This window comes from Lonchura striata, chromosome 2 (assembly GCF_046129695.1).
Source record: "Lonchura striata isolate bLonStr1 chromosome 2, bLonStr1.mat, whole genome shotgun sequence".
Taxonomy (NCBI): Eukaryota; Metazoa; Chordata; class Aves; order Passeriformes; family Estrildidae; genus Lonchura; species Lonchura striata.
In genome coordinates this window covers 102,269,709-102,413,887 of record NC_134604.1, presented here as the reverse complement: position 1 = coordinate 102,413,887, position 144,179 = coordinate 102,269,709, and the positions used below count along the sequence as shown (strand labels likewise).

The following is a 144,179-nucleotide window of genomic DNA, read 5'->3' as shown; positions in this document are numbered from 1 at the left end:
AATCAAAAACTTTCTGTTGATATCACAGGCCCTCCCCACCTGAATTAGCAATAATGGAAAAGCTTATTGACAACACCAAAAGAAACCCCATGGATCACATTGAAAGAACCCTCTGTCTGATCTTATAACAGCTCTTTGGAGTAATTTATGGAAGGTGAGAATAGTAGTGTGTGGACAAATCTGAAAACCCTCCAGTCAAGACAAAGCAGTTTCAGACTGGGAATCCTTCTGTGCTCTGTACCACAGGAAATCCAGCAGCCACTGCAAGCCAGGAGTCTGGCAGAGGTCTGCTGCACAAGGGGTTTGGGTCTGGCTGCTCTGCACTGCTCAGTGTGTCCTGATCCTCACAGTAATCAGTCTCAGCTGGCTCCTGGTAGAAGCTCTGCAACAGCTCCTCAGTCAAAAACAACAATAATCAAAACATATTAACATTTTTAAAATGCCAGCCCATTCTACAGTTTATGGTGTTTGCCATAGCATATGAAGCTCCATATGTTGTTTTTTGTACTGTCAACTTTGAATTTGTCACTTCTTCATGCACTAAGACTCTTTTCTTCTGTGTTTGGATTTTGTAGTATCAACCACATCTGAGATTTTCTCTGTCTGCTGCCCCACTTATGAACAGTGCTGTGCAACATGAACCTTTGCCCAACACAGTCCAGGGCTTGTACCCATCTTCTCTGAGATCCTTGGAGAGGTACAATGACTATCACCAGTAATCTAATTCTGAGCCAGGTACATTTTTTGTAATGGTAATTTATAACATTTATACACCAAAACCACCAGTACAACCTGTCATCAGAAACAATGCTACTGAGACCCCTTTTGAACCATTTTTCCATTCAGATTGCTTTTTTTTTTTCTGTTTTCTGATTCTGGGTATTCTGTAGAGAGTCTAAGTATCAAGTGTTTTACTTCATCCATTTGTTTTTCTTTTTCTCATAGCACAGCTGCCTGTGGTATGAGAATTCAGCTAACAACATATGACTTTTCTGAGAGCATCTTCAAGAAAATTCATCCAAAAAGTTACTTTAAAAATGATGCCTTCAGCCTTGTCATAAGTTTGGGGGGTTTCTTCCTCTCTTGGTCTTACAAAATCTAGTAATGAAATTGTATTTTCAGACTTACATGAGTTTTTGTCATATTCTAAAATCCAAGAGAGAAGAAACCATTAAACAGGAAATTAAGCTTTTCTTTGTCATCAAAAAGGAAAAAATCTGAGTATCTTTTGTGTATTATTGTCAAGAAAAATGCAAAGTCTAAAATGAAATTGAACTAAATATCCTTGCAAAATTATTTAGAAGTGGGATGTTCCTTTGTCATCATCACCCCTAGAGTCTTTGTGAGACTATCAGCTAATTCTGCATATGGTATGTTGTAAATAAAGTATCACACAACTGCTCTTCTTCCTGTAGCAGAAGCAAGTGATTAATGCCACTCTGCTGTGTTCTTCACCCTTCACTTCAATGAATCATGCAGTCTGGATAATGGTGGACCTGCATCCTTTTTAGTTAGGGTTATTTGAATACTTGTTAATTTTTCTGGGCTACAATCAGGATGTTATATGTTAAAGGAGGAGTGCAAGATTACAGCTTTTGACACTCTCCCACCTTAAAAATAAATTCAGCAATTATGATAAGATGAAATCATCTCCTGTTTTTCTGAGAAACTGGATAAAACTGTTGGGTTTTTTGCGGGGTAGGGGAAGGGTTGTGGTTTTTTTTGGGGGGGGTCGGGGTTTGTGGTTTTGGTTTTGGTTGGTTGGTTGATTTTTTTAAAAAATAACTAACTGGTCTCAAGATTACTCCATTAGGAATTTTGGGACAGAGTAACCAACAGAAGAATTCTACACACTCCTTCTCAGCCCAGGAGCCAAATGCCCTGGATTTGGGACAAGAAGGAGCATGCACTGGCAAGCAGACAACCATTACTGAGCCCTGAGTGCCAAAGCAGCTCCCCCAGTCTTTCCCCACCCGATGGAAGCTTTTACAGATGAATCTCCCTTTCCCTGCATCTGCCTTAGCCGTGCATTTGCAAGGGCAGCCTCGGCTGGGACTTGACTCACACAGGTACTTGACTGCACTCAGGAGTAAGGGTGAGAGGACTGATAAAAAACATTTGGCATTTCCCAGTTTGAGCATATAAAAGAGCCAGAGCACTTTTGTCCTGTGCTTTATCTGGCTAATCAGCCACACTGGACCTTTTGCACTTCTGCAAATCCCATCAACTGCTAAACTGAGGTGGTAACCGTGGGGCAAAGCAGGAAGCATCTGCAGCCTCATCCCAAACCCTCACTGAAATTCAGAGCCTGGATGCATAACCATCATGCATTGTTTTCTTTTGTAATCTGTGTATTTAATTAATATCTGACACCTTCCAAGCCCACACTCTTCAAATACAGATCAAACCACTACCAACAAACAGAATATACCTTTTCCTGTATAAACCCTCCTTCTGCTTCATGTCAGCAGTGAAAATGGGACCAAACAAAGTCTTACCGTGACTTTGCTTGCCATGATTGCCAAGGCTGGTACTTATCAAATGCAGATGTCTCTATCTACACAACCTGAAGTGTTTCTAGACCACAATCTCATTTACTCTGATTAATGTGAATCACACAGAGTATCCACTGCTTCTCAGGGGTCTTCATAAGATGCACGTGTCTGAAACGCAGATATCTAATCTTGGAATCTCACTCAAACTGTCTTCTCCCTACCTGTGTTTCCCACATCTCCCTGTCCAAAAATGAGGCTGCTTAGCCAGATCAGTGACAGTCAGTCATAGCACAGCCATCAACACGCAAACTTAACAAGTTATCCAAATAAACTCCAAGCAGAGCTCTGGTAGAAATTTGACAAATATTTGAGAGGATCAAATATAAGAGGTCTTACTTGCAAGGAACTTTTTATAGAGTGAAACTCTATGTTATTTCTTACAGAGCTTTTCCATTGAGAAAGAGACAAGTTTTCTTTGTCATGTCTACTGAAATGTAGTTTATACCACTGTAGAATATGTTTCTGAAACTCACTGCTATTAATTGTTCACTGAGAGAAATATAGAACTATTGTTTGTAAAGATACTGCACTGATTTGTAAAATTACCATTCTCTTGTTTTCTGTTTCATATTCCAATTTAGAAAGAGTACTGGACCATGGACTGACCATGTGTTTTGAACAATTCTCAGAAGAGGCATTTTCCAGCACAGAGATAAAGAGGTTTTAGCAAACATTCAATCTAGCTGCAAAGCTGGTCAGCACAGATACACACATAACAAATGAAACATCAGCCAGATGCTTCAATTTAGTACATGGATTTTGAGAGCCAAGCTATCAAAAGTCTGAAAATATGCCTAGAAAAACTTAAAAGAGTCCACAGCAGTCCACAGACTGCATGGACTCCTTATTAGAAAGTCCCTACCCTGGCTTCCTTTCATCCTGAATTCTGATTTTCATCTAAAATGTGAAACTGCTCAATTTGAGCAGGAGACAGACATGGGTGGTTTTAATGAATGCTATCATATATATACATTAAAAATGAAAGGATATGTCTACATGATGTAATAAGGCATAAGAGATAGATTTAGGTCAAATTAACATAAACAGAGATATCTCTGGTGGTGTAGATTGTCCCTGTGTTGTGCTTGAGCTAATCAACCTTGTGGAGAGTAGATGTCTTTTCATATGGAGAGAGTAGATGTCTTTTCTCATGGAGACTATGTTTTGACACGAGCCAACAGGATCTCTGTGTAATACTGTGCTGCATGATTTGGATGTAGCTGTTCACTTCAGTGTGATCCAGGTTTCTCAGCCTGACCCTCAACCATGCAGTGAGGACAAGTCATGACCCACCTACTCCTCCCTTTCCAGAAGCAGAGACATGCACTGAGCAGACACCGTTCAAACCACCATGGTGTCACTAGGATCCAGGTCCTCTGGCATGGTTTTGCTTTAAATCTTGCTCCTGTTACCAGGAATTTTCAGGTTATTAAGTAACATGCTGGATCTGGGCCCAGAACCTGCAGACAGAACTGTCCCATCATAAAAATACAGATTGCAAGGATAAGGCACCTCACCTTTTGCCATAGACACACATAAATTAGCTACAGTGCCTCTGAAGCTGATGTACACAGCTTTGCATTTTCTAATAACTTCTTATGGTTTTTATAATTGAAAACAGAAATCCCAATTATTAAAATAATTCTCTAGCAAAACACATTCTGAAGAAATGCTTCATAATCCCAAATTATGAAGCAAAATTCCCCTTCTTTGCTTTTGGATCAAGATTCTGCCTTCCTGTCCAAGCGTAGCCATTTCTTCCTCCTGGAAATGGTGGACAAGTGGCTACATCTGACAAACTTAGAACAAACTCAACGTTACAATTTACTGTCTTCAGAATTACGGGAAAAGCAATGATACAAATTTTAACAGATTACATTCAGCAATAACTCCTGTCTACTAGCATTTCAGAGGAGTGTTTCTTGGGTCTTCCACTTCTCTAATTCTTAAGATTTACCTTCATGGGGAGAGGGGACCAGATAAAGCACAGGACATATATTTCTTTCCTCTAGTCTGCACAGAAGTCTGCAGGAGGGTCATGAAGATGATCTGTGGGCTGGAGCACCTCTCCCATGAGGACAGGCTGGGAGAGCTGGGGCTGTTCAGCTGGAGAAGGGAAGACTCCAGGCCGACCTCAGTGTGGCCTTTCAATATATAAAAGTGGACTTACAAGAGAGCTGGAAATGGACATTTTACCAAGGCCTGTAGTGATAGGAGAAGGGGTAATGGTTTTAAACTCAAAGAGGGCAGACATTAGAAAAAGATTCTTTCCTGTGAGGGTGGTGAGACACTGGCACAGGTTGCCCAGAGAAATGTGGATGTCCCATTGCTGGAAGTGTTCAAGGTCAGGGTGAATGGGGCTCAGAGCAATCTAGCCCAGGGGCAGACAAGGAGCTGGATTAGTTCATCTGTCAACTCATTTCCAACCCAAATGAGTTAGATGACCCAAATGTGATGTTATGACTATGATTTCACAAGTGACATCACAGTCTCCTAAAATGTGTTTTTCACTTTAACATATGAATAAATAAAAAGTAAACAAACAAATAAATTATTCTTTTGCCATCTTCCATGATAGAAATTACAATCTTGAGCTGATAAAAAGGAAATTTCTGTCTTGGAAGAGATTATCTTTTTTCTTTTAAACTCAATTCAGCTATAAAGCCAGCAGTTACCATACATGCTTCCCACTTTCAAAAAATTACTTTGTGTAACTCCAAATTTTCTGCTCAGTAAATATAATTTTTAACCTCTTTTTTTTGTAGAAAAAAAGGTGTATTTAGAAGTGAACATTTTTTCACTCTGAAATCTTCTTTTAAGAAGAACTCCAAACAGCAATCCACCAAAATCTGTATCCATTTAAGAAATACATTTCACTAGTGCACTCTTCCTTCTAAAGACAGCTGCTCAACAAATGTTTTTTAACACTTTACATGAGATCTAGATGGGGAGTTATGAGGAAATAAGTATTGTCTTTACAATCAGGATAGTTTAAACATTAGAATGCTTTAGATATAACATGTATGTCCTCTCCATCAAGAGACAGATATTGAGGTATCCTACCCTCCCTCTTTTATATGTTCTCTAAAACAACACAAAAGAGGCAAAATTTTATTTATTCGTGGTAGCAGATCTTGTGCAATATGAAAAGCCTTATGCAGAGCTCTTTCTTTCTCTCTTTCTTTCTTTCTTTCTTTCTTTCTTTCTTTCTTTCTTTCTTTCTTTCTTTCTTTCTCTCTTTCTTTCTTTCTTTCTTTCCCAAATATACTCAGAAACCATACCCTAATCCTTAAAAATACATAAATATATAGCTATTAAATACAGTAGTAGACACTAGCAGAGTAAATCTGCTTCTTCAGCACTCATCTTCCCCTTTTGTGTTAAATGGAAGATAAAGAGTAAATTTCAAGTAAAGTTCACTGAGATGTTACAGGGCTAAATATTAAAAGATATTTTGCAATAAAATTTATTTTGCAACTTCTGTTCCTGATCTCTTAGTCCTGTACTGCACTCTAAGATCAAAATGCAACATAAGTAGTAGGATTTGTCACAGTTCTTTCCACCTAAACAAAAGATGTCTTTCTCTCTCTTTTACTTCCCAGCCATTACCATTTCAGCAGAATGCCTTCAGGAGGTAATCAAAAGAAAACATCCCGGAAATTTCTGACATAACTTCACTTTTTTTTTCCGCCCATCTCAAACAAGGGCCAGATGCACACTCTGAGATTGAGTCATAGTGAGGGCTTTTTGGTTATTTAATTGCAGTTTTTAATTAATGTGAGAAAGCTTAACTGATCCTAAGTGGTGGTAGCAGTTGACAAATTACAAGAGCACTCCATGCCCACAGAAGAGCTCGTGCTGCAAGGAAAGCACCAGGAATCAACACTGGTTTGTAATCAGTTACATTTCAAAGAAATAGTTCTTCCAAATGCCTTTGTGCATGTGGGTTTACTATCATCTTTGAAGTTTGAATCATTTTAAGATCTGGCTAGGGGCAAATTAGATAAGAAGGTGGCTGTGCAATTAAATTAATATTTTGGAAAGCTCATACAGTTACAAGATCCAAGTACTTATCCTGATAAAATGCTGACAACACTTTAAAGAGATATACTGACTTATTTTTTAACTATAAATTTTTTTGCTGACAGATTTGGTGGGTGCATGATTCAGCATTTAGCAGTGGTAACATGATTGTGGTAACATACAGGTTTCTGAGCAGCTGTCCCAGATGAAGGCTGCAGCAAAGGTTCAGTTTTGTGAATCCACTTCCACAGCACCTGGCCACACTCAAGCACAGCTCGGAGAGACTTGCTGGGCCGAAAATTGGTGCTGTGTCCCAGCTCAGCCTACTGGAGCAGTGGCCAAAACATCTGCTTGAGGTGGTGCCAGACCCAGGGATGCTGACAGGATCCGTCCCTGTGCTCCCCATCCCGGCCACCCGCAGGGCTCCAGTGGCCGTGCCCGGTGTCCCTGGTGCCTCTGAATCTCCTTTTACACTGTGTGGGTTTTGGCTGTCAATCACTCTCACTGACAAAGAAATCAAATCTCTCCACAGAGCCAAGTGGTTTTGCAAAATATGCTCTGAATCATATCAACCAGATGCCTTTATAAAGCTGCATTTGTGACCAAGACTTGACAAAAGAAAGGGAGTTGCAAATTAATGTATATTTTAATCTTTAAACCCCTTGAAAAGTCAGCTAGCTCTACGGAGCAACAGTGGGCAGGTGGAAAAAAAGGGTGTTATTTGAGCTTGTGCATGTAAATATTAATTTCAGTGAAAAACTTGAACAAAAGTAGTCTCATTTTTTAAGAAAAACAAAACAAAAAAAGTCATATTCATGTTTGCAAGAAGAGTCAAAGCTTTGTGCAAATTCCTTTTTTGGGAGCCGAGCCCCATATAAGCAGCGTTTGAGGTGATTCACTGTGATTCACTCCAGGAGAAATGAGATACCTGTGGTATTTTGAAAACTTTACTGCATGATAGTTTGCATCTTCAGATGCTGGAATATTTTTATATGTCTACCCTGACTTACCTGTCATATGCACAGAGTTAAGGTGAGGCATTATCCCATTTTCTGTATCTGGAAGTGACGGTGCACAGAAGTTGAATCATTGACCTAAGGAATCACACAGGAACAGTCCCACTGGTTAGAGCAGAGAACCACTTACTCCAGGAGGCTGTGCTGGAGGGTGTCAGCAATGGAGGCTCAGGACAGTGATGCCTTGAGCTGTGTTTCCCTACTTTTCCTTCGTAGTTACTGACCATTAGTGTAGGAACTTTTGAGACAGAGTTGCCTCCAGCAGACTAACGCCCATCAACATTGAGCTACTGGCCAACAGTGTATCAAATCCAAATTTAGCCTCCTGCCTCATTGGTTGTATCCTTGTAAATGTTGTCTGAAGCCTGCAATCAAGTTCACTTTAGGACAAGCATAAAACAACTGTCCCCTGAGAATCTGGACACACAGCTCAGCCTGACTTTGGGCACACAAGGTTTTCATGTGGGCTGTCTCACAGAATTTAAATTTTCCATCTGGAACCTGGCTCCACCACAGTGAAGAGAAGTGTTACAGAACCCCAAAAAGCCAGCTGTGCATTTCAGTTTGGCATCTGTGAGGCTGATCAAGGTGAGTCACTTATCGCAGTCGTTACATTCCACACGTCCCACAGGAGGAACCGCTGAGAGCTTTCAAGAGCACTTCAAGGTTTGCTTTGCTGCAGTGCCTGTTGCAAAGGACTGCATTTTCCATTGTAATGTACTGCTTTAGAATGAATCCCAACAAGCAAAAAATATCTCACGCTATTGCGGTATTATAATTTTAATAAATATTTCCCTTGTTTCCCACTACTCCAGGGAAGCAAAGCAAGGAAGGAGTTGCTGCAAGCAACACTAGCTAACAACAGCAACTGAGAGATTCAACAGATTTACCTGCCAGGCACCACTCACTCATCAGCTTGGCTTTCATTTACCTTAAACACCCACTAATGATTAGCAGCATGCCCACTAAAAAGAAAAAGCACACTTCTGAGAAATTACCTGTATTGCATCTTATAAGAGATTTGTGGCAGAGGGAGGGGTAGGTTTTGCAACTCTTTCCAAGAAAACCAATGCCTTCACTTAAAGAAATGAGTCAGAAAAGCACAGGGTGAGAAACCAAGGACAAGTGGGAATGAGACTGCAGCAGCACAGATCCTTGGAACCTGGATAAGGTGGCAAGTCCATCCTGCCAAGAGCTAAGAGTCTCCATTCTTGCTGGAGTTAATGGACACCCAAATTCCTGGTGGAGAAGAAATATTTCTAAACTAAAAGCTCTTTTACTCAGCTATTCTTTCTGCTGAAGTAAAAAAATCACTGAGTTCAAAATCAGTCAAAAGCTGATCCAATAGCTTATGCAAGTGAGTTTCTTGCCAAAGGAGGGAGTGCTGGAACACATTAATAACTTAAAGAAAAATGGGGATACTGTGGTAACACATAAAATAGTTAAATGGTGTGTTTGAGCCCATTAAAAATAATGCATTTCTTATTAGAGTATGGAATTGAAACAAATATTTCTATTTCAAAACAAAAAGCAAATGCTAAATGTCATTCTGGCAATTATTAAGCAGTTAAATTTATTTTTAAAATGACATTAAATGTAAAGGTTATATTTGTGTAGCACAATGCAGTATCGTGTAGAAATGCCCTTACACTGAATGATGGAGAAGGGTATTGCCACAGGGGCAAAGAGACATTTAATGTAAATAAAACCTGCTGCTGCTTATGAAGGATAGTGAACCCAGACAGAGTCATGCTGTGAGGGCCAGGTCCCTTCTAGAATCAGAATTAGCTTGCAGACAAGCGGTGCCAAAATTTCTGGATGTCAATGCCCTTTGCAATTCTGAAGGAGGCTACATTCACTTAGACACTTCACTTCAACTTCATTCTGGTTTGCAGAGGCTTTCAAGCAGTCTTTCCAGGTACTGTGCTTCATTGCCCTCTGTCATTATATTCCCCTGTGTTCAAGATCCAGCACTGAAGGAGAACACGTTCATAAAATCAAACTGGTGTTTGCTTAAGCTAAAAAATTTGAGGTACTTCAAAAATAAGCAAATAGTAAACAAACCATATTTAGGGCTCTTGTGACAATCTGTACTGCTCAAAAAATCCATGTCTGCAGTCCCTATGGTAGTATTGGCCAGTAAACTCCATTTAAAGCCAAAACTCTGTTTTGTCTGTGCAGACCTTCACCTTGATAGATGTCCTTTCACCTCCATCTTCAATGTTAATTCTTAGGGACTGCTACACAAACCTGAAAATATGGACTAAGGGAACTGGCTTTTCCATAAAATCATGAACATCTCAGGCAACACAGGAGGGGAGGAGGGGATTGATTTGAGTGATAACTTTGCAGCCTTCCTTGGTAGCAAAGCAACCTGGCCAGGGTCTCCATCCCTTGGCAGGGCTGAGCAGGATGTCACATCTGAGTCACACTGTGCTGAGTTCTGCTGGAAATGCTTGGGAGGTAAAGAGCTTCACAGAGAAGACTTTTTAAATTAAGATTATTTATACAAGGGAAAATACAAGAGGTGGGAACATGTGGATGAGCTCAGGGAGAAAAATGAAAATGTAAAATTGATATGCTTGTGCATACTTTTTAATACAATTTTTATCATATTTCTGTGAAAGCCATCATTTTTCAATGTACTCCATAGACTGTCCTTGCAAAGAGATTTGCCCTTTCTGGCTCTTTCTCCAGTTAGGTGTTGCCTCAGTTATCTTTCTCCTGAGAGCCTGATTTGAGCTAACAAGCAAAAATACTGTTTTCTATAATCTCAGCTGTCTGTATTATGCCTCCACTTGCCTCAGCCCCACAAAGTGAAGTCCCAACATACCCTGGCTAGAGGCTGGAGAAGAAGCAAAGACCATAGTCCAGCTCAGGACTGATTCTCCCAATGAGACCAATGTATTTCCCCACCTTCTGTCCCTAAGGTCTTCTGAAATTTACCATGCAAATACAGAAAACTTCACCAACATCCTCCCTCTGCAATACCTCCTTGTCCCAGGCATAACCACAGGCAAATAGCTAACATCTACCCACAAAGTTTTACTAGCCTCCAACTTCAAGATATTTGGAAAACAGAGAAAAGGAACTGAGAAATTTTTGTTTGTTTATTTATTTCCTGCAATGAATAAAAAAATAATTTTACTAGAAGTACAGTACTTACCTTCTTTACTCTGACTGAAGCCATTGTTCACTGTCTCCAAAGCATTAGCTTATATGACCTTTTGGAAGTGATGTAGTAATACTGCTCAGGCACATCTTCAGCATCTTCCTTTTCTTATTTTCACAGTTAAAAAATCTCCTCTTTGGAGATAGCAGCTAATGTAATTGTGGCAAAATATAAAAACAACACTGGAAAGAATGGAGCTAAGTTCCAACAACACTAAGTCACAGACATAACAAAAAGAAAGGCAGGTTATGTTTTAGAAGTAGAGTTAAAAAAAAAAAAAAAAAAGTGGGTTTTCATTAATTGTGGAAAACAGATACATACATACCACATGAGGACAGCATATGATACGGATCAGTCACTATCCTCCAACTCTTACTTTTCTTCGGTTTATAGCAGTTTATAGCATTACAATCTACGTGAACATTTTCTTCTTGCATCTTCCTATTTCCAAGAGATTATTTCAGCAGAGGCATTTCCACTCTTAGCAAAAGCAGACTGTTCCTGTTTGTATCAGGCAAAGCAGATGGATAAAACAAATCATTAATTTATGACTTAGAAGATACATTTGTATGACAGGACTTTGTAACACCCTACGCTTCTTTTTTAATTTTTCATGACATTTATGAAGAGATAGGAAAATAAAATTAGAAACAGGAGATTCCTCACAGAGGCAGTATTCTGTCCTCAACCCTCATGTTGCAATTACAGATCCTCTTCTGATGGGAGCAGTTCCAGGTAAGGTTGTTCCTGCTTCCTGCTATTCCCAGCACCCCAGCATTGGTGTGTAAGGAATCTGGTGGGGAAGGGGGGATAGAGATGGGATTTTGGGGGCAACACCACCTTTACTCAGCTAAGCAGTAGCAGCAGAGCCACATGTCCACCACAGCCCTGGCCAGTGGGAATCATCTAGTCCAGAGATGCTGAGTCTTCTTTGGTTCAGGATGGTGCCCAAGAGCACCTGCCATGTCCTCTGCATGTAAGTGTTTCCCTCTCTTGCTGGCAGAGGCCTGGGAATGAGCATTTGGAGTGAGTGCCAAGTTCCCTGGGCTATTGAAGAGATCCAGTTGCCTGGGACAGCTCCACAAGAGTAGGGCTGCTCTCTTGCAAACAGCCTGGGATCTCCCTGTCTTACACTTGTAAGGTTTCCCAGTGGGCAAGGGAGGAGAGGAGTGGTCAGAAATATTGCTCATCATACTTAAACAAGAGACTCTGCTCTCCATGCCCACAGCTGAATTATTCCCAGAGCAAAAGAAAGCGTGTGCTTTCTCCCTGCTCCCTTAACTCCTCTAATAGTTTCACAAAGCAAATGATCTCTGTGCCTCTGGATGCTGTGGATAGCCCTCTGAGCTTTTTGATGGACCTCTGTGCATCACAGCTATCAGTCAATGCTGACAGAGAGACAAGGTTATGAAAGTGTGTATTCTTTGGAAGCTGGATCTGATTATTGGTTTTTGGAGCAAAACTGCTCCAATTGTGTAAACTGTGATAGGCTGTAAGAGGAAAATTTAATTTTTTTAAGTTGGATGAAGCAATTGCTGGTTTTAGTTAATTGTCAGCTCTCTTTTTCAGTACCAAGCAGAAAACAAATTCTATTCTATTTCTCATAATAAGCCAATTCAAATTAGGGTTATTACCAGAGGATAATTGTAGACTACCTATGGTTAATTAGGTCACTGTGTGTTTACAACACTCCAGAAGCATAAATATTTAATGATAACCACAGCTTCATAGATTGTTACCGCTTAATTTAATATATTACATCATTATTATTGGGAGGGTTGGAGAGAAAAGAGTCAAAACCTTGAAACATGATCAGAAAAGCTGTAATGGACTCTTTCCCCAGTAGTAAATCACCTTGCCTGATAATGTCATTATGCTGAAAGATTTCCCTTTTTTAGACCATCTTGTGTTCACTCAGCAAGAGAAATAAGTGCACCATCACCAGCTCTTGAACTCTGAGCTTAATGGCAAGCAGAAAAGCAAAGTGAGATGACAGATGGTGGTGGGCTCTGTCCCCCTCATACAGCCCTGTCCCTCTGGGGCACCATGCTGGTGGGACATGGGCACTCACTCTGCATTTTCACCCTGCTGAAAACCACTTCATGAAGCACAAGTATTCTTAAGAGAATTAGAAAGAGAAACAAATATATGCAAATTTTACTTAGTGTGAAATGCTGTCTGGTCTTCATGGAAATGTGAGTGTCCTTCATTTAGTCATTATTTCATAAAAATGTGACATCATGAGCAATATAAGAAAGTGAAAGCAAACCTTTGACTTTAGGACATGGAGAAATGCACAGGAAATTCCATCTGCAATTAGAACTAGGATCAGGAATATAAAAGTCACAGAAACCCCTCAGTTTGCTCACTGGCCCCTTAAATTTGTCATACATGCAGAAATTATCATTTAATAGAGCAAAGGAAATTCCCCAAAGCATGTCCACATGTGGGGTGTGACCAAGTGCAGTGTGCCAGTTATGTAGAATAACTCTTAATCTGTTAAAGCCTTTCTTTAAACATACAGAAGTTCAAAATCCCCATCCCAGACAACAGGGAAAAAATTTTAAAATCAGTTTCTTCCTCTTCCTTATAGAAGAAAATACTGATGTCTAATATGGTTTTGGTGTAAGCATCCATCGTAGTTTCCAGCCTTATCAGCACTTCATTAAAAGATAGTCTCATTCATGTGTAAAGGAAAAGTTTAGTCAAATTTTTAGTTTATAACCTTTCTCAAAAAGCAGTCCGAAGAGAGAAGCTGAGTTAATAACTCGTGTTGCCAGTCTCCTTTGGGAAAACCTCCCATTCAAGTGGCAAATATGATAACTGGTGATTCTTTTTCTCCCTTTGAATTATATTTTCTGAATAATACTACAGCTGATGCAGAAGCATCTTTCTCAAACACCTTTCTTTCTTCAAAATGGCAAACTAGGTTTGAAGCACAAGAAGGTTCCTTGTTTGAATGCCATGCCAATACTAATGGACATTTCTGCTGCTGATCATCTTCCATTGATTTCCAGCCAGGACAACAAATCAGATGTATTTTTATCTAATCCCTGAGTATAACTCAGCAGTTATATGAAACTACAGAAGTTAGAGACATCCATTGGAATGATACTGTTTTATTCACATTCTGCATCTAACCACTGGGCTGTACAAACTGTGATTCATCTGCCCCATTTTCTGTGGAAGCAGGAAAAGGGTGGGAGTGCTGCTAGCAATTTGTATCTCCTCTGGAGTTGGCTGCAGTACTTTGTTGATCCACAAGTATGTCAGTGGTTCCAGGTCTTTGGTTTAGACATAGCCTCTGGGTCTATCCCAGACATGAATCACTGTTGGTGAAAAAAGTCCATTTGCATTCCCTGGTTTGTTACCACCCTCTTATCCCTCATAAAGAATTATTTCACATTTATTTCACAATCCCTAAATATAGTATAATCATGTTTACAGTTTTGGTGGTTATCAAAAAATCTTCAAACCCACAGAATATTTTACAGTCATACTGCAAAAAGCATGAAGCAGCCTTTTTGTCACCTTTGTAGTGCCCAACTCATCTTTGAAATACCAAATTATGACAATTCATATGCAAACTTTTTGTTATATTCTGGTTACTGATACTAATGAAGTTGCAAGTGATTTGGGGTTTTGGTCATTTTCAAAAACCCTCCCATATAAAATATTTTAGATGCTCTCTAGCCAGCTGCCAAAAACTATTATCCACCTTTAGCACTTTTATCAACTGAGTTAGGACTGTCTTTGAGGGAATTTAAGAGACACTAAAGATTCAAATTGTGGGGCAGCATTAAAAACCCTTATATTATAGACTGCACTGTATTTTTTTAACTACCACATGTATTCAGTATTCACAGAATCCCAGAGTCCCAGAACATGCTGAGTTAGAAGTGCCCCACAAGGATCATCAACTCCAGCACTTAGCCCTGCACAGGACCATTCCCAAGAGTCACACCATGTTCCTGGGAGCACCCTCCAAATACTTTTTGAACTCTTCAACATGACAGAATTATTCACCACCATAGAGTATTTACTGAGCAAGTAGCAGTATTCTTCTGCTTTGAGTTTAAGAAAAAAAAAATGCAGTTAATATTGCCAGATTTATGTAGTTCTTGCTCCACAGATCATGCAGGTAATTACAATCTCATTTGCTTCCAGGACCTGACAGAAGTCCAGCTGAGACACTGGCATTCTTGGGTACTTGGAAAGAAGCAAGGGCAAAGAAATATCAGTCATTTAAGAAGCTTTGCAAAGGTGGGCAGAAGAGGAGTTTAACAGCATCTAAAGGTCTGTCCTTTATGGAAAAAACACACTGGAGAAAAAGTGTGTGCAGGAAGGCAGAGGTTGGGCAGAGGGGAGCATGGCTGAGGAACCTCACAGACTGGCAAGGGAGACAGAGCCCTGGAGAGCAGAACCCTGCAATGCCTCCTCCCCTCAACATCACCAAAGCCTGATGCATTACCAGGAATGTGCTGGTCTTCAGTGAAGTCCAGCAGCTCAGGAAGAGCTCTGTTCACTTCATTTTGTTTCTTTATGGGTTCATGCCATGAACAAAATATGGAACTAAACTGCACATTCTAAAGGCATTTTATTAGGCCATGCAGACTGAGTAAACTCTGTTTTATTTTCAGTGCCAAATACAATGAACAATTAAACATTAAAAATTAAGCATTAAACACAGCTCCATCTTGAATAAAATTCAGCAGTTACCTGAAAATCATGTTTTTCATTCCCACTCCTCCACATTAAAACTTTAGCATTAACTGTTTGCCAAAAGTAAAGTCTTACTTAAGTATGCAAAATGACAAGTGATTCATTTCAAAGCTAAAACTAACAATTCTTAGAAGAAAGCCGGAAGCTGATAAAGGTATAATGCACCTGGTCTAATCACATTTCCCTTTATTGAACTCATCCTACATTTTAATAGCTTAAATCACCTCTAAAGGAGAAAAATAATCAATCCATACATATGTCTGGAGCAGAGTAGAATTATTTTTAGATTGCACTTTGTGGCTAAATCTATAATGTATTGTTCTGCTCCAAGAAAGCACTCCGTTAATGTGGCACCACACAGGTCTGCTTCAGCAAATTTAGCAGCTGTTCATTTCTGAAAGAGCTGGCATAATCAGAAGGAATTAAATTCTTGAAGAGTATATTTCCTTTAAAAATTGTGTCTATATCAAAGGTAAAGGTCAGTAGGCAACTGAGAAGTTAGTTGAAATCTCAGGAGGATAACTATTGTACACAGCCAGTCCTCTTAAAAAATCGGGAGGAGGCAGATAACTGCCTTATGGATACACTTTTAAAGGACTTTAAAGAATACAGGAAAATAACTTCATTAAGGGAATTCTTATACATAGTAAATAAATACTACATAAGAGGTTTGTCAGCTGACTAAGAAGTTGGTTTGTAAGCCTTGGGAAATTACTCTGTAAAAGGGGTTCACAGGTGAACACTTATTTGGGAAATTTAAAAAGCAAGGGAGATAAGATAAAAAATATGAGCCTGGTCCTGTTTTATTTCATCTCTATGCTCAGAGCAGTACTAGAATATAAATGCAGGGGGCAATATGGCTTTAAGATAGGTTCTACTTCTATTTAAATTTGACTTTGAAAAGAACAGAAAATTACATATCCTGAGAAAATAAAAACGCAGCAAAATGCTAGCCCCATAATCTGTGTTCTCCTGGCCCAGGAAAGCCAAGCAGGCAGTTGTACCAACCATCACCACTCCCCACCACACACCAATGATTCACTCATTCCCAAAAACCAATCTGCTCAGCCTGCAGTTCCTTTGGATGTGTCCAGGAGCAGCTGGTTCTTCACGAGGTGTTTCCGTTTCTTATCTGTCTCTCTTTAGCACTGTTTTCAGCTGCCCTGAGAGCCATTAAACCTCTTCCAATCTTTTTCTTAAGGGAAGCCAAGTCTATAAAAAACACAGTGAGAGCACAGTACTGAGCATAGCAGGGCAAGGCAATTACAGATAAATTGAAACTATGACCTGTAGTAGACTCTATGTAAAAGCAGTGATGACCTATTTTAATAAAAATGGAAGATAGTTGAAGAATTACATAATCTCTGTACCTCCTACTGCCTACATGGCTTAACTTGCCAAGCACTTGTAGCTGTTGAGCTATTGTTTGCAGAAGAAAGGGTGTGGGTGAGTTTTATATTCCTTCATGCCCAGTGAAACATTCTCTTTACTCTCCCCTTCAAGTCATAATTCACTTTGCTTAAATCATCAGATGGATTTAATAATTTTTGTCTTTCAAGGCTCCTCCTATATCTATGTCTTTCTAAGCTTTGCAAATGCTCTATTGCTCTTCAGAGCAGATGCCAACATGGACCTCCACAAGCATCACTTCATTATTTCTCAATTACACAAACCATACTTCTGAAATGGCTTGGTTAGCTTTATTATACCCATGAATTTTTTAGAGGGTTTTTAATTACATCCCCTGCTGTCTTAAGCACCCAGCCTTTGAACAGGAAACAAATTTCTAGAATTAATTTCACAACAGGCTACAGCAGCAGTTGTATTTCTCAAAAGCCCAAGAACAATGGGATGTTTTTGGATATACAGTAGGAGAGCTTCAAAAGAGAATTGCTAGACATCAACATTTTAAACTGTGACCATGCTAGGCATTGCAATCATTCTTTTATTTTAAGAGGATAAACACTTAAAATAGCTTTTTTTAAAAAAAAAATCAGTTTAGTTTCTTGGTATTTTGATGACTGTTCTAGAGAGTCCAAATACAGAAGAAAAATCCAGCATGTGAACACTACTGTAACTCAAATCAAGACATATACTCATGGTCTGAGGAGTTAGTGGAGAAAAAAGGGGTTTTCTAAGCTAAAGACTCAGAAGATGCCATTTTCAGGAAAAGTGATCACAGTAACAAGCTGCAGCAGAGCCACAGTAAACTTTAAAATTAACAATCTCACTTAGACCTTATAAAAAGAGAAAACAATATCTATTAAATACCTCTTCTATTATCAAGATAATTGTTGATGCAGCAGTAAAAAATACACCTTAAAAGTAGAGGTGAAATTATTTCAAACCTATTTTGCATATATGAGGTTTTTAATTATTTGCCACTGATGTTCTTTTCTTGGGCAAAAGATCCCCTTTTGCTAATCATGGTAGAACTGGTAACTAAAACTGCAGAGAAAAGACCTGAATAACCACAAGCCAGGTAACAGAGGGTGCATAATCCATTTGCACAGAGGAGAGTAGTCAGAGGAATGGCCTGTACCATGCTGAAGACACATGCTATGGAAAAGAATTGCATTAGTTTACTACAACTATAGATCATATGGATTTGTTTATGAAGCCACTAAACTCTAAGTACAAAAGTGGGGAATGTTGGGCAGCTACAAATGCTGAACTGCATCATGACAAATATGTGAACTATTTTCACCCAATTATGCAGCATGACGCACTCAAGAACCAAAGCATCACACCCTGAGCTCTGCTCCAAGATGATGGAGTCATGCAAACTCATCTGAAAAAAATATGGCACTTGGCAACAAGCTGGAAAAATTGCACTTTCAGAGGAGAATCCTCCGAGAATCTTTTAAGAATCATGAGCCTAGAATATGAGAATTCAATCTTTATTTAAGAGATTTTGTCCTGATGTTCCTTTCATACATCATCACAATCAGCTATACCTATACCTCAAATATTTTCATTGCTTGCTATGAGTAATGCATACATGCAGAGTGATTCAGGAAATCCACTTCTGTCCAGGTGAAATTATATTATTGTTAACTTTAAAACTGAAGTATCATGGAAAATTGCTGAATGAATATATTTTTGTGGTCTGTAAGTGGTAGTGCTTTCTTTTAGGAGGGGAAATATCCAATGACAAGGGTTTAAGTGAAGTCAGCAAGACGAATTTTCTTCTTCCAGAAAAAAAGAGAATGTATTCTAGAGCACAGGAATTAAATCAGTACCCAAAGAAAAACGCCAAGCATTGAATAGGGAGGTCTGCAAAGCTGCACTAAAATCCTGTACACTTCATTTGTATGTATTCTACAGCATTGAGGACTGTCTATTCTAAAGAATTTATTTGTGTATTGAGAACCCTCTCATTGAATTCTTAGCTTCTAATGTAATACAACAATATTTTCTTTGTGACAGTGATTACTTTTACTCTATGTGCACACGTATGTATCTGTCTATTTTTATAGACCATTCAGTAGTATATATGACTAACTCAATTCATATAAATTCAATAGTTTGTCCATAAAAAACACAAAACCAAATAAAAAATGTAAGAGAGAAATCCTGTTTCCATTAAAGTTAATGAATACTTTCCTATTGTTTCCAGCTTGGGTGAGCTTTCCCCATAAAAGAGAACACTTACATAAACTCAGCTTGATTACTTTGCAGGGTCACACATTAGGATCAGCATAGCTTTAAGGAGAAGAGAAATCTTGCAGTTATTTTTAAATTTGAACTATATGTGATGCTATTAAGAAAGTTTTATGTACTTTCCTAACAGCTGGGATATTTTGAAAATAAATCATGAAGAAGCCAACTAAGATGTATTAGACACTCTTGTTCTATTGCATTTCATTTTCGATAATCCAGTGATGAATAGAGCTATATAGATACAGATGAAATCATAAAAATATTTCCATTTGCTACAAATCCCCTGTTGGGGTGTTTCTATTGCCAATACACCCAGGTGATTGATCAGCTGACAGCTAACAGCTGACAAATTTGGGTTTCATCCAATGGGGGCATAGAAGGCAAATAATAGGATTAGATTTAAACTGTTTTTCTGGTGTTTCTGTCTATGTCAGGTGTATATTTGTGCTGCTGAGGACAGTGACTTTAATTTGTCTTCCACAGGTTTTTTTCTGTATTCCTGCAATGACGACTGCAGCCCTCTGCTCTGACATGAGATATGCCAGTGTCAGTAGTGGGGACCTGGCAGGAAGCAGCCAGCTCAGCCCCCTGAGCCAGGGGTAGTGGGCAGAATGTGTGTCAGCAATGAGCTGGGCAAGCTAGCTGGAGAGAACCAGATGTGGACTTCAATTATGCTGCTTCACCTTTTCTGTAGCTCCTAACTCCATGTCTGCAAAGCAGCAAGCTAAACTGGAAGGCACAACTAAATTAGATGGATCTTAATCCTATCTATAGCTGTACAGAGAAATCGCTGTAGCAACTGTGCAGCTTAGAGTGTCCCACTGAGCACTGCCCTCAAAACCCAAAGTAACACCTGAAACTAAATCCCAACACCAAAATGCAATTGTAATAGAAGTGTCTGGTGTGTGTTAGCAGAAGGGATAAAATGTCTGAGAGTGCAAAACCAGAAAGTAGTAAAACAGACAAATATTCTCTGCATGTTGCTCTCCAGGTTGGCAATAGAAACTCTACAGGTCTCATCAAGTTGTTGTAAAAAATGGCATTAAATTTGAGGTACCTTGTTGCTCAGGTTAACACTACTAACTAATATGATGAAAAACAGACACATAGACAGGCTGGCAATCAAACAGATGAAAAATAAGCACCAAAAATAAACTTGTGGAGATCATGGAGAGGAATGCTCCAGACAGAGAAAACAAATATGCTAAATGTACATAGAAATATGCTTAACATGCTAATATGACATGGAAAATAATGTTTAGATTTAATGTAAGTCTAGTTTCTAACAGTCAATTCTGTTATTCTTATAAATCATTGTCCAAAAAGCAAACTAAATATTTTTTTAAAAGCTTCTTTCATCAGTTATCTTTTGGTAATTCTGAAAAAAAGGCTTGGATCAGAGTTTCATTAACATGCAGGTAAAAGTGATGACCCCATAGGATCAGTAATTTCTAATTCATCCAGCTGAACTGTATCTCACATTTTCTGGAAGTCTGACATCATATGATAAATACTACTGGGGGAAAAAAATGTTAGATCAATTAGCCATCCATAGCTCCTTTCTATCTGTGTGCTTTTTCAGCTTTTTATAACATGAAAGCCATAAAAATGACAAGAGCCATTTCACAGATATTTATGGGTAGATGGTCCCACAAGGGAAGAAAGTATTCCCTGCCATTGGGATAATATGTTCTCCATTTAGCAAAATCTACAGCTTACACTTTAAATATTCATACAAACACTATGCACACAGATTGCATCATTAATAGTACGGGGTTTTTTTTATAACTGTAATAAAGAACGTGAATATATTTATATATCTTATATACAAAAGAATGTGATTGTATAATGTGGACACCTGTACATATTTCATTTAATTTCTTCCAAAGAAAGGGACCATTTACAGTGTCTGAGACAGAATTCATCTGTCAGACTATTTCTGTGCTTTCTGTAAAATTTATTCCTCAATGGTTATATAAATAAAGTATTCTGTAAACTGGCTGAGTCAGTATTTAAACAATACTTCACTATGGCCAGTTGATTTGTCCTCTTTGCTCTTGTGAATTTGATTTATTAGGCATTCGTGGGCAGGGGAAGAGTTAGGGAGTAGTAACCATGTGTTTATCCCAATCAAGATTCACTAATTTTGGATTCCTCATTCACACTAAGTTGCTGATGCAAACAAAATGTAAATTTTTTCATGTGTATTCTGCAATTTGGGTGAATTTCATAAAAATTAATAGAAGATGCAACCAAAGAAAAATAGCTGTTAAAATACAGAGGGAAAGAGGCTGAGTAGACAAGTCTCCTCCTGAAGATCTCAGTGCAATCCTCAGTGGTTACTGACTCAATGTACAGCAAGAAAAGTAGGTTTTGGACAGGAAGAACAGTCCTGAAAGATTGAAAAGTCCTGAAAGAACAGAAATTTTTCTGCATTACAGAATAAAAAAAACACAACCCAAGCATTCAGCCAAGCAGCTTTTGTTTGGTCCACTGTGTCTCCCAATTCAATCAAGAATCTATTTATTATTAGTGTAACTTTTCAATTAGACTCTCCTGTATATATTCTTACTGTACACAAGGCACTGGGGAAAACAGCTGAAGAGCCAAAAGAAACACCGACTGAATAAATATCCAAATTAATATTAAAAAAATGTAAAACTACAGCAATATCTACCTTCTTGAACTGTCTCTCATTTTCTGTTGGAGGTGTACCTGAGCAGTCCCAAGGGTTTAAACAGGTGGAATTGACTCCTCTGCCTTCCCTGACAGCTGATTAATTTGCAGTCATTGCAACCATTCATGTTTTTTCAAACTGACAAGTTATGTTAAAAAAACAGATGGGTATTTTATGCATTCAGTTTTGCTTTCACTACAGTGCAATTCACCATATTACTTTCCAGAATGGAAATTATAATTGATTGTGTCCAGGGAAAATGAGGAACTGGGAGGAAAGACAACTGAGAGGGGACTTCATCAAGGTCTGTAAGTATCTGAAGGGGAGGTGTCAAGAGGATGGATCCAGATTCTTCTTGATGGTGATGAGCAATAGGACAAGAGGCAGAAAGTGATGCACAGGAAGTTCCACCTGACCATGGGGAAGAACTTTCCTGTGCAGTGACCAAGCACTGGGACAGAATGCCCAGAGAGACTCCTAGAGATATTCCAGAACTGTCTGGACACAAACCTGTGCCATGTGCTCTGAGATGACCCTGTTTGAGCAGGGAGGTTGGACCAGATGATCCCAGTGTGGTCCCTTCCAACCTGATCCATTTCGGGGTTCAGCAAGAGGGTTTCAAAATTCTGAGGGTTTCATGTTTCTGTGGGTTCAGCAACAAAAAGCAACAAGTAGTTTAAAAAGATAATAGACAGAAATGGCCATGAAATATAAGTTGCATGTTTGTCATTTCTCAGAGGAACCCTGATAAGGAAAATTGCTTAGGAAGCACTTTGAAACCCTCCAGTGGCAACACAAACTGTTATTACTATTATGATTCCCTTCCCTCCTGCAGGTTGGATGGGTTAGTCACTGGAGGTTAAAATGACTCATCAATGCACTTGTGCCTGACTGCAGGCATGAAAAAACCTCCTCTGAAGAGCCCTGAAGATCCCTGGCTTTAGCAAGGAAACTGAGGAAGAAACTGGTGTGCTAGTGGCTGCTGTGCCTGCAGCAGGTACCACAGAGCCCTAGAGAAAAGCACAGAGGTTCAAAAACTGCTTTGCCAAAGTTCCATGTCTTTGTTTCTACAATTGCATGCCCCATGAGTTGAACCAAAGCACCCAGAGAAGAGGAAACCCAGAGAAGGATCTCTCCAACAACAGGTCCTCAGGCACTTAGGCTGATCTCAGCCACTCAGATACAGTCTCATTTTGGGTGCAGCCATTGGACTCAGCCTAGAGGACCCTCAAAGGATGGCTCAGCCAGCCAGTGACAAATGAGCATTAGAAATAGGCTCAAATAACCCTTCCTGTGGTTCTCCCAACCCTCACATTGTATTTTTTGCTGTTTACAGGCACCCTGCACTTGTGTGCATACACTGCCTTCTCACTGCCAGCTTGAACACAGACCTTGTTTCCCACTGGGAAAAGCAGGTTGGGATGTTCTAGCTAAAGGTCAGGTACAGTGACCTGAGGGAATTAAATGACTCGGAGATATTTTGGGAGACAATGAGGGACTTCATGTTGAGAGGTAATTCAGGTCCAACATCTGTACCCAGGCAGGCAAATAAAATAAACTTTCTTTGGCATTCACAAGTGCAACCCTAGGCAGCTGTTAGAGCTGGCCAATGCCCTGTGTGGATGTACTAATGAAATATGCCCTGTAATTGCTAGAAACCCTGTCAGCAAGTGATTGTTCCTCAACATAACATTAATGCGTGAGGAGCACAATGCTGAGTGGAGGTTTCACTCCTGGCCAAATTTATCCTTGCTCCATCTTCCCTGATAAAAGAGGAGAGAGAGCAGGCATTAATTATGCCTGGTATGTCCAAGTGCTTTGGACATTAATGCAATTGCTGTCTTTGGCAGAAGGAGGAATGTGACTTATGTAAGAACAAGAGAATATATACCCTCTTGCAAATGAATAAGAACATTTTGTCCCAAGACAAAGGCTACAGGAAGCAGAGGTGGCAGCTATAGCTGGGATCTTCAGTGTCCCTGCCATGCTTCTAACATGTCATTGACCACTTTCTTACGTGCCTGTGTAAGTTAAACACATCCCAAGAAGTCTGTAGTTGTGAGGATGAGTGGAACACAGCATCTCCAGAGGAGCAGAGCACAGCCCTGACAGTCCTGTGGGCAGCTGCAGGAGCAGCCTGGGCTGAGTCCTGGCTCACTTTCTGCACCGTTCGGGTGTGTGGACCACTCAGGAGATTGAACTCACCTTTGGCAGAGCACGGGGTGCACCACAGGCAAGTTCTTCTTCCAGACCAGTAAACAGAGAGAGACTGGGAGGGAAAGGAAACATTGAAACTCCCATGCAGGGTAGGAAGGGAGGCTGCTAGCTTCATGAGTGCAAGTGGGCTTTTCTGCAGGATTCCCATATTTTCTGGTAAACTCATAAAAGTGACCACCTTCAGCACTTCCTTCACATGGAGAGCATTAATCCCAACAATGGGATAAGCAGAGTACACCTTACTTTGCATTTTCCAAAGAGTGACATGCCAGGAATATCCTCATGAATAATTATTCAAGAAAAATCCAGGAAGCTTTGCCAAATGCTACACATCAGGAAGTACTTTAATTCACATGACCATAAAACCTTGCATTCATCTCTGCTTTCCTGATAACAGGCTTTCCTATGCTTTAACAGCGAAAATACATTGTTACATCTACAAAAGGACTGGTGACAGTTGTTTTGCATGCATTTCCTACACTTTGTCTCACAGATCATTTCTCAAAAAAGTTCCTTGATCCAGGCATTTACACAGATATGAGATAATAGTAATTCAATATTGCAATGTGAAAATTGCTCCCCATGATTACCTCTATCATCTCAAAACTAAATGGGTTTAAGGATGAGGATTGTAACTTCTACTGTGTTATGGTTCCTCAAACAAAAAACTGATGTAAATCTTCATCTGCTTTCCTTTTAGCAACAAAAGAACATAAAACTGCCACCCAGAAGCACTGTTCTTTTCCTCTGTTGAATGGAATTTGCCATCTACTTTACTTCTGGGTCACATTTGTACCAACCAAAAGGGTCCATATGCCACAGTGGGGACCCCATTACTTTAGAGTATATTTCTGGCAAATGCCATCACCACCATTGCCAACAGGATGACACCTGCAGAAGAGGCCTGTGTGACCTTCCCTAGTGAAAGGGAGCATTGAAAGAGACCTGAGAGCAGCAGCTGTCCCATTGTAACTCTTGAAATTTCCTTGCCTGGGAATTAAGGTAAAACAGCTTTGAAATTTCCACCCCAGGACATCAGAAGGTTGCACAGGTAGACATACAATGTTACTTGGAAGTAATAATGGAAGCAATATATATATATATATGTATGTATATATATAAAAGCAACAGTGATTTTGTTCCTTTTTCAGCCTTTATCATTATAATGAAATCACAAAAAAATACCTATCCTATTTAACAGCTTCTTAAGGTGATTTAGTGCCATTGCATAAGACACTGGAGAAGTAATTAGAGCCCAAATGGTGATATACAACTTATATGCCCTCTTCAAGGCCATAATTTACCAAATTAAGAAAATCCTGATATGGGGGGAGGCTTTCCATGACACTGCTCTGACATTGCAGTGAGTGTGATGGTCCCTAGCTGCAATTTATTGACTTCACTGTAGGACGTGATGGGGACAATGAAGGACTGCCAGCAGTGAATGATGGGAAACTCTATTCCTGTCACTTGCCAATTTTTCCAAGTCTGAATGCAGGCCAGCCCACAAAGAGCACTGTAACTTGGCTAGCAAGAGAAGAGGGAGCACAGGAGGGCAGCAGGAATTAGTACAATAAGAAGTGAAGTGCCCTGTCCCCTCAGGGTGCAGGCAGGGAGGCAGGTCTGCTGCGGGCATGGAGCTGGGGTGCATTTTACCCCCACTCAGGGAGGAGGTCGCACCAGCCCTGGGCTGGCAGCTCCATGGGCTGCCCCTGCTCTCCCTGCACCTGGGAGGCTTCACTGGGCATGAGCAAAAAGGGCACTTTTCTGCTGGTTTCATTCTGCTGAGCAGGAAAAGTGTGTGTGTGTGTGGTCTCCTGGCTTATGAAACGCTTGGCATTTTATTGCTCCTCAGCTTCAGTGTAACTGAATTGCAGCAGCTTTTCTGCCGTCCGGGCCAAGCGTGTCTCAACTTGCATAAAAGGAAATTAACACTGAGGTTTTGAGCTAAAACCATTTCTATACTAAGGCAGCACTAAAGCACTTTGATACATTTGGCTAATCTGTGCTGTAATCTCAACAGTGGGAAAAAAACTCCCTCATGTTAACTCATGAGCAGCCAATATTCACTACAGCTCCAATTCCTTCCTCCATATTGGGACTGAGTCCTCTCATTAAAATTTTGCCACTGGCACCAAGATGGGAGGAATCCCTGAGGAGTTCAGCACACATTCATTCATACTTATGAAATGCCTGTGAAGCATTTCACAGCTCGGCTAGGCTGAAACATTCATGTACAGAGAGTCTGGAGGGAACAGGAAGAGCTTCACTTTCTTAAACCACTGCAGCTGGACTGCCTGAGCTGTGCTGAGCATTAATCAGCTTTATTTAATTTACTTCTTTATTTTAGGGTGGGCTAGTGAATCTCACCTATGGTAAGAACTATAGCAGTGAGCTATCTCCACTAAGCATATTTACCAAGAATTCAGAGGGGTTTAAAGGTATGAAACTGTAACATCACAGACAGAACATAACTCAAAGGGCAGGCCACATTTTCATCTTTTAAGGTATTGATTGTGGCTGTTACCATTCTTAGAAAAGCAGTGAGATGCCAGTAACAAGCCAGACCGTGTTACAGTTTTGCTACTAAATTATCAACATAATTCTAAAAAAAATTAATTATTTACAAATAAACCACTGAAAGTTAAAAAGCAATGAGCTATTTATTTTGCAACACCACCACATACAAATTTACATCTACCCATTTCTGGGAATCACATTTGTACAGCAAGGGAAAGATCATGCAATTATACATACACAATCTGTTCCTGTGGAAATTTATACTAGAAGTTGCAATCATACCTCACTATGTGGGTTGGGGAAAGACTCTCTCTTCAGCTGCCCCACAAGGAGAATAAGCCTGAGCTTTCTCTAATCCTTCAAGTTTCATCTTAGGTCCAGTACTAGCAGGAGTGTAAGTTTTCTGCAAAGCATGTCTGCATCTTGTCTTGTGGCTTCTGAGGGTTTCAGCTGCAAGCCAAAAGCTCACATTGCCATTGCTCTTCTAGGAAAGGAAATGTTTAAACTGCAGAGAATAAGTCAAGAGTTAGAGTCCAGATCCTGTAGCCAGCCTCTTGAGACAATGAGCTCCTGTACACAGAGGAGCCTGCCTCTACTACAGCTACAGAGCTGGAGTTTCCTGAGGGATCCAGCAGCTTCATCCAGCGATTATAATCCACTAACAGATCAGTGAGGTCTTTCAGTTAGGCAAGTATCACATAAACTGTTAGCAGTGGAGTTTGTGGAAGACCCCCACAGCATTCAGGCTATGATTGAAAACCAGAAATATTGAATACTTAGAGAAAAGTAATTATTCCTCCTATCCAATAGAGGTGTTATGGTGGTGAGTTAGGGCCTGCCTGAAGCTGAAAAGTGTCTTTCAAATACCCACTCTTCACTGCATTGAAATTCCTTCCCAGCCCAGACCAGTGCTACTGTTTTGACAAATCTCCACAAAACACATCTCGGGGTGGAAGTGCATGCTGGCTAATTTGGCTTTACTGCCTCCAGGAAAAGAGGATGAATTATGAACCAAACCCACTGGTTTTACTCTGGACTTGCCTCTTTCCAAGTGATAATAGAAGGGGCTATACTAGAAGAGCCAAAGGTTGATGTCTTTGTTGCAAAACTGGAGATGAAGTTCCTGGAGGCAGAGCAGAGCAATTAACCAGGTTCTAGCCTGGCTTAGGCTGCTCACCAACCATTTTCGTGTCCTTCAACTATGATTCCTAAGTCAGGACTCAGTAAGTCAAGGTACAACATTCAACTACTCCAGCAGCACCCCAAGAGCTATATGCCAACCTCTCCTACATGCTTTCAAAACTCCTTCCTCAGTACAAATGAAGTACTCAGGCTTTACCTGGAAATTGTTGCTTTTGATTGCTGCTTCAAGGTTGCTTTTGATGTTGATCTTTGAGTTACTGGTTCCTTCTACCAGTTCCCTAACTGAGGTGGCAAATTACTTGTGTGTATCGTGATCAGCTCCTAGAGACCTGTTCATGTACAGGTGAAGAATTCATGGCTTATCTTCAGTTGAGAGTTATCTCAATTGTTCAAAGCACTTCCCTGTTATTATTACATTCCTAAGTCTGATCCTGTGCACTACTAATTATATTTTAGTTATACATACTCTTACTATGTGTCACCAAACAATCTTTACCATTAATTTGGCTTTTCATAGAGATTGCACATGACACACAAGAATTCTGTCACAGACTTTGTTAGAAGGCTTTTAGTCTAAGTAACTTCCACTCCACCCCACCAAGGCACAGAATACTACGGTGCTGAATGCTTCAGACAGGAGGAGATGGTAGCCATGAAAGCCACAAGTCTGACATCTGATGACACTGATCTTCTGTTTTGATAACTGGTCTGCACTTGCTGAGACTCGTGCTGCCTGGATGAATTAAAACCAGAAAGTAATTACTCCTTCTCCCAGTTTTAAAAGTTAGAAGAAAACTCAGTCATAACAGATTTTCAGCAGAATCTAATGCTAGTCATACATAGAGACCTGAGTACATGAGCCTAATTACTGTGCAGGGCTGTTTCTCTAAGATTATCAAGTGCAAAAAGAAGTCATGCTGCTTGACACTGATTCTAAGCTAAACAAAACTTGCAAATACTGCTTCATGATCCTGAATCTGCTGACATATTTATATTATTTGCTGTGTGATTTTTCTGTGAAATTTTTAAGCAAATTGAGAAAAGCAGCACACACACACGGACCTAGAACTAAAAAGACTTTTAAATTCTACATTTAAAATATGAGGATACCCAGAGAAAAAGAAAAGTTTAAGTCTGCAAGATATTTTGTTGTTGGGTTACTTTCAAAAGTTGATCTGCGCAACCTCGGCTTCCTGAAGTGAAACTCTTTGGGGCTACTGGAACAGCACAAGGGGAAGATGTCCTGGAGTCAGAGCCACAAAGAGGGCTGTGCTGCTTGACTGTGCCAGTGCATCCCAAGAGCAGCAAACACTCTGCACTCCATATAAACCCCAACTCCCTTTGGTTACGCTTGACCTAAAGGCATAGCTTGTGTCAGGTCACTTCCTTTGGCATTTTAGGCCATCTCTGTGATGGCTGGAGTCCAAGACTGGCTTCAAGGCAGGTACAACCAGCTGTACATACCAGGGCACAAAACCACCAGCAGCCAACTGCTGGCTCTGTTGCAGGCTCTGCCCCTCACCAGACCATGGGTACAACTTATGCTGAGCTATAACCATTATGCCTTTAACATTAACAGCAATGGCAATATGAGTTATCTTTGGGGTGCAACAGGTGCAAGGAGCGTCAGTCTTGGTAGACCATAAGTTATTGCTTAAGATGCTATTTTTTCACTGTCTTTCACATCTCCAGCTGTGTATGGGTGGCTCTTAAATTCTACTAGTGACCATATATTTTGTTAACTTAATCTGAAACGGAACTCTTGCTTTCCTTGGCATTTATTTTTATAATTCTCATTTCCTTTTTCTGGGTATGTGACTATAGCACATCCCTGGGTGCTAAAACTTTCCAAAAGCTGTGGTAGATTCCTCAGGAACTCTGGCAAGGGGAGCTGCACATATTTGGTGTATATTCAAGAGGTGAACACAGAAGATGTATTTGACTCCTGAAGATCCCAGCTTTTAGGCACTGCAAGATGTGGTTTTCTCACCCACCAAGCTGGCTGGCAGACAGAGTGGTCAGGGCACTTGCAGGACAGAAGCCAGAGCTGTTAGAAAGAACTTCAGTATTTTAAGCAGTATATGCACAAAAAATGAGAATTTCCCCAAGAAAAAGGGAAAAACCCCCACAGGGTTGAGGATTTATTGTCAGCAACCTCATCTACTAGTAAATCTGCAGTGCTATCACAAATTTGTTTTCCGTTTTAAAACTTATTAAATAACTTTCACAGTCTGCAAAATTTCCAGACCTTGGGTTGTGTCATCCTCATTTTAAACATCTTAAGATGCTTGCTGAGTCATTGAGATGGCAATCTGAAGGGAAGCCATCATTTCTCTGAGCCAGTGCGTCCAATATGAGTGTGTGAATGTGACTCTGAGGATTCTCAGAATGAAAAAGAACAAGGATAATGTTCCAGATATCAAAAAAAAAAAAAAATCAGGGAACCTCTCTAAGGAACTTCAAGTACATGCTAAGTAGAAATGGACTGTTGAAACATGGATCAAGAATATCATGGCATTATGATACAAAAGCAAAATAAACAGAAATAAAATCCAAAAGCAAGAACAAGGCAGGCAAAAAACTGCTTGTTTGCATACATTAAAAAAGAAAAAGCCATTTCATTAATCATCAATTGGAAAAATTTGGAATGGTTTTATTTATAAATAAACTGCATACTTCTTTTTCTTTCTTTTTCTTTTTTTTTTTTCCCCTCTTCCTTCCCTTTTGGGACACTTGCTTTTTTTTCCTCAATAGTGAAACTGGTAAAACCTCCCATACACAGTGACTGGTTTTGATATGTATTATTTATTCTAAAACTATTATCCTGTCAGCTCAAGAATTGTGTGTGCAGGTTGCAAGATAAAATTCATTCATGAAATATCTGTGACACTCACTGATCTGGAGTTTCTCAAAGAGGTCAGTGCCAAGTTATTATTTCCATAACAACTATGTGCCCAAGAAAAGTTAAGTATTGGCAATGTATAACACTTGTTAAAAGTTAGAGTCATCATAAAGGACTGCTGGGAGAGGCATTGCCAAAGTCTACTAATGAGACATCTCTTACTTTACCTCAGCATTAAATAGAAATTTGTGGTTTACTTCGGTTTGGGGTTTTTTATGTTCATGAATTTGTTTAATCACTTTTTGAATCAAAGTTAACTTCTAGTACTTCATATATGCCCATGTCTGGTTTCTACAGCTGAGCTATTGCCTAGTGATTTCCTTGGATGCTCCCTCTTATTTTAGAAGACCAAAATCATCCTTCCTTATTGATCTTCATCCCATATATGATTTTACAGCTCTCTTTCATATTTCCTCTGAGTCAACATTTTTTATAGCTAGAGTCCTTCCATGTTTGATTTTTTTTGTATTGAACCTTTTTACCCACAGTTCTCTTTGTCATTCAACCATACTCTTTTATAAATACATGCATATATAAATACACACACACACACACACACACACACACTGATATGAAGGCTAAAAAATGTCCACAGTCTTCAAGATACCATAGCTTAATATTGTTTTATGCATCGTTCTCCCTCCCTTCCCTATTAAATTGCTTCATACTGGCTGCCATTCAGGACTATGTTGATCTTCCTGCATAATTTGCTATTATGACATCATAATCTCTAGACTAGCTGATAATAGATTATTCAGGGTCTGCAATAAAATATCTTAAATTTGAATTCCTCTTTTGAACTCTTTTTACATTTTCACACATTCCCTTTCCCCATCCTGCCATGTTACTCAGTATCACAAGATGTTACAGCAGCTCTTCAAACTTTGCTAGCTTTTGGTTTTAACACAAAGAAGAGTTCAGAACAGTCACTGAACTTTGTCACTTCATATTCCATTAATTTGTGAATGTAATGAAGAACAGGGCTCATCAGATATACCCCTATGGGACCATAGTGTTAAGTTCCCTCTGGCAAGAAAAGAAATTTTTTAAATTGTTTGCCTATCCATGTCAGCACTGTCCATCTCATCCCAGTCTTAACTTCTTTAAGACCTTTGGTGAATGATCTTGTCCAGTGACTTTCAGGAATCCAAGGAGACCTTATCAGCTGTATCTCCCATGCCAGCATGGCTGTTCACTTCTTCAGAGAACGCTGAAAGATTTATGAGAAATTCATTACCTTTACAGAACTACCAAGAATCATTCTGAATGTAGCATATTTACCTACATATCCAGTAATTCTGCTCTTTTATTAATGTACTAAAACAGTTGGTAATCTTCTAAAATCTCTGAAACTCTATTCATCATCAGGCATCGTTTGGTACATTTCCTTTCCTCTGTTATCCAGGTTACTGGATAACAGTAGGATAAGGTGAGAAACAAGTGCCTGTGTTCTAAACTAGTAGTTTATTTGCTTCCATTTAGAGCTCTCAGGTGAAATACATGGTCCTGCTGGTAACTCTCTACTAACTCCCCATGCAGTGGCCATTTAGGGTAAGTTGAGTTTTCATAGGTTTGCCATTGCCAAGGCTCAGTTCTCCAAAACTCCTTCAGGTCAGGACATTTTGAAGTCATTATTTTATTCCTATAAAATTAACTGAAATGGGAGTTGTGAAAAGGCCAGGAGAGGAGAAAAAAGTCATAACAACCTGTCAGTTAAAGACCATGTCAGAATGCTCATTTAAAGGCTGAATATCTAAAACCTCCTGGTTTAATTTCCCAGGGCACTTCGTGAAAGGCTCTGAGAAGCAGCAGGAGAGAAAAACAAGAGCCTGTGTTCACAGCTGCCTCTTTTCCTTTTCAGTTGTGTTTTCCTGTCTAGATTCAGACCTGTCCAGATTTAAAAAGAATGAACAAAAAGATAGATCATGACACATATGCATGCTTTTCTCAACTAGGATGGGCTTAATGAAATGAAAGTTTCTGTAACAAAGGATTTTAAACACTGGGACTTTTTATACATTGCTCACATATAATTTAGCAATGAGTAGTTACTAATGTAGTTAGGCAGTTGTGGACCCAATTTTCCAATTACTGCAACTGGCACACAGACAGAGTAACGGTACAATGAACGCACTCGTGTACTTGGCATCGGTGCTATTGGAGCCTGGTGTCACCATTTCAGTGCTGTGCCAGAGTAAGGATGTTTCATCTTGCTTATTAACACCTCAGTCCTTGGGGAAGTTTTAGCATGTGGTTTGGGGAGAAAACATTCTGGGTTTTCACAAAAGACAGCTAACAGTGGAACTACCGCAAGATGGCTGGCAACAAGGAGCCTTAATTCTCTCAAATTTAGATGACATTGAAGTTAAATTTGCTAGCTTCTCTGAACTTCCCCTTCTCAACGTTGTTTCTTGTGATAATTCTATTCCTTATAGATGTTGAAAAGTCATTGTAGCCTCATCAGACAGAAATTTGCATGTGACTGAAATAAATTCACAGTGAAAACTGAATTTTCTTCTTTGCCTTAACAGAATATTAGTTTAGTGTATGCCACAAAATACAAACCCAGACATAGCTCAAAACAAATTTCAGCATTCTTCTTGTTATTTCTCTTGACATTTGGGTTTGGCATGAGAAGGGAGAGGTGCATCCATCAAGTCTGTGCCTGTGCAACAGCAGTATAAACAATTAGGCAAATTTTTCTTCAAGACACAAGATCATGTGGAAAGCTAAATAATAAAAGTAGGTTTTTTTGGGCAGGTGTAAATAAATCAGATCAGAATTTCACTCCAAGTGGAAGTGGGATACATATTCTTCCACAAACTGAAGCAATGCATTTCCCTTCATACTTAAATTTCTGACTGTGAATTGTTGTGTGGGAAGTCTAATGACTTGGGACAATTACTGAATAAATGGCACTGCAAGAAACGAGATACTCTTCGTGGGATGCAGCAAAGGTAAAATCACAGATTGTTCTAAATTGCTTGTAAAGAACGTACCTTTATAAGCATAAAATATGCATGTATTTTTTCCTTGATAAAATATCCTTACAGTGTTCATCTTTTCCCCATTAGTCTCCTGGATTCCCACAGCACACAGCTCCCTTCCATTGGTTCCTTATCCTAAAAAGTAGTTGATCAAAATCCAGACCATGTTTATCTTGCTGGAGGCAATTAGTTGGGACCAGCTGTCAAAGCCACAGCCGGTTCCTAGCACATGTGTGCTGCCTGTCAGCAGGCACAGTAACAGCATATGCCTTCCAGAAGATAATGACACTGATCTTAAACTGAAATCACGTTTTGTTGGGTAGAATAACACATGGAGAACCAGATTACACCATAACCAAATACTATGATATTTCAATAAATGAGTCAACTTCAGGCCTATTTTCTGTTTTGTAGATGGTTAGCACAGCAGCTGCTTGTAATATAAGCTCAGTTTATCTATGCTCTCCCAGTACTTAGAGGTTTGAAACTTCTTTTGAATTTACTGCCATCTCTATTTTTAAAAGCTCATTTATCAGACAAGTGCAGCTGAAAGACCAAGAAACCTCTAGGCTTTGAATGGATGGATTAAAGTGTTGGGCACAAGAAGTGAAGATTTTTTTCAATTATGCAACTTCCCCTGCACATCAGTGTTTTCAACACTCTGTCATATTTAGAAACTGTTTTGCTGCAATATTATTAGAAACAGTAGTTAAGTGTTACTTATGAAAGTAAAGCAAAATAATGTTACCCATTTGTGAGCCAGAACTGTCTACCTCCTACTGAATGAGAACTATCAAATAATAAAAAGCTCTTTGAAATCTATAAAAATACTCCTGTGCTAATTATGTTTTACATCAAACCTTTGTAATTCCCAACAAATTCATTATGTAAAATTGATAAAGAATGAGTGAAGATTAAACTCACAGCGATTACTAAGTACAGGTCAGAGATGGGAATATTCCATTCCAGGAATAATTATCAGGATTGAGAAACTTTGTGTCTGGGTTGAGATATATTTCTGGGGATGAGCTTTACTCCCTTGCATTCTGGAATATGCTGCCTCCCCCTGAGAGGCTGCAACAGCCCCAGAAAGGAACCACAAAGGCCAGAAGATTTTCTGTGAAAGTGTCTTTAGGAAGAGAAAGTGTTATTGAACCCAACATGACTAAAGCAACTTACTGGGAAGCTGAGACAACCCATCTAGGAGGGAAGTCCCAACCCAATGCAGTGATCTCTTCTGAAACTGAGAAGTAGAAGAGCAACAACAAACTGCTAAAGCTTTGAGACACTGGTAACTGCATTACCTTGCAATCAACAGGGACCTAATTAAAAGCAGACAAGGTAATGTCTTGGAAAGAAGCAGCACAAGGAAGACGTTCCCCTTTTCTGAATCACTGGTGTCTCAAGCTGCTTTTGGATGTGTAGATGTGCATCATTGGATTTCTGCCTATGCATCATTTTGACTGTTAACTTTGTTTAAACCAATGCAAAACTCCTGAGCAGCAGAAGAGTTCAGATTTTTTTATTTGCTTTTGAATTGCTGAGTTTTAAACTACAGAGATGATAGCCTCTTTGATAGAGGCTATCCCTTTCTTTAGAGAAGGGAAATGGAGCTGGAAGCTCACAAGTGGGGTAATTTTGAAACTATCTCCACACTAAATCTTCACGCTAAACCTATTGCAGCGGAAGAGGCAAGATCATAGCAAGCTCTCTCTTTTTTGGATAGCCCTCTGTACAGTGCAAGACAGAGAAGAATATAAGCAAGAGAAAAAATAGAAGATAGGAAAGGAAAATTTTGACCAGATTATGAAAATTATCCAAGTGATTTCCTAAATGAAAGTAATCCTTGACTATGAGCAGCAGAGGCTGCAAGTAAATGAGACTTTTGGGTAGAGAATTCCTCTTACTAATCAGAAAGAGAAGCTCTGTACAAGCAAAGGAGAGTAATAGTATTAGTCACTTCTCACGCTCTGGGATTAACTTCTTTCAAAACACTGATTACAGCTCTAAGTACAGCCCAAAACTGGAATTTATAAATCAGATGATAAAGTGGCATTTTTTATAGTTCCGTTTCAGATCCCAGCCATTCTCTTTCTGCATAACCAAGATCAATTTTTGTAAGCTTATGAAGTTCTACCATGTATAGTTACTCATCCTGTATAGTGAATATTCCCTGTAAGTCACATTGTGCTTCAGCTGATTTCACTGCTTATTGACTAGGACTGGAAGTTGTGTGGAGTATGGCAGACCAACAACCAGCTCTGGCCACTGCAGACCTCAGTGAAATGTCTTTTATTTGGCTTTTAAATCACATCATGCATCTGCATACCAGGCTCAAAACAATTTGAGCATGGGTTTCTTTTGCCTCCTCTCCTGTGTTTGCCCTCCCAGCTGACACTGAACCTATGAGAGGACACAGGGCCAATTCTTGTATGGAGCACAGGGTGAACAGGAACAGTGAAACCTGACCAGCCACTTCACGTGCCACCCTTGGAAACCTTGGCTCTTGGCCATGGCAAAGGAGTTTTCAGCTCTGAATACTCCAGGTCAGTGACAGCTAAGCAATAAATTATGTCATAAGAAGACGCTGAGCCCCTGACTAATACACCTGGAGAGAATAACAGAGAAGATCCACTTTTGGAAAAGTGCAGAAGGAATTAAAAACCAGAAGCAAGGAAAGCTGTCAGTCAGTGGAAAATCTGCTGTCAGAAGAGGCCTAGTCTGATTTTTTTTTTAATTATACCCTGCAAATTTAAGCACATTTAACCCAATGTAGAAAAATCCCATGGATTCTTATTTAACAAGACCATGTTTTCTTTGGCTTCTCAAGGAGCTAAGTTGCAAAGTCAGTTCCTGCCTGGTTCATCTCCAGATATCAGGAGGTTGCACATTGCAGGTGTCCAGAGCCATTTCGAGGGTCTCAGGAAGATGAGTTTGTCTCAGAAATACTTCTCCCCTTCTCTCTTTACCTTTTTTCTCTTGTGCCTGAATATGTGTGATGAATCATGGCATCGCTGGGCACAACTCCAAGAAGGGGCATGTTTGTCCAGCAGAATTCACATAACTTTAAGCTCTTGCCCAAATTAAATGTTTAACCACTGCTTAGCTCATACCCTGCCAAATAAAGGCATAAGGACTAATAACCCCAGTGCTCAATGGTTATGAAACCGTGTGGTCAGACTAAAAAAGCCAGTGCTGAATCTGAAGAAGCAGGTTGAAAATTTGTTAACATGGATATGTTGCTAGAAAAGATCTAAGAAGCTTTTAGACTTAAATATCAGGAGACCAAAGCTCTTTAATAATGATATTACAGTCTTTCAGAATGTACAGCAGATAGCCGAGGTGAAAGTGAATTTATCTCAGTATATACACAAACACTGTATCATCCTTCTGTTCATTAAAAGCAATACATTCAAAGAAAATGTAAATTGCCTAAGCACAGCAAGACGTAAAATAGTAATGTTGAAGTTATGTATTCAATCTTAAATGACTCCCTTTCACTGTTTCTTAACTGGTAATAAAATATTTATCTCCATTTCTCTACTTATTCCAGTGTATCAAGTAATTTATTTTATATTGCCACCTAACTCTGAAGGAGTCGTTTTTCCTTTGATTGTTTCTCAAAGCAGTTATTAATGTGTCAATAGATGCCAAATATTAATATCAAACATAATTTTTTTAGAAAAGGAACAAGCATCGCTGTTTCTTTTATATTGTCTCCTCTTTATTCTGTTTAAATTACACCTTTTCTAATTATGGCCCAAATTAAATATTTTTCTTTGAAATATGCATAGCTGAATTAGGGTACAGCTCTGTTCCTATTCAAACCTAATGACGCAAATGCAAAGGAAAATGAGACATTCTGGTATCTTTCACTCCCAGCCTCAGTTTCCTTTTTTCTCTTCCTTCTTAGATTCACTATACATTTATATTGGTTTCTGAAGGGTATAGGGATTATCCGACCACATTTTCTTTCTGTTCACCTTCACTTCTGAACCCTCTAGCTTAATGTACTTTAACTTGAGAGAGCTCCTGATCTCCAAAAGGTTGTATTTCTACGCCTTCTGGGGAAATAGCAGAGACACCCAGATTAGTCATTAGTCACAAGGAGAAAGGTGGCAGTGTGAGTGGGGTTATTACTCCCCCCTGTTTTGCCAGGCTGCAGCCCCTCTAGCAAAGGCAGTACTTGGAAGCACAGATAGCACCGTTGATAGCTGGGTATTACAGAACACACAGAAGGATGAGTCAGGATGAGTGTGATAGGAGCCTCAAGCAATCAAATGCCAGACCGGAAATCAAGATTCACAAGTGACAACTCACTAACTGAATGTTCTGTTATTTTTTCTATTATGTTTAGGGTTTTTTCGGGGTTTTTTTTGTTTTGGTTTGGGTTTTTTTTGTTTTGTTTTGTTTTGTTTTGTTTTGTTTTTGAGGAGGAGGGATCAGTTTGATTATGACTTGCAGTGCTTGGGAATATCTAAGTTCTGAAGAGGAATTAATCCACATGAGTCAGACAAGCATTTGGCTGAGCTAAATCTAAGCAGAAACTTTGGGACGGCCCACTGGCCATAAGAGCTTACTTCCTCACATCATTTCCTCCCCAGATGGCAAATGAGTATTTCACCAGGTTACCAGCTTATCTCACCTAGACCAGCTGTGAAAGCTCATACCAAGTCCAGCTTCTAGAAGTACCATTTCACCTGGTGTTGGATTTTTCCCTCTTCTCAGTGATAAATTCAGTAAATCTTTCATTTTTGTTTCAGAAATATTAAACACCAAATCCCAGGTCTTTATGAAAGCTGCTAAATGTAATGTCTTATAAACATAAAAGTAGGACAAGAGATATGAAAATTAAACCCCATGGCCCACTCAGTTGTGGGAATTTCTTTCCTTATAATAACCAGAGCAGCTAACATAGCTCAGCTACATCTAAAATTGCTCACATGCCTGTTCCATTTTCTTCTTCACAGCATCTTTGCTATTAAAAAAAATCAATTTAAAAATTTTTTTGTCCATATACCGATCCCACAATTACACAGGTCAGCTTCTCCAGCACCTTTAGATAAATCCTTCCTAGCCCTATCCCCTGGTATTGAGTACATCCAGCTTCTTCCAAGTCTCTAACTTGTTTGATCTCTCCCCACTGAGGAAGGGCTGTCCTCCATCCCACATCATGCCAGTTTCAAATCAGCTTTTCCTTGTGAATACTGAGGTTAAAAAGTCACTGAATACTTAAGCCATTCTTGATCCATTTTAACTATCACTTCTTCTCCATCCATCCTTGGGTCCTGAATTTACTTTGAAGCTAACATTCCCAGAGTCTATGCTCCTCAGTAGTTTCAGCTCCAGCTGGGCTTTGGCCTTCCTAATTTTGACACTAAGTTTCTTCACTGCTCCATCTATACTGCCTGTCCTTTCTACATCTTCTCCACTTCCTTTTTGTGAGCTATTTCAATGAGAAACTTCCCACCTAGCCATGCAGACCCTCTCCAGAAATTCAGTCTTTCCACATGGTGAGATTCATTCCTGAATCTATCAGTAAGTTACCTTCAGAAGCCAGCCAGTTTTCCTGGGCACTCTTCCCCTTCACAGCAGCTCCATAAGAGATCACACCAGGTAAACCTTGAAGCAGTCCCTGTTTGCTTCCCCAAAGACCAGGGTCCTCTGCTCACCTTCCAGCCTTCCTCCATGCCCCAACCTCCAGCATCTTGTGTTGCTGCTTCCTGGGCTGCCCTGTGTGACCAGAGCTGCCACCAGCTCTTCCCTGCTTGTGGGGAGCAGGTTGAGTCAATCAGTGGGGTTCTGTCAAACCACCACCCCGAGGAGGAGAGCCTGCCTGCAGGGTCGTGCTGCTGGTTTGGAGTTTGTGCCTGTTCCCAAGGAGCGAGCACCTTGGTGCCACAGGTGAGCCCTGCCTGTCTGTACCACCATGTATTGCCAGCCACAGACACTATTAAACTTCCTAAGACTGTTCCATAATAGTTGCCTTGAAGAGGTGAGCTGGTCTTCTATTTTTAGATAAGGGACAGCTTTTCTATCAATTACAGTGATACTTAGTACAGTGAAAATGGTATTTCTTTTAAAATCTGGACTTTGAACTCCTTTCTGGAAATAACAGGAATATCAGCTCAAATTACTGCTTATCAATCACTGATGTAACTGCTTCACGTGAAATATAGCTTTCCAGTTTGTTTTCACTGTTAATTATTTTCTGGCATGACAATCACAGGTCTTGCTGTGCTCCAGTCAATGACTTCTTGTTTTTAAATTTTGATACCGCATCTGAGTTTTAGAAGGGGATTCTGACAATTGAAATAACAAAATAGTATTGTACAGAGAGGTTTTTTTTTTAGATCTAATTAATAAAATTACCATGTCTGTAATCCAGCACTTTATTAAGCACAACTACACTTTGCTTAACATGTGATTATGAAACCATTGTTTTGTACAAGCAAATATATATTTGAATGTATTGTGGGGGCAGGGGAAAGTTTGCAGCATAGTGGTAAATGGAGTCTTATATCCCTGAGAACAATAGCTTGCCTGAAAAATCTCACTCACGGATAAAAATGGTATAATTATAGGGGGGAAAATAGCTATATTGGTTTGGCACTGGCAGCAGTTTGCCAGGCTGGGTGGCTAAACCAGTACAGTCTGCACCAGTGAGACATGACCTTAATACCATGTTGCACTTCAATAATGTTCTATAGCATCTGGAATCTTCAGTCTTGAAATTTAGATCCAAAAATGTAAAACATTATGAAAAAGAGGTTGAGACTTTTCTCATCTAAAAGATTTTAAGACTTCTTTTTCTACAGGAAAGAAAGATAACAGCTCTGTCAGAGCTGCTGAGTATGGTACATGTGTTTTAAGCAAGTTTAAGTCTGCAGGGACAAAAAATAAAAGTGCAGAGTGCTGGTTTAATTGTTGCCATCTGTATTCTTCCTTGGCCATTCTTTTTGATCCTTAAGATTCACACTGCAGATTGTCATTACCAGAAACTCTAATTTTATCATCAGAGATCCTAAAATGAGATCGTTATTCTGAGGGATGAAGAACATGCTGAAGATGGATAGAAATGCCAATAATTCTCAGGAATAAATATCACAGAAATTTAGGAATGGAAAATTTGGCCCATCTAGTCTAATATTTCTTATTCTAGTCATATGTATCAGCCACCAGTAAGGTTTTCTTTTAGAAGTTGTGTGGGTCTTTGTTGCCTTTGTTGCAGTAGAGTGAAACTCTGCAGTCCTTGAGTATTTTGAGTTTTAAGGACCATGTAGAAAAGAAAATATTTTTCCCTTATTCCTTTGCTTTCAAGGTTCTAGGTTAATAGTGTTTGCTAAACCACCTCTGCAATGTAATCTCTATTCACAAAGCAGTATTTCTTATTCCCTATTTTACCCTAGTTGTCTTTATCTAATCAGGTTTGCAGGTTGGCACTCATGACTAAATACCTGAGTGCTACCAGCAAGAACTTGAATCTAGTATATACAGAAGCATATTGTGTCCTAAATAATCACTCACCCTTCCATAGAAAGCACTCATATTTCAATTTTAGTTTAGCTTTATTTTTTTCTGTTATGGTACTTGCTATATCTGCCCAGGTACAAAGGCTAGAGACTGACCCAAGAGCAATGGACTGGATGCGATTTCCTAGTGCATCAAGTTCTATCTATCTGGTATTACTAGCAAACAACCTGCATCTTCCTTTTTATAAACTGACCAACTTCTGGTTTAAAAACAGGTAGATTCTGTCATCCCTTATTTCCACTGTAGTTTCAAAGCAACCAAAACCTTATTGCTCTGGTAGTTATAAAGCAATTTAGTTTTATTCACAGACAATTTATACTCATTAGTTCCTGTGCCAGTATTGCTCTCTAGCACAAGTAGCTCTTTCCCTTCCAGGTGTTTTACCTGTTTAGCATTCACAGAGAGCAACCATGTCCTCTTTCAGCTTTTGCTTTTCTAAACTGAGCAAGGTCTCTAATCCAAAACACTTTCCATTACTGTAATCCAATCTCTGCACCTGTTCCAGTCTGAATTCCCTCTCCCTCAGTCACTGAAGATCAGAAGTGCACACAATACTCCTGATAAGGTTTTGGCAGAGTCACACCTGCATGAATATGTCTCTTTTTTCCTTACAATTATTTCAATTGACAAATCCAAGCACTGTGCTTCAAGGCAGCTTCTCATTAGTAGCTCACAGTCTGATTCTAATCAGTTAATACAGCCCATAGCACTTATCCTCTCTGTTATTCCCACCTGGCATTCTCACAACACTTTCTCTAAGATATTTCTGCAGGAATAGTTTCATTCATTTTAGCAACTTGAAAGACAGTGGACAGGCTCATCTACCTTAAAGCATCTGTCAAAGGCAATTTAAACCTATACTTATGTCCCACCGTGACTCATTCCATTTCTCTCCAGTAGATTTCTAGTACTAACTTGATGTCTCCACCCAAAGGTCACACAGAGTCTGGGACACATGGGCCATATTCCCATGTAAATATCCAACCCTTGCCTAATACATTGGGGACATTTTGTCACATGCTGGCCCTATAAGTCTCATTTCCTCTATCATCTTCCCAGTTCTCTCTGAGCTTACACCATCCCTGGCAAACCCAAACATGTAAAAACCAAAGCTCCCACACTGACAATCAGGTTCACCCACTCTGTGTAAATACTGAAACCCTCAGCCATGAATTACCCAACACCAAAGAGATATATAAGATGTGTTTTCATGGAAACCAGTTGGGATTGAGCAGGATGAACTGGAAGACAGCAACAGAGCTTGGAAGGGATATTAGCAAGAAGATAAGAATTTGACTACAGCTCATCTTCCTGGAACAGTTGTGTGGTCAGACCATGACCTGAGACAGCTTCAAAGTTTGGTGAACCAGAGAGAGCACAGACTATGGGACAGCCCCAGCCATGGCTACAGGAGGGGTAAGGGGAGCTCCTGAGGAAAACACTTTCCCCTAGATACCAAAGAAACAGTTGAAACTTCATACCATGGCCTTTCTCACTCAGAAACATTAAAGACAAAAATGTCTATTGGCATTTCTTTATGGTGTGAGCACAGACCTTTTTTCCAGAATAATTTTTCTAATGATTACTGAGTATAGCATGGGAAGGCAAATCAGGACCAGAGCAGTGTTTGGGGAAACAACCTTTGACTACACTTGCCAGCTTTTCTGTCATTTTTTGCAATGGGCAAAGCCAGAACAGACATGGGACAAGCCCACACTATCTCTATAAAAGCTCTTGTTGCTGTCTAAAATAAAGTCATGGATAGAAATTAATTGACTCTTTTTCATATATGAAAAACCCAGGAGCCCAGCAGTCATGTCTGATTTGATAGGCAGATCAGTAAGGTAAGACTAGGTCTGTCTGCTCATTCTAAGGCCAGGAAAGCAGGATTTTCTCTGAATCTGTTTATCTGAGCAACTCTTGGTTGTTGTGGTTTGCTTAGCTGTTGCTCCAAGTTTTGCTCTCAGGCCCACACCCATCCTTTGCCCTGACCACAATCCCCCCCGGCCTGCTCTTATCACTGCAAGTATTCTGGCACTTGGAAACACTAGGAGTCACTTTTTCAATTTCTTTGGTTTTGATGTTGTGTTGCTGTTGTTGTTTGGCATTTCAGTCTAAGGAGTGAAGGCTGATCAGCGTATTGCCGACCTATTTAGATGCAGCCACCAACCTGCTCCTGTCAGTGAGGGTCAGCTCTCACTGATGCAGTTGGACCCCTCTTGCATCTGTCATCTTTGAGGCTGCTGTGAAGTCTGTCCAGACATCCAAGGCTATCTCTGAGACGTGATGGGCAGGAAGGCAGATGGGCATCTCCTGCTATGGCACCTGACATGTGGCTGAGAGGAGAAAGGAGAAGCGACGCTTGAACTCTGGGCAAGAAGAATTCAAAATCAGGGCAGAGCTGTGTGGGACTACACTAAAGGATTCCCTGCAAGTCCTTATAGTGTCTGGGTAATTTTCTTGTACAACACTGATTTTGTGCAAGAGAAGAGACTTCTGCCAGCTATGGTCTCTCTTTCTCACATCTGCCTTGCCCTAGTGAAAAGGAATTCAGGGTGGTAAGAAGGCCTGTGTCTGAGTAGCAGCCTGAGACACAGGCCATGCCAGTGGCTGTCCAGGGGCTTGAAAAGCTTGGAAGAGGCTAGATTTTTCTACAAGAAAAATCCTAATTTGTTGCTCCACTTAAGAAAGTACTGTCTGAGTGCAGAAAGCCTCCTCCAGATACAAAGATGAGCTTGATTTCAAGTGACTGACATTTTTCCTCACATTTTCAGGTTTATCTTCAGCCACTGACACAATATAAAACTATAGATATGCTACATGTGTACCATCTTTCTATTGTTGGTGTGATTTAAAGACTCCTAGAAGTTAATAGTGCATATCTCAATACAACAAAATTTCTAGTGATAATGCCACATTCTACTTTACAATTTTCAGACAGTGAAGTTCAGTTGCCATACCATAAAAATGTTCTACAGATGTGCTAGAAGAACCAACATTTCTCAACCTTAATAAACCTTGCTCCTTCACCCTAGAGAAGTTTGGTTTTTTTTTAAGTATGTAATCTCAATGCCTTTGAAAAATAGAAACTCAGATACATTTCACAAAGCAATACAAATTCATAAAACTGGGACTGCTCTGTATTTTTTATTCTCTCATAGTCCATGCATCCACCTGGCACTTAATGCATCATAAATGATATAATAAGCATGTCAATGCACGCATCTATTTAATTTTGGCAAGTTCTTGATTGCAGTCTTTTGTATGGAGGCAGTTGCAGATAGGAATTGTGTCAGACAGTAAATCTAACTGACTTTGAATTGGCAACAATAGCTGTAATGAAGATTTGCATTTTTAAAGGAGTGTAATTAACACCAGTATTAGCCTCCTCCTCCAGCTAAAAAGTCAAGTTGAACTACCTTTTGCTGAACTTGTGTTGGGTTTTGTATTTCTTTTGCTTTGCTGACATGTATAAAGCATACAGATTAGCTGCTGCCCAGGTACTGTTTTGAATATCGCTGTTACAAATGGTTAACCTGTGAGAAAGAAAAAGCAGGACAAATGGGCAGATGTGCTGGGAACCAATGGATGGAAGAAATACTCAGCTTATCTCAGGGTCAGATCTGAGACTCTACCTTAGAAAACTTGGGGTTTACTCTGTTTTCTATGGCAAAATTACACAATGCATAAGGCAATAAGAATTTTCCTTCCATAGTTTCTTCACTTCTATTGTATTGTATTGTATTGTATTGTATTGTATTGTATTTCATGTGCCCATAATGAAACAGAAATGGCTTCTCAGCCGTTAGACTCTCAGTTTGAACACATCCCTATTAAGGCATGACATTCAATCTAGTTATTTAAATTTTGTAAACATCACCAAATACATGAAAGAATAATATTATGGTAGACAATGTACTAATGATAATGGTTTTGAACACCTTAAAAACTACATATCAATCAGTAAGTCTGAATTTCCAATTTTTTCACTGCTGTTTGCTTATTATTTCCATAATTTTTCATTTTCCAGATATTTTTTCTTTAGCTGAAATCTCCTTCAGCTTGTTTAACAAGCTCAATAACTGCCAGTAGTAACAATAAAGAATTATTTACTTGAGCTTTCTCTGATTCTACAGAACCTGAGATTTCTATCTACAGTTTAGTCAGTTCTTTGTCAAACAAAACATCCATGAGATTTGATTGGTACTTGCCTTTTGAAAGCTACGAGTATAAGTTGTTTTATAGGATGCAGAGCAGCTTATCTGAAGAATTCATCAAACTGTACAGAGAGTTAAAAGCAAGACTAAGCATGAACCTTGTAGATGCCACTGTGGGATCAATGAGGTGAAGTCCCTCCCAGTCTATGACACAGCATGGAAATTTTGGTTCTGTAAATTAAAGTTCTTCACATGTCTTTTAAATGCATGGTGTTTTACCAGAAAGCTGTTTTGAAAACTCCTAATTTGAAGGATGCTATGCAGCAGTCCTCTATGACAAAGGAACTGTCCCATTTAAAAATAAAAGTTTAAGAGCCAGATTGATTTTTGCTCCTTTAGGTATTCATTTGCATTATGCTTACAGTTTCAATGAGAAAATAATTCTATTAATTGTTTTACTGTGCTAGTACATTACAGAATCAGAGAATCACAAAATATTCTCAGCTGGAGAGATTACCTTTCCATGTACCTCATATTTAAATTAAATGCTGACATTAGTTTTCAGGTTTTTTATAAGAAAGTACATTCTACAAATGGCATTAATGTCTAGAGGGAAACTTCTGAAAAAGTGAATTCATCAAGAGGAAAACATGCTTGACCAATCTGACATCCTTGTAGGTCACAAATGGCCAGGGAGATGAGGGAAGAGCAGTGTAAGTTGTCTACCTTGACTTCTACTTGGAGGGTGAAAAAGCACTGCAATACACAAAGCACTGCAATACACAAAGCACTCCTTCTCTGGTCATATTTGAAACTTTCCTGGGCACAATCCTGTGCAGCCAGGTAGAGGTGAAGTTGCCTTAGCAGAAGGGTTGGACCAGATGACTTCCAATGCCAACCATTCTGTGGTTCTGTAAGTCTGAGATTCTGTAAGTATTGTTAAGTGTTGTTGTGACATTCATTTCTAGAATTCCTTGGTTTTTTTTTTCCTACAGAAATGCACACACATGATCAAAAGTGTGACAAACCAAAAAATGATTCACTGAGTCCATGAGAATTTAGAAATACACCAGCATGTTTTTCATCTGCATCATAACAAAAGGGTGAAAAAACAATAAGGAGCAGATTCCAACCTAAACTTTAAAAGGAGAAACTAAAAACAAACAAGCAAAAGGCAGAAAATTAGATGAGATCTGATATGAAATAACTTCTAAGGTTTACAGAAAAATAAAGTGAAAGTAAGGCAATGCTACTTAAACATCCTGAGGAAAAACACAAATGAAACAATTTCTTTATTTTTGCTTATTCTTATTTCATGTGTGTGTTCTTCCTTGTTCTGAATATATAGAACCATTAATTGCATTCAAATATGCCTTATCTTTTGATTATGGACACAACTCCATTCTGCTTAGGTGAGTCAGTGGCATCCCTGAAAATGCAAAGCGGTCAGAAAAGCTAGAGCCCCTTTCATCATCTGTCAGCAAATTATCTGACCCCTGGATATTTACATACAGAAGAAGAGCCAAAAAAAGTATGCTGTCTGGAAAAGCCTCCATTTGCTACTACTTTGTTCATCCAAACTAAACTGCAACCTTTTTTTCCCTTATAATGTGCATTAAATATGTCACATAGAAATCAAAAATATTATTTGTGAGCAGGAGCAATTCTGCCCAACCTTGCAGCTACATGGAAAATAAAAAGATAATAAAACTGAGAAAAGAGGTTGCATTTACACACTCATTTTGCACAATTTTCCACTCATTTTCAGTTTATCTTGCAGAGGTATTTTGGGGCAGGCAAGGAAGGAAAAATAAAAGCATCTGAGCAGTGGATCTGCAGCCAAACCACCACTTGTTGACACCACAGGCACTGCGTCAGCTGAGGTGAAGGTAGCAATTCAACCATTCCAGATAACCAACAACTAGACCAACACTGTGGCCTGGTATGGAACGAGAAAAGTCATCAGTAGGACAGCTCTGCAAAAATTGTATATATTCCTGCTTTCAACAACATCTGCTGTATGATAACAAAGTGCAAAATTATTTCAGTCTTCCTTTACATTTTCCTTCATGAATAGCAGTACCTGTACCTGCTACAAAGAAGGTGGATATTTAAAGACCCAAAGTCATAGCCAAGATAGATGAAATAAGCGTAACTACTTGCTTCAGACCTAACAAGTGAGTCAGCAGTCAGATTCTATTTCCTTTGTTGGAGTCAGAAAACAAATTAAGCTGACAGCATGCCTCTAATGGTGATGACATCACTGAGAGTAGAGTTATTTTCAGTCTCTACAGCACCGGTAAAGGAGAAGCATAAAAGTGAGAAAGGGAAACTTAACTTTTTACTCATGCCGACTCCTAATACATTTGCTTTGCATCCCCTCCCTCAAGTTAGGTATTTTTTGCTTCGTTATTCTGTGTTTAAAAGTAGACATGCATTTTTCAAAAGCTTGTAACCATATAAAACATTTTCTTTCTTTCTTCAGGAAGCACTAAAGCATAAGATTTACAGCAATTTTATCCATGTATGAAGTGGGAACAAGTCCTCCAAATACTTTAGAATTGCATCTAAATAAAGCAGAGAAGAGTCTAAACCATTTGCCAAAATGTTCAAAAGTGACCTTATATGAAATCTGTCAGTCTTCAGATGCCCAACCTGTGAGCCCCGTGGGCAGTATAGAATGTGGCTCTACACCTGCAAAAATACCTCCCTCTCAACTGCATTGCTTTCTTTTAAAGTGGAGGTGGAAAAGCTTCTGCTTTTTGACAGTACAAAAATTGCGCTTTGAAGAGGTTTTTCTAGCTTGGAAAAAAAAAAAAGACTATCTGGGACAGTGGCTGAGAGATACTATTAAGGTGAATACGGGGAGACTCAAGGGGATTTGGGGAAAAGCAGGCCTTTCTACATAAGAAGCCTGAAGCACAGAGTGACATAAAAAATGCATGAGGCTGAGAAGCAGTAGAAAAGAAGATGCATGAATATACAGGTCCATGAACAAGATAAAGGAGAAAATGAAGAAATAAGCCAAGACAGAGGCCAAGCTATGAGACTGAACCTGAGTAAGAAGCAGAAAGAAGTGAAACTGTGGAAGTGTCAAGGGAGATGGGAGCAGCCTGGCTGTGATGGTGAGTGATGGGATGTGAGGTGATGAGAACAGCAACAGGACTGCAACTCCTGGCATTGGCAACAGACAGGAAGGAAATGCTGAATAGCCAATATGCAGTTCCTGAAGGTACATGATTTACTGAGAAGCTGATGACAGGGAGGATTAGAGAGGTTGGTTTCTTGTGCAGCAAGTGGGAAGTTATTGAGAGAAGGGGAAGAAAATGTTTGGATGCACCACACAAAACATGACGATAACTAAAAAATAATGATAGTGCAGAAAGAGGAGTCATAGTAAATGAAGAAATAGATGTACATGAGGTGAGTGGGCACCTCAGATCTACCTAATATAATGCAAGGAGAACAGGTAATCTTCTGCCAAGTGCCACATTTAAGCTGTGTGAGACAAACGAAGAAGACCTTGAAAGAAACACGAGAATGAAGTTAAGAAAACCATATGTGTCTTCAGAAGCTGAAATGAAGAACAAAGGTACAGAGGACTAAGAGGACTGAGAAAGGCAGTCAAAGCTAGCTGGAAGGAAATTAGTGACAGATTTCCTGCTTGTCTCCAAGGAAAAAATAAACCCAGTGCAAAATGTCACATTTCAGACAAGAACATCCATGACATGATATGTTGTGAATGTACAAGGTGCTCTGCTGACTAAGGTGTATAAATTTTGTCATAAAATGAGTGGTGCTTTAAGGAGCTAATAAAAATATCTCTTTGTCCTGAGAAACTATTGAACAAAAAAAAATCTGTAGTAATGAAATTAATAATTAAGGAAGCCTTGCAACAGACCAATTCAGCACTCTCTGGAGATGGCCATCTTATTGCAATTTACACTCTCTCTTAACCAACATCATTAGTAGGGGTTCTAAAAAGCAAAAAGTAATGAAGCACTGAAATACTGCAGGAACACTGTCAACACTGATCAAAGCCTTCATCATAGCTTTTGTTCAACTAGGGCAAGCAGTGCATTTGTGTACAGCAGAGGAGCATTCATTCTGATGAAGCAGGCAAAATAACGTCACTGCTTCCTGAAAATTGTGATTTTTAAAATAGCTTCTTTGAAGTCAGACAAAGTTTCAGTTTGCTCAAAGTGAATCAGTAGAGGAAGAATATAATCCTGACAATTTATTTAATCCCTTCTACTGTCTGTGGTGATGTAATACCAAAAACTCTATTAACTTATATGTCCACTCATGAGCTGAATATTTACTTCTTACTACAAGCATTAAGATAAGCCATTGGAAATTGTATCCAGTTGTAACAGATTTAATGTGAATGGTTGTTTGTTTCATTAATCTTGTATCAAGTGACTTTAAAAAAGAAAATACTAACAGATTTCTACAAATGTTTAGAGCATCTCTCTGGCTTATCACTTTGAACACAACAGCCTTTACAATTTTCTGTGATTCACTAAATATTTACTGAAGTATATATAGATTTAACTGGCTATTCATATCCAAGACACAAGTGCTTCTTATAGTATTTAAAACTGTTCTGCTCTTTCTTTAAAAAGCCATCTTCTATCTCAGCATTCCTTCTCTATTTTATCCTACATCTTACATTACCATCCTTGGCACTTAATGAAGAATGACCAACAAGCCAAAAATCTTCCACAGTCTCCCCTCCTCCAGTTAACTTAACCATCTAGTAATAGATCAAGTTCATACTATTCATTAGCCTAAGCCCAGAACCTTCAACAAGTATCAGACAGCATAGATTTACAGTTTCTGACTCACCTGTCACATATATACCATTTTGCATCTCTAAAGCTCTAAATAAGGAACCACATCTTAACACAGTCTTAAGCTGCTCTGCCTTACAGGATAAATGTTGCTGCCTACTCATCCTGCTATTCCTTTTGGCAAGGTTGGGACTCTGGAACAAGGCCTTGACCATGTCTTTTCTCCATCAAATAGGACAAAGTGGGCCAACACAGCCGGGGCAGATTGAGGTACTTAGGGGTGAACAGGGCTGTTTCATCTAACATATTTCTCTTCATTGCTTCCAGATAATGCTTCCAGAGCCGTCTTCCATCACAGTCATGCTTCCCTTCAGTAAGCGCTGACTTTGGGGGATAGAAACATGCACTCACCGTGGAACTGTGTCATTGCAATATGCTGAAATGATTGCTGGAGATGTAAAGTATCCATATTTAGAGTAGGCACCTTTTCACTAGTAAAATCACTTGTAGGACACAAGGAAGGGTGCCAGTATACTTTGGAGTTTGATAGCTCCCAGCCAATATTGAGGGCTGAAAAAACACTTCAGGGTAAGGCAGTCAACAGTGAAGTTCCTTTTTGATGTATCAAGAGCAGAGATGAGTGTGAATCCATCATTCCACTGAATCACGGAGGGGCCCAGGGCTCATACAGGGAGCTGAGGAAAATATTACCTCTACACAGCATCTTGGACATGATCACAAACCTGGGCCCCCTCTGGCACTGCTTTGTTCTCCACAGGGCAAAAGGCAAGGCACAAAGGTGAGATGCTGATGGAAAAGTGAGTGAACAGTCTTGAGAAAATACATGGATCTTTCAAACCAATAGAGGTAACCAACTCTATTTTTAGGTACACCGACAGCACATATCTTGGAAATATCCCCAGACTACTGGGAATGAGCATCAGGTGTTGTCAGGCAGGATAAAGGACAGCTGTTAGCTCAGTCTGGAAAATCCTGTTCAGTATAATTAAGGGTCAGTAAAGAGAAAGTGAAGCTTTCTAGATTTAAAAGGGATTCTTGGTTAAAAGATGATGGATAATCTATAAAAGGAAGTGAAGAGTAAGATTGTTAGAATAGATTTGGTAACTAGTTTTCAAAGAGACCAAGGCACTATTTAATTGTGAGGGCATAAAATCAGGAAATTTAGGTAGTAAGGTTAAATAGCAAAAAAAGTGAGAAAAAGTAGGCTTTGCTTGTCAGTAGGCTTTGCTTGTCAGTAGGCTCTTTAATTTCATAACAATAATAAAAGGGTCTGTGACCCTTAAATTTCTAGATCTGGGAGGGGGGTAGGGTGCATAAATAGTGATGTGCCCTTCTCTCAACAGTGTGTTTTATAGCAATGATTTGTGAAGCTGATGAGTTTTTTATTGCTATATTGTATAATATAACATCATATTCTATCTCTATCACCACTATTTTTGGTGGGTTTTTTTGGTTTTGTTTTGTTTTGTTTTGTTTGGTTGGTTTGGTTTGGTTTTTGTTGCGTTTTTTGTAAACAGCTATCTTGTGTTGTATTTAATGTAAGAGAACTCTGACCCTTGAACACTGATCTTGTTCATACTCCACCATTTCCTTTTTGTCTCAAAATACCACTATCTGAAATTCTAATCTGATTCTCAATGTTCCACTGCAAAGGGGTGACAACTTGCATTCGGTATTTGACAGCAGGTTTCCATGTAAGATTTCAAAGCTCAGCAAGAGGTTTCTTATACTCTGCAGTGAACAGGATAAATTTTGTCATTCAGATGATAAATCTGAGCTATTCTGTATGTACAGAAACACTAAAATGAGAACATATGTTGGAGACAGGTATGCTGTAATGAGACCATATTTTATTGAATTCCAGATTTCCACTCAGGATATAGAAACCACAGGCACAATTATTTCCTGCTAGCATAGTGACCACAGATAAAACTTGGATAAGTAATTCCATCGAGCATGATGCATTATGCTTTACCCTTTCAGTGCAATTTTATGTAAACTTACTTACATCCAGAAAATCTATAGCTTTAAGCAGTGAGTCAGACATTGTATCTCTAACATATATAGGATTTAGAAGCATTCTTATTGTCATTATCACATCTACTATACTTGCAGGATTAGAACTTCAAAGGAGAGCCTGCCAGAGGAAAATGCAGGAAATGTTTGCATTCCTGTATGATTCCATCATCCAGGGGCCTGTAATGGTGAAAGCCCCCTTCAGCAGATGTTGTTTGAAAGGTCAGGTTAAATCTTAGTACACAAGAGACATTCATTTCAGTTCTTCCCTTCTTAGTTATTGATTATAACTCTGATTTGTACAGCAAATCGCTCTGGTGTCTCTGCTATGACAACTCACACCAGCTGGAAACTTCTTGTAGCACTTTGTCTCTCTTCCCCTGGTCTTTGTCAGCTTTCCAAACATCACTGAAACCATCCTTCCAATATCCCAGTGAGGTTAAGGAGATGTTCTTTCTATCTGCACCTAAAGCACAGAGCAAACAATTCTAACTAGCACTAGGCTTCCTTAGTTTATTTTGGCAGAATGTATTTATGCTTCTTCAAACAAGGCCTCCTCACACTTTTCAAAAGATCATGAAGAAAGACTAAGTCTTCTTAGTTGAATCTCATCAATATGAAGTGACTGACTAAATTACACAATTGTCCTTTGTGTTCTGCTAGGAATTGAATCCAGGTGTCTTGAGAGTAAGAGACTCTCTTTGTCTATCAGCTATACAAATAAATGTTATTGATTATTTTTTTAACTCCTTGGAGGTTTTTTCCCATATAAATTCAGACAGTAGCTTCTGCATATTTTCCTGTGCATTAAATTCAAATTATACACCTCAGTGCCTTGGTCACAATACTTGAAACAGAATTTCACACTTTCACATTGTATTTACTGTTTCATATTCCGTTCAGAAGATACAGCATCATAATTCCCACCTAATGCACTACTAGACCTTCTAGATAAGTGTCAGATTGTGGGGCTTGTTGCCATAGTTTCATTTGGGTTTCTCCCAGGTTTTATGTATATTTTAAAAATGCAAGTTGAAGTTCTCAAATATTATTCTGATCATAATGTTAGCAAACTATTTTTGTTTTACACTTCTAATTTTGGGGGGCATGGCTAAGGTGATTTACTAACTCTGCAATTAATTCTGCACTAATTGCAAAGACTATGTAGGTACTACTTCAAAGCTAAGCAAAGCATTAGATCCAACCAGCCATAAGCAAGATTCCCTAATTTCTGTCACATATATATCAAGAGGCTGCCTGTGGGAAAAGAGTAAGTACTATTAAGCTGATGTCTCCCTTGCATTCGAGTGACATTTTAGTGAGGTTTGTTAGAAAGAAGTGGAAAAAAATGGTGCAGCATGTGAAGCCCATCTAATTCATATGACAAGTTAATGGGATTTTATACAGCACTGTCATTTCAGTGCCATATGCTACCCTTTTCCTAACAAACGTGATCAAATTTTTGGTTGCAATGCATATAAAACATCCATGTGGATGCACCACAATTGCAACCACTTATGCAAAGGTGAAATCAACGCCCACAACCGAGCCTAGTGACAGACAGTTATTAGCAGTGACTGCAGTCAAGCAGAGATAGCTGTGCCTAGAGGGAAAGAGGGTAAAAGGAGAGGTCTGCAGCCACAGGTGAAGGCACTACCTCACTTTGGCCTGAGACAAAAGGAATGAAAAATAGGAGCTGCTGTCTTGAGGTAAAATATCTTCAGCATCTTGCCTCTTTCTGGGAGGATGATCCAACTCCGAGCTTAGCAAGATTTGAAAGTCAGAATCCCCCGCATCTCCCAGAGATTAACTGATATGTCTCCCTGCGGAGACACTTTGCAGATGATTTTCTTGCCCTGAAGTCTGTTCTTGCATAGTAGCTCCTACTAAAATCCTGATGCAGCTTTCTCTTTTATAAAATTTAAATGCGTGGTGCAATAATACTGAAACCCCTGAACAATGAAATGGCATACTTCTACCTACTCTGTACTTCAGTGCCTCAGAAAAGGTCAGATTCCTATTGTTTGCAGCTCTCTTACCTGCTAGTGCAGAAGATCTTTGCCCCTGTTTTATTTTGGATTTGTAAGATGCATACAGGGAAGGACAAAAGAAGATCTATGTAAAAAATTCAGAAATCATAACCAAACTATGATGCCCCTCCCCTTCTAAAAAGAGTTTAAAATTCAAACAATTTAGAATATGTACCCGTGGCAAGAAAGGACTAGAAAACTATGAAAGGAAAAGAGATCATGGAGTTTTTTAGTTAGAGGAAGAAAATCTTTTATAAAGAGGGACTTGTTGGACTATGTGAAATGCAAGCTTAGGTTTGGTGTATTGTTCTTGTGATTGCCACTTTTCAGTTCTCAGGTTCATCTCCCTAATGGAACATCTCAGATGTATGTACCTGACTGTGTAGTTGATGCAGGTACAAATGCATGAGTTTTGATAAAGTCAAGTGAAATATTCCTGTGAGGGAATAGAAACTTTTATTTCCAGAGGGATGTAAGGTAACTTTTTTTTTAACATCATGAATTTTTACATGAACTCAGAGATTATTTTTTAAAGTCCTGATTTGTGTGTCAACCACATAATGTATGACTGCTGTAAAAAAATACTTTTATGCTCAACATTCCAGCAGCCAGTTTGAGACTGAAGTGACCTGCTGCTGCTCAGACTATGAAAAATTATTTCTTGCATTATGCTTAATATCATAATGTTTGCATTGTTCTAAATTTCATATCATTAACCAGCTAGGGTTCTGCAACTTGACCACATTGGAAGGAAGCAGTCTAAATTCCTCTTTCAGCCTTTAATATGGTGGGTTGGTTGGTTGGTAGGGTTTTTTTTGAGGACAACAGGAGGTAAAAAAGGTACAGTAGGGTAAGTTTTGATGCGGGTCAGTTCCCTGGTATAACTCACCACATGACAGCACAAGCAATTGCAACCCTTGAAAGAGAGGTCGATGCAAGGGCCAGACTGACTTGGAGTGAATGAGGGTACATCTGCTCCTCCTGGCTTTAGGTGATCATTCAACTATGACCTTTTACTCCAGATATGGAAGTCTCTGTAGGACCAACTGATTCATTATTAGCAACTGCCTATCCACTCCTTCGTTCCTCTTTGTAGATAGGTATTTACATGAACTGGGATCAAAACTGCTACCAAGCAGAAACAGAACCAGTCTGTGTTCATCACAAGAGTGTGTGCATGCACATACACACTTTTAATTACTAGCACTCTTGCTATTTTTCCCATTCCAAAAAACCTTCCAAGTATTTAAAGAATGTTAACTTTTATAAAGGATGGAACAAATCATGTGACCTATCAAAATCTAGAAATGCTCGGGGCAGTGGGGGCTCTCAAAAACTAAGAGGCCTTCTCAGAGTTCTGGAAAGTTTGGCTTCAACAGCAAGAAGTCTGACACCAGTGCTCACCCACCTTCAGTTGCTGGTCTCACGTTTCAAGGATTCTTCAGCATCAGCCAAGCCATCTAATGTTGCAAAACTTGGGTGTTCTTGACAGCGCTTAGCATTTCAGGAAACCATGTAACACCACATAGGCTGTAGGTCTCAGTTTATATGTTTGTGTACCAGCTAACACCTGAAAATAAAAAGTAAAATAAGGGCCGTTTTCTGAACCTTTGGGGGGTTTTTTTGACAACTTTATCTTCATGTCTCTCGGCTTGAGGGAGTATGACTTTCCCGCTTCGAGGCAACTCCCACAGTCCAACCACTGCTTAAACGGTGTTGCTACAAAAACAAATTCCTACACCTTAATTCCTTTCCCTCTTTGCCTAATGATATTCTGCACAATCCCACGTCTCAGCCGCCTCTCGACTTCTCCCTCCGCGCTTGTCTGTGCGAACAAACTCTCCGTGTCTCCAACTCCCCGCAGCCCGGGGAGGGTAGCAGCCCCGGTTCCCGGAGCCGCGGTTCCCCAGCCCCGGGGGGCGGTAGCAGCCCCGGTTCCCCAGCCCCGGGGGGCGGTAGCAGCCCCGGTTCCCGGAGCCGCGGTTCCCCAGCCCCGGGGGGCGGTAGCAGCCCCGGTTCCCCAGCCCCTCTCCGTGGGGCCGGCCCGCCCCGGCGGTGCCGGCGGCGCTGAGGGCGCAGCCCCTCAGCAGCACCGAACGGCGCCGGCGGGGGCTGCCGGGCGCAGGCGCGGGCGGGCGCGGCCGCCGCCATGTCGTGAGCGGAAGCCGGGCCGGGGGAGGGCGGCAGCGCGGCCCCGCCCGGCAGCGGGGAGGGCGCGGGGGAGGGACGGGCGCACCGCGGCGGCGGCAGCGGGCAGCAGTCGCCGCAGGAGCCGCCGCCGGAGCCAGCCGGGCTGTCCCGCGCCCTCCGCAGCGCTCGCTGCCTGCCTGGCCGCCCCCGCCGGGTAGCGGGAACGCGGAGCGCGGAGGCTGCGGGAGCCGGACGGGAAAGATGCCCCTGGCGCAGTTGGCAGACCCTTGGCAGAAGATGGCTGTGGAGAGCACGGCCGAGAGCAGCACCGAGGTACGGGGTGGGCGGGGGGTGCTGCGGGGAAAGTTGTGAGGAGAGAACGGGACCGGGGCTCCCGGTGCCGCCGTCGCTCAGCGGGTGGGCAGAGTTTTCCCCCGGAGGTTTCGGGGCGGGCAGCGGGCGGGGGCCGGCGGCAGCGGCCCGGCGGGGAACGCGGCGAGCGCCGGCCCCTGCACAGCGCTTCCTCTCCGGGGCACTGACTCACGGCCGGCACCGGCCGGGGCTCCCCGGCCCGCGCCGAGCTCGGGGTGTGTTCCCGGGACCGGGCTGCTCCCGGCGCGCTCCCTCCCCTTCCGCCCCGTTCCCGGGAGGGAGTAACCTGCCTCCGTGGTGGCCGCCGGGTCGGGCGCTTTTGTTCCAGCGCGGTGTCTGGTTACTGTCACGGCGAGTTTCCTTTCCCGGGGCGGCCCTCCGCCGCCGCGGCTCGAGGTGGGCAGGAGGGCCGGGCCCGCCCTCGCCTTGCCCGGTGCCCTCGCCTTGCGGCATCTCCCCGTGTGGGTCCCCGCCCGGTGCCGCTGCCCCCTTATCTCGGCAGGATGGGGTTGGCGGCAGTTTCGCAAGAATTTGGGAAACCGCAGGGACGTGAAGGGTGGTGAAGCATGGGTGAAGCTTTGTGCTCGGCGGCGTTGCCGGGAACAAGCCCGGGGTGCCGCGCACTGTGGGTTTCCCGTTGTGGTAGCGGGGAGTGCGTGTTGTGCCTGTCCTTGTTAGGCAGGACGCGTGTCAGCTTTCCTAGGCTGGAATAATGAGAGCGGCTGGAAATTAGAGTCACTTGACACCGAGGCCATAGAAGCTTTCAGCTATTCTCATATTTTTCCTACTACTGTTGGTTTGGATCTGTGTAAACACTGCACCTACACAGTCTGTTGTGCTTGCTCCATGAGTCCTTAGTAGCCCACAGTGCTTGTGCTACTTTGTGACCAGATTCCATCTGAAAAGAAAAAGCTGCTTTTGACAGTGCAGCTTCGACCTGAATCGGCTCCAGCTGATACGCAGCCAGGCTGCTTCAAGTGATGCTGATGTGGAACGGTGTGGACCCAGGCCAGCTCACAACAATTATTCGCAAGGTTAGGACTCTCTCCTTAGTGAGATGAGCATAGAGGGACCGATGCAGAGTTTCTGCAGTATCAGGATTTGTCCTTTTCATCTTTGTCTTCTCATTCTTCTGCTGAAAGTCACTGTATCTCAGGGAGTCAGAAGAACCTACAGGCACATATAATTTTTTAACTCTTGACAGGTAGTTACTTTTTAAATTTGTGCTAGTTATTTACTGACTTCTGGAGTAGTGATCTTAGATGATTTTAAATTGGGAGTAACTACAATAGTGTGATGCTTGGGGGTGGGGCAGAAGGTGGTAAGGGAAAACACTTAGGTTAATCATTTAGAGAAAAGAACTGTTGCTTTAGTCTTTGCTCACTGCATGCAGTCTAACTTCAATAATAGTATATATGCTAGATATGTAGAAAAATAGATTATGTTATTTGCAATGTGTGTACATTCATGATTATACTTCACTTGTTTTAACATATTTCAGACATGATTTGTTTTTAAATTGATGTCATAAACTTTTTGGAACAAGTGTATTTTATCACTTCCTTAAAAATAATTAAACTCATATATTGACATGAGTCTACAGTAGCTTATCACCAAAAAATGTCTAGGACCAATAATAAAACATGAAACAACATGAAGTGACAGGTTTGTACTCCAAGGCCTAGCCTAGAATAAACAGTTCTTGAAGGGACCAGGCTGCACCTGCAAAAGCTTCTCGGATGACACTCAAAAGGAAAAAGTTACTTAGAAACATTGCTTACATTAAATGACTATTTAAGAAAATATATTTTAGTAAAAATAGGTAAGTTTAAATCAAATATGTCAACAAGTGACCTAAATACATAACTTGGATTTTTGATTTGCATGAGTTGTGTTTATCTGTAGCATAGCAATATCCTAATTACAGACCCTATTCTGCAAGAGTATCCTTGGGCAAAAATGTTCTTACATTTGCCTGAAACTCATTGTGATTTCAGTCATAGTTTGATACTAATAATATCTTTAGCTGTAACTCTGAGTAAAGCATTTCTGCTAACCTCTCAGATTTGCTGACACAGTTCTTGTAATGCTGTATTATCAGCATATGGAATTACAAATTTTTGAGTTTTTTCCTTGTCTTAACGACTTATGGAATTTTTAATTGACTTGATTTTTCATTTGTTTTCCAGCGCAGTCCTGTAGTTACAGTGGTACTGCCAAGGAGGTGATGTTCTGTGATGGGTGTGCAAATTTAGGAGGACTAGAATACTTTTAAATAGCTTTAGTTTGGAAGTGTACTTAACCACAAACAGCTGCTGTAACTTAGGTGTGCAGAACAGTAGAATATAATCTTTCTTTTTTAAAAAATCAGACAATTGTTTTTTAGATAAAATGTGGCTTTATGATTTTTAAAAATCATTTTCAGGACTTCTCTTTCTACAGGTGCAAATAGGTCAGTGATCCACATTGTCTCTGACAGCTTTTTTAATGTGTAAAGTTGTTAAAATATTTTTTAAATAGTGTGTCTGTATGTGTAGTTTCAGTTTCATATTGTAAATCAGAGCACCTTTAAAGCTTGTGGAATGATGCTGTTTCTTACTGACTCAGAGTCTACTCAGGATTCATAACAAGCATAGGTTCGTTTTTCATGGTGAGAATATGCCTGTTATTGCAAGTCATCTGCTTTCGAGCAAATTAAGTATTGATGACTTGAGTTTGCATTTGAATGCCTGAATAATTAGCCTGATCCTTTGATCTGTACTCTCAGTTATGCATATTAATGTCAACTGGAGGAGAATGAATACAGTTATGGCAGCCAAATTTTGGACACCAGTATGTTGAAAGAGCTGGCCATCATAAGGAGATGCCATTTGCTAGACTTTCTGGGAAGCATTTGTGACAGCTGTCATTAGGAGTTTTAATTTAGATGCTCAGAACTGGCTGTGGAGAAATTCTTTTCCCATTGCTCTTGACAGGGTTTATGGTCATTTGTTCAGGTGTTTAAATAGGTGCTATGAATCTTCCTTCGCAAATTTCTGTTTTATAGTGTGTATTATTTGAACTTTGCATGAGACAAGGTATGCTAGCATTTAACAGTCATGCTGCTACTTTAAAGAAACTGGTATAATGCAAATTTTGCTTTGTAATTTTATTTTGATTGTCAGTGTGGCATTCTCTATGTCAATATATATTTCTGGCCTGGAAGCTGAAGTTTGTCAGATGTCTTGCCACCTTTAGCCTTGAGCCTGTGGTTGTGATTGTCTCTTCACATTCTGTACTGTGAATCAGTGTTGTCCTTGTCTTCCACAGGAACTAAGGCAATATTTACAGTCATTTCTGGTATAGCCAACACAGGTAAATACTTAAAGCCAAAGTGGAATCACCTAAATGGACCAATCTGTGAGGATTTTGAGAACTATCCATTTTCTCTCCATTGTAGAAAAAATTATGTGCAGCACTTGGCTGTTGCTTCTCACGTAGAACTGCTGTCAGCATGGTACATTCTGAAGTCTGAATTTTTCACTGATTTATGGGATGATGCTTTCTTGTACTGAGTTAAAAGTGGGAATTGGAAATTTAATTCTGATTTAAATAAGTAGCATAAACTATATTCCACAAACTGCTGTGATAGATAACAGATCTTTTATGTATGTAAACACAGCCTTGAGAAACACATAGTCTGCATGAAAAGTGTTACAGGGGGTGGTCAGATTTTTCATAACCTTATTGGCACCATTTTAGCCGATTTGTTTTTCAGTTAACACAGTCATAGTCCGTGACATAGTAAGGATGTCCTGTGGTCAGCTGAGTGGGGCAGGAAAAGGCAGGAGTTTTACTTTGTTGACTTCAGTACCTTCTTGCACTGCTGTGTACTCCCTGCAGTTCTTGATTTTTTTTGTAAAGGTGTTGAGTTTAACTTCTTTTAATGGTTATGTTGCTTTTCTTATGACATTGGCAGTTTTCTTGTAATTGTTTTGTTCGTTTTAGTGTAGGCAATATTTCTTGCCCCAGCTGGGATGTGTAACATAAAGTAGATGTAAGAAGATTGACACATGTAAAGGCGTGTCTGTTATCTTTGAACTGGTTGTGGTCTGTCACACTGACTGTAGATGTTTGTAATTTGAAATGCTAGACTTAAAGTCATATTGATATATAGACTGAGGTGGGCGTTTAATTATTTCTGCACATCAAAAGTATTAGCTTTGTGTGTTGACTGATCTTGGCAGTTGCCAGATCTACCAGCTTTAAGAACTCAAGATACTCATTTGGAATTGTCATTTTTCTGTGGCACTTGGTTGGGGGAGGTGTTTTGTTTTGGATTTGAGGCGCTTTTTTTTTTGTTGTTTGGGTTCTTTTTTCCACCAGATATAATTCATAGCCATATTCCAATAGTGAAACTTTTAACCTGTTTTTCAGGCTAGAGTAGATTCATATAATTGGGTTTTTTAAATCTTGATAACTTTCAAGAGAACAGTTTAATCAGTAAAATTTGAAAAAGTTAGAATCCCTTCAAAGAACTTTTAAGTTTGGGCAAAGTGGTTGAGTACCAACAGTTGCTGTGCTATATGCTTGCATATGTGATACTGTGCTTCTTATTCTCTCCTTATTCCCTGAAATAAGATTAAATGCCTCACCCACTGGAAGTAGAGGGGAGAAAAAATCCTGTGTAACAGATGGGAAAATGAGGCTCAACAGCTTAGTGACCCCATCTAGCATTATTCATTGAGACTGTTCTAGAACTACATGAACTCTGATTTTTTAGGACCTACCCAAAAAGTGGGCCTTGACCACAAAGTTACTGCTAGTTCGTTCCTATCAGTAAGAGTTACTGTATGCTTAATGCTCCACTTAGCTATTTTTGGAGGAAATGTCCTGCCATTTCTTTTTATTAATTTATTTGTTCTATGAAGCCATTCAATTTTGTATAAGTGAGTATCTTAAAAATACTTTATTATGGTCTATGTCTGTTTCTTGGCAGTTTCTAAGTTTAAATTAAAATAAAAGTTAAAAGAATATGTAAATAATTTAATATAAGAATTAATTTATTGAAACATGCTTAGCTATGTGCAGATGATATAAAGAAATGGTATTTTGTGATTTTAAATATCTAGCAATGCATAGCTCTGAAAAACAAAACCTTCTTTGTCCTTCAAATTCAAAAGGTGGTGGTTTTTGGATGTAAATATTATTTGAATTATTTCTTGCATAACATGTTTACCAAAATTAGTTACTGTTAGAACTCAAGACTTATTTGTGAAAAAATGCTTTCAGCTTCATGGGGGAATCTTTCTCCTGTAGCTGTCTTCCTGTAGCTAACTTCTGTTACATAGTCAGAACTATACATCAGAAATCCTGAATTTTAGGAAATAGTGAAATTGTTTCACAGCTTATTCTCTCTTCTTAGCAGAACATATCAAAATAATAAATTTCACCTTTTGAATTTACCATGAATTCTGAGAAAGCGGCTCACTTCTGAAAACCTGTGTGCTACCCAGGGAAGTGCAGTGCACAGCCTGGCTGTGCCTGCTGGCTGCCCCTGCTCACAGGAGAAGGGCTTGGCACATCCTCCCTGTGTGTGTTCAGTCCCTTGGCAGGAGCCCAGGAAGGCACAGGGCATTTCCGTGCGCCTGGAACTGCAGGAGGCAGGGAAGGTGAGGTGCACCTGCCTTCTCATGCAGGTCTGGTAATAAGATTTGTACACTATCTGGTGCCAGAGTCACTCTTAAGATTATGTGTGCAAGCAGAAGGAATTTCTTCGATTTTCAGGTGTGCAGCAGTGGTTGGATATATTGAGGTAGGTGATTTCTAATGTGTGTATTTTTTCTTCCTCTTTGGAGCAGATGAACAGAGATTAGGTGCTTTGGGGTTTTTGGCTTTGTTTTACTAAGGCTGCTGAATTGATGTGTTAAATATAATAATTTACTACCTATGCACTTGTACAGGTAGGAAACTAAGTGAAACTTTCTCTTCCCTGTCTTTTTCTTATTTTCCTGTGTTGTTTTCTTGGGTTTTTGGTTGACTGGTTAGGTTTTTTTGTGAATACATGACCACACGTGATTTGGAGCTATATAGACTGCTTGCCCAAGACCAAGATTTTATAACAGTACATGTATAGCATCTTGAGTAATGTTGTGGCACTTGTTTGACTTCAAGATATGTTAATTTAGAGAATTAAACTTGCTGAGAGCTGCAAACCTTTTTACTATTCTTTTCTAATGTGACTTGGCACAGTGCTGGACAAATACCAGCCAAGGAAAACATTGCAGTGCAGGAAAGGGGACTGCTTTTCTTATTGTTCAACTATACTCTGGAGTCATACTAGATAGGAAGAAGGTGGCAAAGTAGATAGGATTTAAAAAAATCACGTAGTTAAAGTATCCTAACTTAAAAAAGTTTGGCTTTGTGCCTAAATGATTTGCAGGTTAATGGCTTTTATCTGAGGTTGTTTATGGAGAGGCAAGTTTCAACATCCAGTTGTTTCTCTTAATACTTAGCAAAGGAAGAAGTTAGTCACTTTAGACAATAAAATTGAGAATAAATTATGCGGAACTCATGGAACTTGAGTTAACAAAGTTTTATATTAAAAAATACTTGTGGGATTTTTTTTATATGGAGTTTTTAATACTTGCATGTACTATTTCTAACAGTATATGCAAAATGTTTTGGATAAGTGCTATAAGAGAACAGCTAGAGAAACCTAAGATGATGGCTCACTTCTGCTATTTACATCTAGTAAATTTTAATTAGGTCAGGATTTAGGTAAGTGCTTTGGATCTGTGTGGCTTCGCAGCTCAGAAGTTAGGGCGCAAGTCATTAATTCAGATCCTATTAAAGCCTTACATTTTATTTAAGCACTGGAATAGATTGTGAAAACTCCTGAAGATTTAAGAAGGGCTTAGACATAAATGTCTTGTGAGCAGCATTATAGGAATAGCTGATCATGCTTTGGTGTATGGAGATAGATTGCTTGACCTCTTAAGGTCCTTTTAGTCTATTTTCAACTATTTTTTGCAGGCTTACAAATTTTTTCTCAGGGTAGCTCATTGCTGCTTAGAATAGCAATTTTGAGTGCGCACAGTTCGAAAGGTTTTTACTAAATGTGGTTCTACACAGTGCCTTGTGTTACAGCAGATTTGTTATGAGTGTTTCAGTGGGAATACTGCATTTTGTGCTGCTTTGAGACAAGGCAGAAGCATTGTCACAGCCTTACTCTATCCAAGGACCTCACGGTTCTTGGGCTTTGTCAGTTGAGAGTCCCTTGAAAACACTAGGGAGAAAGAGCTTGGATCTACCTATACACCTAGTGTTTTAATGACTAAATATTAAATAATACTGGAAGTTCTCATGTGTTTAAATCCAGTAACTGCAGTTGTTGAGTAAGTCTGGAAGTTTTGGTAGTTGACAACTAGGACTTGCCTGAGAGAAGCTTCATCACCTGTGTTACTCATTGGCATGTTAGAACTTCCACGTAACAGTTTGTAAGGGGTCTGATTCAGACATCTTTGCTCTTTTGCTTATTTGTCCTCAAAGCACCATTCTGCACTGATACACAGTTTTGTTCTTGATTTAACTCTTGTTCAGTCTTGATTAATTGCTAAGTCTAGGAATAGAACATTTTTTGTGTTTACTGAATTTTATGGTTCTTCTACAAGGCACCAATTACATGGAAAAGCCAATAGTTGCCAAGTCTACTGAACTCTGTTAATAGTATAAGGACTGCCCACTAATTTATATGCTCAATTCCAGAATTAATAATTAGGAAATGTTGAGTTTGATGGCAGAAGAATTATTCCAAAAGATGTACTTGGTATCAGTTTCATAAGGAGTTTTTAAGTAGCTGACAAACGTAGTTGAGGAAAAAAGTGAAAATATTTACTAGAAAGAATACTTGAACATGTTAAACAATAGTCTAAATGCAAAGGAGAGATATTCTGGGGATGGAAGAAGGTGTCAAATATTGAAGAAGGTCTGGGGAAAAATTTAATGCACTTCAGAAAAAGAATCCTTTTGGACTGTAGTTTTTAGCAAGGTAGGTCCAAATCAGTGGAACTTTGATTTGCAAACAGAATGTAGGAATGGAGATGCTAATCTAAATCTAAAAATTTCAAGTATATACTATCTATCATATTTTTGATGAAACTAAGGGGAAAATAGGATAATTAGTACAATAGGAAACATAATGATTTGCCCACTTAAAATTTCAATTTATATGGTTTGGATACATGTAAAAAACACTGTACTGGGAATGATGTTTACCTGACATAATTATTAAAACAAGATGTCCTTCCCCAGACTGCTAAGTCGTAATTGTATTTATGGATGCTAGGTGCTCTATTGTACATACAAAATTACCCATCTGGATCCAGTGCTAATCAAAAAGGTTGATGTGAAAAGCATTAGTTTTATTGTCCAGGTGAGTTCTGCCAGACTTCTGAGACTAATTGGATCTCTTGCAGTAAATGCTGGAACCATAATTTGAAAAAAAAAGTGGCATTATGACTTGCAGATCAATATGCAACTGTAGTATGCAAAGTACAGGATATTCAGTGCTTCAAAGGAAGTGGTTAATTGATTGTAGGGAGATGTGGGCTACATTTCTTGGTGTACTTCTTTCTTACAAAGAGTTTGGTATGACTGTGTTTTCTTGATGCCAGTACCTTAACATATGATGCTACTTGTGACCGCGTTGTCCCTGCAGTGGTTTTTATGGGTGTGCATTACTGGTCCAGATTTGAAATAATTTAAATTTTAAAAAAACTTTCTTTAAACTGTCTTTCTGCCAGGGAATTCGTAGGAGTTTTTACATTCTGAGACTTATTGGGTTCAAACCTGTAATTTTTGATTGCTAGAAATATTGATGATTGATTGACTTTTGTGTCACATATTCTGTCACATCATTTGGGGGACATTAATGTACTAACTGGCTGATAAAGATTCACTGGTGTCTGTCTGCTTTACAGCTAGTAGAGAACCTGTAGGATCTCTTTGTGTTCCTGTCCATGTGCCTTCAGGAAAACTGCTGGAGCCCAGCTGTGTTTAGGTATTGATTTCTACTAATTTAGTGAGATATGGCAACAGGTTTAAAAGCTTTGGGGAAACAAAATTTGTACCTTAATTAACATGACTTTTGCCACTGGAAAGCAGAATAGGAAGTTGAATCACAGTGGGTTGGAAGACCATTTTGTAGGTTGCCTTTGTAAGGGATGTGCACCCTCCTTTCCCTGGCGGAAATTGATTGTTGATGTGTTCAGGTGCAAGTAGAAATTTTCTGTGGACCTTTTCTGTTATTTTTTGATACTTGTCTTGTGTTGCCATCTGAAATATGTTTTACTTTTGGAATACTTGGAATACCTAGTATATTACCAGAATACTGGGAATAGCCAGATCTTGGATTAATTCTGCTTACTTAGTTGTCCTGCTATGGGAGGAGAGCACCTTAAGAATAATAAAGGACTAGAGTCTCTGTCCTTTGAATTAAACTAATTTGAGAACATGAAGGATACATATTCAGCCTTATCTTACATCAGACTATTATATCTGCTCCCAGCCTCTTATGCCATTGAGGCATGCCCTTGGTGCTAGTTAAATACTAGAGGGAGTCTATGCACAGCAAAACAAAATGTATTTCATTTGCTCACCTCTTAAGCATGCTGCTGACCTCCTCACTCCACACTGGTTTCAATAGTGCCATTTCTAACAGGAACCTTCGGGCTTTACATTTTAATTCCTAAGAAAGGCTGTGCACTTTGTAGCCTTTCTTAATACACAGCTGCTTTCCATTTAATGGTATATACCAGCAAACCATAAATCATATATACATATTCTTCTTTACCTTACATGGCTCAGACTGTTCTAAGAAAAACTGGTTCTACCATCTAGTGATTCCCTTAGCATAATCATTGCTTGGGTAGACCTGTTTGGAAAGATCTTGCTAAGCCAGTGCTCTGGCTCAGACAGGACTGTGTGGCGCTCATGCTGATTCCTTGAGTTTGTTCCTAGTTCCAGTGAGTGTGTTTTGCTTTAGTTCAGCTGCAAAGTAACTGTAAGGAGTGCAGGATTAAACAGGAAGACCAGACTGTACAATACAGTTTATTTGTTTTGCAGAAGCTTGCTGTGGTTTTTCTCGTTGATTGTTGAGAAAGTCAGTGAGGTTGAAGATTAGAGCCTTTTTAAAAACAGAAGTTGATCTCACCTTTTTGTCTTTAAATGGAGGCTTGTCCGAAGTTTCTGAGAGTGCATTTCACTTCCAACAGATTTCAGTTGTCTTAAAATAGTAAATGTGAAAACTTAAACTTACTGTGTGGTAAATTCTTATTTAACCTGCAGTAAATGTACATTATTATTTAGCAGAATGACTGTTGTAGCAGGAATGACTATTTCTGAAAATCTGCATGTGGAGTGGAGTCAGTGTAGAGCACATGGTTTTGATAGATAAATTGCCCTATTTTAGGCCCCAGAGTTTAGCCATTGTTACTGTTAGGACATTACAGACTCCTCCTTTTCAGCTAAAGTCAATTGTTTTATTTGTTCTACTGATTTTTTTTTTTTTTCCTGATTGGCAAGATCAAAGGAAGCTATCTTGTAGCATGAACAGAATGTAGAGATGTGTAGCTAAAATACTAATGTTAATTTATGTAGTAAGTTTGAGAAAAGGGGAAGTATGTGACTTGTGGCCTTGATGGTAATGATATATGTGTACTTAATATACAGCTTGTCCCTGTAAACAAGCTTTATTAAAAACACTCATTTCTGTTACTTAGCTAAGCTGGTGTTTTTCTGGCATTCCATTTGATAATATCAACTTTTTATGTATCTTAAGGAAGAATAGTACAATACAATATGCACTGCCTGTGCACTATAAGTAAAAGATATTACAGTGTAGGGAATGTGGGCTTTTTGGATAATCATCAAATTACCCTTTGCTGTACTGAGAAAAATGTGTATTAACTGCCCTTAACTGAGAGAGCTTTTAAAGATTATATTCACTGCTGTAATAATGTACAGCACATGCCACTGATTTCTTACTAGAAAGAAATCTTTCCATTATGAAAAGAAGACTTAGAGTAGACCAGCGTCATGTAAGAAATCTCTAGTATCTTCCTGAAGCCAGGAAATATGAGAAAATAGCACTGCTACCATGTGCCAGATGTCTGCACTAGGAAGACAATCAGAAAGACCAGCCTTCATCCCCTCCCCACCATCAAAACAAAACAACCAAAAAACAACAACAACAAAAAAAACCACCCCAAAAAACTAAAGAAACACCCCCTCAAAAAAACCCAACCCATATGTGTCATATTTGGAAATTCATGATTCCTATAATTTAGTTTTTTCTAGCTACATCTCCCAGCAAAAAAAAAAAAAGTCCTCTGGAGAAAAGTTGCTAGAGAGCTGGTAATCATCTGATTGAACATTCAGTGTGCTTGCAATATTTGAAAATTAGAATTTGAAAGTGGTTTGGATTTCATCTGTCACATATGAAAGACTCTAGCCATATGCAAACTAGAAGATTCTATTAATCTAATTGAAGAATAATAGACGTTATTACAGAAGATGCTAGGAAGGCTCTGAAGAATTATGCTGAAAAACTGAGTAGTGGGAAGAAAGGTGTGAAATGAAGGTAAAATCTGAATTTCTGAGCAGCTTATTAACTTTTGGGCTTCTAAAAGGTAACTATACATGTATGCAACTTTTAAGTAAATTAGGATTTAAAAAATCTTGATTAATTAGACCTTAGGTTCTCTAGGGAAACAATTCACAAATAAGCTCAAATTCTGACTCCAGTGGTAATGGAAAATGGTAACCATTTTTAATAGTTTTTCATTTGTTTCTAAAATGATACTGAATTGCTGTTAAACTTTAGGAGCAAACTAAGAATTAATGCCTGAGGTGATGCCCTGTACCATAACTTAGGAAGTACTTACTTTTACTTACAACTTCCTGTTGGTCATGTTTGTTGTACAAGCAAAGTCATTCAAAGTTTTTCAGGGAAAAATTATCTCTTAGAAATTCTCCAAGTATAATATCACTGTCAAGCAAAAGAAAGCCTTTGTTGACAAACAAGGTATTGAAGATTTTTAATTTCTTAAAAATCTTTATGGCTAAATTTCAAATTCAAAAGCCTTTTTCTGTATGGCTTGTTAGAATGGCCTTTGGGAAAGTACAGAAAATGGTAAATGATGTAAAACTGATAGTAAAATTAGAATTGCATTCAATATTTTTTTATTCTATACTGTAGTTATAAATTTTTCTTAAGGTGGAATAAGGGCTGACTTGCTATGTAAGGACATGCTTCTAGAAAGAACCCCTTTATCTGTTCATTTTGTGTGGCTTTTTGCCACACAAAATGAATAGGTTTAACTGCTTTGCAGAAGTGGTAGTAATGGAAAATAATGTCTACCTGTGTAGTAGTGAGGCTTCAAATTCCAGGTGATTTTATGTATTTGTTACTGTGACTTCATCCAGGTTGAAAATACATGAGGCTCAAAGCAACAGTGGCATTACATGCCAGCAATAGGGAGTTTTCCATGTTTACTTTCAATTACCTGCTTTTGTAGAATATGGAGAAGAGAGTACAACAGTATGCTATGAAAGCCTATCTCCAATATATTGATTTCTGTACTTGGATTCAGTATTTATTTTCACTTTCTGTGTCTTTTTTACAGAATGGACAGCAAATTGTGGATGAGCCTATGGGAGAAGATGATATCAACCAACAAACTGTAAGTAAAAGATGGCTGTAATAAAAACAATACCATATTGGTGCACATTGACATCAGTTAATTCATAATGGCAGTTTGCCACTAGTGTTTTGTTGTTTGAGATTACTGGACATGGGGTGCACTCTCAGATCTTAATATTTTTGAAAGAGGTTTTTTTTCCTCACTGACTCAGGTCTAGTTTGGCATCCTGCTGTTCTCAAAACTCATTCCTCAGCCTTTAGTAGTATTTCAGGGAAGGTCAAGTGTGAGGAACAACCGTGAAAGTGTTGTTACCACTGTGCTTGTTATTGGAAGGCATTCATCAAAGGAATTCTTAACCTAGGCTTCTTAAAAATAGAGATTGTTACTGAAGAGAAGGTCGGTGAACCTTCCTGACCGTGATGATTTTTAACGTTCCTTGTCTTCATGTCAAACTTGCAGTTTACAAAGTTTCATAATGTGAAGATACCAAGTTCGCTTTTCTTGTTGCAATGCCTGTGAATTTTGTCAAACGTGAAGTTTAGCTGTACTTTTGTGTTAGAGAGTACTAGCTGAATGCTAAGTCTGGTGATAAATGGCTTTGCCAATAAAAACAATTTTTGAAACTCCCTATTTGTTTGGACTTCAGGGTTCATATACTGCTATTGCATATTGTGTGGACTTCAGGTTGTGAGTAGATGATCCAGCTGTTTCCCATTCCACCTGTGCTGCTTGACAGGGAGGAGGTGGAAGAGTAGTATCAGCCTGAGAAGAAAGGGAGGGTGAAGAAAAAGGTGGTTTTAGTTTCATCTTTGTTTCTCACCACAAAGGCAGCGGGTGAAATAAATATTCCCTAAGCTGATACCCTTTGGCCCATGGTGGTAACTGGTGTGTGCTGTCCCTGTTCTTAAGCAGTGCATGAACTTTTCTCCTACATGTCCTGTTGAGGAGGGGGGTTGAGAAAGCAGCTGGGTTGGGTGTCTGGCAGCCAGCTAAGGTTTATCCCTCAAAATTATTGAACTTCTCTTTCAATATTTGATAACTACAGGATGTTTACAAATGTTTCCCTGTATTTCCTTTGTAAATTTCCAAAATGCTGCTTTTGGGGTGAACATCATAACCATCAAAAAGTTAAAACATTACTCTGGTATTCTTTCTGTCATGCTTGAGCTGCTTGGTTAAGATTGTTTTAGCTTTTTAATGTCTCAGGTTAGTATTTTAGGAGTATACTTTGCATTTATTTCTAGGCTGTGGTGAGTAAAAAGGTTGCCAGTTGTGGTGTAAATTAATCTAGGGGTTTTTAAACAAGTTGTTACTTCAATTGCTCAGTCAGTTATAGCTGGAAGTTAACCAGTGCTGTCAGTCGGGTGATAAAATACTACCCGAGCTGGGATGTGAGATTGTCGGTGCTTCATAATCTGTTTTGGCAATATACAGACAATTAAAAATTACCATTGAAACTCATTTAAGTTGTTTTGTTTAACTTTGCACTTAAATGGTCTTGGGGCACTTACATAATTGCTAACAATTTATGACATTTCTCAATTGTAACTGAGGACAGTAGAATGCCTAGGGTGTACTGGCAAATGAGGTAAGAAGATGAAATACTTTGGTAGGTGTATAGAGCATGGAAGTTCAGGACAGAAAGTTGCCATACTTCTGTGGAGACAGAAGGTGAAAGCTTGAAATCTACATCCTTTTGCTGTCTGAAGTGGTTGGCTAGAATGCTAATAATGGAAATGAGATAGGAAGTTTAAGATAAATATTAAAACTTAACACAGTTCTATGTACATGGGAAGTCTCTCTAGTATTCTGTGTATCATAAGATAGATTGTTTCATTACATCTGTGTTCTTTTGGTCAAAAGTAAAGGTAATTACAGGAAAGCCTGAGTTACATAGCTGTGATTAAAATTTGATGGTTGTTTTAGGAAAATCAGGAGCTATAAAGATACCCATTTCTCAGGAATCCGAGATGCTGTATGGTTCAAAGTCTTGTTTCTTTTAAAAGGGCGCTCATTCAGTACTCTGGTTTTATTGCAACAAGTGTGCTGATTATATCTGACTTTATAGCTTGTTACCAACATTTTTTATCTGTATCTCATAAATGACCTGGGACCAGCAGGAAATAAACGTAAGAACAGCTGGCTGAAACTTAACCGGATGTGAAAACCTATGTGAACATTACTGAAAGGGGAAGCTATTTAAAGCCTTTTGTTTGCTACCTTTCTCTTGTGCTGTCTGCCATTGCTTTTTGTACCTCTGTGGCCATAGAGATTGAGTAAGTTAACTGAGCAAATTGTTTTGAGCTGTTGCAATCATGCTGAATGCTTTATTGCTAGTTAAAGCTAATCAGAAGTTGCAGCTAGTCTAACAGGTGGCTTCCCGTTTTATGTGTATGTGAAGAGCATATCATATTTGTGCTGTGTTCTTTGTTATCTGGATTCTATGCAACTGATTAAATACTTAGTACAACTGATGCATTACCATTGCATTCTACTAGCTTAAGCCTAATTATTAAACATATGAAAAATATTAGGTTCCAAGAATTTGTGAAGTTTTCTTTTCACTAGAAGTGAAGTTTTCATTTGTAAGTTGCAGGAAAATTTTTTTCTTTGGTAACCTGCAAGAACTAAAGGTTTTTTTTTTTTCCCAGTACAGGCAGAAGTGGAACCTGTTCAGGTTCAAACCTGGGATGAACCTGTCTCCAATGCAGGTGTCGGGGTCATATTACTACCCTTGACTTCTTGCTTTGGCCCTACTTTAAACAAGCAGAATTAAAGCTTACATAGAATTAAAACTAAATCAAAACAAATCATATTGAAATATGCTGATCGGGGTGATAAAAAATTAAATCTCAGTAGCTGTCATCCTCTTACTAAAAACATATAACTAAGGTAATAACAACTAGTCAGTGGGTAGTCAAAAGGTAGGGTAAGAAATCCAAAAATAATTCAGTAGTTTAAAAGGTCTTTTTAGTTTATGTTTTTCTGGTAGAATTTAAATAACACATCTGTTTGCAGTCAGGAGAGATGAAATTAAGACCATTGTCTTCCTAGTCAGTGTTTTTTATTGAAAGAGTTTATAAGAAAAGCGTGATCTTAAAAATGGCTTCAGTGTACATTGGAAAAATAATTTGAAGCATGTGGACAATACAGTCTCTTTGAAGTATTGCATTTGATTGGTCGGTGCTGAGATTATGTATTTTACATGCATATATACCATACAATGTACACTAAATCTATAATGCACTGCAGTGGGGGTGTCAAGAAAAGTAGAGGGAGCTCATTCACCAGTTACAGCCGTGGGCAAAACAGCCCCCATCACTCAAGCAGCAGATTACTAAATTCAGAGTAATCTGGGGTAATCTCATTTGTTGTGTCTTCATCTGTGAAAATAATGTAGGATGAGAACGTTATTCAGGAAAAAAAGCATAACAAAACTGAATGATTTTTAGATTTTAAAACTTTTCAGAGAGGCTTTAGCAGATTTTTAGTTGCACCTCAATTTCTAATAATCTGTACTAGTGAGAACTCAATGTTTCAGAAACTTTTGCTTGTCCTTTGGCAAATTGAGGCACTGTTTCAGAACTGGTCTAAACTTCTGTTGGATATTCCTGCTTAGGTGGTCAGTAACAGTTTCCATGTTTAAGAACAGTCATGTTTGTTAACATGACAATGAAGGCATTTCTGATTTTGATATACTTGTTTTGCTTTTGCTGATACAACCTTCACTTTTCAATTTTTTGTGTGCATGTTTATGAAACTTTTGATTAAAATTCTTGGCTCTGTGGTAGAGGTTTTAAGACATAGCTATAATTTCTTAAACATTAGGGAAATGTTTGGATTCACCAGTGTTCATAATCCAAGTTTTGGATTTCTCGTTATTTGCAGATTGATACTTAATTTTAGTTGAAACAGCTACTTATGTAGCTACTTGTAGCTTGGTTTTAAAATACTAAACTTGTACTTTAAAGTATTCTGTGAATCTTACATTACTTTTAGCATATTCTACTAAATATACTTAGATATATGTACTCACGTATTTAATTTTATTTTCCAATCAAATAACTTTATTCTTGAACAAATAAGAGATTTTTTTAGGCAAACAATTTATATCTGTAAAAATTAACTTCAGTTATTTTCTTCTCAGTGACCAGACTGTGCTTTGTAAAAGGCTAAATACTTTTTTTTTTGTCTAATGTGATGAAATTAGGAATTCATTATCTTCCAAAGGACTCTACTCTGCTGAAACTTGGATGAATTTTGTTAGCAACTTTGTGACATGGTGCATTTTACCTCTCTGAGAATGGACTTTCAGGAATTCATGTAAGAAGTTACAGCATCCTTGTAAACAGTGCAGACCATTTGGTCTGAGATGTTAACTCTTAGATATCAACCTAATACATAAGGAAGGCAAGCCCTGGAATACTTTTTTTTCCCCTAAGATGTCATCAGGTGTTGAGGAAAGATTACAGCAAAACTTTCATTAATGTGTTCTACTGGATTTTCTAAATGACTTCTTTTGCATTTGATGTCTTACATGGAGAGAAAACAGATGGTAGCCCTGCAAAGCCTGTAAACTGACAGATGGAAGCTGCCACACCCCCTGTTTAATAGAATATTGCTGCTTTGACTATACAAATGTATTTATTATGAAGTAAAGTATATTATTCAGCTTCTGAAAACTCAAAAAATTAGCTCTCTGTTCCTCAACTGTTGACCTTTGTCAAACAAGGGCTTTTCATTCCATATGTGTACTGCTTCTTTGTTTTTTTGCAAATAAATTGAAAGCAATCCATACAACAGAGCCTTGCTTTTCTAGCACTGTATAGACTTTATTTGCATTGTTACACTTCTCAAACTGAGGGTATAGGAGATTGTCAGTTTATCTGAAGGACTCTACTTATATTGAATGTTTCAGCATTCAGTAAAACTCAGGGATTCCCGAATGTTCTGTATTGCTTCGAGAGTTCCTCAGCATTTTTTACTTTTCCTGTTCTCTGTGAGCTCTGTTTTCTAGAAAGTCTAGGCAGCATTTCCTGTCGTTTTTGTAAACTCAGATCATCCAATTTAAACAATGAGGAGGGGATAATGGGAGATGAACTCACTTTATATTTCTGTACTGGAGGAGAAGGAAATGCATTGTGCAAGTGGAGTTCTGCGATTGACAGGACTGTGACTGACAGGCATACCGCATTCCCTTTGTTTTGGAGACAGCTGTGTCTCCTGATAAACAAGTATAATATAAATCCTTATCAAAATTTTAAGTTAGGGAAGCTACTTGCTGGAGCAATTTGTTCTTTTCATCAGAGACTTCCCTGTTGGGGACTGCTGCCCTCTAACCTGTCTCCATACATGAAGGAATATTTAAAAGAGCAAGCTTTCTTCTGAGAGGTGCTCAAAGCGAGTTGTGTAGCTCATATCTTAATGTTTCTGGTTGGCTGCTGGTGCTCTTTGGGAACCATGCAGATTGTGTTCTCCCAGAACACAAGAAATTTCTTCCACCTGCCAGAATCACGCCGGTTATAGGAGAGCTATTGTTGTGAAGTAACCCCACTGACCCCTGAGCACAGTGCTTTGTACTTCTCTGGGAGGTCACATAAAAGGTTTGGGAGAGCAGTAGTCAGTAATTGTACGAATGTTTCAGTTGAAATGGCTTATTCCCGTCACCCTTAGCAGATACAGCATATCTGCAGTAAAATACACTCATACCATTACAGCCACAAGATAAGAAAATTATTATTTACCCACAGTATCTTTTTGTCTGTAGGGAATATTGTAGTTAGAGCTTGTCTTACCATTTACTCTCCATTTCTGCCTTTAGCCCTTTTTGGTACAACAGGATTTATTAGTGACTTGAAGATTCCTGGTCACTCTGCTGTTAGTGTAATTGTATCTATTATTAACAAGGTAAAGACAGAGAGCTTGAGTGGTCTCCCATTTGTTTATTTAAATTTCTTCTAAGTTTTCCAAGTGCAAATAACTATATTGCTGTTAAACTGCAAAAATAAATTCTTGTGGTATTTCAGTTTTGAAGGAGGAAGTAGCTACATGTTTGAACCAATTGAAGAGAGGAAAGCTTCAAGTAATTTTATGCTGTTTATGAAATATTTGAAATCCTTATGTTGCACTAAGCTTATTGTGTTCAAGAAGCTTTGTTCATCTTGAAACTAATATTTAATAATTCTTCATGCTGTCTTACTACTGCTGTAGGAAAGACTGCTTCTTCCAAAAAGGCTGTGCCACACTGGACTGTAAAAAGCATATTGGCAATGAGCACTTCTGAGCCTTCAGTTGAATCACAAAGTCCTCCTTTGTGTAGTAGTAGTTCCTGAAGGCCTGTGTTTATTATAATAATAATAATTGTGTATATTCGGTACACAGATTTTGAAAGATTGTCCCTGCAGATGTGACACAAAGACCCATAGGAGTACAAAAGAACACTAAAATGGCACAATTTTGCATCTGGGATATGGCTAAAGTCAGGTCTTTATTTCACCTCTCCATTTTGACAAGAGGATCTTGGCTCATGCTGAGGAGATGTGTAATCCCAGTTTAAAGGAAAAGCCAGAAACTGATAGTGTAGGGAACCAGGATGTGGGATAGAGATAGCAATGTGTTCGGTCACTTAAATTACTGGCTTTGTCTTCTGAAGAAGAATTAAAATATAACAAAAAATGAAGTAATCCAGATATTTGTTAGAGCCCAATGAAGGGAAGCTGTCTGCAGGGTGGGTTTGTTTTCATGTCTTGTGCAAGCAGGACTACAGTATTTTGCTGTATGTTTCCTTTGATACATAGTCTCTAAACGGAATCACCTGGATATGTTTATAGCTGAATCCTTGTATATGCCTTTGACTAAAGCTTTTTACTTGCCTGTGTTTGTTTATTACTTGAAAAACAGACTTATTCTACTAAAGGAGCATGTACTTTGCAATTCATTGTTTTAACAAGTATCAACAAAGCTAAAGATAGTGTCAATATTCAGGAAAATAGCTCCTGAAAATAGTCTAGAGAGATCAAATTAAAAATCTTTTCTCTTACTCTTTGCAGTAAATAGATCGAATCCTAATTCCTAAAACATTTGAAGTGTTTGGGACTTGTTAAATATTGAAAGAAAGCTTAGGGATTTTTTTTACTTCAAGAAGTTCAGTTTCTACAGAGCAATACACAATACTGGTGCATAAGTCAGACATTTGAGCTGGGCAATCCAATTTAAATATTTCTCCCGTTTGCTTTGGCCTAGAATATCTGTGGAGCATTTTCTGTGTGCAGGATTTCAAAGGACTAGGCACAAGGTCATTTTGGTCCTCTAACTAAACTCTAGTAAATAAAAACAATCTTTAGGCATTCTCTGCATTGAATTCTGTAAGACAGTGATATGTGAGATCTTAAAACATTTTGTAAAGTTAAATTAGTAAAAATACATTTATCACATATAGACTAAAAATACTTGCTATTGTGCTTAATCAGTGAAATGTTACATAGTAGTGTGATTTCTGAAATAGATGCTGGTCTCTTTTGTTCTTTTCTGGGAACCAGGAATCAGTAACATCTGCAACAGCCTGTTGCTATCAGGCAATCTGCTTAAGTTTCCTGTGCTGATCTCTGTAAGTATCAGCAATATGAGTACCACTGCTGCCCAGTCTTTCTTTATCACAGTTCTATGTGTGTGTGTGTATTAAATCAATGTCTTTTTTTTAATATAATTTTTTTTCTTTTTGACCTTTTTTTCCCCCCTTCTCTCTCCCCACCCCCCAGCTGTGTGTGACTTGCCTGACAGGAAATTTTCTAATTGCCGGAACAGCTGGTCACAGCAAAAACGCCAGGGTTGGTCTTCCCTGCTAGACTTATGATCGCTCAGTCAGAAAATCCAAACATCATGGTTTCGTAGTCATGTTTAAATTTCTGGCTCTGCGTGTTCGCTCTGTTCGGGTGAGCTTAGTTTCTTATTTAAGAGAATAAGGGGGAAAGTTTGACTTTTATTTAACTTCTAATTTCAGAGCAGTTTTAATTCTTCGTTGCTTAGGGATCAGTGTTGTTTGGATACAAAGTGTTTTGTATTTCCTTTAAGAAAAGTCTGTGGTATGTTCATATCTTGTAGAAGTTTCTAAGGTACCTGCTGATAAAATCTAGCCTTATTAGGAAATTGTTACCTGTATGTAAATAATGTAAAACATATATTTTAGGGGGAGGTGGGGGGTATTAATTATGAGCTTAGTTGTATGTTTTCTCACTGAGAGCCAAGTTTTATTAAAAACCTTTGTAGTTTTCTTGCTTAGTGGTTATTTTAATAGTTACATCTTCATATAGTGCTTTAAACTGTAAGATATGGCTCTGTGTGATGATAGTTAAAATAACTCAAGCATATTAATAGCTTAAATTTATTTCTGAAATGGTATGGAGAGTAGTGATGCTTGCATAAGAGTTATTTCAACTTTTAAATGATAATTTAGTCATAGCAGATGTTTAATTTGTAATTTGTCTTGTTGGGCATATATTTAAGCATTAAAAAGTTTTGTTTAAGTTTAGAAAAATTACTAGTGGAATATTGTATTGTCCCAAGCACTGTTTCAGAACTATTTAATATTACATGTAAACATGCAGACAGAACATTCTATCGTTGGAAGTCAAATCAGACCTTCTGTAGGTCTGCAAATACTTTTCAGTGAGGGAGTAAAAAGTCCAAAACCCTGTAACCTTCTTGTGTAATGACTTGAAATCTTACGTGAAGGTCTATTAGCTTGTAAAAGTGGTAGACACCTACTAGCCCATGTCATGGTTTAAACAATTTGTATTAGTTTTTGCAATGCATGTTAAAAAATGAAATTGAATTTTCTTGCCACAAGTGAAACACCAGAACAAGACATGAATGTAAAACAATACAACATAGCTTGCATTATAACCAATTTTTAATGTAAACCTTATAAACTAAATACTTAACAACTCATAGTCCTGAATTATAGTTCTTTTCCACAGGCAGCATGAATGGCATTCTTCAGAAATTTTGTCGCATAATGACATTGTTTTATCTTACAGGAGCCTTGTTGTCTTCAACATTCTGTTGATTTTAAAATGCTAGCTATTGCAGACCAAACTCGGGTTTCAACCCATATAGATTTCAGTATATGTTCAGGAAATTATGATAATAAAACATAGGATTGATTCATAGAGCTCATAGATTAGTGCTGAGTATGCTCAGGGATTATTTTTCCTTCTAAATAGTTTGGAGCTTTTTAACTTTATTTAGTTTTTTAATTGCAATTCTCTGAAATGTTAGTGCTTATAAAGTAGGAAAAAACTTATATCAGAGTTACTGGGAAATGAAAGTTCCACCCAATGAGTATTTTTTTCCAATGCTGACGAGCACATTTCAGTTCATGAGATAATTCTGTGCTGTTAGATTAAAAGAGAACTACATTGCAAAACTGCCTTTGGTGACATTCAGGAATTCCTCATCTTACCTTCCAAACAACCTAACGCTGGGAGTTCCTTTGGGAAGGAAGGGATAGTGTCCTACTTCTGTCCTGTCCTTTTGTGTTTTCATTCTAAGGAAAGAAAGCATTTTCAGAATTACCCTCCCAGCCTGGTGAACCATATTTATCCACAGGGCCTTACCTGTCCTCTGGCTTGTTTCTCTGGGACAGGATTCATTATTCAAACTCCTATCTGCCTTCATCTGTACAACCAAAAGACTGGGAGGAGTTCTGCTTAGTAACCAGGTCTGCAGTCTTCATTCTGTGAGTTGGCTACATGGCCAAATGCAGACATAGGCATCCTTCTAGATCTCAAAACTGTTTCAGAAAAAGCCAGAAATTAAGAGTAGAAAGAGAGTAAGGAATAAATACGCAAATACATTTTTTTTCTTTTTTATCTATACAAATTGTTTTCCTCTGAGAGACTTAAAAATTTAAGAATTTAAAAAAAAGAAGCACCAAGCCCAGACCATGAAACTAAACATTTAGAAATAAGATTTCCTAAAAGAAAACTTTTTTCTATCAGGTAAAACAATGAATACTGTCTGCAGCAAGTGTTATGATGTTAGTCAAAATTGTAAAGTTTTTTAATTTTCTAAAAAGAAGCAAAGACATAAATTGTTGAAAGCCTGTGTATCTGACTTCAGATGTCCACATTTAGAACTTCTGCTGTACTCTTGCTTTTCTTTGGTAGTAGTGTAAGACACAATAAACAGAGAATATCCTTAGATCAGCTTGACTTAATTTTATGCATAGTACTGCTTTGCTTTTTGTCGTAATGGAACAATTGCTGCTTCAGAAGCAGAATTTTTAATCAGCTTTTTAGAACAATTGTTTGTGTATGAGGAGATAAGTAGTGGTTAGTAATATTAAGTGATTCAAATTGAATATTAGTCACAGTTATAAGGAATGGATTTTAGTCCATGATTTAGCTTACTAATACTGCTTACCAAAGTAATGGGAGATTGTGAAGTACTTGTTGTACTGTGAGGTTTATTTGTAAGGTAGTTTTGAATTTGAAGGTAGGAGTATAAAAAGTATAGAATGTATGAAAGCATATAAAATGTATCTAAGGTACTTAAAAACACCTAGACTGGTGCATTCTTCACATTTTTAACTCCCATTTTTACCTTAATGAATATGTCTGTAAGCTGTAATAAAAGAAGTAGAAGTAATTTGTTTTCAGTGTGCTGCTCTTTATTGCTTCAAAAAGTATAACTCAAAAGGAGAGTTTTATTTCTGCAGCTAATGCTAAAAATTCATCCTATGTTCATAACAAGTTGGGAAAGAAAAAATGCATCTAGGACACTTCCTGACTCAAGGGAGGGGAGGAAAAGGAAATTCTGTACATGAGCTGGGGAACTGTGCCAACATTGAGTCATCCTTTTAAAATCACTTGATATCCAATAAGCTTAGTGTCCTTACAGGACATAACTGCTTTATGTAACTTCAGTACCAAGGTTTATTATCATAGTCAATACTTCAGAAATAGTTTATTTGATTATGGGGATCAACATTATGATGCTTGTGACAGACAAATATTTTGCCGAACACAGCCATGTCCAGCAGAGCTCTTAGCAGTACAATGAAGGCTAACAAAGTAGTAAAAGGCAACCTTTACCCATTGTTGGAGCAGTGGGAAGTAAATTGCTGGGGAATCCATTTTTCTGTTTTCAGTATTATCTTTGGTTGTAGTGAATATATATGTGCTTCAGGAAAGTGCATTTGTCTAAAGGAAGCAAAACATTAATGAAAAGAGATTGAGAGGGGTGAAAACAAAGCTGCTACTTCAATAACGAAAATGGAAAAAATCTATGTTACATAATCAATACTAAAAAGTGAAAAATTATAAAAAGCTGTATCTTTGGTGCTGCACATTTGGATTTGGTTTTTTTTGAAAATTGTATGGTCAACAGCATACCCTGATTTTAGGATTGATACGCTGACTTAGGTCTTACCTTGAAAATGGCTGATGTTTGAGGGTAGTTCACCAATATGGACAATATGGTTTTGACTTAATTGTTATGATCAAAGCTATCAAAAAGGATTTGTTTTTTCTTATTCTGATTCCTAACTATAGAAGTTGAAGTTCCAGAACTGCCATCTTTCCTGATGGTGATTCTGGCTGTTTCTCACATGTAAATTATCCCCATACAAAATAGATACAAAAAATACTGTAGTATGTGGTTTTAAACAGAACATATTCATTAAATAGTTCACTAAAGAGTTTCTGATGGGATCTCACCAATATCTTTTAATGTATTAATAGGGTCTGTTTAAAATAAGTATTTAAGTCACGATATTGGCACAGTTAAGTGCTAAATGGTGTATTAAGAAAAAAATCTTGCATAGTTTGGGGGAGTGACTTGGCTTTGTCAGGCAGTGACTCTTGGAAGGATTCTCAGTACCAACTAAACACAGCCCCATGGCTGGTCCCTCAGCAGCTGTGGTCACTGCAGGTCGAGGCAGGAGGATTGTGGCTGGAAGCCTGAGGGTTACTGCTCTATGTGCAGCATAAATCAGTGGTGCAGGGGCTTCCATAATAACATGAACAGTCAAGTAGTAAAGATAAAAAATTTGGGGAAGACTTTGCAAGAACACAAACTAGAAAATCACTTGACAGTGAAAAATCTGAAAAAGTTCATAAGGAGCAAATTAAGTTCTAACTAAGACTTATGTCTGTAAGTGTTATGTTCAAGATGGTTCTGTTTTGTAACTTCTTCACTCTGTTAAGACAGTACACAATTAACAGGTAAAGGTGAAACATGGATAATGCTGGAACCAGGATTATCAGTATTTAAATTAATTTCTCCAGCAATTGCTTAAGATGGCTTAGCTATTATAAAGGTTTTAATTATTTATTGATATTAAAATTTGTTAATCTTCTTATCTGATGTTTACCTTAAGTCAAAGCCTTAACCTCATTTTTACAGATTTTGGTCAGCATGTTAACAATGTTTGATGTCTGGGAAGAACTTTTATGATCACTGGACCCATCCAAGGATTTTTTGCATGTGTCAGATTTCCCTCCCACTGGGTTTTTGTGAACTTGAGTATGTATAGCACATCTGTCCTAATGATGTGTGCTTGTTGGAAAATGGCAATTTATTTAAAAGTCCTGCTGATAGTCAATTTTTTTCTCAGTTCTAAAAGCGAAGATATGACAGGGTTTTCTTTCTGTCCAGAAATAGTGTTGTAAAATTCAGAGGTTTTATTTAAAATGAGTGTGAGGTTAATGGTTTGTCCTTGTTCCTTTCTTATGTCCTATATTTCATAACTTCCATCTCTGTTAGATGCAGAAGGGATTGGTATGTGGCCTTTTACTTTTTTCAATGTCGAAAAAACCTTTCATTCTGGTGCATAGAATCAGGTTTGGTGCTGTATTTCTTGCTATATTTTGTATAGCCAACAAGTGTGCAGAGGGGAAGCTTTTTGATCAGCATTTAGTCATCTGCCAGCTGAAATTTACTGCACTTCTGAGGAGATTTTCACCTTCATCTGGGCAATGCTGATTTTGTGGGAAAGTGAGCATGCAGCCAGCCTTGTTTTGCACTCAGTTCTTCTGCATCCCTTCTTGTAATGGCATGCGGATGTTGTGTGTTATCTTCAGTATCCCCTTCCTGGTGCAAAGGAGTCAAGATAGGATAGTTATTCATTACATGTCTCATGCAATAATGACTTCAGGGATTTTCTAAATCAACCTTTTATAAAGAGAACTTTCTCAGAAATCTGATCCTGAATTTGTTCCAGGTGGAACTCGGGTATGGTGAAGGAGTAATTTATTTTGTTCAGCCTTTAGCTGCTGTTACTCCTTTTTTTGTCATCAGAGATGAACATCCATTTTCCACAATAATGGGCCTCAGAATAATCAAAAAAGTAATGCTAATCCTTTTGAAGTGTTTTGACATGTTAAAAATAAATATAATGTTCTTTCAAAAAGCCTTCATCTATAGGTACTTGTGGCATGTACTGCACATACCTATCTTTATTCTTTATATGATGAAAAAAATTAAACCTGACGGGTTTTTTATTGTTCTTTGTGTAGTTAGAGAGATTTTTTTTTTTAAACCCACACTTATATAATCAAATAAAATCTTTCTGGACCCTTCCAACCCCCAATCTTGTTGTACATGCCTGTCTTTGTTAGGAATCTTAGTTTTTGGGTATCTTGCTTTCAGTCACCTTTCTATTTAGTTTGAAGCGGGCAGCAGAGACTAGGCAGTCAGTTTTTCTGTTCAGGATGGGTCCAGTTTACTTTTCAAGTCACGTGCTATTGACTTTAGTGTTTGAATGTCTTAATCTGTAAATGTTTCCCTGTACTTTTTTTTCCTTACCTTTCCAATTCTATGTCACTTCATGACTTTACACCCCTTAAATGTCATCTGTGTGTAGGAGCAATATAAATACACCAGCCCATTATTATTTTTGCACTAAAACTTTACATTTTTTAGGTAGATGCTGCTTTTTTCCTTTGGAGTATTATATGAATATCATAACTTTAATTTATACTTTCAGTATATTGAAAAGTGTATACTCAAGTCTTAGTCACTCATCATGAAGCTGATGAACTAATTAATCTTTTAATACCTGTTACCTGAAATATGCTTTCATTAAGGTTTAAGTGTTTAAAATATTTCTACTCATTTGAGTATCTAGAAAAGGAGAAGTCTGTCTTCCAGAAATACCTTTCCTAAGTATGCGTTCCATAGCAGTTTATTCTTTGATGTTCTGTTTAAGTTAATTCACATCTAGTTCTTACATGTCTTTAAGAGTAAATTCTTGCTGAATTTCCTATTTCTGTGCCGGTATTTTGAAATTTCTTTGCCAAGCACTTGTCATCATGTGTGTTCACACTTTGCTTATGCATTTTTTTTCAGGAAACTGAGACTGAGAATTTTAGGTGCAGTGAGACTCCTATGGTGTTTGGGCTATGGTGTTTGAGTGTGCTAATATTCCTTATTCTGAATGGCTTTCCTCTTCCTGCTACAAGAAAGAGCACATATCTGATTCTGTGCTGCCTAATTAGATGATTTGGAGTATTTCCTTGTGGATTATTTTGCCAGTACTGCAGCATACATTAATATATATTTTTAAATTATTTTAATCTTTAGTTGATTATTTCTGTCCTTTTTACATAAAATTTGTAGACTAAGAATGCTTCCATGTTTTGAATATTTACTATTTAAACACTAATGAGCGTCGCAATAGTATTGTGGATTTTACTGGTAGTTCTCCTAAATGCCAGTTCAGAGCCCAGTTTAGTCGTCCTAGACCAGCTTTTCAGCTGTCCCTAGAACTTACTGCTCAGAAAAAGGTTTGCAGATAACATACAGCATGTTCTGCACTGATGAGCTTATGCCATCCAGCTCTGTGTCGGTCACTTCTTTACACAGAGCAGTATTCAGGTCTCCTAGTGAAAATTCAGAATTCTGAAGGGTATATTGCAGAGGAGTCTATGTATAGATAAACTCATGTTTTTCTCTTGCTTTTCTGGGCCTTTTCATTACTACTGAGAAATATGTATCTGGTAAGACTCTGTTTCTACTCCCTTTAGGGTGTGAAGTCTGGTTTTGTTTTAACACATTATCTATTAGTTGTTCCTGTAATAAGATCTCAAACAAATACAAATATTTTATGTTGGAACAGAGTTAATTTACTTCTGAATTTAAAAGTGAAGGTAAAGGAAATTCAATTACTAGAAGCAAGATGAGTGTTTAATGTTCATTAAGTACCTAAAATAGTGGGATTTTTTTCCCAGCAACATGATTAGGCTATTATTTTTATAGCCTGATAATAATTAAATAGGTTTTCACTGCTTCCCTAGAAGGTGTCTGTCCTTTTTTTTACTAGCAAGCATGTTTCCTATTCCAATTTGCAGCTGATTACTTAAGGTAAAAATGAGTTGCCCTTGGTGTTGCAGAATCCCCCTTTTTTTTTTCTATAAAGTTTTTAATTCAGATTTTGTCTGTGTCATACAGTCCATTTGGTGTTCTTTCCTATATGTATGTGTGTGTTCTTGTACACAGGCATATATTGTGAAGTATGTTACTATACGCTTACTTATATGGAGATACTGGCCAGAATAGTTCTGACTTGCAGATCACTACAGGAAATTATTTTGGAATATGGTATTTTAAATTGATACCTAAAGTTGTTTGTCACTCACTTCCTTTCTAGGCCAGTGTTGATTTAACACTATTACATTGTTAAGTAAACTCAGTAGTGTTACCTTCTATTTGTTTCCTTGTATTCCATATTTAGTTTCACTGTAGTGGAAGCCAGTAGGAACCACTTCGAAGTTGGCTCACATGGTTGTTTTGGGTTTTTTTTAATGTCTTTCTGAGGTAGTGTAACTTTTTAGTGTGAAGAAGGCTTTGAGAGAACTGTGTGCCAAGAAGAGGAAGTCATGTCTTGAGACTTTTATTTACACCCTGCTGCAGTATAATGCTTGAGAAAAGGGAGCTTTCCAAGCTTATAAATAACAGAAATAAAATGTAGGCACTAGGGTATAGTTGTAACTGGAAGGAAGACCCAACCATAGCAACTGGTGAGTTGACTGTCTGTAGTTGTGTTATCAAGGAAATTTACCAAGGAATGGGAGAAAGGAGCAGAGGACCCAAGTATTCCAGCATCCCATTTATTTTCAATTCATCACATGGGACAAATGGTTTTGCCAAGTACTAAGAAATGATCAAACAATTCAGTACCAGATGAAATGGCTGGCTTCTCTTCCAGTTTCATCTCTTCCATTATGCAAGATGACATATATCATCTGATGTAATTAGTACAGTTGGTTGAGAATAGAGATTTCTTTCTACAGTGTATAAGACTTGTATTTTAATTCAGGTAGATAGTGAGGTTTGATTACCTCTGCATATAAATTGTGTTTCTGTAAAAGGCTTAGCTTTTGTATTTTTAACTGCATTTGCAGAACACTGTTTAGGTTAAAATAACAAACATTCAGCATTACGTCAGAAAAGGAAACTGCAAATTTGTAGGCAACCACTCATTATAAATCTTGCTCCCAAACGAGAGTTACTGACAAATTAAAGTTGGATATCATTAGAGTTCCTTTTCGTTTTAAACCAGAGTTCTATTAGGTCTGCCTTTTATGGTCTGAAGAGTAACGGAGCCCTGAGAAAAGTCTGGGAATATTCTCTTGGTATCAGGAATGTGAAGTGGTGGTTTGGGGTTTGTGTTGTTTTTTAGAGGATGCTCAAAATAACCACTGGAAAGTTGGTTGCATAATAATTGCACAGCATTCAAAAATAATAATTTTTGTTTGTGTATAGAGAGCAAGATAATATATTTTCTTGTTGAGTATTGTAGTGCTTTTAAAGCAGTATAGAATCAGAAAAGGGTTTGGGTTGGAAGGGACCATGAAGGTCACCTAATTCTAACCCATGTGCCCTGGGCAGGGACACCTTCCATTACATGAGGTTGCTCAAGGCCTTATCCAGCTTGGCTTTCAACACTGCAAGGGTTGGGGCATCTACAGCCTCCCTGGGTAACCTGTTCCAGTATCTCACCATCCTAACAGTAAAGAATTTCTTCCTAATACCTAACCTAAATTTCCAGTTTTTCAGTTTGTACCCATTACTCCCTGTCCAATCACTGCAGTTCTTGATGAAGGATCCCCCTCTGGCTTCCCTGTAGTCCCCTTCAGATAGTGGAATTTTACTATGGGGTCTCCCATGCAAGCTTCTCTCCTGTAGGCTGAACAGCCCCAACTTTCTCAGCCTGTCTTAGGGAGATGCTCCAGTTGTCTTACCAACTTCATGGCCCTCCTCTGGGCTTGTTCCAACAGTTCTGTGTTCTTATGTCCACCTGATTGCTTTGCGTCCCTGAAGGCAGTAGATAAGAGATTTGAGAATATTATGCTTCACATGTTTTTGACTTTCCGAAGATTGCCAGGGAGCAAATAGATAAAACCATTAAGCAGAAATGGATCAAAGTATCTGAAGTAGTATGTGCTTGGCAGTCTGTTATGCTGAGCTATTCTATTCCTCCCTTGGGATTCTCTAAGATTCAATGGGTGGTTTAAGTAGTATGTAATACAACTGATCACATAATATTTTAAAATACAATGCAAAAAATGTCCACCATCAATTTACTCCTTTGACAAGTAAAAGGAAACAATCTATCTTTCAGACTCTAAAGATTCAGCCGGTAATCAATGCTGGTAGCATCTTCTCCTGAAAAGACAGAGAAATTCAGGTTATTAGATGGAGTACTCAGCATGCCTGTGTGCACACACATACAAAATTTTGGCTGTCTTAAAATGGAAACAGCCATGTAAACTTAGAGGACATCTTGGATCTTCTAAAACTATTCTTAAAACTATATTCTTCGCATTGAAGTATCTTTTTTCACTCTCTGATTTTAAAAGTTCCCAGCATGTTCTGTGCATTATTCCAAATCACATGCTGGAGTTTTTTAATATATACAGACTCTCACACACACTCAGGATTTCTTATGTGCAGCTCGTTTTCAACTTTGGAATCTTTTGAAAAAAGAATCTTTTCAAGAAGAATTGTCAGTCTGGGAGAAGCATGTGTTGGAATGTGCTGACCTGGGTGGACAGTTGCTTTGCATTTTTATATAATACTGAAATGATCAGATGCAAAAGGGTACTTTCAACACTAATTCATGCCCATAAATTTTGCAGAATGCTTGAAAGGCTTACAAATTAGCGCTTCAGAAACACTGTTTTAGAACTTGGCCTCTACTAACCTACCACTATAACTAATTAGTGCACATATTGGTGCATATAGATGAAGGGAAAAACTGGAGCAAGCTCTTAGAGGAAAATCATAGAATATCCTGAGGTGGAAGGGGATCATCAAGATCATTGAAGTCCAGCTCCTGGTCTTGCACAGCACCCACCAGGAGTCACACCATGTGCCCCAGAGCATTGTCCAAATGCTTCTTGAACTCTGTCAGGCTTGGTGCTGTGACCACTTCCCTGGGGAGCCTGTTCCAGTGTCCAGCCAACCTCTGGATGAAGAACCTTTTCCTAATATTTAACCTAAACCTTCTCTGACACAGCTTCAGGCCATTCCCTCAGGTCCTGCCACTGTGTAGGTTAGAGAATACTTAAGCAAACAGGGTGTATCCAAGACTGTGGGCCCTAGTGCAGCACGAGTGCTGAGGGACCTGGCAGCTGTCACTGTGAGGCCACTGTTGATTATTTTCTAATTACCAGGATGACCAGGAGAGGTGACTGAGGACTGAAGGAAAGCAATTGTCAACTCCTGTATTCAAAAAGGGCAAGAAGGAGGATCCAGGGAACTATAGGTTGGTTAGCCAGGCCTTAATCCCCAGGGAAATAATGGAGAAACTAAGCATTCCTGTATACATGGAGGACAAAAGGGTAGCTGGGATTATTTAGCATGGATTGACAATGGAGAAATGATGTTTGACCAGCATGAAGGGAGGGTGCAAAGAGCTTTTTTTTCAGCGCTGCCCAGTGGCAGGACCAGAGGCAATGGGCAAAAAGAGAAATACAGGAGTTTCTGTCTGAACATCAGGAAACACTTTTTTACTATCAGTCTGGCTGATCCCTGGCACAGGCTGCACAGGGAGGTTGTCACCATCCATGTAGATATTCAGGTCCTGGGCAGTTGGCTCTGGGTGGCCCTGCTTGAGCAAAGAGTATAGGGTTAGACAGGATGATTTCCAGAGGTCCCTTTCAATGTCAGCCAGTCTGCAATTCTATTAAATGGGTCTAAGAGTTCCTCAATAAAGAGATGAAAAGTATTCTCAGATTTATTTTATTCACTATAACCAAGAGAAGAAATAGAAAGAGAATTAACAAGAAGTTAAAACTGTAGATAGTATATTGCTTTCTGTATGTTAACTAGCAGTCAGTCATGTGTTAACTTACAATAGCTTGGATTGCATGTAATGCCTAGCTAGATCTTCAGATGACATTAACAAGAATGCAGGTTTTTTACCTACTTGATGATAACTTCTGAAATTCCTTCCTTGTGTGGCAAGGAGCGTCACTTTTCAGTGGATTCTCAAATTAAGTGCAGAAAACACTGGATTAAGTGCAGAGCACAAGAAGATAAGAGTCACTGCTGCTTGGAGCTTTCTGGTGACCAGCTTCTTACAGAAGGGGAAAGAAGACTGGGCAGCTTTCATAGGATAGACTCTCCTTGAGAAGAAAGGCAGAATACTTTCTTCAACAGAATTTTATCAGTGGCAGGTGAAGCCTGCTGTTGAAGTGGAAGTGGAGAGTGTTGCTTTGTGTGGAAATGGCTTGAGTCTCATGCTGTCTTAAAAGGTGGGTGTTGGCATTGCTGCAGCATGGTGATCGTCATTCAAGTGTTAAAAAGGAGGGCTTTCCAAAGACATCTGGGCCATTTGATACATTCTAGGTGTGCTTTAAGATTACTAAATTCTTAAGATTGATTTCCATTAATTGGTTGTGAATCTGGAACAGAAATATGAGCCCAATTATATGGGCCTAAGAGACAAAGCTTGGGGTTTGCTGACTTCTGTCAACTCTTTTACTGTCTGGATCCCAGTGCATCTCTTAAAGTTTAAGCTACATTGTTATTGAACTAGTGCTGTCTGTATTAATTATGCAAATAAAATTGCTAAGTGGTTTTTTGCCTATATTTGGCATAGTCTAATTCATTTGGTTCAGTGACACTGGTATTTTTCAACATATTGTGGATTTGTAAATATTTGTAAACCATTAATCTAAATTTACTCTGTTTTCCTCTGCCAGGAAGAAGGAAGTATCAAAGAAATTGCAATAACTCACCATGTAAAGGAAGGACATGAGAAAGCAGACCCTTCACAGTTTGAACTTCTGAAAGTATTAGGACAAGGATCCTTTGGAAAGGTTGGTAACTGAACTCCTGTGGAGCCAGTTATTCAGGAATATAGCATTGAATATTGGTTGTGAAATTCTTAGAACAGTCACAGTTTTGCATTAAGGCAATGTTGCCAAAGTAAAAACTGCTTTCTAAAGTAGCGCTAAGTAGGCACTGTAATTGTGGTGGATCTTTTTAAAGCAGTAATTTCTTTTCATGTTAGCATGATATGTGGATTTCAAAGTTCAATAGAAAAAATGTCTTGATATGAAATAATGGGGTATTTACTGTTAAAATGGCATGTCATTCTTCTCTAACTACTCTTCTCTATTTGAGAGAATGAGGGTTGAAATGTTTTTTTGATAAGTATTCCTTATTGCTTGCTAATTGTAAGATATCATCAGTACAGAAGCTGGTTTTTGTAGCATGTTGCAATTGTAATGAACCAGTTTGGGGCAATAATAGCTACTGAAGTAAATGTGATACACCCCAGTCATGTTCATTATCTGCTGTAATTTGGTTAAGGTGCAATGTACCTTGATATTTATCTGAACATCTGTTAAAGAGTCAACGTTTCTAGCATTGAATGAGTACCGAGATCTCACTAGGCATAAATTTTTTGTACTTTTAGTTGTCCAAATCCAACTTGAAAGCGAAACATTAAGTTCACATAGCAAGACACATCGTCAAGACTGAATTGAATATGTAAAGCAGGACAGGAGAGCCTTTACATCCATTTTCAACTTTAATTGCAATTCTGAATGTGATATTAATCTCTAGCATGTAAAAAAAACACCTTAAATATGGTGGGAAACTAGAAAAATAGGTCTAATTCTCTTTTGGTGGTAGCAAGTTACTGTTAGTCACATTGTTGTTCCAGTTAAGTTTGGAAATCTAGGTGCTTAGAAACGATAACATTTTGTACCCTGGGAAACCTGATTCCAAAGGTTTGCTTTAATCCAGAATCATAACCAAGTTTTTATTTGGAAATCTTCAGATCACAAGTAAATCATTCAAGGGCAAGGAAAAGTTAGCTAATAAATGATCATTTCAGCAATTGCTTTTATTTATAATACCAAATTCAGTACTTTAATGGGAGGGAGAAGGGGGAATGTGATTTTTTAAAAAGCAAAAATAATAAACTGTCTAGCTGACTCAAATTTCTGCAAAAATGCCAGTCTTATCCAGTTGTCTTAGCCTTTATGCAAAAATCATGAATATTTTTAAAAAATCCTTAAATCATTTTGTTCTAATAATTTGTGAAGATGTCAGTGTTTCCCTTTTAGTTTAAGAAAAGTAAATCTGCATGCTTTTCAAGGTCTCTTGATGATCATTTGGTAATCTTTGAGTAATGCAAGGAATGTTTACATAAGTGAGAATTGGGCACAAAACCAGACATCAAACTGATTTCACATAACATGTTTAACTTCCTCATGTCTCTATACATGTCCATAGCCAGAAAACCTGTGACACTTGGTTTTGGTGGTTTTGTTTTGTTTTGCTTTTCATTCCTAAATCTAAAATTTGTCTCTACTGGAATTAATTTTGTGTTAAGGGTATCAAAAACAATACCAGTCAAGAAATCCCATGATACTGAAGAAGGAAATGAAACACCCTTTAATTGAGGCTGGTTGTTCTTTATTGGTATATGCAAGACTAGGATATTTTTGAAAATTTTTTATACATTGATTTATATTTTATATTTCTGAATCAAAGTTTATTCACATATTTATGGTCATATCTGAAAATTATTTTATTAGCACATTTGTTTGCCATCCTGAGAATTTAATAAGATAGAACTAGAGATTAATTTTAAAAAGCTGATTTTTGTGTGTCAAATTTGGATGAACTGAGAGAATCCAATTTTTTTTCTTTTACTCACTGAAATTACTTAAATTAGACCAAAATTAATTTGTCAGAGTATCTTCTGAATGAACTTGAATGAACCTTTTTAGAATATTAATAAAGAATAGAAGGAAAAAAAAATTAAAGTAGGTTTGGCTTTGCAGAATCTAAAACTGTCAAATAGACTTTCATTGAAATCTTTGTAACTACTTGAATTTCATAGCAAAATACATTAATTTGGCTTACTTTTATTTTCTTTTAAGAATTCTTTCTAATTTTTAATGCAGGTCTTTCTTGTCAAAAAAATCTCAGGATCAGATGCTAGACAGCTTTATGCAATGAAGGTATTGAAAAAGGCCACCTTGAAAGGTAAGCATTGTTTAGAACAAGGGAAGAGAAATAAAAAAGAAAACTCTGACATTATCCCAAAACTTAATCTTTACACAGCTGCTGCTGTACAGATTGTGTCTTACAGCTTTCTTCTCTGAAACAGGAAATAGCAGAATACACTGCTTTGTCTTGTAAACCTGGAAGGATTAGGGATTAACAATACCATGTTGGTAGCTAGAGAGGACAGCAGGTTCCTTCCCATGGCACTTTCCTTAGGTGATGGAGGGGTAATGGAGTGGTTGTGTTACATCTGCCACCTGACTTGCTCCTGAGCTGTTATTTGAAACTTAATATCCTCCCATTTTTCCTTTGCTGTGTGTCACCAAGGATACAGTTAATGCCTTTTGCTCAGTTTATAATTAGGTCATGATATTTAAAAGCACTTTATATCAGCTGTTTTCTTCTAGAAGTTCTTCATGTGACTTATGTCTGTTTCATAAAAAAAGACTGTACAGTACACTTGCCCCAAACTCTTGGCACATGATGTCAATGTAGAATGTATTTAATAAAATCTTAAGTTAATAATCTAAGTTACTTGAGCAAAAACAAATTATGAATTTATCTGCTTCTTGGGTGGTTTTGATCTTGAATGCTATCAGTAGTAAAATAAGTGTAAGCCTGAGCAATCTCAATTACTGTCTCAGAGAATTCTGTAAGAAAAAATAAATAAGGTATTTTTTACCAAAGATCAGAATGAAAGTCATCTGGTTAAGGCACTAATGCCTTAACCAGATTGTATGCTTGCTCTTTTATGTCATTGTTTAATAGTTTTGTCTATGTGAAGTTCTTCTAATTCATGACTGTACTGGAACTGAAAGGAGAATTTTGGGATGGCTCCAACAGCTTGTAGTGCTTTAGCGATAGCAATGTTATTGATCATTAATTGAATTTCAGTTTTAACATGTCCTTTTATCATAAAATATTTATATAATGATGGAGGGAACAAAAACTTTGGTATATGAACTTCTGCTAAAATGTTGAAATTTTTTCACTTAAGATCTAGTGCTGAATGTCACAGTTCTTACACTTAAAACTATTACAGAGGAGTGTGTATTTGAACAGTTTCCTTATATTTTGATTCCTTTGTGTTTTGTGGCACGTGCCATTCTCATTATTTACTTCCTATTTTTCTGAATTTGATTTCCACTCATTTAAGGTACATTAATATCCTCAACAGGCTTTCATTTCCCAGCCTGTTAATAGCTCAGGACTGGTCAAAGGTCACTCAGCAGTTGCTTTTTTAAGATGTTCGAGGGCTTGTCTTCATCACCTTTTGATTGCAGTTTAACCTCATGTAAAAATTACAGTCCAAGCTGTGGTTCTAGTCTTGCCTACAGATAGGAGAGACTGATAAATACTGAAATTGAGAGCATGACTTTTAATTGGGAAAGGAGACCCTCTGAGGCACTGAGAATTCAAGGATGTGAAAGGCTTGAGCAGAAAGGTGACAACATCAAGAGGATGCCACAGTTCTCAACACTTTGTATCTGGATTATCAGATGCTTTTCCTGCATTGCTTGCTTGTGATTAATGTTTTAGAAAGAGCAGAGTTGCAAGCAAATTAAGGTTACTGTTGAAACTTTAATATTAACTGGAATTAATGCATAATTGCAATTTTCATACTTGCAACTTTTTTATGTTATACTGTATTTTTAAAACAGCATATTATTTGATTTGTCTGTGAATAAATGATGAAAATGAAAATTAGCACATTCAAATCTATTTTTTAAGGTTATTTTTGTGCTCTATAATTAAAGATAAAAAGACCACACATGAAAGCAGTGTACCTGATCCACAAATCTAAATTAGAGAGAATATTTTCATAGAAATGCAGTTGTATTAGCCAGAAAACATATATATAACTACACGGTCCAACTTTCTAATGTTTAGAGCAAATCCAAGAATATATAAATGTAATTCTGTTTACTGCAGAGACTAGTTTATTAATACACTCTGATAGAAGGTGTTATATTTCAGTTCCCCTTTATGATGTGGAGAGAGAAACAGAGCCAAAACATTGCTAGAGCGTCTGGAATCAAATGTATTGAGAAAAATCAGTGCTTCCAGTAGAACCCACAGGGAAATTACAGTCAAACAGAAATCAGATATCAGTCAAATAATGGTTTATGGCATTATCTGAGACGAGCTCAGTTCTTTACACTTCTTTGGCTTGGAGTTTTAAGTCCATACTTTCCATGTAACTGCTGCATAACTGCAGTCACTTGAAAGTCTTAAATTTTTTCCTCACATGAAGCTGCCTAAAAAAAAAAAAATATTCTGAATTTCAATCTTGTAATTCAGATGAACTGCTGAAACAGTTAAGCTGCACAACTATCTTGTGACATTTTAATGGCTTTAGATGCAAAGGTCAACATTCAAATGTGATGTTTGCTCTGTATTTGAGCACTTATTTCATAAACTTCCATTTTTAGGAATGTGTTCTGCAAATGGAAATTTCATAGTTGTATTCATTCATGAAAACGTATCTATATAACTTCTTCATAAGTATCTGTGTTATTGTAAGTGCCTGTTTCTGGGAAAACATAAATAAACACCTCAACACCATTTTGCTTCTTGTTCTTTTTCTTTTCTGCCTTGTTATGTTTTAATATCGGAGAACTCTGGATTGTTAATTGTACAAGGAATTTAGTTAGCTTAAACTTTGGACAGGACTTCATTGCTCTGAGGTGCTTCCTTAGAAGATACATTTGTGAAAGGAGCAATAACAAAACAAAGAATAGAGGGAAAGAGAAAAATGCAACATCTTAAACCACTGAAAGCAGACTTTGATAGTTCTCCCCTGTGTAAAGTACTGAATTTTATCTGTGTCCTGGCTGATTCAGAGCTTCAGATGGGAACCAAGCCCTGACTGGAGCTGGCAGGAGAGTTGTGGAGAACAGCTGAAGCAGGTGCTGTGCTCAGCTGACTGCCCTGCCTGTATTCCTGCATTGCTGGCATGTAATGCTCATTTGGGTTTAATCTCTAGTAGCATAGGAGCACTTGTATGTCCTGTTCAGAGCCACCATGGAGGGACAGAACAGTCAGCTTGAGCAGTAACTGCTTCTAATGTCTGATATATTTCTTCATGCACATTTACTCTCAGTAAATGTCCTTAAAATCAAAAATATAATCTGAAGTATACACTACATTGAATCAATGGCATTTTTATTTTAAGTTTATAATAAAGGAAATGAGAAAAAAATTCCCTTCCAAATTGTAAAGGACTTAATATTTCATTAGTGTGAGTTATTTAATGAGTTAAACCAATATAAACATCTTTATGATAGTATGATTATACTTATGCTGCTTGTTTTGCTACAATTTTAATTCTCTATGCTTTTCACCACCAGAATGCTTTCTATACATAGCTGTGGCAGTTTTGCTGTGATGTTTGAAAAGTGTACTAAGTATAGGGCAGACTGAAAGGCGGCTGTTTTCTCATTGCTTTTGTTAAATTTATTTGCCTAGTGTTAGGTTTTGTCAATAGCAAAAACCAAAGCAAATCAAAATGCATAAAGATATTTATCAGAAAAAAAGTGAAATAAATTCTCTCAGTGCTCAGCTGTGTACAGTATAATGACCTGTAGACAGTTGCAATATTACCAAATGGGAAGTACATCAGGAAGCATATGAGAAATACTGAGTTATAATGTAATTTTTTTTTAATGTTGCTCATTCATGTTCTATTGTAGTTCGGGATCGGGTTCGGACAAAAATGGAACGTGATATCCTAGTAGAAGTTAACCATCCTTTTATCGTCAAGTTACATTATGGTGAGTTGCAGAAAAATTTATTTTTATAGCATAGCATGTTTGTCAAGATAACTTTTAATATTTGCTTTGTGGTTCAGAAAATCGTAGAACTTTAGGCTGTTAAGTCCGAGTTGTGCGGTCTTGCTCTGTAACAATTCTCAAGCAAAAGAAGCACGTGACTGACTTCACGTAGTGTTAAATCTTTATAGGAGTAAGACTCTGTAGCCCTTTGTATTATTAAAAGAAGTTATCTATTAATAACTAGCCATTATTTTCTAGAACCTCTAATCTTTTGTATGACATACATTTTTTAAAATTATTTCTTACAGTTGCTTTGTTTATTCTATAGAAAATGTGTGCAATGGTTGGTGGAAATTAGCCTTTTATTTTTAATAGTCATTTATTTTTTAATAGCATTTTATTTTTAATAGCAAAATACTTACATGTAAGAGGGGAGATATCAGTACTTCTAACATGTGGGAAAAAAGGACAGTTTCTGGTTTGGTTGGGGTTTTCTCAGCTTGTATTTTTCTTTTAGGTTTTGTTTTTTCCTATAGTTAAACCTCATATCTCTCATTTTCTAATGGGGCTTAAATTATTTACCTTTCACTATTTTATTTGCCGTTCTTTTGTAAACTAGACTAAATGTCCCTGTTAAGCTGAGTTTGACCTAGAGATTCTAAAAGGTTCATTAGTTACTTGTTTGCCCTTTTAAATCTAGCTTCTTATTTTAAAATGTGAAATAAAATTCTGGCTAACCTAAGTAAAGTTTATTTTTAAAGGAACTTGATTGGTGATTTGCTTTATTTTCATATAGCATGGGAATTACTTGGTCCATGGTAGGGGATCAATTACGTAATTCATTTCAATACATTTTCTTACAACGGAGAAAGATAAATTAATTTTAATAATGAAAATAAGGGTGAATTACTTGATATGTTATTTTCCTGATCATGGATTAAGTTAGGTGAAATTTAATTTTTTTAATTGATCTTTTCAGCTTTTCAAACAGAAGGGAAGCTGTATCTTATTTTGGATTTTCTCAGGGGAGGAGACTTGTTTACACGTTTATCCAAAGAGGTACACTTTTTAAATTTGAAATATTGTCTGTTGATAGAATTTGGCTACAAATTGTCTGTATTAGGAGAATTTACATTTTAAATTCAGTTTTCATTGAATAAAATTTTGATCTGTTTTCAACCAGGTACATTTTTTGTTTGATTGGGTTTCTTTGCACAGTCACTTCATAGAAGGGCTGATGGCAATTTACGTTATTTCTGAAAAAAGTCTTGGACAAGCAGTCTTTCTGTGCTGCTTTTTATACCTGGCAAAATCTTTTCCTTTTGCTACCATGTTTAAATATAAGACTCAGAACCTGGATTTATATAAAGTAAGTTTATGGCTGGTTTTAATATCCAGAATTCAGGGGCAGATATTCTCTTTTTTTACCCATGAACGCAAAATTGCATTATGTATGAATCTTTAAAAAGTGAGAATTGTATTCCACTTATTTTAGTAATATCAAAAAGTGAATGTTTTTCCTCTGCCATGATGGAAATATGTCTGTGTAGATATAGGAAATAACTACTTCAAGGATTTTCATCACCTCAATTCAATTTGATTATAATTCCTAAAATAAATGTTAACATCTAATATTAACTTTTTAAGTTTTTATTATCCATTATTCCTGTTCAAAAACTCACACCAAATATCTCTTAGGCTAGAGATTGTATCCAATGTGTATCTGGTAGCCTGGATTTGCAGTTGTAGTGCTTTCGATTTTCCTTTGCCTCAACAGTATCTGGGGCAGCTGGATTGCCACTACAAAGATGTATTTTTATTAAGAGAGTAGAATTTACTTTGTATATAGATGTACCCTTATGTCTCTGCTGACCACATAAATTATTACATTTGTTTTGATGATGCCATCTGTTTCAAGTTGCCCTTTGTCATTTCTTTTGCCACAGGTGACTAATAGGTTATTAGTGCTCTAAAACTGAGTTACTCTTAAAGTTCATAGTTCATTCTTGATTCCCAAAAAAGAATGTATATTGGCTTCCTGCTGATGACTTTTTCATCCTGAGCCACTCACATTTGATAGAATTTAACATGGTTAGGTGAGAAATATTCATTATAGGTACCTGAATCTAAGCAGAGTTCATAACTTGTGAGTGAAATGGGCATGTGGGATGCTATTAATATCACCCTCATACCATACCATACCATCTGATTTTGAAATAGATCAGATGAACTGAAAGTTGTTGCTTTTTTCCTGATGACTACAAAGGGAAAGGTGATTAATTCAAAGCTAGATGTCTACATTGCAGATGTTTAAGGTTAGGAAAGATGAGTCCCATGCAACGATTTTAAATAACATAATGTGGGTGTATTATCCTCCTCATGGGATCTTTTATTATTTGAGCTTTTAAATGTTTCTTATAGAGATTTCTTTTCTTGAATATGTCTGCACTAAATATTGGCTCTTTTATAGAAGTTACATCAGCAACAACCTATTGTACAAGCTTTAGTATTGCTTTTTTGTTGAGGCGCGGCATGCGCTCCGAGCCGCGGCACTCCGAGCCGTGCTGGGCGGTGAGGGAAGAGAACGGGCGGCCGCTTTCCCCCGCAAGCTCTGCAGTTTCAGTTCGTGGCGCGCAGGGACAGACGAAGGCGACACGGGACTTGGGGGGGAACGAGATGGTTTTATTCCATGAGCCCCAAGACCCCGGCGGGCGGGGGGGCAAAGGTTTTATACAGAACTCAGGAGGACGGGTGTAGGAACAGCAACCAATGAGGGAATAGCAGGGGAGGAGTTTAGGGCAGAACTAACATCTGGAAGCTGAGGAGGGGGCTAGAATGAATGACAGGGAAGGTTCTAGGGAAAGGGGCAGGGAAAGGGGGGTTGGGGGGGGGAAACAGATATTAAACAAATATCAAATGAAAGAAAAACACACCACCGCATCTCCCTCTTTTCCTTTACAAAAAGAAGGAGAATTTTGTGGTTTAAGCAAATTAATAAAACATGCAAATAATATAAAATCATATGATAACATTGTAAATTACTTAAAGGACATGAAAGACACATTATTGCATTTATAGGGCAGGAAGAGTAGTAATATTCTAAATTAGACATAAGACTGTATAAAACTTGCCGTTTTGCTGCTCTGGGTAACAATTTAAAATAATGTAAATAATTGAAATAGAATTGAAATAATTGACAGAAATTAAATTTTAAAATTTAATTAGAATGATTAAAATTATAATTATCTAATTTAAATAAAATAATTAAATGGAATTATTGGAATTAAATATAATAAAAAATCAACTAAATATAATTAATAAATTTTTAAATTTCGCAGCAATGCAGCAAGCCTGAAGCGATATAGTAGCTGAGTGATTCCTGTAGCAATAATGGTTAAACACAGCCTTTAAGTCAAAAAATATCAGAAAAGACTGAATTAATTATAATTACAACAAAACAACTTAATATAAAATCAAATTGTAACATTACATATTATTAAAAAAAACATAAATTGAAAGACATTAAAAAATGATAAACTAATTGTGATTATAACATATGAAACATATAAAAACTTCATCTGGAATATATAAAATTGTCCTAAATGAGAGTCCAAATTAAGGGTACGAAGCACAGCAGGATTTGTGACTTTATCTGATTTAGAATTTGCTGCGTCGCGGCGTTTGCGATGTTCAGCTTCTTAAATTTTTAAAGCAGAGTCAGCGGATAACGGCGCTTGTTTTAAAGCAGAGTCAGCGGATAGCGATGTGGTTTGTTCAATTTGAATGTCCGTTTGAGAGGTGGGCATAATATCTTAAGTATTAATTAACTGGGATGATCTTTTTTCCTATAAAATATAACTCAACAAACAGATTATTCAAAAATAATCAAAAGCAAAAAGAGGAATTTGTAGTTAAATAAAAAGGAGTATTGGGTAGGGTACATTAAGGAATAGGATAGGGGAATCAGACAATCACTTAATTAGTGATTGCCATGATTAACAGGGGGTATCGGTAAGGGGTGGACCGGGGCGCCGCCATTTCAGGGGGAAGACAAAATGACGGATCCTCAGTCCCGGGTTTCGGCTCCATTTCCTCGGGAGAAGATCCCTCCCGACCCTCCCCCCGGAGGACGAGCCCGAAGAAGGATGGGGAATATCCAACCCCGCCTCCCCACAATAGGGACTAGCCTCGTGCAGGGACGGTGCAGGGCTATTGGGGGAGAAATGGGACTGGCGGGAAGCCAGGGGCGGAAAAGAAGGGTCAAGGCGGGAAATGGGTCCCGAGCGGCGTGGCCAGCGCCATCTTGGGAGGGGGTGCCAGATACACTGCACTTGGCCTGAGCAGTGTCCGGCAGGGCACTTGGGGCGGCTCGGCCACAGCAATCCCCAAGGGAGGATAGGAAAGGGTTTTAGGAAAGTCCGAGGGGATGGGGGCATAGGGAGCTTCACAGAAGCAAAAAGGGGAAATTTATAGGAGGGGGGGGGGGGCCGCCCGACGCAGCTAGATGTCGGCGCAATGCGTGGGTGTAAAGGGCCCCTTTTAACAACTCTCCTATAGCTAACGTGTCGTCTTCTTAGCTGATCCCTACTGGTGTCTTTTCTACCCCCTCCGTCCAGCCCAGAATGGGGAGGGGAGGATAGAGAAGACAACTTTTTCGAGGAGAAGAAAAAGCGATCTAATCTAGGTCCCCACAGAAGACTAGGCGAAGGATAGCACTCAGTGCTAGCTTCTCCCAGAAAAAGAAAACCCACCCGCTTGCCAGGGACATGCACGGCTACATCCCCAGTCTGGGCGCAGACGGGGGTTAAAACGCGAGAAAAAAAAAGGTGGCAGACCCAGCCGTCCGTCGGGGCGACCCCCACCCCGTGTAGCCCACCTTACCTTGCAGGCTCGGACGGAGATGGCTTGAATCTTCTCCTCGACTCGATGGAAAAGTCGCGCTAAAAACTGGGGATGTTCCTTCCCGGTTTTGGCCCTTCCGGAAGCCTGGGTGTTCCCGTTAAACCAAGACTCGTCCCCGAAGCCTTGGTTTCGGCCACTATCAGCCTCCGGTGGTCTCGCTGCAGATGCTGACCGAGGAATGAACCTCTTCTCGGTCAGCCCCTCTTCAGGCTCCCCCGAGCCGCTGCCAAAACCGCCCTCTGTGTTCTCGGTTAAGTCTGCCCGCCAAAAAGCTCTGCAGCCCGGCTGCCCGTGCAGCGCGGCTGCTCCCGGGCGGGAAGATGGCGAGAACAAAGAGGTCCCGGAGCCTCAATCTTTTTCGCTCGGCGCTCAGCTCCTCATAGCATCCGGCAGAGCTTTTACGGCCGTAGATGTTCCTCTTCCCTCCTTCTTCTTCTGTGAGGCGGGCGCCCCCACAAATTTGCCCGTTTTTTTTACAAGACGAAGGAGGGAACCATCCTCTGCTACCATATGTTGAGGCGCGGCATGCGCTCCGAGCCGCGGCACTCCGAGCCGTGCTGGGCGGTGAGGGAAGAGAACGGGCGGCCGCTTTCCCCCGCAAGCTCTGCAGTTTCAGTTCGTGGCGCGGGGACAGACGAAGGCGACACGGGACTTGGGGGGGAACGAGATGGTTTTATTCCATGAGCCCCAAGACCCCGGCGGGCGGGGGGGCAAAGGTTTTATACAGAACTCAGGAGGACGGGTGTAGGAACAGCAACCAATGAGGGAATAGCAGGGGAGGAGTTTAGGGCAGAACTAACATCTGGAAGCTGAGGAGGGGGCTAGAATGAATGACAGGGAAGGTTCTAGGGAAAGGGGCAGGGAAAGGGGGGATTGGGGGGGGGGGAAACAGATATTAAACAAATATCAAATGAAAGAAAAACACACCACCGCACTTTTTCTCATTAAACTACTGAGGGGAAAACATCTCCATTCTTAACTCTTGTTTAAAATTACCTTCAGCTTTGCTGAAATAAAATTTTATGCATTTGCATAAAAAAGAATTGCCATATTAGTCTTAGAATCTAAAAGCAAACCACGTAAAATAACTGAGTAGTAACTGAAGTAGAATCAAATCATGCAGGATATGTTTTTATTTTTATCTTTTTCTGCAGTCTTAGAAGAGTTGAATTATAATGTATTCTGACAGGGATCACAACAGTTGATATACTGGGACAATATGTTCATTTCAATGAATACAAACAGAGAGTAGTTCATCTTCCTAATCCAAAAAGTGGGATTGCTACCTGGAATCCTCCTGTGCTCTTATGCAGGCTGTTCACTTTATTCCTTGTTAACTCCTATGAGTTTACTCATTGATCTACCTTTCTGCAGTTACATCTCAGGCTGCACCTTAGGGCTTTTACCATTGCTGTAACTTCTTTCTCAAAGTACCTAGGGGCAGTCCTTCCAAAATCAAGGTGCATATATTTTCTTCTCTCTTACTTCATGAATGAAATTCAGGCATTTGAACTTCTTTGGTCCATTCGTTGTCTGTAAATGAAATGGTCCCATCCAACAAATAGGTACTCACATTCTTTAAGTGCTTCCAAAGTATTTCAGTTTCACTACAATGTGTCTGTTTTCTTGAACAATCAGAAATCAGATAATCTCCCAATTTGCAAAAAGAAGAATGTATTGCCTTTAAAAGTTCTTTTTCAGGTATGTCCAAGTATTTCAAGTATGAAATAATGTGGGTTACAAAATGCTAGTTTTTGTGTAACTAAGAAATTTCGAATTTCTAGTGTTTTGTGTAGCAATGAATTCAAGTATTGTAAGAAACCCTTCTGAAACACCACTATTGTTATTTTGTTTGTGCTTGTGTAACCTTTACAGATTTCACATGTGGAATACATTGTGTTAATTTTTCAGGTGATGTTCACAGAAGACGACGTTAAATTTTATCTGGCAGAATTAGCACTTGCTTTAGACCATCTACATAGTCTTGGAATAATATACCGGGATCTAAAACCAGAAAAGTAAGGCTCCTCTGTGAGAAATGCAGATATAAATTTCATTTCTGTAGCACTTCCTATGCACTTTTTCCCAACTGTTAAACTTTGGTAATTTACTATATAAATTGAACAGAGAGAGATGGGGAGCTAATTTCATTTAAAAGGTTGGTTTTCACCTGTCTCAAAGAGGAAAAAGGGTATTAGCTTAGGACTTAACAGGGGCTTGTTGAGGGGACTTTAAACTCTGTTTGAAGGGGAATGGGGACAAAGCCAGAGGTAAGCCTGTGGATGGCACACCACTCTTTGAGGGACAATGTTCTACCGAGGTCCTTTGGTCTGCCATGGAGGTCGAGTTAATGGATGGAGGTCCTTTCAGCAGCAAGGATGAAAGGAATATCAGTATGTTAGAAATACCAGAAGCAGAAGACAACAAAAAAATATTTGTACAAATCAGCAGCAAAAGGAGGACCAAAGAGAATCTCCATCCTTTGTTGGATGTGAGGGGAAACATAGTGACAAAGGATGAAGAAAAGGCTGAGGTACTTCATTGCTTTTCTTGCCTCAGTCTTTAATAACAAGACCAGTTGTTGTCAAGATGCCCAGCCCCCTGAGGTGGAAGATAGATTGGGAGCAGAAGAAAACCCCCATAATCTAGGAGGAAATGACCACCAGAATGCCATGCACCTTAGACCATGGAACTAACCTAAAAGCCCATGGGACTGGATAGGACTTACCCAAGAGTTCTGAGGGAGCTGGTCAAAGAACTCATCAAGCCACTTTCAGTCATTCATCAGAAGTCCAGGTCAACCATGGAGGTCCCAGGACACTGGAAGCTGGCAAATGTGACACCCAACTATAAGAAGGATTGGAAAGAGAAACCAGGAAACTACAGGCATGTCAGCCTGACCTCACTGGCAGGGAATGTCATGGAGTCATCATCTCTTGAGTTCCGTCATGTAATGTGTGCAGGAGAACCAGGGGTTCAGGCCAGGCCAGCCTGAGCTTATGCAAGGCAGGTCCTGCCTGACCAATGTGATCATCTTCAGTGATGAGGTGACCTGCTTAGTGGATGAGGGAAAGGCTCTGGATATTGTCTACCTAGACTTTAGTAAAGCCTTTTGTGACATCCAACCCTTAAGGAGAAAGGACCACCCAAGATTTGTAAGTGCTCCTGGTGGAAAGGAACAACATACATCAGAGGATCTGAAAAAAATCGCAAGGTTTTATTATTAAATTATATACCTGTCATGGAAATTGGTATTTTAGTCCCTGACCTAATATAAAAGCACATGCAGTGGGATTTAGATAAAGGGGTAAGATAAAGAGAGAAAAGAAAAGGTGAGTTAAAGAGGGACAAAGAGAAAGAAAGAGTTCACAAGTCTTGGCTACAGTGCCAGTGCAGTTGATGGGATATCCAGGTCCTGGGGGTCATGGGTTGGGCTTGGTAGGGGTATGTTTTTATAGATAGGTTTCCCTGCCATGAAGCTAAGTTTCTTGTTTTCCATACAAATTAGTTGTTAGGCACAGTCTGTTCTTTCAGACCTTTCTGGAAATAGGTTGGGGTCTTTGGGAATATTGGGTGGTCCTTTCTTCCTGTACAGTCCATGCCTGCTTCTCAACCTCATTCCTGCACTTGTGCTGTACTGGGTTGTGCTTATCTTCAGGAATTAGAACAAGGATGTTTGTCCTGGAAAAGTGCTGCCCTATCATTGCTGCCCTATCAAGTGCCTCTTCTCTGGGCACATCTTGTTCTTTCTCAGTGTATGATCACCCACAATCCTTGCTTATTACTAGCAATCTTTATCTGTTGTTACCAACAATCTGTGGTTGGCCCCAGAGCCAAATGACTTTCAGCATATGAGACATGATTCTATGCCTTTGACACCATTTCCCACAGCATTCTTCTTGCTTCCCATGGTGTGGATGAGTGCACTCTTCACTGGGTAAAAGACTGATTGGATGACCAGGCCCAGAGAGTGGTGGTGAATGGAATTACATCCAACCAGAAGCTGATCATCCCAGGGCTCTGTATTGGGACCAGTCCTGTTTAGCATCTTCAGTGGAGATCTGGATGAGGGGATTGAGTGCACTCTGAGCAAGCCCACAGACAGCACCGAGTTGGGTGGAAGTGTTCATCTGCTGGTGGGCAGGGAGGCAATGTTTGCATATGGCACTTTAGGACAGGTTTTAATGGTTCCCACCATGGAAGCTGCAAAGAGAAGGGGACGGGGTCTGGATCATGTCTTACCCCCAGGATGAAATGCAGATGGAGGAACTAAATCCACTGTGTAGGGGGTGTTACAAAATCCAGTTCTTGAATGCTTTTCATGCTTTGCAATGCAGTGATATTCAGTGGTAGTCAAGGACAGTTGGCATCTCAGAGAAGTGTGGCCTTTCTTGTGATTGAAGTGAAAAGATTGAAGCCTAAGGTCTGCTCCCAGTACAGAGCCTGTGGGTCCTGTCCTTTGGTACACCATGAGGATAATTATTACTCGATATTACTTGAAATGGTCAACAACTTGTGAAATTATAATTACAAATTAATACCTGTTATGTATATATATGAAAGCATAACCTGGTATAAGAGAAATAGAACTATGCCTCTGTTTTTAACAATTACAGTAGTGCTGCATGTGCTGCAGATGGTCAAAGCTGTTACTACATACTGAATTTAATCAAATAGTTGAATAAAACACCAGTAAATTTGTTTCTTAATCTTTAAAAAGAAAGAGTAGAAGGAAAAGAAAATGTGTAGTTTGAATGTATCTTCCAATAATTCATTTTCATGCAGGTTTAATTCTCCCTCTCTTTGTGTGTCCTCTGCTGTTTATTCCTAAATGTTGTCAGTATGTTGTCTGAAACAATACTTAAGATGTTTTAATTACTTTTTAATATTATTTTTATTGGTTTTTTTAGCATCCTGCTTGATGAAGAAGGACATATCAAATTGACAGGTGAATAAAGGAATTACAATACTAGGATCGTTTCTGTTCATACTATAACCTTTGCATTTTCCTTTTGGTAAACCAGTATGATAAAATAAGTAAATTTAACTGATTGGTAATTTAGCTGCAGAAGCAAGCAATGTAATTAGCTTGAAATAAATGAAATCTGTAAATATTTCAATAAGATTTACAAATATATCTGATTTATGGACCTATAATAATGTGGGGAGGGAAGGAGAATCCTGTAATTTCCATATTAGTGTTCAGTTGTCTATATGAATGATAAAAGCATAACACTTTTTTTTTTAATTACATTTGGAATTATTTTTTTCCTTTCAGATTTTGGCTTAAGTAAGGAGTCAATTGATCATGAAAAAAAAGCCTACTCTTTCTGTGGAACAGTGGAATATATGGCACCAGAAGTTGTTAACAGACGAGGCCATACACAGAGTGCAGACTGGTGGTCTTTTGGTGTTTTAATGGTAGGTTTCTGGTAAATGTAAATAATAGCAAAATTGTGGTTTGCAAGGGCTGATGAAACAAATCAAACCCTAACCCGTAAGGTGAGCTTTACACGAATTTTAACTACAAAGGAAATCTAAATTGTGTGAAATCAATAACACTACAGAGTTTGATCAAGAACATGGACTAGGTTTTATATCCAGTAATATACAATATTTTTATTATCTAATTAAAATATTTTATATCTATGGTGCTTTATGGGGACCAAGAGCAATAAAGAAGTATACAGAAAAATTCTATTCCAAAGTGGGGGAGAAATTAATATTCAAATTTTAAATTTGAATTTACATTCAAGAGGAAGAAGGAGATTGGTAACTTTCTAATTAGAGTCTATGGTGTAATTACAAGTTAGTGGAATAATAACAATTGTTAACTGCTGTTCTCACACATCAAATTTATCTAAATGACACCTGATAAGGGATATAGTTTCTCAGTTGCTTATGGTGTTTCTACAAGGGGTAATTACTGTAAAATTGCAGGGTCAGGGGAAATATTATGTATATGGAATATTAATTGGAAAAGAATCATTATGTTTGGTATTTAAGGAATGCTGAAAGACTTAATACTAAAAATATCTGTGTGGATTTTTGACATGAAAATTAAATAATTGTATAAATGTATTCATTTCTTACTGCTTCTGCTACATAACTGTAACAGTACAACTAATGTGTGTGCTTTATAGTACAAGAAGGACTCTTGTGTCTGAAAATAGGTCATCCTATTGCTTTATGGTGATTAGAATGCTGTTGTGATCTGAAAACTGACTATGTAAAAGTAGCACCTGATAACAGAACTCTCTCCAGACAAGCACACACACTCCTCACAACCATGCATTTTATCATTAAGAACAGTCAATTAAAAGATAATTGCAATGTACTTGCAGAATATTTGTTGTTGATAACACAAATATAATTAAACTTCAGCTTTAATTTATAAAGCTAAGAAACATAATTTGCTGTTTATCAAATGGATATGGTATAATTGAAAATTGCTGTAGAGATGTTAGCTGTGACTAGGGTGGCTTTCACAGTCTTAAGTGCACTGCATATTAAATACTTTGACTTCTACTTTGAATACAAAAATATGACCTTAAAAACCAAATTCTGTAAAGTAGTATATGAAATATAGTGCAGCTTTCTCTAGGACATATTTTTGTTGCTTGCATTTATAGTTTGTAATTTTCATAATCAATCTGTAAATATCCCCTTTGAATTAATTCTTAATTTCTGAGCTGATCTAAAATTCAAGTGATGGTTGTTGTGGTATAAGTACACAGTAACTAGAGTGAACAGAGGTTATAGCATAGAAATGGATACTTTAAAGATATTACAACAAATCATTTGGCTTCTTTTCTTGTGCTAGACACAAAGTTTGCTTAAGCCATTGTTAAGAATTATATTCCAATTTGTCCTTTAAAACAGCAACAGTTTTAAGGGATGTCACACAAGTAAAAACATTCATTTAAGGTTTCCAGAAGCACTGAGGTACTCTCCTCCTGAAATAAAACATAAATAGGAAAGGCCAATGTTGGCTTATTCTATAAGCCTATTATTATTGGCCTATTAATGTTGGAATATAGTATTTGGGAGCGATGACAAAGAATACACATGTTGAGCTGTTAATACAAATATGTGTTTGTGACAAATTAGGAGCTTGTTAAAGAAACTATATTTCCTGCAAGTGTAAGTGGAGCACTCCGAAGTTACCTTTTTGAAAAGGTTTTATTTTTTTAAGTGCACCGTGTGAAGATCTTTCTAAACCACAAACAAATTTTTTTTTTTCAACTTACAGTTCTGGTTTATCCCTCTCACATCTTCCTGACAATTGTCTTAGGTATTAAAGTTAAAAGTAGTCTTTTTTCATGTTGGCATTATTATTAAATTTTTTTAATATATCAGTAAGAAATATTATCTAGACTATAAAGTATCTACCAGTAGTGAAGATATGGTAGTAAAAATTCAAATTTTATTTCAATAAAATGGTGTTTTAAAGAATACTGTTAGTGCAACTTCATGCTCTTACTGTAGATCTACAAATACTGTAGTCACACATTATTTTTCACTCCATCTTTTATGTTTAGGAGGCTGAATGCTTGGGTCATACCAGAAAAGAGGGGAATAGAGGATACCTTGTGTTCAGGATACCAGTGTGACATTTGCATAAGCTGTTCAGAGGGCTTCTTTAAAATTTATTTTAATTTTGATGTCATTAACCGTATGCCATGAAATTGCATTGAACTAAATTATTTTGCAGTCTTTAAATCAAAAAATTCCAATTTCTGCCTAAGTGCTGGCTGCCATGGCTGCTGCTGGACTGCTTTCACTGCCTCACTTAGATCTGATATCCCTGCAGCATACTGCAGTCCAACAGGAGTGCCTTTATATTTATCTATTTTTACTCAGTCACTTTCAGAACAAATCAGTATTTTAGCAGTGTCTGTTGCTTACTGCCAGGCACTGTAGAATGTGCATGCACGTACTGTGTAGCTCTTCCGTGTTCCTTCAGGCTTTATTTCCACTGTATGCATACAGTAACCACTTTTCATCATGCATGTCTTTGTCAATCAGCTAACCTTTTCCCCTTCCCAATGAAGGCTGTGTACATGCCAATTTTCAAAATTTTGACCTTTTTAAAAACTTCTGCATGAGGAGAAATCATCACTAACCTTTGAAAGGAAAACCTTTTTCCCTACCCCTCCCCTTTGTTTAAAAATAAAGTTGTACAGATCAAGTCTTCCTAGAACAAAATTTTTAGGCAGAAATGAAACACAGAACATTATAGTCTAAGTTGTTCAGATAAAAGGATGTAAAGCAAGTTACCAATATAGGAAAATATTTTGCAGCTTTAAAAATGGCAAAGGCTGCTCAATGTTCTTACAAATTGAAACTGTACAATGAAGTTGTTTTGTGCAGACTTGATTGTTAGCATGCATGAATTTTGGAAGGTTAAGATGCTAAGTAGTTTTGTCAAAAATTAGTTTTTGTCCAGGTAATGTAATTGATGAAAGTTTTACTCTATACAGTTTGAAATGCTCACTGGTACTCTACCTTTCCAAGGGAAAGACAGAAAAGAAACCATGACTATGATTCTCAAGTGAGTACACTCTTATTTATATATCTCATCAGGTATTCTACAGGGATGCCCTCCGGGCTGCAATATCTAATTTCTACTCCTCCCTCATTTTCAAAGGTACTGGTAAATCCTCACTCCCTATTCCATATTATTAATTCCCTTTGCTGCCTATCTAATTTGCTTCACTATTCCTCCACCATACCAGGTACAAAGGATTTCATAGCAGCTCTTTAATCTGTAATAATAACTTCTCCAACCACATGATCTCTCACATCTTATTTCCATAATATTTTAACTTTCTTATCCTTTTTGATAACATGTGCATTTTTCCTTGTTGGGTTTTTTTTTTCCTTTGTTTTAGGTTTTTGGAGTTTTTTTGAGAAAGTATTTTCACTTCTTATCCTTCTTTATCTTACCAGCTCCCCCCAGTACTCCTCCCTTCTGTACTCTCCTATGATTCACCTAAGCTCCAATTTTTCCCTTTGCTGTTTTCAGCATAGATTTTGCATTAGCTCTATTGCAGGAATTGCTTTCCTTCATGCAGTTAATGTTCTTGGTTTTGCTAATGAAGGTCTGCTTTTTTCCTTGCCAGATCCCCACATGTTCTTTAAACTAGTACAATCTATGGCATAAATGCCCCATTTTTGGGACTGTAGCCAAACACTGTGCAAACAAGTCTGTTTCCTCATATCATAGGTTCACTTCTCTGTTTCCATCTATTTTTAACTAATACTATTTTTTTCCATGGAAGTTTGTAAGATTATCTTAGTTTTCTCATTTGTTTTCTGCTTCATTGTTTAGCATTGTTCTCAGTCCTGCTAACCACTTGTCTACCCATATATCAAAGGTGGAATTTCTTTTGCACTGAAAGCCTGTTTTAAAAAATAAATATGTGGAATTCTTTCATATTTTCTGTAAATAATAATTAGAACATGAAAACCACTAGAAAACACACTCATCATTTTCCTGGCTTTTGCTTTCATAATGCATACATGTTATGTTATTCTTTACCCTTGTTTTTTTTCTTCATCTTATTTGCAAATATATTTAGTGATGCTAGTTTCTTCTGCTGCCTCAGCACTATGCCATATCAAATCTTTATGTTGTGATTATTCAATGTCTTTTAACTAAAAAGTTCTATCTATTCGCAGCAAACATAAACTCCTTCTGACCACCTCCTATTTACAAGAAACTAGTCTGAGATAGTCTGCTGCACCCTCACTTGGTTCAGGAGCCTTTTTTTTCTGTGTCTCATGAGTCATATCTTTCTCTTCTTCTCTTTGCCTGCATGTGACTCCACTCTGTTCCTCAACAATCCTTTTGCTGTTGCTATAAATATCTTCTGTATTCAGCTGCCATGTAGAATATCCTTGCATTTCTCCAGGTAATTGATGTTCATAGTCATTCATAGCCCAGAGAGTGGTGATGAATTGAGTGAAATCCAGCTGATGGGTGGTCACAAGTGGTGTTCTCAAGGGACCAGTCCTGTTTAACTTCTGTATCAACAACCTGGACAAGGGGATTGAGTGTCAGTTTGCAGGTGCCCCCAACCTGGGTAAGAGGGCATATGAGTCTGCTGGAGAGTAGGAAGGCTGTACAGAGGGATCTGGACAGGCTGAATCAATGGGATGAGGCCTGTAGGGTGAGGTTCAGTGGGGCCAAGCTCCAGGTCCTACTAAGAGAACATACTAGGCTTAGGGAAGAGTGGCTGCAAAGTTGCCTGGCAGAAAAGCTCCAGGGAGTTTTGGTCAACAACTGCTGAACATAAGCCAGCATGTGCCTATGTGGCCAAAAAGCCAATGGCATCCTGGCCTGTGTCAGCAACAGTGTGGCCAGCAGCCCAGGGCAGCAGTTGTCACCCTGTACTCAGCACTGGTCATGCTGCACCTCAAATCCTGTGTCCAGTCTCCAGCTTCTCGCTAGGAGGACATCGAGGTGCTGGAGTGAGTCCAGAGAAGAGCAATGGAGCCAGTGAAGGGTCTGGAGCACAGATCCTGTGGGGAACAGCTGAGAAAACTGGGTTTGTTTATTCTGGAGCGTGCACAGGGGAGGCCTTATCACTCTAAAGCTACCTGGAAAGAAGGCTGTAGCCAGGTGGGCGTCAGTCTCTTCTCCATAGTAAGAAGCAACAGGATGAGAGGAAATGACCTCAAATTGCACTATGGGTGGTTTAGATTGGATACTGGGAAAAATTTCTTCATTGTAAGGCTTGTAAAGCATTGGAACAGCCTGCCCAGGGAAGTGGCTGATTCACCATCTCTGGAGGTCTTTTAAAAAGATGTGGCACACAGGGATGTGGTTTAGTGGTGGACTGGGTGGTGCTGGCTTAATGGTTGGACTTGATAATCTTAAAGGTCTTTTCCAACCTAAGCAATTTGAGATTTCTATGATTCTGTAATAACTTTCATATTTCATTTGAGAATGTATCTCTTAATAAAATCCAACTTCTTTCCAACTTTTTTTCACCTTCTAGTCTTTTCAAATAGCTGTACAGAAAGTGTGCTATGATATAAAGACATTTTACTCTCTTTTAATGTTTCATGTTCTTATGAATATTATCTTGCATAGACATGTTTTTCTTTTGGTCATTAAAGCAGCTGAAAACCAGAAGATATTTTGAAGTGTTTTCTGATTAAGTCCACACTTTTTTTTCTGATCTGTGTTTTCTTTTCTTTTCCACATACCTAGCATATTTTTCCTTAAATTTTTCATAAAACTTTCAAATGGACAGGCGTGCATATGAATTCTGGTTTCCATAGGGTACATTTACAATATATTGTTTTCCTTACCTTCTGTTCCTAAAAATACACAGAAAATGCATTCTTCTTAAAACAAATTTTTTCAAGGTTTCTTTATTTCTTATAACATTATCAAGACAAATTTTTGTTTATTCTTGTGTGTTTTGCCTAAAACTGGGAAGCCCTGCAGTTTAGAGTAATCATAGGTTGCTGAAATTTTAAACATTTTTCTCCTTTACTTAAGAGGTATGCCTTCATATAAAATTTTGCCATTGTCCATCAGGAATGTCAGAAAAAAAATGCTGTCACTCATGTAGTTGCATAATATAGGAACTCGGAGGAGACCTGGCAGTTGCCTTTCCTTCTCCTCTGTCATGTGCCTGATACAGGATTTTGTGAAAGGTGGTGGTGCATGCCAGTCAGGAAGAGTTGGATGGCCCACTGCCGATTCCTCCCCTCTTCTGGTGGCCTTGATCTGTCTATAGTATGTTTTTGAGGAGCCTGAAGAAGCCAGTGTTTTTCAGCTTTTCCTCCTCCCTGCCCTAGCTTTTTTAATGCTGAAAGGAATGGAAAATTAAGTAGAAAAACTAAGTTCTAGTTTTAAAGTAATGAATAGTAAATCAGTGGCAACACATTTGCATTTACACAAGTGATGCAGAGGTATCTACAAGTAGCTGGAATGCAAGACAGATCAGGTTCTGATTGAAACACAGAGCTTGTGTCATGGACTGTTACAGAATATAAGCTACAGGCTGAATTAGTGATGGAAAGGAGGGAATTATACCCCTCCTTACCATTATCATAGTTACAAGAAAAAGTAAGCCCTAGTAACCCAGTAAGCCCAGAAAGAATGAAGGCACAACATTAAAGGGAGAGAAAAAAAAATATGACAAGGGTTACAAAACAAAATTTAATTAAAGAAGTACAAAATCTTAAATCTAAAAATTCAAGGCTGTCAAATAGTAAAAGTATTATTTGAAATAAATTGGGGAGGGGAGCAAAAAGGAAAAGAAGAGTGGGTCTTTTTGTTTTGGTTTTGTTTTGGTTTTTTTAACCAGCTAATCCTGCAAGATCTGTCCTACCTTAATTGAATTTATGTATTCTACTTTGTTTCCTGGGTCATCTTGGTGTGTGTCATACTGTGGTACTTTTCTTAGTCCTTCTATTATATAACTATCAGAATGCTTTGGTGTCATTTGCCAGTAACTGGACCTATAAGTGGATCAAAGCATATTATGAAAATTTACAAGTTTATAAACTGCTATTCTCTATCTATTCTTCTCTACATGTTTTTCCACCTTTTCCTCTACTTAAGTTCCTGAGTCATTACTGAAAATACTATACTACTTAAAAAAAAAAATTAAAAACCCAAACATGTTTACATGACTGACAGCACTTTTGCTCTGTGTCTGATGTCTGAAGGCAATTTCTCAGTGATGCTACTTCATTTATTATGGACTTGTTGAATGGCAAAGGACAGGGGGAATGCAGAGTTAATCCTTACCTAGATATGCTTGTATACTATTAATTATTTTTATTCTCTAGGGCCAAACTTGGAATGCCCCAATTCTTGAGTCTTGAAGCACAGAGTCTCCTGCGAATGCTCTTCAAGAGAAACCCAGCAAACAGATTAGGTAAAGTTTTTAGCGGAATATTTTAAATTTGATCATAATGTTCATAATATCAGTGATCATTAAACTGACTAAAATTTTGTTTCCTATGTAAAATAGGCTTTAAAGGAAGAATGTAGTTTGCCCTTCAAGTGACCACCAAAGTATTATCATCTCTGCTAGTCATACCTCTAAAATTAAAGCAGAAGGAATAAGAAATGTAATTTTGCTAGCCATTCCTTTTATTAAGAAGAAAATAATTCATAGACATTTTTCTTCCTTATAAAAGGAGCAGGTCCAGATGGAGTAGAAGAAATTAAGAGGCATGCATTCTTTTCCAAAATAGATTGGAATGTGAGTATCTAATTGAAAATCAATCCAGTAAATTTCTTGGTTAAATCTTTCATGGTATCATATAACTTTTCCATTTACAATTTGTCCCTTCTCTTCAGAAATTGTACCGGAGAGAAATTCATCCTCCTTTTAAACCTGCAACTGGCAGACCTGAAGATACATTTTATTTTGACCCTGAGTTTACAGCAAAAACTCCAAAAGGTAAAGAGATATGAATGAGAAAATTTACATATTCAAGAGACAGAATTTTAATTTCAAATTTTTTTCTTTCAAAATTTTATAGAAATTGTTGTCTTTACAAATTCAAGGTGCTACCAAAATATCAGTACTTAATCTCCTATCTACATGTTGAAGACTCTGCTTATAAATATATGATGTATTTTTCAGATTCACCTGGTATTCCACCCAGTGCTAATGCACATCAGCTTTTTCGGGGGTTTAGTTTTGTAGCTATTGCATCAGATGATGAAAGCCAAGCAATGCAGACAGTTGGAGTGCATTCAATTGTCCAGGTGAGTACATTAATAAAAAAAAAAATCAGTGTTGTCTCTTGGTGGATGGATTGTTTCCTTGTCATAGAATGAGATATCATGACAAAATCATTGTCCTATTTTATACAAGAAAAGTAAAGATCAGATTATTTCATCCAAACAAAATCTCTGAAGGTACAGAATCTGTATAATTACTGAGCAGCTACAGGTTCAAACAGGCTTCAACCCTAAATGAAAACCTTCTACCACCTGTACTGTATTAACTCTTTAATGTCAAGCCATAACTATAAGGTGGAGTGGAATAACAGATATATTGATTTATTGGATTTTTCCCCCCATACATGAAAATGTCAGTTGACTCCTGCAATGCAGTAGTAGAAAGCACTGGAATATGATGGTGAATTGTATCTGGATGTTCTGGACTGCTGGAATCCGTGGCTCAGGACATATTCTGTCTCTCCTAAGCCACTTGAAGTTAGTTAGCTAATCTGTGCTTTTTGTGGCTGGTATCAGTGCATCATACAAGTCAGTGTTACAGTGCACACTCAAGCTTTGGCTTCCTTGATGTATTTCAGTGACTCCAGTAGAGTCCCCTGTATTAATAATTGTGAGGTTGTCACCTGGAAGAGGAAACCTCTGTAAAAATTGTTTGCCTCCTCTCTCTGCTTTTAATAATTACTGAGTCATGAAAACCAACTTATGATCTAAATTGTGTTGAAGTGTATAGGTAGGAATAAATTATTTGGTTTATGATTGGATTTATTTGTATGATTTGGTTTATTTGTATTTTTCAGTGCACTGGTATTTTGCAAATGTCTGAGAAAATTTTAAAAACCCCACAATTTATACAGAATTTGAATAATAGCCCTTGTATTTCTTTAACACTCCCATGTCTAGAATTGTTGCAACGTGCTTTTCTACACATTACTGTTTCATGTGTAATAAATTTTTTAAAGATATGAATTTAGATCCTTTTTTATTCTCAAGAAGCTTTCTGATTTGATATATGCATCAGAATTATTTCTGATCCTGGGATCTTACTAAAAGTTTCTGAAAGCTGCTCTGTGCTGCTTCATTCCCACATAGTTTTGTAGATGGCATTTTTGCTCTTTGTATATGGTTTCCTTCTCTTGTAAAGGTCTGTTTCTCTCCTGCCTTTCCTCTGTGCCCCTCAACAACTTCCTCACTCCTATTTCCTCTTTTCTGTGCTGCAGGATACCCAGATGGTTTCCTGCAAATGCTTTGCCTCCTTTGCACAAACTCCATACACTAGAACACCATTTCCTTCCCTTACAAGAGTGAGCACTTGTCCTCCTTTCAGCTTTTTATTTCTGTGAAAGGATTTTTGACTGCCATTCCATGCAATTCCGGCCAATCTGATTCTATTCAGTATGTTTGAATTCTCCAGCTGGCATTCTGTCTATTCAGATAATGAAGACAGTGATACTACTTTACCATTGTTGTATCACTATTTTATCTTGAAGTCTTCTGATTTTTTGGGGGGTTTGAGTTTTTATCTTTAAATTAGTAAAGCAGCAATCAGAAAAATAATGTTGTCAGTTTCTAAATTACAGTGTGCATTATTTAAAGCATGTGTAATATATAATTTATCTTATACTAATTTTGAACAGACGGTAGTGGGGATTTAGACCACTTTGATCTAGTAGGGTCATCAGTTAAAATTCTAAGCAAATCAATATGAATTTTTAAAAAGTTATTTTAATATAAAAATCAGTTACATATTAAGAATATTCATTAACTGATAGTGTTATTTTGGTAGCAGTTGCACAGGAACAGCATTCAGTTCACTGATGGATATGAAGTAAAGGAAGATATTGGAGTTGGCTCTTATTCTGTCTGCAAGAGATGTGTTCATAAAGCATCAAATATGGAATATGCTGTAAAGGTAATTACTTTGTTATAAACCACACTTCTCAGATTTTAGCATTGGGCATCTTTTATTTGTAATAGAGAAACAGAGATTAAGGTGGGGTTTTTTTTTTATATATAAAAAACTGTAGAAGTAAATTCATAAATTCTCAAATAGGTAAGGATTTCATAACAGTCTTCAGTCTGGTACAACTTCCAAAATAAACTTCAACTCTGTTTTGGCTTCCTCGATTTCAGCAATGTTTTTAATGTTGTTTTTGTTATTCTATAGGGCTTTTTAGCACTTCTCTGAAGGCATTAAGTTCTCAGTTCAAATCAGTAGATTTCCCAGAACTGCAGTGATAAGGTTTTTTGTCTTTCTGTGTAATAACCTGGGTCCAAATGATTACTATAAAAGCAAGAGTATGGATTAGCAGACTTTATAAGTGGGGGAAAAAAAAGCAGTCTTTAAATTCTATTCTATGAGGCAGTTCTCTTTTTGAATTGTTGAACAGCTTACTACTTAATTATGTAAAATACAAAGATGAATTCAGTATGTAGATTGGCTCCTCAGAACCTTCCGGTTTCAATCTGGTAGTTAAATACTTGTTTTTCTTCTAGTTCTGGCCTGGAACAGATTTGACTTCCGTGCTTTCAATTTGAAGTAATTTCTTGAAACTGCAAGAAAGTCCCAGCATAGCTGATAATTCCCTATCTAGCTATGACATTTGTTGTGAAGAGTCACTTACTTTTCTATTGCCTCTCTTAGGGCATTTTTTTCCTCAAGGAATCTTGAAAAAAACAATAAGATATCAGTGTCTGATGTGTTAGCAGGGGATGAGTAGCAGTATGGGAATAAGGATGAAGGGGTAACACAACAATGGAAGAGACATTATAGAAGATTGTGCAGTTCAGGAGAGGAAAATGTGGGAAGAACAAGAATACATTTAAGTAGGGTAAACTGTTACTTTGCTTGCTTGAACAAGGTGAACTTTAGAGCAAGAGCGTCATTCATTTTGTAATGAATGTATGTTTGAATTAACTCTGAGAATTTTTTACTTTTTCTATTTATTTTTATTCTCTTTCTCTCCTGCTTTCTTTGCTGTACCAAATATTTGAGATTAGCATTGTGAAAGTCAATTCATTAGCATAATCTGAACAATATCTTGTGTTAAATTATTTTATTAAATAATGGATCGCTGAAGTCTTACCTACTGAACAACCTTGCATTATTTATCACAAAGACATTAGGTCACTTATCCTCCAAAATTATTTTCAAAAGAGATTTTTTCATTTTTCCCAGTATTTTTTGCTTTGCCTTGGTTTAATTTTCCAATTTAACAGACTTGGTTTTGGTTATAATCCATGCCTTTTGCAACAATAAATACTGATTAACTATTGATGCTAATAAGCATACCAAAGCCTTACACTAGATCCACAAAAAGAACTATGCCTATGTCTGTATGTGCTCTTACAGATTATTGACAAGAGTAAAAGAGATCCAACAGAAGAGATTGAAATCCTGCTGCGCTATGGACAGCATCCAAATATTATTACCCTGAAAGATGTAAGTAGTGTTTTAAAGACATCCTTTAGTGTATTACAATTGTGAATAATTTCTAATTTGAGAGATGAGAAGCGACCTATTTTAGATTTATGTTCATGTTATTTCAGTATTTAAAAATAAAACAATGCAGTTTATTCAATAGTGTTCATTTTTTTACTGGAATGTCTTGTGTTTTCTTTTAAAGATGCATATATTGTGGTACAGTGTTATTCTCATGAGTCGAATAATTCATCCTTCATAAATCTTAGCAGAAGAGTAATTTATTTAATGTTGGCTGTGTTTTTAAAGGATAAGGGAAGTTTTTTGATTGCTTAGTTGACTTCAAATCTGATTTTCCCTACATTAATCAAAAGCAATTTTTATGTACATTATTATATAACAAAGGACTCACTGTTAGCACAGTACCCAAAGTAATTTTCATGGACAGTAGCAAGTATTACTCAGTAGTAGACAAAATCTTGCCATGTCTATAGTTTTCACTCTTTTTTACCCAGTATCTTTATCTGGCTTCTGTATGAACACTATCTAGGTATTTTTTCTTGGTGTTATTTGCTCTGACCATGGAAATTCTTTGTCCATAAAAAGACAGGAATAACATAAGCTGGGAGGTAGAGGGTTTTCATAGTGAACAGAATATTCTGATGACCTAACTGAAAAAGAAAATTGTCTTTGTCTCCTTGGTTATTCATTAGAGAGGATTAAAAATTAAAATGCTTAATGACTTTCTTAGACTGCAGGGAAATATTCTGGTCCCGCAAACCAAACCCCAGGCAAAACAGCAAACCATTTCCAGGAAGCTGAGCTCAGCTGAAAGGAGATTGTCAGACATTTTGAAGTCATTAAAACAACAGCTCATAAATACCGTGGAGATGAGCACTAGAGATCTCTTCATGAAGTTGATCTACTATAATCTGTCTTCACTTTATGGATATCATACTGTTTGGCCCTTTACTGGACAGAGAAAATAAGGTAGATCTTCAGAGAAGCCCACCAGGGAGCTTATCTTATTGTGAGCAAGATACCACATTACAGTCCCACTTTCTGTTCTGTTTCATGCGGTTGGACAGTAAAGCTACTTGAGAGCTGTGCTGAACAGAACCTGCATCAGCATTCATGGTGCTTTTAGTGCTGCATGATGGGCTCATGTGCTACTTTAATTCATAACACATCTTACATTGTTTAATCAGGAAGACAAACATGAGAATGTGAGCACTTAACCTGAACTTAAGCATGATGAATATTTTACATTGAGAACAGAAATCGAAATCTAGGCAGTCTTAAACAGCTACAATATATGCTGAATTATTTCACTTTGTAATTAATCTTTTATCATCATCAGTCATCTTCCAGCAGGAACCATATTTCATGCACAACAACAGCAGTATACAAATAGAAGATTATCCAAAAAAAAACCTTAAGCCCACAAAGCGAGAGGCTGTAATTCTCACTCGCTTCTGCTTCAGATCAGTTCCCCAAGCAGAAATTATGGAAGGATGTCCAGTGTAAGAAAAGATACATAAAATTCATATGTAATAGAATCTTGTATAAATCCTTAAGAATTTGACATTAGGTTTTTCTTGCCCTAGTACAGACCCATGGGGCAGATTGCTTACATATCCCACATTATAGTGGTGTGCTATTACAGCTTTCAGAGAAGATAAGGAGTATTTTGCCTTCAGGTCTCAAACTCTAGAGTACTGTTGTAAAAATATAATTCATTGTTGATTTGCTCAATTTTTCATTTAGTTCCACATCACAACTTCAATGTTTCTAATCTGAAGTGCCAAAATAAAATATTTCAGCATTTAAGTACCTGCTTTGAAAATTATTATTCTGCAAGAGATAATTTCTATTTTTTCTTCTAGCTCAAGAAGAAATGCAGAATACTTAGATTTTGCTTAAGATGGAAGTTTTCATTCTTGTTCAGCTTTTTTATGTAATTTAATTCTGAAGGTGTTTGGATTGAAACAATGGATATTCAAGAGACCAAATTCTTTCTTGCAGTGCACAGTCCTCTGGGGGTTTTCCTTCAGATTGTTATCAGTGGTCTTTTTCAGTTACACAGTATATAAACAAAAGCAGCTATATTGTACTAATTCAGATAGCCTTCTTATCCAATATCCTGCTTCTGACAGAGGCCCTTAGTGGATGACTAGGAAACAGTGTAAGAAGGGAGGAAGCACACAGCTTCCAACAAAACATTACGTAGAAACTTCCTGTGCCAGACCATTATAAGTATTTTACTCTTTTTATGTAATAGTTACTGTTCTGTAACAGAACTTTTGTCCTGCTTTGAGTTATTTAAAGCATTGCCTGAAGAATCTTTTCAGAAACATTTTAGAAACCTGAATACAAGATATCCAGTCTTCCTGTCCAAGAGCTTATGATTTCAAAAGAGCCTCATAATATGTCTGTAAAATCTTACTTCCCTTGGCAAAACCCTTGATTTCTTTCTCCATGATGTATTATGCATTATGTTCATACGCCTACATATGTTTCTCAGTATAGTTTCTTCCACTTTACCTTGTAGAGAAAACATACTTACTGACCTGTGGCTTGTGCTCAGTTAATTTTAAAAAGTAGTGTCACATTTGTGATCTTAGCATGATACTGTACATCTGTGAAGAAGACTTCATCAGCATTTATTCAAAACCAACTTGAGTTGGTAATACCATTAGAGGAATTGGTACAAGGGGAATGGTTTGTTTGGGAGTTATCTCTGGGTTTTTTTGGTTGACAGACAAGACCAGCAGGTAAAATAGGAATCAAATGCAAATTTTGCTTGAATTCTTCAATCCTGAGATGTGTATGCTCTGTCGTGTCAAATGAAATAAACTATGTTTATCATGTAATACCAGGATTAGAGGAAGCATACCTATTTTTAAAAAATCCTGTTTAGAATCTAGAATTAGATAATTCTGGTTTTGAATACTGTGTAATATTTAAAGTCTTAATACAAACACATTCAGGTGCTGAATAATTTATATTTCATGGGGGAAAAATTCCTGTTAAATGAGAACACAGAAACCCATCATGTCTTCATCCTCTTAAGATCATAAGCTTGTAAGGCCCACAGAATTCTTTAACTTTCTTCTTTTTTTAATTTGGTGAGAAAATAAATCCTTTTAGTATTGTTAGGAGAACAAAAATTTTGATGCTTAGAACTTTATTACCAACTTTTTCCTAGGCAACTTAAGACCAGGGAGTTGGGATGTAAACCTTTTTTTTATTCTTATTTTCTGTTACTTAGCTGATCTCTAGTCCTAAATTTATTTTACTATAATTTTGGTAATTGTTTCTACTCAAATACAAATTATTTTTTATTTTACACATTTTACTGAAAATAACAATTGTGACATCACCATAAAAGTAGGTGGAAACTATTAAAGGGAACAGTTTGTAAAAGATTTCACTAAAGCAGGAATTGTTTCTGGATTAAGTTGGAACTCCCAGGTCAGGTTGGATGCTTTGAGCAACCTGATCTAGTGAAACGTGCCCCTGCCTGTGGAGGAGGGTTGGGACTAGATGATCTTTAGGGTCTCTTTCAACCTAAGCCATTCTAAGATTCTCTGGAAGTGCAACTGGAGTGAAAAAGTGTAAGTACCTTAAAATGTGCTTTGGTATCACTCAGTCTGTAGTGCCCTCTGGTGAAAATGTAAAGAATTCTCAAATGCTTCCCTAGACAATAAAATCCATGCAAAAATTAAGCCATTTTCCATGACTAGAAGTAAAGGAAAAAATAGGGATATTTTAATGCTTTTAGACTTTGGCATAGGCTTTATGTGCAGAGTAATATGTAAGTTTTAGGTTTTTATCATAGCAACTTCTTATTCATGATTCATAGAGGCTATTTGAGATAAACATAGATTAATTTTTTTCCTTTTTTTTTGTTTGACTGTTGGAATTATCTCTGTTTGTATTTTTAATTTGGTGCAATAGTTGCTGCTTGAATTAGCTCTGGTTTTGTCTTAATTAGACTAGCTTCCATTTCTACTACTTCATTTCTTACGTCTAGTTTCCTTTGTTTTAGTGAACCTGTGTGGGGGAAACTTCCTGTTACTTATCCTTCTATCTTTAAACACTTTCATCACAGTATTTCTATGTTATTTTGGTATGGCATTGCCTTTTTGTAAAGATTTTTTGTTCACTTCTGAAGATGAACAACATTTGGATAGCATGTGGGTTATGAAATACAGGGAAAACAATTGAAGAAAACAGCGTGTGGACACACCTGCACTATCTCTGTGTGTTTCACAGGAAGACAGCAGAGTATGAATCTTTTTAAATTTAAATTTTTATGTACTTTTTGCAGGTGTATGATGATGGAAAATATGTGTATGTAGTAACAGAACTTATGAAAGGAGGAGAACTGCTGGATAAAATTCTTAGACAAAAATTTTTCTCAGAACGAGAAGCTAGTGCTGTTCTGTTCACAATAACAAAAACAGTTGAATATCTCCACACACAGGGGGTAAGTTTTCATCTCAGACAAAGTGCTTTTAGCTATTGATACTCTTCTCTTTCAGAAGCATAAACTTGTATCTTGATACATTGTTCTGTGTGGTAAGTAGTTTTTGGTAAACAGGAATTTGTGTTGAAATCTAAACTTTCCTTATCAGCTCTGTATGTGTTCAGATAACTGAGATGATGCAACTGCTTCTGTTGTTCTTTGCGCAGTCTGTCAGCAGTTCTGTGAAATATGCAGATAATTACTAACAGAGAGGATATGAGGGGAAGAAAGTTCAGGAAGAAGTGCTAGGACCACTGTTGTTGCATAGCCATGGGACCTAATGTAATTTCAGTCTTGTCCTGTGATATACCCTGGAAATTTATTTTCCACCTGTCATACTTGTAATTCTTTTGACTTCTTGGTTTTGAAGAACATGGTTTATGACTTGTAACTCCTGTGCCGTAGGGTCAGGAACTTGTAGGAGACAGACGCTTTGGGAAATTAATTTGGAGACAGAGGAAGTAGTTCAAACATAGAGAAGGACTGTGTGATAATTGTATGGCAAGAAAGACAAGTTGTGTTGCATTTTTAATAAAACAAGAAAAAGGGCATGGAGAAAAAGCAGAAAATAAGGGTGCGAGGAAAAAGTCAAGCTGCTAATACATGATGTTGTTACCCAAGAAAATATGCTTTTTAGAACATACAGTACTCAAATTATTTTAAATAACAACAATTCAATACACACTGTCATGGCTGGAAGCTATTATTTCAGAAAACTTAGCATCAAAGTTATTTGGTATCTCATTCTGTGATTCATCACTCCAGTCACTTCCTCTTGTGTGTGGTTTTTGGAGCCTATGTGCACAGATTATAGTCCTTGGCCAGCAGCACCCATTGGAATTATGATCAAATCTTGATACCTTCTGTAAGGAAATAAAAATAATAGAATAACAAATCATAACTTGGTTCATTCTTGCCACATGTGGCTGAAAGAGGCCCAGAGTCCTTGCATCAAGTAAGGGATTTTAGGGGTTTCCATTTCTTTACAGTAGATTTCTGTAAATATTGGCATTTTAACTTCTGTTAGACCACATGCACTTTGGAATGTTTGCTTTTGTAAATTTTCAAGTCTTATATTAAGTACACCTCCACAGGAAAGCTGGCCATATATGTAAATAGTGGGCACTTGAGTAGTCTATTTTTTGGAAGAGTCCCTCATATCTTCAGTGGATTTTCCTGTTGAAACTCTTTGGACACTGGAGGAGCTTATTTAAATATGCTGTTAGGTAATGTCTGGTTTGACAATCTCTGCATCTGTGTGCAGTCTCCACAACGTTTCCAGGAAGAGTTTACTCATGGACATTGATATTTCTGAACTGAGAAACTAGCTAAGCAAGGAGTGAAATCCTCAGGATAAGTACTGCTTCCAATGCTCAATCACCCAAAGCATTTTAAAAGTATGAGGGCCAACATACAGTGATTAAGGATTTGCACAAGAGACATCATAAAACAGGTAAACAAGTAGTGTCATGTCCTCTTGGAGCAGCAGACTTCTGAATGCTGATAGGTAATTGAGACTTCTGGTCAAAAGTGCAATGCTAAGAAATAAAGAACTGAAAGTTCCTGCCTGGTACTTTGTTCTTTTCTGTTGCTCTAAAATAAAATGTTATTTCTGCACAAAATACCAACATAATCTAAACAATCTGGCAATTGAAAAAATGTATTTTTAAATATTTTAAAAATTTACCTTTGGGGAAACAGTTTAAGATACGAAGGTGTTTCACTTAGTCTTTGACATAAACATTTTGGTTGCTTGGGAAGTAGTGGTTTAATTTGAAATGCACTGTTAAACTTCCTCGTCCTCCTACCTGAGCCTCGCTTCCCCTTCTTTCAAAAAAAGCATACAACTCAGACTGTTCTAGAAACTGCCAAATCTTCAGCTCTGTGGTGCTTCCATTGCTAACTTCTTCCTTTCTACCCCTTTTAGAATCTCTCTCCAAAAAAACCCCAAAACATCAACAAGAATAAAATGTGGGGTTTTTTTATTTGCCTCTTGGAGCAGTAAAGGTTGTTTGGCTCATTATTAAGGAAAAAACTAAAAAACAAGAGCAATCAGGAACTGATTCTCTCATACACTGACATCTCAAGCCAAGATGTTCCCCTTAAGACCTACTGTTCCAAGTTAAATTCTTTAATATAATTTATATGTTTCAGCTTACAAGTTTAGGTACTTGGTTTGTTAAATCTGAGAATTGCACAGGATTTGCATGCTGGAGAAGCCTCTATTAAATGGACTTAATGTGTTAAATAGCTTTGCAAAGTGCATGACCCTCTGCACTCTTACCCCTTGGTCGCATGTTGCTGTCCTGAAACCCTGCTAGGTTTGGATGAGTGTGTTTGGCTCCTGAATTTTAGATACCACTTACTTGCAGAAGTCTGGGGGTATCTTCTTCTAATGTGATTACTTTAATGAAATATTTTGCAATCTCTTCCATTTAAATTTAACCATGAAAAGCTGTGTTTAACATTAGTGAAACACGCAACACAACAAGGAAGATAAAGGCCCTCATGTTCTGCTTTCATATTTAAAGGAGGACACTTGGCTCCACTCTGCTGTCTTACAGTGGTATTATACCCTCTTCTTCACAGAGAGCAGAGTCTCTGGAGGCTGTAGGCTAACTTAGTCTTGTGAAGAAAATACAGCAGGTCAACTGATTTCAAAGACTGTCCTTGTGAATGCCAGGTTTTGTTAAGTCTTGTTATAACATAGCTTCAAATTCTGCCAGAACATTGGCAGCTTCTCCAGTATTGTCAAGCATTTTACATCTTGAGCTCCTGCAAAAGGAGACACTTGGGAACCAGTACAGGCTTTTGTGGGTACTTGGAGAATACCTCTTTGATACTTTGTTGGGAGTTTTATTATTATTATTATTATTAAAATTCCTTCTTCATCAGGCTTTAAGTGTTCTCTGAGATTAATTCAGATTGTCTGAGTGAAGAGAATGGAATACAGAGTTACTCCAGCAGTAAATAGTCTGTGGTTACATAGCAAGGTGGCACATCAGTAGCTATGGGCACCCCGACTCCAAAAGATATTAGAAACCAAAGGTTCTGATTTAAAGAGCCTGTTAGTTATGCATGTTAAAAGGAAAGACATGATTCAACCATTAGAAGATACATCTGGAACTGTCTGTACAAATAAATTAGGGTGACAGGGATGTCTGGAGGGGGTTTTATAGTTAAGAGTTTCCAAGTTAGAATTGTCATGCTCCAGACACCACAGATCATCAAAACACTGCAGCTGATGGTGGAAGCTGGAACTCTGGAAACTGAGTATGCAGATGGGAGACTTAAAATTAAGTAGCAGAATTGCCAATTAAAATAAAAAGTTTTTCATATGTTTAGCTTATTGTTTAGCTTATTGTATTTAATGGCTTTTTTTTTTTAGGTTGTTCACAGAGACCTGAAGCCTAGCAATATTCTTTATGTTGATGAATCTGGTAATCCAGAATCAATTAGAATTTGTGACTTTGGTTTTGCAAAACAACTGCGAGCAGAAAATGGTCTTCTGATGACTCCATGCTACACAGCAAATTTTGTTGCACCAGAGGTAAAACCCAGGATAGTTTATATGGCTTGATATATTTTACTGAGATTTTTTTGCAAGATAGATTTTTTTTTGTTCTTGTGCAACAAGTAGAATCATTCTGTAAACAGTAAAAATTTGAAATTTTACCATTTTTATAGCATAATCAGAGCATTTCCAAGTATTTTTTTTCAAAAAAATATTTGTCTCCCTCAGGTTTTAAAGAGGCAAGGTTATGATGCTGCATGTGACATATGGAGCCTTGGTGTTCTACTTTATACCATGCTCACTGGGTAAGGGTAATGGTTATCATTTGCTTTGCTGTAGAATACCAAACCAATGCAAACAAAACCAGTAATAAAAGTAGGCCGACTGTTGCAGATGTTTCTGTCAAAGTACTGATTCATCTCAACTTTGGGGTTGAGAAAAGGTTTTGCCTTTAGTAAAATCCAAGTTTTCAGGGACTGGTGTGAAAAGTTCTTTGTTTCTAATGTCTCCTCTACTTTAGGGCTTTAATTTCTGCTTAAAGGTGATTTTGCACTAAGAATTTATTGTTTCATGTGAAAATTAAAAGATAGATTAAGCAGCATATATATTGAAGAAAATATATGTTGCAAATATAATTGCAATGCATTAAAGCATATTTCTGTGCAAAATCCAGCCACTGAATGTTTTAAGTGATGCAGTTAAAATATAATAAATGCAAAAGAAAGGCATTTGTATATGCAACAGAAATTAATTGTGTAAAAGATGATAAGAAATTCAACTTTAGTACCAGAAGTTCAAAATAAAATTTATTTAGCAAATGCAATAGCAAGTGTCTTTTTATGCTTGGTTATTCAGGTTGCCACTTTGGTTGAGTTAACATCATCAAAGATTTTTGTATTTTAAAATAAGTGACAAACATACAAACAAAAACTCTTTTGGTTGGGGGCATTCTGATAGCAGCAAGAGTATGTACAGTCAAGCAAGGAAAACTGGTGCACCTTTTTTCCTCTGGCATTAAACCAGCTTTATTCATTCTCAGACATTTAGATTTACAACGGAATGGGTTGGTTTAGTACTTGAATATGAAAGTTTAAAGAATACTTTCTGTAATTCAGGACCCACCAGTATGTGAACTGCTATAGGAAAAATCTGGTTTTCAAACCAGACACAGAGGAAATACATGCAATAAGAGCAGATCTATAGTCAGTACCATGTATTTTCACATGTTAAGAATAAATTCTTGTTACATCTGTTTGACTATTTGTTGCCTATAATTATGCTGAAATTGCAATCAGATTTATAATACTTACTGAGACCCAGGTAATGGAAGTTGCTTACATTGAATTTGTTTGATTAAATAGCTACACTCCTTTTGCAAATGGTCCTGATGATACCCCGGAGGAGATTTTGGCCCGAATAGGAAGTGGGAAGTTCTCCCTCAGCGGTGGTTATTGGAACAGTGTTTCAGACACAGCTAAGGCAAGTATATTTGCTTTGTCTCTTCGGGGATCAGGGATGGATTGCAACATTGTTGATTATAACGTATATGTTATATCATAGACAATTGGCTAAGTTCCCCCATTGTTATATTAAAATACTGATCTAATCCCTTATGTGCCTAGAATTTCGTTTCCTGGTTTTGATCAGTTCATGTTTCAGCAGTCACTTGCATGTAGGAGGAAAGAACAGGTGTGACTTACACTGTAGCAGTTAACAGCTGTCCTCAGAAATCTAGTGGGTTTTATCAGTAATCACACATACAGTCATCCATGGTGAGAAGTGCTTTGATAAAGCTTCATGTGGAAGAATGACATTCAAAAATCATACAGGTACCCTAATTCATGATAATGAAAACCAATGAAGAATTACTTTTTTGAGAATTCTGTTTTTAACAGCAAATAGATTATGAACCTCAGTGTGCAATATCCCTTATGGCCCTTCTAGATGGATGCTTGAAATGCTAAAATTTTCCGCATTTAATTGGATACCATACTCGTGTTACCAAATGTCTATTAAGTCACATAATTAAAAAATAAACTGGTAGCACTGCTGGTAGTTTTTCCTTTGTTTTAAACTGACATTATGCACATATTTTTATACTTCTAGAATATTTTATAGTTTTGAACTATTAATTTGTTTTAAAGTTGAAGTTCTGCTGTTATTTCCATTGATCTTCATTGACAGGACCTTGTTTCAAAAATGCTTCATGTTGACCCTCATCAAAGACTGACTGCAGCCCAAGTTCTCAGTCACCCCTGGATAGTTCACTGTGACCAGTTGCCTCAATACCAGCTGAACAGGCAGGATGCTCCCCATTTAGTGAAGGTAAGTAGATTTTTTTTTTCAGCTTGCTGTTTAGCCAAAATTAGTATAAACAAAAGGGGTTTTGTTTTTAAGGTTGGGGGTAGCAGGTGTATCTTCTAAATACTGTAAAAAAGTTGTTGTGACTGGATGTTGCACAAAGCCATAAAATGAACTTGTAATATGTAATAGGATTTAATGTGAAACCACTGACAGGTGATACATCTAATATATTTGGAAAAAAAAATAGTATTGTGTTTTAAATCTATTGGGTTTACTTACACTGGAAGGTTTAAGTGCTTTTAGAAACCAGCCTAAATCATTCTTCTCCAAGTGAAAAATGTCAGGTGACTATAGGGGAGCTGTAAAATCGCTTGCTAACTTTATCGTTTCAGAGGAGGGTACTTGCCAGTAACTGAAGGAAAACAGAATACTTTGTGATCACAGTAAAAGCTGAAGAGAAGTCAAAAGGGCAGTGTTAATTACTATGCTATCACACTTCTGCACTCTGTCTGAAACAACTTGGAACTTTTTCACTTTGAACAAGCAGAGGAAAATCAAAAATAATTGAATTCTACTTCTTTGTATTCAACCTTGTTTTCAGTCCTACTTTCAAGAATCTCTTGTGCAACATAAAAGGGATCAGAAGAATATAATTAACACTCTCTCTGAGTCAGCTATTAGAAAGTTCTAGCATCCAAAACACAAGTGGGAAGGAGGGGAGTTCTGATCCCACAGCTCACAATTTTATAATTTTTTTTAATTAATTTTATGTGCTGAATAATGTGGGTGATTTTTAAATATTTTGTTGGAAACTAAAATGGTTATGTAAGTTATAAGCAGAGACAGTCTACCAATTGGATTTCATTCCCCAGCTCTTTCACATAACATAGTGATAGAACTTAATTTGGCAACCTAGCTTGTACCTTCTGGGTTTGACTAAGCAATGTAGAACTATCTATTACCCTAAAAAACACTCGCTTCTAACACTTCTAGGACTTGAGTAACGCAGTAGTATGTTTCTGTTTTGTAGATGAAAATAGACTGAAAGTTGAAACTTCAGAGTTTCTGGCATTTAGCACTGCTGTAGTGTATGCATCAGTCACAACCTACTCTTACTGTTCTTTTCCCCTCTGCCCCACAGGGTGCAATGGCAGCAACTTATTCTGCTTTGAATCGTAACCAGTCACCAGTTTTGGAGCCAGTTGGCCGTTCTACTCTTGCTCAGAGGAGAGGTATTAAAAAAATTACCTCAACAGCCCTGTGAAATGACCTCAACCAGACACTTGGTACCACAGCATAAGATGATAGCACAAACCATGGCGACAGGTAGCACATATCTGACAGATACCTGCAAGCACACTCTGTCCCAGCTGGTACCTATAATGCTGCTGCTCCTGCTGCTGCTACTGCTTTCATCTACTCTCGCTTTAAACTGTTGATGGCAAGTTACTGATCTTACCGGAGCTGCAAATGGAGTGACAAGTGGAAACAATGAGAATTACCATGTTCGCCACTGAGTAAACCAGAAGAATTACAAATGCCACCTCCGTCAAAAATACACTGAATAAAGCACTCTGCACCACATAGCATTATTTTTATAAGGAATATTTTTTTTGTCCCCTAAAATATTCTTTGTTACAGGTCGAGATGGACAGTTTATGTTAAGCACTTAGCTTAAACAATCTGTTTATATTAGCACTATACATTGTGCCATCCAACATTTTGTATGTTTTTGTAAACAGTTCACAAGCAGTACATTTCCGTGCTGTTTTCTTTAATGTATACATGCCTTGTTTTACTTAGATATTATTAATCATTATGACAAGTAAGTCTGATTAAACAGTTTACCTGGATTAATCAGTATTGTTGGACAGCTCTAAAAGAAGCCTGACTGTTAAACAGCTATTGAATGTAATACTATGGATAAGTAGTTTTCTTTGCCTATGTCTTTTCTACATTTCTGTGTTTTTGATGCCACATGTCATGTTATGAAATTTAAGCAGTGAATCTCTCACTATACTATATATCCTATAGGTAATGTAACCCAGAGAAAAGATAACTTGCTCCATATCTCACTGTCTTTGTTACCCCTCCCCTCCCTTTTAGTCCCTCCCATCTAATCTCTGGACTCAGGAATTATTGCTAAATACTTTCTGATAGAGGACATTTCTATATGGTTTATTCTTATAATCCATTGTTAATATTTTATCTGTATTCTATTACTTTTGTTTAAGCTGAAAAGGAATTGTTCAGTGAATGAATGTTGGCATTACAGAAGAAAGGCAGAATTTGAAGATAAAGCAAAACCTATTGGTTGCTAATAAGCAGCAGCCTGCAAAGAGTAGATTTAAACTGCATTCATTGCAGTTGCAAAACTGATGGATCTAATGTTCTGTTAGTTACTTTCTGATAATTTTAATTAACACTGGAATGTGTTTGAATACAGTGAGTGTTCCATTCCACCAAAATTATAGGCTATGAAAATGTCCTTCCAGATAGGAAATGACTGTTGGGAATTCTAACTTTAATGAAATATGGATCTGGGTGAATGGCTGTTGGTGAACATTGCAATTTTGTGTTTTGCATAAGAAGGTATTTTCTTGGCTTAGTGGTATTAACTTTCTTTTATGGTGCTTAATTGGCTTATTTCCCTGAAATCATCAGTGCTTTGTTGATAGGAACAATCATCTTTATGACACCACAGATTTGTTCTGGATGGGAGTGTTTCGTCCTGCCAGAATTTCTGAGTTCCTTGGGGAAGCTTCCTTTGCTAGATCTACAAAGGATCCCACTTCTTTTTCCCTTAGAATTTTGCTAAATATTTAATCCATTATAGAATTGTGAAGAAATTAGTTTTATAAACAAGGATTCTTAAATTTGCCTAGCTCTCAGAAATTTGAAAACACAGCTCTTCCCAAGCAAATGGTATTTTTCCCTTACTTGGTGCTCTGGCATTGAAGTTCCCTTTAACTGTACAGATGGATCTACCCTTCCTTCAATAAACATTTTTAAGCAGAGGCAGAAAAAGGCAATCTTTTTTTTTTTTTTTTTTTTTTACAGTGTCAGCAGTTCCAGAGGAATTTAGTAAAACCTTCCCTCTCAAAAAAATATTTTTCAGCTCTGTGCACAATTTTAAATCAGGCTTTTCAAAATCTGGAAAATGTACTTTTTGGTGGCTTTTAAGGTGTTAATTAGAAGACTGATATATCTAGTCAACCAAATTATTTAAATGCTGTTGAAATAAAAAGATGGCAGTACTTGCCAGTGTGTCAGTAATAACATTTCACTTCAGGAAGGAGTTCCTACTCTGTTCAGTTTGTGTATATAGGTACCTAGCAAAGAACAGACCAAAAAGAGGCAGTGTTAAGCTGCCTCACTATTGGCAATATCCACATTAAAATAATAAAAAAATACTTTCAGTAGTTTTATTGTAGCCTTATTTTGTGGTCCTCAAACTCATTAGCCAAATAGTGAAGCAAAGTTAACTCCTGCATTTTATGTATCTACACTTTCAAGTGAGCTGTTAATTTAGTCTAGACTTTACAAATGTTGCTATTAAGTCATGTATATATATCAGCAGAAGATGAACATTTGAAATTGTAGCAAAACAGGAAAATTCAGCACACCCTAAGCTAAATGGGTTGAAGTCTAGATCCACTATATTTTTAAGTTACTTTCTAAACCAAGGTATAAAGAACCTGCCTAATCAGGGAGGTGTATTTTACAGCCAGGCATGGTTTATGTACCTTACTTCCTGGTTTGGATCCATGTTCATGACTTCCACTTTTTTTTAAGGTTTTTATAGCTGCAGTTGTTATAACCTATAAAGAAATCCACATAATGCTTCTCTGAGTCTCAGCACTTTTCTGTTAGAATGTGAGTTTATGACACACTGTGTAAATGTATTGCTGGACTGCTGCTTGGTCTGCAAAGCATTAGGAAGTGACTCAGAGAGTCATAGAGGATAAAAAAAGAGAATGCAGATAAAGGTGAATTTGTCTATCTGTTGACCATGGTTTGTTTTTAATTTTTTTTTTTAGTGTGAAATTACCATTTACTGTGCTTGGGAGCATGAGGGAACAGAGGGAAGAGTGAAGTTGCAATACTCATTAAATGCCATCTGTGTCCTGTAATGGCAAAGTTCTGTGTTCATAATCACTATAACATTGAGTAAAACTTATAAGGAGTTTTTCAAGAAAACAGTTAAAACCTTTTTCTGAAGAGACAAGGCCATAAGAAAATAGATTTAAGTGTCTGGGATTTGTGTGTGTGTGTGTGTGTTTTGCTTTTGTAAATGTGGTGTTACCAACTAAAGCTGTGCTCTTCTATTACTGGAAGGAAAGAATTCAAAGTGTGCTGGCCCTTACTAAGCAGCAATGGTTAATAGATGAATTTTCACGTATGAAAATTATGTAAATGATTAGCTTTATCTTGATACTCTTGACCTAATCAAAGGGAAGGTGTACTTATGAGGGATGTAATTATTTTGCAACCTAGTTGGGGGGGGAAGTCTACTTAAACAATTTTTAAAAAATTGCAAAATCACAGATAAAATATTTTTCTACGATTCTATACAATCATACTTTATACTAGTTTTCTCAGCATGGCATGTAATTGAGTCTAAGGTACTGTTCCAGGAAATCAGTGGTATTGTACCTTGTTCTAGACCATTACAATAGCATCTGTTAGATGCTTGGCACTGCTGTCATAGAACTGAAATGCTAGTTAAAAAAATAATTAATTGTACTGAATACTTTAAATGGTTGTTTTATTCAGAGTCTGATCTAAGAGATGTTCCAATCATGTTATTAATGTGTAATTAAAACTGTTCCAGATGTAACTATGAACAGTTTTGGAAAGTATCATTGCTTGTTTTCCTGTCTAATGGCAGGTTTTGTAGTCTTCAAAAGAAATTGAAATTTCTACTATGAATAAACTTTCAAACATCTTAAAGGGTTGTTTTGTGTAATCATTTGTTCTGACCAGTTACAAAAGTCACTGCTTGTTCATCACTAGCGCTGAACTACCTTCACAGCACACTGTGCTGTGCCAACAAGAAAGGGTTTGTAAAAAGTGTCTCAACATTGCAGCACGTTGAGGAAGGTAAACATGGAGACAAAGGAAAAACTCATATTCAGCCGGTGCTTATAGACCTGATCTAACATACAGCAAGAGCACAGTGCAAGGATATTGTATTTAAATACCCCATGAGGTTCCAGTCAACTCGAAAGTACCTCTTAATGGGAGGCTGTGAAATAAACATGCAATGCCTGCATTGCCCTGGACACTGAAAATATGGGCATGTTGGAAAATTAACACACTTTGTAAACATTTGAATCATAACACTGTGCAGAAGTACTCCATAAACAACAGGCCCATGTTTTAGCAGCTCATACAACTTAGAAGCATACAGCTGTGATTCTTTTTAACCTTGCAACCTGGAAAAGATGAGAGATTTTCAAAGGTTGCATGGTGTACAAAAATTACAGTAATTGGGATAGTGGATTTGTGAGGAACGTAAGCAGAGGTTTTGCTAAGTGTACCAGAAGAAAGGCATCGGGTAACATGGAGAAGTTTGTAATGGATATGGGGCAAGGGTACTGTGATTTCCTCAGTGAAATTCACACCTGTAATTAGAGGTGTGTATAGCTGTGGCCCTCTGTTCACACAACACTTTGTGCTGCCTGTCTAAAAATATTTTTAAATTTATTTACAAGTAAACTGGATAATTTGTAGACCTCCAGAAATTCTGCAAAGGTAGAAAGGGGGGATTGGTATACCGCAGCTCCTGCTGTCAGCCTTCCTCACCTTCGTGCCCTCTTATTTACAGAATGAGAATAGTTTGGGTTGGAGTGGAGCTTGAAAATCATCCAGTTCCAATCCCCTGCCGTGGCAGGAACAGCTCCCACTGGAGCAGGGTGCTCGGAGCCTCATCCAGCATTGCCTTGAACACCTCCGGGCATGGGGCATCCACAGCTCCTCCGGGCAGCCTGTGCCACTGCCTCACCAGCCGCACAGTAAAGACCTTCTTCCTAATTCTCATCTCTCCAATTTGAACCCACTCCTCCGTGTTCCGTCACTCCGAACTCCTGCAAATAGTCTCGCCGCATCTTTCCTGGCAGGTACTGCAGGTACTGGAAGGAGTTACCACTAACACCGCGGCCCCGGGCGCTGCGCGGTGTCCCGGGGCTGCAGGGGCGCGCACTGCCGCTCCTCGTTTTCCTTGAGCTCCGCCGCAGAACGCCGGGCGGTGCCCAGGCGGGGCCCTTCTCCGGGCTATTCCCGGGGCATTCCCGGGCTATTCCCGGGGCCATTCCCGGGCCATTCCCGGGGCATTCCCGGGCCATTCCCGGGGCCATTCCCGGGCCATTCCCGGGCCATTCCCGGGCCATTCCCGGGCCCCGGGCGCGGCCCGCGCCGCTGGAGTCCGCCGGGCCGCAGGGGGGCGCTGTGGCCGGCCGGGCGCGGCGGCCGGAGCGCCGCGCACGAGCCCGCGCAGCCCCGGCCCCGCCGCTGGTCCCGCCCGGAGCCGCCGCCGAGCCCGAGCCGCCGCCCCCGCCCGCAGCCCCTCCCGCCGCCCCTCCCGCAGCCCCTCCGCGGCGGAGCGTTCGGCGCCATGCCTAAGAATAAAGGTGAGTCGCCCTTTCCCTTGGCCGGGCCCGCGGCGGCGCGGCCGGGCCCAGGCGCGGTGGCGCAGCGCAGGCCCGCGGCCCCTCACGTGGAGCCCGCGGCGGAGCGGCCCTCCCGGCGGGCCCGGGCCGGGTCCGCCCGCCGGGTCCGCCCCGGAGGCCGCCGGGGCCCGGCCGGGAGCGGGGCCCTGCCCGCGGCTCGCTCCTCAGGGGCGGCCCGGCTCCTCCGTGCCCTCGCCGGCCGCGCTGCTGCCGCTTCCCTTCGTTCCTCCGGAAAGAAACGCGGAAACCGCGAGGGAAAGGGAGCAGCAGATTTTAACAGCGGGGCAAGTATGAGTTGCTCTTATTCTCTTCGTGAAGAGCATCTAATGCTGTTGCCACGTGTGTGCCTTTTAAAAAGGGCAGCTTCGCTTGGAGGGTAAGCTTCGTCTTGAGTATTTCAGGGATTTCAGCAGCACAGTGACTGAAGCTATTCATGTGCTCTTGACGATTATGTGCATCGGGCTATCCCACCGTTGTTTTTGAGGTATTTGGTAGCAGGGATCACAAACTGAAATTGGCCATCTTGTGAAAATCATTTTAAAGGCTGCTGTCACTCCAGAGCAAGCAGGACGGCTTAAACAGTGTAGATTCTAATGTTTAATTACTTTGTTATTACCCAGCTAAAAATTTAGACTTAAAAGCAAGCAAAAGAATCTAGATCTGGGTAGGATACTTAAAATAGCCATATAAAGTACATCCATAAAAATCTCTGTAAGTCTGACTTTTTTCACTCTCTGTATCTAGAGTAACACAGTAACACCTGCTTTTTACTTCTCCCACTTTTAATTTAGGCAAAGGAGGTAAAAACAGGCGACGAGGTAAGAATGAGAATGAATCAGAAAAGAGAGAACTGGTCTTTAAAGAAGATGGGCAAGGTGAGTCTGTAATATCAATGTCATTGTTTTCAGTCACATACTGTAAGTGACAGAATAGAGGGAGGTATTCTTATTGGGGTTGTATTTGAATTCCAAATGACATATTGCATGTAAGAGAAAGACAGGAGGAGAAGGGAAATTTTCAATATCTTCACCACTTAAATATGACGTTTTTCTCTTCTTGACCTTAGTGCATGCTGTGTGTAAAGCAGCACTTAAACATTTCCTATAAACCTTTTGATAGCTTTGTGTGAGGGTCTGTGAGCAGCTGGCTTAGCAGATGTGGTTCAGTTTTGCCAGTAATTCCCCTTGGGATGCACAGTCCCACTTTCTGTTTTATATGGACTCTAACATCTCCTGGATCCTTCTCTGAGCCGCCCAAAGTCACTGATGTGGCAGAGCAACTCATCTCACTGTTCTGTCCCCTGATGGTTTAGTGCAGTTGGCTCCTGGGCTGGAAGTCTAGCAGTTATTAAAACAGGAGATGGAAGTGGGAGGTGAAGTAAGGCACAAGAGTGTTCAGCCAGGGGATGACTGGGATTCCCATCTGCCCTGCCTTTGGTGACAGTGAGCTCAGCTCCCTTTCAGCTCGCCCTGTCTTGTGTGTCACACTCTGGTGGTTGCTCACATGATGTGAATGCTTTCCTAGTAACCAATTAATCAGTTGGTTTGTTAGAAATATGGGAAGGGTACTGATTTAAATCACTGTAGAAGTGCCACTGAACAAAGTTCTGGTCTTTTGTGTTGGTTGTAAGCAGAAAAGGAGTTTACTTTTATGTACATCTGAAACTTAAGATCCCTTACATCTCCCAAGCAAAATCTATTTAATGGAACATTATTCTCAGTTATGAACAGTCTTGTGGTTCATTGGACTAATTCTGTGGAGTTCTCCAGTATGTGGTTTTTTTGCAGCTTGGTGAGGGAGAAGATGAAATACAAGGTGAAGAGATTGAGGGTTAGAGAGGTGGTTGACAGACCTCAGCTGAAGTCTGCTCTTTGCCTTCCAGCCAGTCTGATAAGGGTTATGTCCTTTCAAGGACAGTGGGGTGTTGTCCACAGAGCCTCTGCAAGAGGGATTCAGAGTCTCAGTGGGTGGCTGTACAGGGCATGCAGCTTTCTCCTGCCTCAGTGACAGCACTGAGATGTTGTCCTTTAAGACGGGTCCTGTGATGTTGTAATATACTTTCATACTCTGAGTGTGACTCAATAGCTCTGAGATTTTCCATAGTAAACGTTTCAGAGGGAACAAGAGGGTGGATGCAACCAAGAAGGAACAGTATTTGAAAATGTTAACATTAACAGTGATACAAAACCGTGATACATTCAGCAGCCTGTGTGGGTACTTGAAGCTCTTCTCAGCAATTAATGTTTGATAAAATATTACAGCAGATTTGGGTTACAGTTGAAAAGGTTGTGTCTTGAAGCTGGATTTGTTCAGAAGTTTTGCTCTGTGGCACTTCAGGACATGACTTAGTGGTGGACTTAAGAGTGCTGGGTTAATGGTTGTACTTGTTGATCCTAAAGATCTTTTCCAGCCTAAATGATTCTGTATGTTACCATCTCTTTCAGAATATGCCCAGGTGATCAAGATGTTAGGCAATGGAAGACTGGAAGCATTATGTTTTGATGGTGTGAAGAGGTTATGTCATATTAGAGGGAAGCTAAGAAAAAAGGTAATTCTGAAGCATTGCAATAGGAAACAATGATGTTATACATGATATGTAATTTACATATGTAGCTTGTTACAAAAATGAATATTTCTACTGCACTTTATGTTTTAAACTATTTTTTGTTAGTAAGCTAGTCTGTCCTTCTGTTTCCATTGCTGGCACAAGAATAGGCAGTCTTTGGCTCTTGGGTGAAGCTCACAGTTGAAGGGCTGCCTTTCTATGTGCATATTTCAGGGGAAGGTTTTTTTGGCTGCTTATGAAATACAAGCTTTTCATATTCTAGAAAATTATAGGTATTTAAAGTAATAATCACAGATGGGCAGCTTGGTGGCTCTTTAGAAAATACACCTCCAGTGCCGATGTTTCATTGTCCACTTCATCAGTTCCCAAAATATTTTTGTTGAAAGCTAGTTGCAAAGATTTTTACCTTCAGGGATGTCAGGTGTGTTTACATTCTTAACTTTGCCATCTTCAGATGGTGTCCCCTCTGGCCCTTGTCTGGTGTTACATCTTCCTGTCCTCTGCTGGTGTATGGTGAGGGGGAGGAGGTCCCTCAGTCTGTTTCCAGTGAAAGCAAACATTCACTGTCTTCATTCTGGATTGTTCAATTTTTTGGACAGCGCTGAATACACGTCTTGGGATCAGTGTAAGCAGTGCTATAGCTGCCTGCAAGAAACTGTTGAAGTGGAGAATGTGCATAAGTAAACACTGAGTGCTGCAGAATAATTTATTGCTACAAAAGGCACCACTTATCTATTCCTTATGTTTAAAAGAAAGGAAATTCCAACTGAAATTAGTTCAATCTCCAAAAAATCAAGTGCTTGTGGAATAGAACCCACATAGAAGCACCCTGTGCATTTTAAAGCACATCCTCTTTTGCAGATTTCTGGTTAACATCTTCTAGAATTCTGGTTAACAGAAATCTTCTAGAATTCTGGTTAACAGTTTCTAGAAACAACTCAGTTCATTTTCTTGTGCTCTTCCCTGTTCTTGTCTATCACCCCCTTCATCAGGTTTTTTTTAAATTTTTGCCCCTGAGGAGCTCAGTTCACAGAGTTCATTACTGGTGTCTTGATGCATTCTTTGTTTTCTCAGATGTTAAGGCTTAGTAACCACCCTGTAGACTAGAAGCTCTTCAAAGAACTTTGATTAGCCTGTAATAACTCCATAATGTGTAAAAATAATGTAACTATAAGTATTTCTGACCTTGGGTTTGCTGTTAAAACATTAAATTGGATATTTCTAGCATACTGGTTAGAAAATAAAGGTGGTGGCTGTAGTGAAATGTTTCATGTCTCTCCGTAAGTCTAAATGTGCTGTTTTGTTCTTGTGTTATACAACAGAAGTTGAATTTCTTCAACATATGTTTTTTCCTTCAGGTCTGGATAAATACGTCTGATATTATATTGATTGGCTTAAGAGACTACCAGGTAAAAATTCAGTATAATATGACTCTATAAGGAGTATCTTACAAGTAGCTTTATAGGTGTTGTGAGGAAATTCCTGTCTAACTTTTCATTTGTATTTAGTTGGGCTAAATCATGATTTTTAGTTTCCTTGTACTACATGAAGATTGTAATGAGTAGACAAATTCTGGTTTGACTTGTTCTTCTAAATTGAACCCTGACTTTGTGAGTGAAGGTGCTTATTGTCATCAAGCTTGACCTGTTTTTTTCCAGATGTAGCTGTTTGGTGCTTGCATCCTGCAGTACAAAGGGAGATTGAGTCAAGTAACAAATATTTTATTGTAATAATTAGGATTGTTGGTAATCAGTATTTTGGGTCCTTGATGTTTAGACTTTTACCTTAAGAGGCAAATTAATCAGTAATTAGTATGTACTAAAATTTCCCAAAATGGAGTGGCGTAACTTTACGTAATATAAACAGTGATGGGAAGCAGTTGTCAGGTTTTCATTAGGTGAATGCCTTTCATGAAGGTTAAGTGTTGTCAGCAGTTGTTCAGGATAGATCCTGCTTCTGAAATGTGCATTAGGTTTATAAAACATTTAAAATACTGTCATTTATTGTATATATTAAAGTACTTAAAACCAGGAATTTTTTTTGTTTTGACTTTGCCAAGGGAAATATAGGTTGGATATTAGGAAAGAGTTTTTCATGGAAAGAGTGATAAGAGTACTGGAATGGTCTGCCCAGAGAGGTGGTGGAGTCACCATCCCTGGATGTGTTTAAAAAAAATACTGGATACAGCACTCAGTGCCATGGTTTGGCTGAGGTGTTAGGGCTGCGTTGGATTCAATGGTCTTGAAGGTCTCTTCCAACCCAGTAATTCTGTGATTCCCGATTGACCATCAGCACCTCACTGTGTGCATTGTCTGAAGAAAGGTTCATTTCAAAGGCATGGAACTGAACTTGTCAAGTTCTTGAATACTCAACATTTCTCACTTGTCTCAAGTTCTCTTTTGTCTTGTTGCCCTGGGAAGTTGTGGATGCCCCATCCCTGGCAGTGTTCAATGCCAGATTGAGCAACCTGGTCTAGTGGAAGGTGTCCCTGCCCATAGCAGGGGGGGTTGGAAGTAGATGATCTTTAAGGTCCCTTCCAATCAAAACCATTCTGTGAATATATAAATTACTTGTAATTGGAGATAATTAAAGTTATCACTGAGAAGAAACGAAAGTACTCCAATGTGTTTACTTCACATTTAAAGGAACTGGAGGGGAAGGAAGAACAAGATGTTCTTCTATAAATATTGCAGCTGTTAATTCACTGTGAATAATATAGTTGTTGCAAATAATGCAGTCTGCTGAGGTTAAGAGTTTTATTTTTCCTTCATAGATGACTAATATGTTCTAATAAATTCTTATTTAGGATAACAAGGCTGATGTTATTCTAAAATACAATGCAGATGAAGCCAGAAGCCTGAAAGCATACGGGGAGCTTCCAGAACATGGTAGGAATCTTTTCACTTCAAATTGGAAGTTCATGTTGGATAAGAATACTCAGTCTGTCTTGGCACAGTGTGAGTGCACTCCTTAACTTCTCTAAATTCCTTCATAGCTAAAATCAATGAAACAGACACATTTGGTCCTGGAGATGATGATGAAATCCAGTTTGATGATATTGGAGATGATGATGAAGATATTGATGATGTAAGTAGTAAATGTGTATTTTTATCATATGCTTGAAGCCCTCATCTTTGGCAATAAGCTGCTGTTGTTCTACAGCGAGGAATACATGGGTGTTCAGGATAGTTTTGCTGCTCAGGGACTGCCTCAGGGTGTGGTGTGGTGCATTCATGTGCCAGCTGTCTGTCCTCTCTCCTGTCCTACAGTCATTCCTGCACTGGCCTCTGAACACATGGCACACTTGGTGTCCTGCTGCTAAAACACACGTGGAGAGCAGGCTGAAGGTGCCTAAAGGAAAATCAGTCGTTTGACACCCCCCAGTTCCTCTAGGTTTAACAGCCTTGCTGTCTTGCTGTCCCACCAGAACTGCAGAAATAATTAAGGAATTTGTTTTTTAAAAAACAAAGGGTTTAAGTCTCCATTTCTGTTTACATAAAAACTACAAAAAGCTGCATCTTAATAGTTTTTTTTTTATCTTGACTGTCACGGGCAGTTGTGTTACTGCTTACCACTAAACTGTAATATTGGTCATGCACACTCTGAAATTACAGTAGTAAAGTTGTTACAACCCAAATTTTATAGTAAATTGCAGAAGTAGTATCTGCTGTTTAATGTTTTCTAAGTTGATGCACTTTAATTTACAGCTGAGAGATGAATGTGTGCAGGGTCAGCTGGCTGAGAGGATAAGTAGTAACTTACTGAGCCAGTGAGTTAACTTAATTGGATAGACTGTTCTAAGAGTCCTATTATGCTTTAATTCTTCATCTTTTTACTCCTCTCTCTGAGTTGATAATATGACTAATTCTTTTAAAATTCTTCCATTCTGACTTTTTTGAGATTATCAGTATGTGATTCATTAGATCAAGTATTTTAAAATGAAAATGCTGAGGAATTTTTCTTCAGACTTTTGAAAATTTCACTTTAGGCCTGTCATTGGTTGAGCTTACTGAAGATTTAGCTCATTGAAGCTAGGAAAACTAGTACTGCATGCTTTTAATAATGAGGCTATTGAAAGACATCAAAGAGATAAGTAGCTGTAGGACAAGTTTGCAAACTAATGGATCTGTGTGTGGGGTTAAGTGAGCAGCTATGATTATTTTTAAGCTTTTGCCAGCTCTTCAATAAAACATTAATATCATGCTTTAAGAAAGTAAAAGATACAAAGAAAAGATGTGAGTAACCTCTCTGAGGGTCACCGTCATATATCTGGAATGATGTGCGGTTTCCAAGGTCATTGTTAACAGGAGGAACTCAGTGGAACCTTTGTTTTTTATATCACAAGGATAATTAGAAAGTCACCACTTAGGGAAGTGACTCTCAAATTTGGTTTTATTTTCATTTTTGAGAATCATGGCCTAATTTATGGCTGGTCTAGTGATGTATAATTGTACTGTAGATACTGTGGTTAGGCAGAATTGCTCACCTGCATTTATTGTCACAGGGCTTGTGGGGACAAAGGCAGGGAGTAATTGTTCATGTGTTAAGGGCATGAGCTGAGCCAAAACAGGACTGTGCTGAGTTCAGCAAGTCTCCTGTTGAAATGTAAAAGAGTTGCTTGATGAAAAATACATTTGGATTAAATACATGGTGTGGTGTTTTTGCTTTTCAGATATAATTTGGACAGAGGTTTACATTCCAACTTCTTTCCTCCAAGGATTGTTCTACATTGATACTTCGATTACTTTTTGGGTGATGTCCCTTACTTTTAAGAAGACTGAAAATTCTCAGTAAAGAGTGTAGTTTGTTACATCAAAAGGATTTATTTTCAATGTTTGTTTTAAAGTATTTATATTTCTTTAGAAATGGAAAACGCTGGATTATCACAAAGGTTCAATGACATGCCACAAATATTTTGTCTCTTCACCAATTAGAGCTTTTATCTCTGGATGTAAGTGAGATACAGTGACATGGGCTGTAAAAGACTGCATTTTTCCCCTCTTCTGCTTTCATCACTACAATTCCAGTTAAACTTGTATTTTGAAATAAAAATTGTTTACCCTGTAATTATCATGGATTTTGATTAAAGGAAAATAACCCAGTTCAGATTAGTATCAAATCATACTATGCAGTGTCTGTCCTTATAACCCTTGCCTTGATGTTAACTTTAAAAAGATTTTGATAGTATAAGAGGAAGGCAGAAATCTGCATTTAAACTCACAATGCACGATGATTCTGCTTTTTGCATCTAGTAGCATGCTGCTATTTTTATACTGATTTTGATAATTGAAAACACTCATTATTTCAAAGATGTCAATTTTCCATGGTGGAGGGAGGGATGGGAGAGGAGTAAAGATGAACAGTGAGCAGCATCTCAAACTTGCAATTTTTTGGAAACTGCGGTGGGTGCAGTGGCCGAGCTGCAGCTGCAGACGATGAACACTGGGTGGCGCCCGACTGAACAGGGAGACACAAATGCAAAGCCTTCACAGTGGGGTTTGCACTGAAAAATGCATAAAATAGGTTTTCCCCAAAGTAAATGCTTAACATTCTTGATATGTTAAACGTGTAGAATATTTTTACATTATATAAAAGGTTATGTTAAGAGTAGAGTTTTATTTTAATCTGAAATTCCATACATTGTAAGGTGCAACATAAAAGCTTATGTGAACTTTGAGTAACAATATAAATAAGAAAATAAGTTTGTGTCAAAAGTAGAAAGAATCTTTTCATCCAGAATAAATCAGTGAAACAGACTACTGGAAAGATTCTTGTCCACCTTCAGACTGGAGGAGTCAATTGAGAAGCTGAATAAAGACTAACATCATCATGCAAATATTATTTTGTGGTAGCCTTAGTGTCTTTGTCTTTAATTATGTATTTAACAATTCTGAAAGCAGGTTAATGGAAAAATTCCTTTTGTGCCATAAAGATCTGATTCTTGACACTTGTATTCCTTATACAGTCTTTTTGGTATGATGTAAAGTGACTACCCCAATAGATAAAAACAAAATTACTTTAACTACAGAGTGGCCTCTTTGCTTTATATGTAGTCTTAAGGAGATTTAAACATCCAGAGCTTTTGTTAAAATGTCTTCTCTTTTTTCTTTCATTGTAGTGTCTATTTTCCTTGCATGGATCAGGTACCCCGCTTTAGGAAGAACATTTTCTTAGTATTAAGTAATTATTTCATGGATTTTGACATTTTTATTTGTTGTAAAACCTTGGTAAGTATTGAGGGAGAGATACTACCAGTACAGCATTCTTACTCAACTGATCTTAAATGTATCAATTTACTGTCTTTGTATGTCTGTAAGGTTCAATTGTGAAGGAACATAAATGGTGTAATGTTTCTGAATAAGGCTGATAAACCACTCCTAAGCTCATTGGTTTCCTCATTGTATTCAGCAGGCTAAGCAGATCTGAAAATGTTTAAAAGCTCTCAAAGTTCTTGAGATCCAAGTGCAGAAGGTGTCTGTCCTTTCAGTTGTACTAGCAGGAAGGTTAGTGGTTAAATTGCAGAAAACGGGTACTGAAGATTCTGGTATTGTGGGAACTGTACTTGTCAGTCTCATACTCTATGTGAAATATAAATGCATGGTCAGTGGTAAGGGGAAACACACAGACACTGCTGCTCTTGGGAGCCTACAGTTCTCAGTGTAACACAGACTTCAGCTGTGGGTCAAAGATGGAGCTGTTCCTGTCAGAAGTGGTTGTGGCTTGCCCTGAGGTTCCTTCCAGTCTTCATTGCTTCCAGGTTCTTATCTGGCTTAACCTAATCTGCAGATTTTAAGGAAATTTCTTACTTAACTATTAATTTTTTGTTAGTGCATGAGCTTAATGCCCTTCAGTTTCTACTCATAAGCTGGACTGTATTGCCTTTGTGAGTACCTTCAGTCACCTTGTTTCTCT

General features: G+C 38.3%; 2 protein-coding genes and 2 long non-coding RNA genes across 7 annotated transcripts; 2 read left to right on the top strand and 2 right to left on the bottom strand.

Moving 5' to 3' along the window:
- Window positions 1-9,507: 9,507 nt before the first annotated feature.
- Window positions 9,508-11,119, bottom strand: LOC144248914 (uncharacterized). Its single transcript, XR_013342089.1, has 3 exons — window positions 11,088-11,119; window positions 10,761-10,979; window positions 9,508-9,567 (listed from the first exon to the last, which is right to left on the bottom strand). It is a non-coding gene; the product is annotated as an uncharacterized LOC144248914 (long non-coding RNA).
- A 40,812-nt stretch (window positions 11,120-51,931) lies between these two features.
- Window positions 51,932-55,874, bottom strand: LOC144248913 (uncharacterized). Its single transcript, XR_013342088.1, has 2 exons — window positions 55,556-55,874; window positions 51,932-52,583 (listed from the first exon to the last, which is right to left on the bottom strand). It is a non-coding gene; the product is annotated as an uncharacterized LOC144248913 (long non-coding RNA).
- Window positions 55,875-56,394: 520 nt separating this feature from the next.
- RPS6KA3 (ribosomal protein S6 kinase A3) lies at window positions 56,395-132,987 on the top strand. Of its 4 annotated transcripts, XM_021552994.2 has the most exons (23): window positions 56,501-56,610; window positions 65,610-65,689; window positions 69,315-69,371; window positions 89,543-89,659; window positions 91,763-91,844; window positions 95,558-95,638; window positions 96,618-96,697; window positions 102,452-102,558; window positions 105,451-105,488; window positions 105,819-105,961; window positions 109,024-109,094; window positions 113,357-113,445; window positions 113,711-113,775; window positions 113,874-113,976; window positions 114,163-114,287; window positions 116,047-116,172; window positions 117,613-117,702; window positions 122,015-122,173; window positions 125,601-125,762; window positions 125,955-126,031; window positions 127,088-127,205; window positions 127,911-128,051; window positions 129,172-132,987. In XM_021552994.2, exons 3-23 carry the CDS (start codon window positions 69,342-69,344, stop codon window positions 129,292-129,294), a joined length of 2,127 nt encoding a protein of 708 aa, XP_021408669.1. In that variant the 5' UTR covers window positions 56,501-56,610; window positions 65,610-65,689; window positions 69,315-69,341; the 3' UTR covers window positions 129,295-132,987. The 4 variants fall into 4 exon arrangements, with proteins under 4 accessions (XP_021408671.1, XP_021408670.1, XP_021408669.1 ...); XM_021552996.3 differs by lacking the exon at window positions 65,610-65,689 and having other exon boundaries at window positions 56,395-56,610; window positions 116,050-116,172; XM_021552995.3 differs by lacking the exon at window positions 65,610-65,689 and having other exon boundaries at window positions 56,395-56,610.
- Window positions 132,988-134,558: 1,571 nt separating this feature from the next.
- On the top strand, window positions 134,559-143,653 carry EIF1AX (eukaryotic translation initiation factor 1A X-linked). Its single transcript, XM_021552948.2, has 7 exons — window positions 134,559-134,662; window positions 135,493-135,576; window positions 137,146-137,249; window positions 138,626-138,676; window positions 140,074-140,155; window positions 140,263-140,354; window positions 141,940-143,653. Exons 1-7 carry the CDS (start codon window positions 134,647-134,649, stop codon window positions 141,943-141,945), a joined length of 435 nt encoding a protein of 144 aa, XP_021408623.1. The 5' UTR covers window positions 134,559-134,646; the 3' UTR covers window positions 141,946-143,653.
- Window positions 143,654-144,179: the final 526 nt, after the last annotated feature.

Excerpts from the sequence above, each read along its gene's own strand:
- RPS6KA3 (XM_021552995.3), top strand. The coding sequence starts at position 56,539 with ATGCCCCTGGCGCAGTTGGCAGACCCTTGGCAGAAGATGGCTGTGGAG. Across the intron at positions 69,372-89,542 it reads ATGATATCAACCAACAAACT|GAAGAAGGAAGTATCAAAGA; the intron begins GTAAGTAAAAGA and ends TTCCTCTGCCAG. Across the intron at positions 113,776-113,873 it reads TTTCCAAAATAGATTGGAAT|AAATTGTACCGGAGAGAAAT; the intron begins GTGAGTATCTAA and ends CCTTCTCTTCAG.
- EIF1AX (XM_021552948.2), top strand. Across the intron at positions 135,577-137,145 it reads CTTTAAAGAAGATGGGCAAG|AATATGCCCAGGTGATCAAG; the intron begins GTGAGTCTGTAA and ends CATCTCTTTCAG. Across the intron at positions 138,677-140,073 it reads TTGGCTTAAGAGACTACCAG|GATAACAAGGCTGATGTTAT; the intron begins GTAAAAATTCAG and ends ATTCTTATTTAG.